Source organism: Ornithorhynchus anatinus, chromosome 2 (genome assembly GCF_004115215.2).
Source record: "Ornithorhynchus anatinus isolate Pmale09 chromosome 2, mOrnAna1.pri.v4, whole genome shotgun sequence".
In the NCBI taxonomy this organism is placed as follows: Eukaryota; Metazoa; Chordata; class Mammalia; order Monotremata; family Ornithorhynchidae; genus Ornithorhynchus; species Ornithorhynchus anatinus.
The window spans coordinates 92,995,862-93,140,040 of record NC_041729.1 but is presented as its reverse complement, the minus strand read 5'-3'; the positions used below and the strand labels follow the sequence as shown (position 1 = coordinate 93,140,040).

General features: G+C 42.5%; 1 protein-coding gene across 1 annotated transcript; it reads right to left on the bottom strand.

Moving 5' to 3' along the window:
* Positions 1-42,966: 42,966 nt before the first annotated feature.
* Positions 42,967-128,826, bottom strand: MOXD1 (monooxygenase DBH like 1). Its single transcript, XM_001506193.5, has 12 exons — positions 128,513-128,826; positions 106,674-106,820; positions 102,927-103,094; positions 102,728-102,811; positions 68,808-68,987; positions 67,272-67,374; positions 56,918-57,084; positions 55,359-55,550; positions 53,799-53,858; positions 52,400-52,542; positions 47,085-47,253; positions 42,967-44,379 (listed from the first exon to the last, which is right to left on the bottom strand). The coding sequence occupies exons 1-12, from the start codon at positions 128,786-128,788 to the stop codon at positions 44,212-44,214; spliced, it is 1,857 nt and encodes a 618-aa protein (XP_001506243.3). The 5' UTR covers positions 128,789-128,826; the 3' UTR covers positions 42,967-44,211.
* Positions 128,827-144,179: the final 15,353 nt, after the last annotated feature.

Genomic DNA, 144,179 nt, shown 5'->3' with positions numbered 1-144,179 from the left:
TGTTAATCCAGCAGCCAGAGAAAAGACATTGTCTTGAAATGCCTTTAACTTTAAAGTAAGATTCAGCCCATTCTAATCAAAAGCTCTGAACAACAAAAAAACAACTCAAAACATCAGGATCCTATCTTGATTTGGATTGGCCATCATAGGTACATACCTACTGCAAGCTACTGACCCAGTGGCTATGTGGTGCAATTTGGCCAAATGTCCTTTGGGAATATCAAACAGCAGCCACCTGCATCAGATGGAGTCCAGCCTGTCAATTCAGTACTTCAGGGTGAACTGATTTCATTTAGAGACACAACAAAATAACACACACTTTTCATTCAATAATTCATTCATTCAATCTTATTTATTGAGCACTTACTGAGTACAGAGCATTGTACTAAGCACCGGGGAGGATACAATACATCAATAAGCAGACACATTCCCTCCCCACAGCAAGCTCACAGTCTAGAGGTGGAGACAGACATTAATATAAATAAATAAATGATACAGACATAAGTGTTGTGAGGCTGGGTGGGGGAATAAATAAAGAGAGAAAGTCAGGGTGACGTAGAAGGGAGTGAGAGAAGAGGAAAGGAGGACTTAATAGTGGGTCCAGGAAAGAAGTAATCAAAGAAAAGAATATTCAGTGCTTTTGTGGTGAAATCACAGGTGAAGTAGTGCTCTCCTGGAAAGGGTAAGAATGGAAGGAACTCCCAAGATGAGAGCAGAGGTGGCAGAATCCCAACTTCTAACTGTTTTTACCTACCATCTCCTCACCCATAGAAGTTCTGATGTGAGCTTGGTGTTCAATCATTCAACCTTGTCTCTCCATTCCAAATTAGATCAGTGGCAGCAGTGGCTATTTCATAAAAATAATACGGGAGAGAACATAAACCATTATATCCCAATCCCACCATTCTCACCCTCCATCCTCTTGGGGTTTCTGGGAAATAAAGTTCCAAGATCCCAAGTGCTCAGTACAATGCTCTGCACACAGTAAATACTCAGTGAATAACGTCAGTTGATCCTTCTAGAACCAAAGTGGGTTGATAGTAAACTACAAGCCTCAGAATTCTCCATGACCAACCTCACTTGGCGGTGAAAAGAAAATTCCCTAGCTTCCCTCCTTATTGCTTCCACCACCATCAGATACACACAAACACACCCACACACCCCAGACCCCCCCAACCCCCACCCAACCCACACACACCCCAGTTCTAACTCCTACTTCATGTTTGGGATCCATTTTGAGAGTCGAGTTTCACCTGAGGAACCCTAATATGGCAATCACTGTCATTAAGAAAACAGCATTGTCTGGTAGACAGAACATGGACCTGGGTTCCAATCCTGACTCTGTTGCTAGCTGCTGAGTGACCTTGGGAAAGTCACTTAACTTTTCTGTCTTCATTACCCTCATCTGCAGAATGGGAACTCGATGCCTGTTCTCTCTCATAGACTGTGAGCCCCATATGGGACCTGATGATCATGAATCGCCCTGAGTGCTTAATACATTACTTAGCAAATAGTACGCACTTAACAGAAAACACTATTATTATAATTTGTTATTTAAGTTGTTTTATGTAGATATGATAATAGAGTTCCTGAAAAAATAAATAAATGAATAAATATATTCCTTCCACCAAGGAAGAGCATTTTCTTTAGGTGAGTTCCAGACTGATCTACCTGGAAAGCCATTCAAGTTCTAAGTTGCAGAAATTTTCAACCCTGGGCCAAGGAGAATGGGGTTTAGTGCGAGTGGTGGGATTGAAAAAATGAGCCCTGGATTTGCCTCAGAGCCCACATCTTACTGGTACACCAGCTTCACTAATGCTACCCAAATCACAAATTTAACATCAAATGTCTTACCACCAGCAGGACATTTTCTGTCTCAGAAGCAGAAGTTTCACAAGGTTGTTGTTGTTTTTATGGTATTTGTTAAGTGCTTACTGTTCCAAGTGCTGGGGTAGTTACAAAGTAATAATAATAATAATGGTATTTGTTAAGCCCTTACTATGGGCCAGACACTGTTCCAAGTGCTGGGGTATATGCAAACTTATAATAATAATAATAATGGCATTTGTTAAACACTTATTATGTTCTGGGGTTGATTATGGCAAATTGGGTTGGACACAGTTCCTGTCCCATATGTGGCTCACAGTCTAAATCCCCATTTTACAGATGAGGCAACTGAGATGCAGAGAAGTTAAGTGACTTGCCCAAAGTCACACAGCAAACAAGTGACAGAGCTAGGATTAGAACACAGGTTGCCCATGCTCTATCCACTAGGCTATGCTGCTTCTCTAATAGGGGACAGGCCTGCTGATTGATACTGTGCCCTGCAAGATACATCATGAACCTTTTCTGCTCCCCTTGCTATGTGGATGAACCCTGTTCAGACACCAATGAGGAAAAGGGTAAAAATATCTTTGCATAGACCAAGGATTTTGGGGGGCGGTTGGGGGGCGGGGAGTTTATGGTATTTATTAAGCACTTTCTATGTTCCAGGCACTGTGTTATGCACTAGGACAAACTAATCAGGTTGGAAAAAACCTATATCCCACAGGGGGTTCACAGTTTTAATCTCCATTTTACAGATGAGGTAACTGAGGTATGGAGAAGTTTAGTGACTTGCCCAACTTCATCCAGCAGACACGTGGTGGGGTTGGGATTAGAACCCAGGTCCTTCTGATCTATGCATTAGGCAACACTAAAATTAGACAATATCAACCCTCCAAGGATTTATGAATATATTTATACCCTCCTTAACATATATGTGTGTGTGTGTGTGTGTGTATTTATGTGTGCACACACTTATAAAGCAGATTATATATGCATATATAATATTATTTGTGAATTGATTTTTTAACCTCTCTAGTTGTGTGCCCTGTAAGAATGTAAATTCCTTGAATCCAATGTGTCATGGGTCACTTTGTTATTCTACACTTCCCAAACTTCTAGAAGAGTGCATCATACCTAGTGAGCATTCAATAAATGCTCCTTCTACTAATACTATTTTCAGCATAGGCCAGAAGAACAGAAGGGTAGAGAGGTCAGTCAAGATCTGTTTTGTCATTTTACAAAAGCTTAACTAACCCTAGCCAAACTAAGTTCCCAAATAGAATCATGACCAAAGTCCTTGTTTAATCAATATTTCACATGGAAAGAATACAAACAGAAAGATCCAAATTCTGAAGCTTGCCACAGTAGAGTCAGGGATTAGTGAAGTCAAACAGAGGGCTTTAACATATCATTGGGACCAAGCACACAGGACCCAGACTTGGTCTAAGGCTTTTCCTGGGCTCGTTGTGGGCTGGGAATGTATCTTTTATATTGTGTTGTACTCTCCCAAGAATTTAGTACAATGCTTACACACAGTAAGCAGTCAACAATTATGATTGCTTGATCAATTGACTGGGGAAAGAGATAGATGGAAATGACCCCAAATTATTTCATTTTTCGAGAAGTAGCATGATTTGGTGGAAAGGGTATGGGCTTGGGAGTCTGAAGACCTGGATTTTAATCCCAGCTCCACCATTTGCCTGCTGTGTGATTTTAGGCAGGTAATTCATACTTCTCGGGGCTTCAGTTTCCTCATCTGTAAAATGGGGAGTCAATACCGGTTATCCCTCTTTCTTAGGCTGTGAGCTCCATGTGGGACAGGGATTGTGTCTGACCTGATTATCTTATATTGATCCCGCCACTTAGTAGAGTTCTTGGTACATAATAGGTGCTTAAATATGTCAAAGTACAATCATTCTAACCTTTTTGACCAAAGATGAAGAGAGTTACCTCACTACATGGAAATCTTCTAGCAGGGATCCAGGCAGTATATAGCCAGCCAGTCAGCAGCAGGGTTGAACATTTACTGTATGCAGATCACTGTACTAAGCACTTTGGAGAGTAAAATGTAACAGTATAATCGACACATTCCCTGCCCCAAACTGGGCTTTTTCTCTGGGGTAATGAAACCTAAATTCTGCAGCAGATCCAACCAGAGGGCAATTTGACTCTCTCCTTTTGGCAGAGAATGTTATTTACTCTCTGGATCTCATAGTTTTAGACCTTTCCTATGCTGCAATTCCCTTGCCAGCTTTTAGCCGTATCTGTTTGGGAGGTCATCACTTTGGCTGTGACCTATCCATCCAACAGAATGGGAAGAGAAAAATCACAATGAGATCCTGGAATATATTCAATCCAACAGCACCAAAACAATGCTTATGACGACACCCCCTCACTGGGTGGGAGATATAAGGAGAATGGATGACAGGGAGATGGCCAAACGGCTGCTCTACTGAAACCACAGCTCTCTCAACTCCAAATACCACCACCTCCAACAAGCCTTCCTGTACGTATTTCCCTGCTCCCAAAGCTATGTCATCCCTTCAGAACAATTCTAACACTTGTGGAGTATAATAATAATTATGGTGTTTGTTAAGTGCTTACTATGTGTCAAGCACTGTTCCAAGTGCTGGGGAAGATATGAGATAATCAGGTTAGAAGCAATCCCTCTTCCACAAAAGGCTCACAATCTAGTTAGGAAGGAAAGTAGGAATTGATTCTCTATTAGATGTGGTACCTGAGGCACAGAGAAGTTAAGTGACTTGCCCAAGGTCACACAGCAGGCATGCAGTGGAGCTGGGATTAGAACCCAGGTCCTCTGACTCCCAGACCTGTATTCTTTCCACTAGGCTATGCTGCTCCTCATTCACACTCATTTACCCTTTAGAACCTATGCATACTTCTGCCCATTTGACGTTTTCATTTTTGACCTAGTTGTAAATTTTTTTGTTTGTCTCCTAATAAAGTGAATCATTCCAAGTGGAATGCTACTACCACTAGTATTACTGTTACTGTGCTTTTATTATAATTTTATGCATAGTCCAAGGGAAAGTGAAATGGAAGATGTCCAATTTGCTTAGAAATTGGCAAAATTCATTTTCTAAGAATCCCAAATTGTTTTATTGTCCAGTCCTCCTACTGCCTTAAATTTTCCAGGTAACTCTCTGATACAAATTCTTGTTTTTTAATCTTTGCTTTCTTGTACAAAGTGGATCCATTAGCAAGGTGGGATCCATTTTTTTGGAAGGATTTCCCTCACCTAGGAACTGCCTGTACTATTAGAAAATGTTCTCTTTAAAGGACTGGATAATTTTAGTCCTGAAAATTTAACTTCTATAACAGAAAAGCAGCTGATCAACTAGCAAATATTCTATAATGAAAAGCTTGAAAATCAATAATAACTAGGTCAGCATATCAAAGAAGTTTCCCTCTACACTCATCAATCCTTCTTCTTCCTCTCTTCTTCCTCATTTCATCTTTGCCTCCATTCTTCTTTATATACTATTTCTCCTTTTCCCTTCTTGCCTTTTCCAGTTGGTATTTTGTATGGCACAAACAAAAACATTAAAAACTTCAGTACACTAAGTGCCAATATATTCACAATGTGGTGAGGACTGTCATCAAGCCATCTAGCACTTGTTAACAACATCTCCAAATACGAAGAATAGCTGAATCTGACTGTCACCCAACCTCAACCAAATCCTCCCAAATCCTTCCAAGTTAACATCTTCTTTTTGGTCATTAACTCAGCTTGTTAAATCCCACTCTCCCTCCAACAAGAAAACTATCATCCCTTTATTTCCTTTCTCTCCCTTGTTCCCCCTTCTTATATCATCCACCTTTCTCTCTCCTGTTTTTCCCTTATATCCTCCTTCTCTTTTATTGTCTTTTCCCCCTTTTCTTTTTTCCCTGTCATCTTATTACTCTTCTCCCCCCAGCCCTGCTCACCATTTCCCTCATTTTTCTCTTCCATTTCTTCACCTTTTCTTTACCAGTCCCAGTTTGTGGTACACACTCCTTCAAAAGGGAAACACACTCTGCAACAGTCAGAATTTCCACAAATATGTTTGCTGGAATGATGAGAAGACAAAAATTAAATAATATCTCCTTCTTTGGGAATGACTAAAATCTTGGAAATTAAACCAGAAGTTAACAATTAAGCCTCCCATTTTAGACTGTTTTTTTAAATTGTAAATTATTTCTGATTTTATTTAATTGCAAAATCTATTGTAATTTCAGCTAACAATCCCTGATATCGTTGAACTCATGAACTGGTATTGATTTCACAGAAATGAAATTGAAACAAAGCAATTTTTTTCTTTGGTTAAAACCCTTCATCACTTCCTTTGAACATATATAAGCATATCAACTCTCTTTACCACTCTCTCACCAGCTCATACTCTCCGCTCTTTTAAAGAGCTCACCTTCCAACCATAACCTGCTCTTGACTCTTCCACCTCTGATCCTTTGCTCACCCCATTCTTCCTGCTTGGAACTCCCCTCTTCTAAATCTACCAGCCTAACTTTTCCCACCTTCAAAGCCAGCTGAAATCCCAGCTTTTCCAAGAAATCTTCCCTGATTCATTCCCAGTACCCAAAATTGCATCAACTCAACAACTACCTTTGGCATGTATGCATGTATGTATTCTATCCTCAGACCTTCTATCCTCAGAAGCAGCGTGGCTCAGTGGAAAGAGCATGGGCTTTGGAGTCAGAAGTCATGAGTTCGAATCCCAGCTCTGCCACTTGTCAGCTGTGTGACCGTGGGCAAGTCACTTAACTTCTCTGTGCCTCAGTTACCTCATCTGTAAAATGGGGATTAAGACTGTGAGCCCCACGTGGGACATCCTGATTCCCCTGTGTCTACCCCAGCGCTTAGAACAGTGCTCGGCACCTAGTAAGCGCTTAACAAATACCAACATTATTATTATTATTATTACCTTGTTTTTTATTTTGGTATAATCTCCCAAGTGTTTAGCACAGTTCTCTGTTCCTAGTATTAATCAAGTTCTTATATTCCATTGAATGATTGATTGGTCTGATCTTTCAGCAAATAATCTTTTAATAAGATTGGAAGGTCATTGATCAAATGATACAATTGGGATATTTTTTAAACACTTACTCTGTGACAGACACTGGACTAGGCACTGGGGTGGACACAAGTAAATCAGGTTGGATACAGTTCCTGTCCCACATGAGACTCAAAGTCTTAATCCCCATTTTGCAAATGAGGGTGCTGAGGCCCAAGGAAGTGAAGTGACTTACCTAAGGTCACACAGAGAATAAGTGGTGGAGTCCAGATTAGAACCCATCACCTTCTGACTGCTAGGCCTGTGCTCTATCTACTAGGCCATGCTGCTTTTCTGCTTTTCTGTAGAAAAGCGGCGTGGCTCAGTGGAAAGAGCACGGGCTTTGGAGTCAGAGGTCATGAGTTCAAATCCCAGCTCTGCCACTTGTCAACTGTGTGACTGTGGGCAAGTCACTTAACTTCTCTGTGCCTCTGTTCCCTCATCTGTAAAATGGGGATTAAGTAAGACTGTGAGCCCCATGTGGGACAACCTGATTCCCCTGTGTCTACCTCAGCGCTTAGAACAGTGCTCTGCACATAGTAAGTGCTTAACAAATACCAACATTATTATTACACATTAGAGTTTGAAAAAATGAGAATGGGGAATGACTTTCTGGCATGGGATTTAATTTGAAAGCTCCTTTGTGGCTTATATGTAACACAAACCAAATAAACATACAAAAAATGAACTAAATGAAAGAGATGATGGTGATACAGAGGGGCCACCATGTCTTCTAAATTAAACTAAACAGTGACACCCACCCAATCATTTAATCAATTTTATTTGAGATCTTACTCTGTGCAAAACTCTGTACTATGCACTTGATAGAGTACAACAGAGTTGGTAGGCATGTTCCCTGACCACAAGGAGCTTACAGTCTAGTACAATCCTACCCCGAACCCCCCACCCTTACTATCTCAAAATATTCCTTTTCTTTTACATTACTAGTGGCAAATTTTCAAAGAGGGAGAAAGAGGAACAAGTTAGATATGCCCTGATTATACTAGGTTTGCCCCAGAGGCATGCCTTAGAAATTTTCTATGTGTTTTGGGCCAGTCACTTCACTTCTCTGGGCCTCAGTTACCTCATCTGTAAAATGGGGATTAAGACCCATGTGAGACAGGGACTCCGTCCAACCTGATTAATTTGTATCTACCCCAGTGCTTAGAACAGCACTTGGCATGTAGTAAGTGCTTAACAAGAAGCATAATTATTATTCCTGACCACACAGCACATCTATTTTCCTAGTCCTCAACATTGTCCCACTTCTCTTATTCTAAAGATTAAATTTCCCTCCTGAGGGTTCCAGTACCTATAGCCAGCAGTCACCTCTTCCTCTGATCTTGACACAAGCCGACCTCTCACAAACCCAAATCTTCATCTCCAGATCCCCATCCCCAAAGCTTTTCCCAAGGTGGCCAGGAAAGAGCTAGAAAACAGCCTGACTACTCTCTCTCAATTCTCATCCCACTGAGAGGCATAAATGTACACGATTGACGTCAGAGCCGAAAGTTGGATGCTTCCTGTTCAAGTGTGCCAACACCCTAGCCAGGTGACCTTTAGAGAAATTAATCACCGTCCCTGAGCATTTAGGCAAAATGAAATAATCCCCGGCTTTGCTGTTCCTCTCGGTGCACACTGGCTTGCCAACCTGTAATGTTGCCATAAAGGAAGACTTCTGCTTACAGTCTGCCCTCCCTGGCACTTTCCAGTATTTTCCACAGCTTCACTGAAATAAAAGGTCATTTGCCCCTTGGAGTTTAAAGGAAGGTTAAAAACTCCCTACATGTTTTCAAGCCATTTTATTACAGTTTTGCTGATGTTCATCTGGGTCTACCAATCGACCCCTCAGCTAATTCAAACTACGGTGAGCCACCTAAATCGCTTTAACAGCTGTGTACCCTAAGCAAACATTGGCCTTTCTCTTTCCCCTACATCTGAGCTCTTCCCTCTACTCAAGTGCGTCTGGCAGCTAATCTAAGAGAGTGGGCTCACTGTCTTGCCTAGGGCACATTTGTTAAGTTAACTGGATAAACACAGCTGATAAGCACTGGTAGCAGCAGTCAGTCTGTCTATATCAGCTCTTCTCCCTCCTCTTCTGGCACTCTCTAAGGCGGAGAGTGGATGACTGCCCCATTGGATGCTGTTCTTTCCAGTGGAGCTGTGAAGGAACTGGTGTGGTAATAGACACAACACCCACGCAAGATTCCAAAACAGGGTAAGGAACTTGGTAAGTTCCTAGAAAAGACCAGTTCCAGTTCAAGGTTTCTTTTTTTTTTTTTCTTTTCTGCCAACTTGAAGGCCCTGAGACTATTTTGGTTCTGAGCAACTAATGGAAAATCAGACTTTCCTGTTTCTCTCCCAAGAAGGTGTGAAACTAAAAGTCAGAAATAGTCCAGCCAAAGTTCATGCAAATCTTTTAAGGGGTGGTAGGGGGAGAGGTTATTTTTGTTGTGCTGCTTTGGTGAGTCCACTTTTTAGAAAAGTGATTTTCCAAAAATTCTGCTATTGCTGATGCTGTCATTCTGAGCAATCCTAAATCAATTGGCTGGATTTTATTGTCCTCCACAAACTCTGTTTCAGAGTGAGTGCATTTTCAAATGCTTCATTTTTTTATGGTATGTGTTAAGTGCTTTCTATCTGCCAAGCACTCTACTAAGGAGTGTACTAAGACTGTGAACCCTATGTGGGACAAGGACAATGTTCAACTTGATTATTGTGTTTCTACCCCATCACTTAGTAAAGTGCCTGACACACACTAAGCGCTTAACAAATGCTACTGAGAAAAAAAAGAACTTGGGGAGTCAACAATTTAGAAATAGATGATGCAGATGTGGATTAATTAATTGCACCTCATTCACAGGATGTTGTCTGCTGAAGCCCTTGTCAAGCTTCAGTAATCTAAGGCGTCATTTCAAGAGTGTTAAACAGAGTGGGACGGTATAGTTTGTCCACCACAAGCCAAATGTGTAAAATTATGAAGTCGTGCTTCAATCTTCAAGAACATTTAAACATGTTTAAAGAAGAAGATAATCCTAATAAAAAGAGGGAGTTCAAAGATGTGCAAAGTCTTCAGAGGGAGCTATCCTATTAAAATGGGCTTCAAAAAGAAAGGGAAAAAGCTGCTGTTCTTTCTACTTAAAAAAAAAAAAAAGCATAGTATTAAACATTTTCTATATGCCAGGCACTATACTAAGTGCTGGGATAGATACAAGATAATCACTTTGGACACAGCCTTCAGCCCCATTTTACAGATGAGGTAACTGAGGCACAGAAAAGTGAAATGATTTGCCCAAGGTCACAAAGCACAGAAGTGGCCCAGTCAGGTTTAGAACCCAGGTCCTTCGGTTTCCCAGGCCAATGTCTATCCACTAAGCTACACTGCTTCTCATTTCAATGGTGAGGAGTTGTGAGTGGAGTCTCATTATGGTGAGCAGTGGTGGAAGAGTCATTTCCACTGTACTTTTCCCCAGCACTTAGAACAATGTTTTGCATAAAGTAAATATGTATCAAACACAATTCTTATTCATAATAACCTTCCTTTTCAAACAGACTAAGTAAGAATCAGGATCCCTCCTCTCTCTAGATTATAGGACAAGTTGGAGTTCAAACCAAAAGTTCATTACAGTAGTATTGACCATGCTTTCTGCTAAGAGTTTACTCTGTGTTGAGCACTGTACTAAGCATTGGACTGGATGCAAGATAATCAGGTCCCATATGGGACTCACAGTCTAAGTAGGGGGAACAGTTATTGAATCCCTATTTTGCAGAAGAGGGACCTGAGGCAGAGATTAGTTAAATCACTTGCCCAAGGTCACACAGCAGACAAGTGGAGATACCAGGTCCTCGCACTCCCTTTCCATTCATTCATTCAGTAGTATTTATTGAGTGCTTACTATGTGCAGAGCACTGTACTAAGCACTTAGAATGTATAATTCGGCAACAGATAGAAACAATCCTTGCCCAGTAACAAGCTCACAGTCTAAATAGGGGAGACAGAGAGCAAAGCAAAACAGAACAAAACAAGACAAGACAATATCCTCAAGATAAATAGAATCATGGAGTTATATACCTCATTAACAAAATAAATAGGATAATAAATAATATACACAAATAAGCACAGTGCTGAGTGGAGGGGGGGAGGGGAGGAGGAGCAGAGGGAAAGGGGGGGCCACACTACCTCTCTGTTTATTAATTGACTGCTACCTTCTGTGTGCAGAGCACTATACTAAACACTTGGGAGAGTCAAGTAGAGATAGATTTAAAAACACCACCCTGTCTTCAATTAGTTTATCATCTAAAGGGGAAGACAAATAGAAAATAATTATAAATAAGAGGAAGGAGAGAGCGGAAAGGAGACTATTTTGGCTTCTGTGCATCCATGCTCTGTTGAACATCATGAGTACTACCATGTGAGCTGTCCCAACATAATAATTATGGTACTTGATAAGCAATTACTGTGTGCCAAGCACTGTACTAACCATTGGGGTAGATATAATCAGATTGGACTCAGTCCTTGTCCCACATAGGACTCAGAGTTAAGTAGGAGACAGTAGGATTGAATTGTCCCCACTTTACTAATGAGGAAATATAGGCACAGAGAAGTTAAGTGATTTGCCCAAGGTCACACAGCTGGAGATTGGCAGAGCTGGGATTAGAACCCAAGTCCTCTTGCTCCCAGGCCCATGTACTTTCCACTAGGCTATACTGTCTCCCAACACAGGGCTTTGTCAGGATGCAACCCCCAGTGTTTTAAAAGAACTGGGTGTGCTTCTTGATGTTTTACCCCAGCTTACAACTACTCCACAATACAGGAAGCATCATGGCCTAGTGGATAGATCACAGGCCTGGGAGTTGAAAGGACCTGGATTCTAGTCCCAGCTCTGCCACTTGTATGCTGTGTGACCTTGGGTAAGTCACTTCACTTCTCTGTGTCAAAGTTACCTCATCCTTAAAATGGGGATGAAGACTGTGAGCCCCATGTGGGACAGGGACTGTGTAAAACGTGGCTCAGTGGAAAGAGCCCGGGCTTGGGAGTCAGAGATCATGGGTTCGAATCCCGGCTCTGCCACGTGTCAGCTGTGTGACTGTAGGCAAGTCACTTCACTTCTCTGTGCCTGTTACCTCATCTGTAAAATGGAGTATAACTGTGAGCCTCACGTGGGACAACCTGATTACCCTGTATCTACCCCAGTGCTTAGAACAGTGCTCTGCACATAGTAAGTGCTTAACAAATACCAACATTATTATTATTATTAAAACCTGATCAGCTTTCATGTATGCCAACTCTTAGAACAGTGCTTGGCACATAGTAAGTGCTTAACAAATGCCTACATCATAATCATCCTAATCACTCCCAGGATGCCACCAGAATCATTTGGTGCCTTATCCTATGCATGTAGCCCACCTGCCCCAACTCCGGGGCTGAGCATAACAAATTATAAAACATTTCCAATCAGGGTTGAGATAAAGCAACAGACTCTGAATCTTAGAGGAAACCCTACCCACAGTTCACAGCAGATTTTTGTGGCATAGACTAGACCCTGAGCACATACCAGATTAGAGAAGCAGCATGGTCTACAGGAAAAAGAACGGGCCTAGGAGTCAGGGGACCTGGATTGTAATCCCAGATCTACTACTTGTCTGTTGTGTGACCTTGGGCAAGTCCTTGAAATTTTCTGTGCCTCAATTACCTCATCTATAAAATGGGGATTAAGACCTTTTTTTTGGTGGTATTTGTTAAGTAGTACTGTGTGCCAGGCATTTTAGTAAGGAGTCTACTAAGACTGTGAACCCTATGTGAGATAGGGACTGTGTCCAACCTGTGTGTCATTCATTCATTCATTCCTTTAATCGTATTTACTGAGTGCTAACTGTGTGCAGAGCACTGTACTAAGTGCTTGGAAAGTACAGTTTGGCAACAGATAGAGACAATCCCTACCCAACAATGGGCTCACAGTCTAGAAGAGGGAGACAGACAACAAAACAAGTAGACAGCCATCAATAGCATCAAAATAGATAAATAGAATTATAGATATATACATATCATTAATAAAATGAGTAGAATCATAAATATGTACAAATATACACAAGTGCGGTGGGGAGGGGAAAAGGTAGAGCAGAGAGGGAGTAGGGATCATAGAGAAGGGAGGGGGAGCAGAGGAAAAGGGGGGCTCAGTCTGGGAAGACCTCCTGGAGGAGGTGAGCTCTCAGTAGGGCTTTGAAGGGGGGAAGAGAGCTAGTTTGGCAGATATGAGGAGGGCAGACGTTCCAGGTCAAAGGTAGGATGTGGGCCAGGGGTTGATGACGGGACAAGGGAGAATGAGGCACAGTGAGGAGGTTAGTGGCAGAGGAACGGAGTGTGTGGGCTGGGCTGTAGAAGGAGAAGGGAGGTCAGGTAGGAAGGGGCAAGGTGATGGAGAGCTTTGTAGCCAATAGTGAGAAGTTTTTGTTTCATGTGAAGATTGATAGACAACCACTGGAGATTTTTGAAGATGGGAGGTGACATGCCCAGAGCGTTTCTGTAGAAAGATAATATGGGAAGCAGAGTGAAGTTTAGGCTGAAATAGGGAGAGACAGGAGGTTGGGAGATCAGAAAGGATGCTGATGCAGTAATCCAACTGGGATAAGATGAGTGATTGTACCAACAAGGTAGCAGTTTGGATGGAAATGAAAGGGCAGATCTTGGCAATGTTGTGAAGGTGAGACTGGCAGGTTTTGGTGATGGATTGGATGTGTGGGGTGAATGAGAGAGCTGAGTCGAGGATGACACCAAGGTTGCAGGCTTGTGAGACGGGAAGGATGGTAATGCCATCCACAGTGATGGGGAAGTCAGGGAGAGGTCAGGGTTTGGGAGGGAAGATAAGGAGCTCAGTCTTGGACATGCTGAATTTTAGGTGGCGGATGGGCATCCAGGTGGAGATGTCCTGAAGGCAGGAGGAGATACGAGCCTGGAAGGAGGGAGGGAGAACAGGTGAGGAGATGTAGATTTGGGTGTCATCTGCGTAGAGATGGTAGTTGCAGCCGCGGGAGCGCATGAGTTCACCAAGGGAGTGAGTGTAGATGGAGAACAGAAGGGGACCAAGAACTGACCCTTGAGGAACCTCTACAGTTAGGGGATGGGAGGAGGAGCCCATGAAGGTGCTTAGTACAATGCTTGGCACATAGTAAGCACAATAAATACCATTAAGAAAAAAGATATCCAAGGTACCTGTTAAAATAGAGAGTCAAAAATCTAGAAATAAATGATGCAGATACAGATGAATTAATTGCATCTCATTCACTGGATAATGTCCACTGAGGCCCTTGTCTAACTTCAGCTTTCCAAAACATCATTTCAACATTCTCAACAGGAGGAGAAGTTATGGTTTCTCCATCACAAGCTAAAACTAAAAAGTTAAGAAGTTGTATTTCAATTTTCAAGAATGCTTAAATATGATTGAAGAAGAATATAACCCTAATAGAAAGGGCGTTCAAAGATGTGCAGGGGTGTTCAGAGGGAGGTAACTTGCTACAATGTGCTTCAAGAATAAAAGGAAAAGACTTATTCAGGGTTTTTTTTCTTTTTTAATGGCATTTGTTAGGTGTTTATTATGTACCAGGAACTATACTAAGTGCTTGGGTAAATACACGATATTCAGTTTGGACACACTGCATGTCCCTCATGGGGCTCACAGTCTTAATCCCTATTTTACAGAAGAAGTAACTGAGGCACAGAGAAGTTAAGTGACTTTCCCAAGGTCACACTTGATACTTTGGTCATACTATTCACTGATGTTGATAAATTACTACTACAGCTGGCAGAATAAGTTTCTACTTCTGCAGTTTCCTGCCAAGGAACATAATCATAGAAAAATGGCTAATTTATTGACTATTGTGATGTTATGCTTTGACTTGATATAATAAGGGTTAAACAATATTTTACTAATATTTATCATTACAATTTATAAAACTTAAATAATGATAATAATAATTCCGGTATTTAAGTGCTTACTTTGTGCCAGGAACTTTACTAAGCCCTGTGGTAGATAAAAGCAAATTGGGTTGGTCACAGTCCCTGTCGCATTTGGGGCTCACAGGCTCTATTCCCATTTTACAGATGAGATAACTGAGGCACAAAGAAGTAAAGTGACTTGCCCAAGGTCACAAAGCAGACAACTGGCAGAGTCAGAATTAGAACCCATGACCTTCTTCTGATTCCCAGGCCTGTACTCTCTCCTTTATGCCACGAAAGAGCACTAGACTGGAAGTTAGAGGACCTGAGTCCTAATCTCAGCTCTGCCACCTGTCTGCTGTGTTACCTTGGGTAAATCTCTTTAGTACTCTGTGCCTCAGCTTCCTTACCAGTAGTACAGGGATTGTTTGCCTGTCCTCCGTCCTCTTTAGACAGTAAATCCACAGTAAGCTTTTAATTGGTTTCAACAGAAAAAAAGCAGAGGCCTGAGAAACCGAGGACCTGAATTCTAATCCCAACTCTGCCAGTTGTCTGCTTTGTGGCCTTGGACAAGTCTTTCAACTTCTCTGTGCCTCTGTTACCTCATCTGAAAAATGGGGATGAAACCCTCCTCCCTATGATTTATACCGTGAGTGCTTTGAGGGACAAGGGACTGTGTCCAGCCTGATTTTCTTGTATCTGCCCCAGTGCTTAGTATAGTGACTGGCACATAGTAAGTGCTTAACAAATACCATAAGGAGTGCCACTGGTATTGCTATTAATATTAATATTATTTGCAATAATAACATTTCCAGGTATTCTGGAATATATCTTAATTAAAACAAGGAAGTCTATAGGAAAATGTACTCTATGACATTATCATTCTTGATATTATCATTCATGATACAACCAGATTTTCCAAGAACATAACCTACTAACATCCTGGAGAATGTTCATACCTTGATCAAATCTAAGTATGCAATGAAGCTTTCTAGTAAATAACCTGTTTCAGATGAAAGAAGGGACAAAGCAGTTATTTTATATCCTCTTTGTGATAAAAGGAAAAAGCTGTCTGTTTTGAGCAATATTTGGGAAGTATAATGTCCAGCTGTTGTGTGCTGGATTCAGTTTTTCATTTTCAAGATAGTCTTTTTAATAATCTTGAATAATGTATTTGTAAATAGTATATATTAAACATCTGTGAATATCCATTTATGTTCAGGATAGCGTAGTGGATAGAGCATGGGCCTGGGAGTCAAAAGGTCAGGGATTCTAATTCTGGCTCCGCCACTTGTCTGCTGTGTGACCTTGGACAAGTCACTTAACTTCTCTGTGCCCCAGTTGCCTCATCTGCAAAATGGGAATTAAGACTGTGAGACCCATGTGGTCCAGGGACTGTGTCCAACCCAATTTACTTATATCTGCCCCAGTGCTTAGTAAGCTGGTACATAGTAAGTACTTAACAAATATCCCAATTATTATCATTATGTGTGAATGTGGTTTAAAGGAATTCACTCAATAATTATTGAGTGTTTGTTTTTTGCAGAGCACTGTACCAAGCACTTGGGAGAGTACAAAACAAAAATAAACAGACATATTCCCTGCCCACTGTGGTGAGCCCATAATAAGATGCTTTATTAGTAACTGTGATCCTATGGACAACAACAAAGAAGAGATTGGCAAAGGCACTGATGGCCTCTACCTGAGACAGGTGATTGCTGCCCTGTGGAGGCGGAGCATGGAAGGAGTCTTGGCCTTCTCTCCCTATTCTCCCAGGTAAAGGGGCCGGACCATTCAGTGATTGCCATGTAGAGCCACAGCTGTGATGCCTAAGGCAGATTAAATGTGCTCGTTTTGAATTGCAAGGGGGCACTCAGGAGGCAAAAAGAAGTGTCTGATGCAGCTGTGATTCACCTGGGGCACGCAGATGCAGCGGGAGCAGAAGTAGGTAGAGGAGAAGCAAGAAGGAAGCATGCTGAGAGCAGCAGAAAGCAGCAACACTTGGAAGCAGAAAGAAGAAATATCAGCAGACAGGCTCCTTTGATCAGCAGACCTGTATTGGACCTTTGGTGGAGTGGAGTGGGTGAGTGTATGTATGTGTCAGTCTCTTGCTCATTGGTAAAACTAAGTGAAAACTTTACACGGTAACCTTGGTGATCAGAGGTGTGGTTTGACTTCTACTACGTGTTACTAAGTCTCTCCTGGTCCAGGAAAGGTCCTGGTTGGTATGAGCCAGTGGCTTGCGACAGCCACAGTGAACTTACGGTCTGGGAAGGGTGGAGCTAGATGTTAATTTAAAAAAATTATAGATATGTAGGTAAGTGCTGAGGGGTTGGGAAAGGGTTGAACAAAAGGAGCAAGTCAGGGTGAGGGGAGAAGGGAGTGGGAGAAGAGGATAAAGGGGCTCTGTCAGGGAAGGCCTCTTGGAGGAGATGGGCCTTCAGTAAGGCTTCAAAGAGGAGGAGAGTAGTTGTCTGCTGGATTTGAGGAGAGAGGACGTTCCAGGCCAGAGACAGGATGTGGGCAAGGGTCCGGCGGTGAGATAGATGAATGAGACTGAAGCATGGCGAAAAAGTTATCACTAGAGGACCAAAGCGTGTGGTCTGGATCGTAGTAGGAAAATAGCAAGGTGAGGTAAGAGGAGGCAAGGTGACTGAGTGCTTTAAAACCAATGGTTTTAGAGTTTGATGGGGAGGTGGATAGTTAGCCACTGAAATTTTTTGAGGAATGGGGAAAGATGGTTTGAACTCTTTTGTAGAAAAATGATCCGGGCAGCAGTATGAAGTATGGACTGGAGTGGGGAGAGGCAAGAGGGTGGGAGGTCAGTAAGAAGGCTGATGCAGTAATCCAAGCGGGACAGGATGAGACTGTATTAATGTGGAAGCAGTTTGTAGAGGAAATGGTGGATTTTAGTGATGTTGTGAAGGTGGGACCATAAGGAATTAAAAATTTAAGCTGATTTAATATGCCCATGAAATTAATATACAAACCTTTACCAATAGCAAACAGGGTTTCAGCTGTTACTGCTATTGAGATGAGTCCTAATTCTACCTTTCAGGTCCTCATCTGACATTTAATCTTGTTTCCCCGTTACCCCTTGGATTTCCCAATACCTCAAACTCAATTTACCTAGAACTGAACTTCTAATTTTCTCTACTAAATCAATCCAATCTATTTGTTGAACCCTTACTGTGTGTAGAAAACTGTATTTCTCATTTGGAAGAGGACACTACCATAGACTTGGTAGATATGTTCTTGGCCCACAAGGACCTTACAATCTAGAGGGAGGCAGTTTCCTAAAATGAAACTGCTCTTTCTAAAATCACAGATGACCACCACCTCCTCCTTGCCAAATCCAGTGAAATCTACTCCATCTATTCTCCTTAATTTCTCAGCTGCCTTTGAAGCTGTGAACCACCCCTTCCTCCTAGAAACACTATCAAACCTTGGTTTCACTGACACTGTCTTCTCCAGGTTTCCCTCCTACCTCTCTGACCCCTAGTCTTCTGCCTCCTATACCATGCATGTGGGATTTCCTGCCTCTGGGGAAGCAGCGTGGCTCAGTGGAAAGAGCATGGGCTTTGGAGTCAGGGCTCATGAGTTCGAATCCCAGCTCTGCCACTTGTCGGCTGTGTGACTGTGGGCAAGTCACTTAACTTCTCTGTGCCTCAGTTCCCTCATCTGTAAAATGGGGATTAAGACTGTGAGCCCCACATGGGACAACCTGATTCCCCTATGTCTACCCCAGTGCTTAGAACAGTGCTCGGCACATAGTAAGCGCTTAACAAATACCAACATTATTATTATTATTATTTTCTCCATCTTCGCACACTCCTTCAGGAAACTCATCCACTCTCACAGATTAACTACCATCTCTATGCCTAACTCTACATTGCAAGCCCCATCCTCTCTCTCTGAAATATTATTATTATTATGATATTAAATGCCATTATTATTATGAAACATTTGATTGGACTATATCTGTTCCTGGGTGTCCCATCTGATCTCTTTCCACCTAGTTGAAGGGGCAGATTTACTACTACCTGCTGCGTGACATAGAGAGTAGAGCACTGTCCTGTGAGTCAGAAGGTCATGGGTTCTAGTCCCAGCTCCACCACTTGTCTGCTGTGTAACCTTGGGCAAGTTACTTCACTTCTCTGGGCCTGTTACCTCATCTATAAAATGGAGATTGAGACTGTTGAACCCCATGTGAGAAAAGGACTGTGTTCAACTTGATTTGCTTGTATCTACTACAGTGCCTGGCAAATAGTAAGAGCTTAATAATAATAATGGTATTAAGTACTTGTAGTGTGCCAAGCACTTTTCTAGGAGCTGGCATAGATACAAGTTTACGAGATGTTCTTCCCCTTGACTCTATTGCCATTGTTCTTGTCTGTCCGTCTCCCCCGATTAGACTGTAAGCCCGTCAGACGGCAGGGACTGTCTCTATCTGTTGCCGACTTGTTCATCCCAAGCGCTTAGTACAGTGCTCTGCACATAGTAAGCACTCAATAAATACTATTGAATGAATGAATGAAAGTTGTTCAGGTTGAACACAGTCTCTTCCTAACACGGAACTCACTATCTTAATCCCCATTTTGCAGCTGAGGTAACAGGCACAGAGAAGTGAAGTGACTTGCCTAACTTCACACAACAGAGTCATGGTGGAGCTGAGATTAGAACCCTTTTCCTCTGACTCCCAGGCCTGTGCTCTAGCCACTAAGCCATGTTGGGCCTTATCCTCTCTGATTGATTGCTGTTGGTGATAGGATGCAATTTGATGTGGGCAGTGTGGCTGGAAAGTGTCAGAGCCTTCCAATCCTGTGTACCAACTCCTCCAGGAAGCTATTATGTCTAGGAGCTGCCCAACCTTCCCAGTGCTGCTCCTGAGTGTGGGAGGAGAGTTATTCCTGTAAGTGTCACAACACTGCATCCCGGCTACTCAGGTGGGGATAGTTACTCCCACAAGTGTCACAATGCTGTGCCTTGGCTTCTGAGGAGGGGAGAGTTACCTCCACAAGCTGCACAATGCTGTGTCCTGGCTACTAAATTTGGGGAGAGGTGCCCCCCAACACAAGCCACACAGTGCAAAGTCCTGGCTCCTGGGGAAGGGGAGGAGTTACCCCTATAAGTCACAATGCTACATCCCGACGCTCCAGCTGGGAAGAGGGACCCACACAGGCCTCACCATGTGGTGTTCCAGCTCCTAGGGATGGGGTCGGGGGGGACTTACCCCCCAGAAGAGTTACCCTTGTGTCCTGGCTCTTTGGTGGTGGGGAGGAGTGTCATGTTTTATCTTCATAATCCCCTGCCGCCCCACCCTCCAGAAGAGTGAGATGAGATACAGGGAGATTCCAGAGGTGCAGTGCCCCAGTTGCTCCTCTGGAGAACAGAGAGGAGGCAAAGGGGGATTGGGCGGTGTAGAGCTGCCATCACCCCTCTAAAGTTGGGCAAGGACAGTGAAATGACACCAAGCCTTTGGGGGGGGGGAGGGGGGGTTATAGAATGCCCCACACCCTCCCTCTTCCTTGACTCCAGCCCCTGGTCACAATCGATGAGGCGCTAAAATAAAGCGTCTGCTTATCTGGTCAGTTTGAAGGACTTCACTTGATGAACAGATCATAGCTCTTAATGTGCTAATCCTTCATGGAACTAATTCAGGGAGTCAAGGAATGAAACTGAGAAGGAGCAGTCAAAGAGGTAAAAAAGAGAACCAGATTAGTACTGTGTCAGCAAAACTGAGGCCTGAAAGTGTTTCAGGGAGGAGGGAGTTGGTCCATAATATCAGTGGCAGGACGGTTCAGGAAAATTAGTGTAGCGGTGAGCCCACTGGATTTGGTTAAAAAGATAGTCTGGGTGGTTTAATGGGGAGAGCATGGGTTTGAGAATCAGGGAGCCTGGAATTTAACCTTGGCTCCACCACTTGCTTGTTGTGTGACTTTGGGCAGGTCACCTAACATCTATGTGCCTCAGTTTTCTCATCTAATAAATGGGAATTATAATACTCGTTCTCCCTCTTATTTAGATTGACAGGGTTTGATTATATTGTACCTACCCCATTGCTTAGTACAGTGCTTGGAACTTAAGTGCCTAATAAATATCACAATTATTATTAGAAGATCATTGATTATCTCAGAGTGTAGTCTTAGTGGAGTGACAGGTTGGGAAGCTTGATATAATAGATAAACGAGCGAGCAAGAGACCGCATCTTTTGTTTCTGGGGTACTTTGGTGTACTCTGGTATACTGCCCCAAGCATTTAGTACAGTGAGGTATACACAGTAGGCGTGCAACGAGCCCCTCTGATAATGCCTTCCCATACTGAGCCCTCTCTTTTCCTCTACCTTTCCTCCCCTACCCATTGCCCCTACTCTCTACCTCTGTTCTACCGCCTTCCTCTCCCCTCAGCACTTGCGTATATTTGTTTATATTATTTATTACTCTATTTTATTAATGATGTGTATATATAGGGAAGCAGCATGGCTCAGTGGAAAGAGCCCGGGCTTGGGAGTCAGAGGTCATGGGTTCGAATCCCGGCTCCATTTGTCAGCTGTGTGACTGTGGGCAAATCACTTCTAGGTGCCTCAGTTCCCTCATCTGTCAAATGGGGATGAAGACTGTGAGCCCCACGTGGGACAACCTGATAACTCTGTATCTACCCCAGTGCTTAGGACAGTGCTCTGCACATAGTAAGCGCTTAACAAATGCCAACATTATTCTTATTATCTATGATTCTATTTATTTTGATGGTATTAATGCCTCTCCACTTGTTTTATATTGCTGTCTGTCTTCCCCTTTTAATAATAATAATAATAATGTTGGTATTTAAGCGCTATGTGCAGAGCACTGTTCTGCACATAGTAAGCGCTTAACAAATACCAACATTATTATTATACAGGGTAATCAGGGTAATCAGGTTGTCCCACATGAGGCTCACAGTCTTAATCCCCATTTTACAGATGAGGGAACTGAGGCACAGAGAAGTGAAGTGACTTGCCCACAGTCACACAGCTGACAAGTGGCAGAGCCGGGATAGACTGTGAGCCCGTTGTTGGACAGAGATTGTCTCCGTCTGTTGCCGAATTGTACATTCCAAGCGCTTAGTACAGTGTTCTGCACATAGTAAGCGCTCAATAAATACGATTGAATGAATAAATGAATAACGATGCTAAAGAATTGGGCTTCCCAGGTTAGACTTTAAACTCTGGATTGCAGTGTCACAGAATCGCCACAGGAGGGCACTATACCAGCTCCGTCCGAAGGGATCAACTTGCTTGTCTGAGTTTTTGCTATTAAATCGTCAGCGTTTAATCAACGAGGTGAAAGAAAATGTTTCCTCTAATCCTTGAGAATGAGGGTGGTAAGAAAATTGTAAATTGATCTTTTTCTGAAGTAGATGTTTGTAGTTGAGAAGATCAAACAACTAAGTCTGGAACAATTTTTCTTTGCAGCTGGTCATTCCCTCATTTAGCCACAAGGTGGCACCCCGCCCTCGCCCCTTTAGCTGAGTTGTACTAATAATGTGGTATTTGTTAAGCGCTTACTATGTGCAAAGCACTGTTCTAAGCGCTGGGGCGATACAAGGTGATCAGGTTGTCCCACGTGGGGCTCACAGTCTTAATCCCCATTTTACAGATGTGGTAACTGAGGCACCGAGAAGTTAAGTGACTTGCCCAAAGTCACATAACTGGCAAGCGGTTCACTGCCACTTTGAAAGGATTCTTTAAAACATAAATGAACAAATAGCAGTGCATCCTAAAAGATACAGATTAAAAAGTCAGCTTTTGCAGCCTGGATAGCTTTAGAGGTGTAGTTTTATATCGTAATGCCAGCCCCTGAATAATCTTTGCTCTTCTAGACCACAATTCCTTTCATGAATATAATAATAATAATGTTGGTATTTATTAAGCGCATGCTATGTGCAAAACACTGTTCTAAGCGCTGGAGGATAAAAGGTGATCAGGTGGTCCCACATGGGGCTCAGAGTTTTAATCTCCATTTTACAGATGAGGTAACTAAGGCACAGAGAAGTTAAGTGACTTGCCCAAAGCCACACAGATGGAAAGCGGCAGAGCTGGAATTAGAACCCATGACCTCTGACTCCCAAGCCCGGGCTCTTTCCACTGAGCCACGCTGCTTTGGAATCTGTGAAAGGGAAGGTTTTACCCTTTTTTGCATGTGATTTTTGCCAGGCTCCTGCGTAGGTACTTGATCCTACCGAATGGTTGTTTACCATTTATTCACTTAGAGAAGCAGCATGGCTCAATGGAAAGAGCCCGGGCTTGGGAGTTAGAGGTCATGAGTTCGAATCCCTACTCCGCACCTTGTCAGCTGTGTGACTGTGGGCAAGTCACTTCACTTCTCTGGGCCTCAGTTACCTCATCTGTAAAATGGGGATTAAGACTGTGAGCCTCACGTGGGACAACCTGTTTACCCTGTATCTCCCCCAGCACTTAGAACAGTGCTCTGCACATAGTAAGTGCTTAACAAATACCAACATTATTATTCACTTCATTTAAATCTCTGAGTGTTAATCGTGTGTAGAGCTCTGGGATAGACCCTTGAGAGAGAATGATGGAAATATGAGTCCCTGCTTTCAAGGAGCTTCCCGTTGAATAGGTGGAAAGAGGTATATATTTTACACAATGCAGTTTTGAAGGGATGCCAATATCACTATTGCTGAAGCTTCGTCTCAGTCAGTCGTATTTATTGAGCACTCACTATATACAGAGCACTGATTAGACACCTCGGAGGGTACAATATAACAATAAACAGACCCTTTCCCTGCCCACAATGAGTTTACAATCTAGAGGACAGCCATGCCTTAGTCCCCAGTCCTTATATTCTATGCCTCCACCAAAAACTAAAGTCAAAAAACATCCCAAACTTTTGCAAGAGAAATATTTTCATTCAATATTATTTGAGTGCTTACTATGTGCAGAGCACTGTACTAAGTGCTTGGAATGTACAAATCGGTAAGAGAGACAGTCCCTGCCCTTTGACGGACTTACAGTCTAATCATATTAGACAAAAATATTTTGTCTAAAAACATTTGATGTTCTGCCTTACTTAACCCCAGCATTTGAGCTCTGTGTGCTTATGGTGGTGGTTAGCATTATTTTGTTGGGAATGTGCGAGGGGCATTCATTTACAGCAGTGGGAGGAGGGAGAAACAGACACCCCCCAAAAGCCCCCATCATTAATGTCCTAGTTCACCCTGAAGTCTTGTTCCCCTAAATTTGAGAGACCCCTCAAGCCAATTTCTTCATCTTGAAAATTAAGATATCAAAGAGAGGAAAATCCCCAATGTGATGTCTGGGAAAAAACATATTCCCACCCACATTCTGCACGCCACCTCCCTCCCTTCCCTCTTTTCCCATTTCCTGAGGCCAATCCTGCCCAGGACCTAGAACCTTCTGGTGGTTTAGGATGTTCACTTCATTATTTAGGATCAAATCTTGGGTTGTAGCCAATTGCCTCATGAAGAAATATAGGTGAAAGTTTGGAGCACAACATCATCAGACCCCTTTCCAAATGCTTCAGAAGTTCCTCTCTCAGCCACACACACACACACACACACACACAAAGATAAAAAATGTTCTTCTTAATTGAAGATGATACAAGATATGGTCCTTCCAAATCAGCTGACCAAAACTGACCAGACACCCACCCATCCATTGTCATTCATTCTCCCCCGTGACACTTCCAGCAAAGTCTGAGTGGGATAGGTATTGCTTCTGGGCTTGGACTGACTTTTCTATGATGCTGCACAGCCAGTGGATGTTAATCATGACCCAGTGGATAGAGCACAGGCCCAGAAGTCAGAATGACCTGGATTCTAATTCTGCTGACACTTGTCTGCTGCATGACCTTGGGCTAGTCATTTAACTTTTCTGTGCCTCAGATGCCTCATCTCTGAAATAGGGATTAAGACTGTGAGCTCCATGTGGGACATAAACTTTATCCAAGCTGATTAGCTTATATTGTTTTGCTTGTTTTATGGTACTTGTTAAGCATTTACTATGTGTCAAACACTGTTCTAAATGCTGGAGTAGTTACAAGTCATTTAGGTTGGATACAGTCCCTGTCCTACAAGGGCTCACAATCTTAAGTAGCTTGGTGTGATGAATAGAGCACAGGTCTGGGGGTCAGAAGGTCATGGGTTCTAATCCCGGCTCCACCACTTTTGTCTGCTGTGTGATCTTTCATTTCTCTACTCCAGCGGTTACTAAAGAGCCTGGCACACAGTAAGTACCTAGCAAATAAACTAAATCTAGTTAGAGGTGAAAGTAGATCTTTTTTCTTACTGATCATCCTGGCATTTACAATATCCGCTGGTACGACCATTACTCCCCGCCACCGCCATCCTCATCACCTCTGCCACCATTAGTGCCGTCACTGACAATTAACTGTCACCTCTGCCACCGCTTTCACCATCACCACCAATGCCACTACCGCCATCACCGCCTCTACTACCATTTTGGCTACCATTCATTCATTCAATTGTATTTATTGAGCGCTTACTGTGTGCAGAGCACAGTACTAAGCACTTGGAAAGTACAACTTGGCAACAAATCGAGACAATCCCTACCCAACAATGGGCTCACGGTCTAGAAGGGGGAGACCGGCAACAAAACAAGTAAACAGGCAACAATAGCATCAGTATAAATAAATAGAATTATAGATATATGCATCATTAATAAAATAGAATAATAAAATGAGTATGTACATATGTACACAAGTGCTGAGGGGCGGGAAGAGGGGTGATGGAGAGGGAAGGAGGAGCAGAGATATGGGGGGCTCAGTCTGGGAAGGCCTCCTGAAAGCTTTCAGTAGGGCTTTGAAGGAGGAAAGTGTGCTTGTTTGGTGGATATGAGGAGGGAGCCATCACCATCACCACCACCTGTTCAGAGCCATCACTCTGAATCAGAGCCATAGGAGTGCTGTGCTGCCTCTCTGAACTGGCGCCATAGAAGTTCTGTGCTCTCCCCCGCCCCCCCCCCCCCATTCCATGGCTGCTGCCCTCAACTGGTTTACCATCTAGCACTTAAGTATCTGTGGTGTGTATTTTATTAGCTCTTCCTATCTGTAATATATGAAGTAAAGAGTACAGTGCACCCCCAGACACAGTAAGTGCTGTTAATACCATTGTTTGATTCAGTGCCCATCTCCTCTGCTACACTGCAAACTATTTAAGGGCAGGTTCATGTCCACTAATTCTGTTGTACTATTTTGAGCACCTGGGAAAGTGCTCTGCACTGAGTAGGCACTCAGTAAATACTGTTGACTGATGCTGATGAAAGTGTTCCAGCTGGAGAGATCCATGGCCAAGACTGGTTTGAAGTTTGGCAGGGTGTCATTACACTCTTTCTGTCAATCCCCAAAAGAGCGTGTTGGTCTTCTCAATTTGGAGTTCCATTATTTCCTGTCTGTGGATCAATAGACAGAGTGCCACCTAAGCTAACAGTTCGGATTCACCCTCTCAACTTGGTATGGCCAATGAAAATTACAACATAACTCTCTAGGCTATAAGCTCATAGTTGCCAATAATAATAATAATGATGGTATTTAAGCACTTACTATATTCCAAGCACTGTTCTAAGTACTGGGTGAAGATACAAGATAATCAGGTTGTCCCACGTGGGCCTCTCAGTCTTATTCCTCATTTTACAGATGAGGTAACTGAGGCACAGAGAAATGAAGCACCTTGCCCAAGGTCATACAGGTGGCAGGATTAGAACTCGTGTTCTCTGACTCTCAAGCCTGTGCTCTTTCCACTAAGCCAGTCAACTCTGTTATAAAACATTCTTCCAAGCACTTAGTGCAGTGCATACAGTAAGCACTCAATATATACCACTGACTGGTAATGGAGGAACATAAGCAGCACCATAACTAAACTAGGACAGTGGTCTGCAGCGCGGTGTTCTGTTTCTGAGGATGCTCATTATGGAGAGGGAACGTGTCTAAAACTGGGTTATTTTGTACTCTTCCAAATGCTTAGTACAGTGTTCTTCAATAAGCACTCAATAAAGGCAACTGATGTATGGATACTTTGCGGGTAGCAGCTGGTGATTGCCCTCCTTAGCATCCATTTTAAAGGCCCTGACTTTTTTTCCCTCCTGTACATCCCTGTCTTTTATTCTGGTACTCCCTCCTTCTAGGATTTCTCCAAACCCTTATTGAACCTAATGCTGTCTTTGGCCTGCACCACTTCCTGTGGTAAGGAATTCCACATAGTAAACCACCCACTATGTGAAGAAGTGTTTCCTCTTGTTTTGTCTGCTGCGCCTCATTGCAGTCTAAAGGGACGTTGAGATTTTAGGAGTGTGTGCCTAAGGATATTCATCAACAGGTGGTCCAGAAGGGCTCTAGCTAGTATTTGGGGCCAGCGACAGAAGACAGCAAGATTCCATGAGAATTTCTGCAGACCGTAAGCTCCTGATGGATATGGATCCTGTCTATCAATTCTATTATAGTGTACTCTCCTGAGTGCTAAGCTTAGTGCTCTGCATTCAGTAAGTGCTCAAGGTAACCTAGTGGATAGAGCATAGGCCTGGAAGTCAGAAGGAGCTGGGTTCTAATCCTGCTCTGCCATGTGTCTGCTTGGACAAGTCACTTCACAGTTAGCTCATCTGTAAGATGGGGATAAGAACTGCGAGGTCAAAGTGAAACAGGGATTCTGTCCAACCCAGTTACCTCCTATCTACCTCAGTGCTTAGTGCAGTGTCTGGCATATAGTAAGTACTTAACATACCACAGTTATTGTTGTTGTTATTAATACCACTGGTTTCTGCTGTCAGTAAACTTGCTTTCTTTCTTGAAGATGATGATGACAGATGTTCACTCCTCTGAACAGGAAATGCACTCCCCACATCTCAATTTTAATGGATAAAAGCCATCAGATTTGAGGCTTTCCTCTCTGTCACATCTCTCACTGTAAAGGTAGCATCCTCAAAATTCACCCTCCGAATTGTCCCGAATCCTTCCTAGATCCTGAATACTGATGACCACAGGTGTTCAGAAAAGGTAATTTCAGAGCTACAGTCATATTTTGAAGAGGGAACCATCTACAGTGTCAACAAAAAGCCCAGGTGAATGCAACTCTCCAACACCCTTCTAATCACAGTATCATATTTTCACCTATACAATAAGAACAGGGCACTGATGCTCCAAAAAGGAGTAGTTCAAACATGGATGTGGTTAATCAGTGTAGTCATATTTATTGAGCACTTACTGTGTGCAGAGCACTGTATTAAGCTCCTGGGAGAGTACAGTATGACAATAAACACTTTCCCTGCCAGCAATGACCTTACAGTCTAGAGGGGGAGATGGTAAGTCCTTCGTATCTGTAGAAATAGTTGTAGAAGTAGAGGTAGGAGTAGTCATTCATTCCATTGTATTTATTGAGTGCTTACTGTGTGCAGAGCACTGTACTAAAATCTTGGAAAATGCAATAGAGACAATCCCTGCCCACAAAGGGCTCATAGCCTAGTAGTAGAATTTACTGATAGCCCACGTGGAGCAGTGCTCTGAATGAGATGCTTGGGAAGTACAGAGTAAATAAGAGACACATTGTCTGCTCATGAATTTACACTCCAATGAGGGAGAAACATGAAACAAATTGTTGTGATGGGATGGTGTAAGGTCCCTCTCAAGTGGCAGCAGGGAAGCTGCAGTGGGGGTGGAGAAGAGGACCCCTTATGATGTTGGCTGGAGCCAGGAAGCAGTGTGGCCTAGTGGAAAGAGCATGGGCCTGAGAGTCAGAGGACCTGGGTTCTAATCCTGCATTGGCCACTTGTCTGCTGCGTGACCTTGGGCAAGTCACTTCACTTCTCTGTCCCTCAGTTACCTATCTGTAAAATGGAGATGAAGATTGTGAGCCCTATGTGGGACAGTGACTGTGTCCAACCCAATGTACTGGTATGTTCCCCATCGCTTAGTACAGTACCTGGTACATAGTAAGTGCTTAACAAATGCCACTATTATCTATCTGGGGAGGGGCTGCATTGCCTGGCCCCACCCCCAGTGCCAACCCTGTCCCCAACTTGACCCTGCTGTCTACCATCTTTTTGGTCAGCAAATGCCACAGCCTCACTTCTAATTTTACCCACCCCTCCACTCCAAGGGCTCGGCCTGCATGCCTTATGGGGCTGCCTGACAGGCCAAACTCTTTCCCTCAAAAGAACACCCGCTTGACACCCCCAGGCATCGTAGTAATCAACCATCCCCATCATAGTGCTGCCCTCGCCCCCACATTCTCCTTCCATGAGAAGCAGCATGGCTCAGTGGAAAGAGCACGGGCTTTGGAGTCAGAGGTCATGGGTTCGAATCCCAGCTCGGCCACTTGTCAGCTGTGTGACTTTGGGCAAGTCACTTAACTTCTCAGTGCCTCAGTTACCTCATCTGTAAAATGGGGATTAAGACTGTGAGCCCCACGTGGGATAACCTGATTCCCCTCTGTCTACCCCAGCGCTTAGAACAGTGCCCGGCACATAGTAAGCGCTTAACAAATACCAACATTATTATTATCCTCCCAGTCAAGCACAGGCCAATAACAATAATATAATTATTGTATCTGTTATGGGCCAGGCACTGTATTAGCACTGGTGTGGGTACAAGCAAATCAAGTTGGACTCAGTTCCTGTCCCATGTGGGGTTCACAGTCTTCATCCCCATTTTACAAATAAGGGAACTGAGACCCAAAGAAGTGAAGTCACACAGCAGTCAAGTGGCAGAGCCGGGATTAGAACCCAGGTCCTTCTGACTTCCAGGCCCCTGCTCTATCCATTAGGCCATGCTGATTCATTCCAGCCTGCACCACTTGCCAAGTGCAGTGAGCAGCAGTGGCCCAGACTGGCACCACTGGAAGGTTGGTCCTCCATGGGTACTCACGGCAACCAGTATTTGTGGCCTGACACAGCTCCCGCCCTAGGCTTGGCAGTGCCACCGTGGGATTTGGAGTCAATGGGAGAGAAACAGTGCTCCATCCAGCTATGTTACCAGCAGCTTTTGGCCAATTGCAAGTCCAGCTTCCTGGTGCTCCTGGCTGCCCCCAATCTCTCAGGAGCAGAGGACCCTGACAGCCTCCCGAACTCAGAACTGCATCTGTAAGCATTCAGTACATGGGCCGAGGAGTGAGAGGACTAGGGTTGTAATTCCAGCTCTGCCGCTTGTCTACTCTGTGACTTTCAGTGAGTCACTTCATTTCTCCATGCCTGAGTTTCCTCATCCATAAAATGGAGATACAGTACCTGTTTTCCCTCTTAAACTACAGAACACATGTGGAACAGGATTTGGGTCTGACCTGATTATCAGCATTTAGTAAGCATTAAAACACCACAGTTATTATTATTAGCAGTAGTAGTAGTAGTCATTGTCTTCTGAAATATAGGGATTCATTTCCTATAAAGGCTAATTTTATAGCGGCTGCCCTCTTTTTCTACCTTTACCTCCTCTGAAATATACGAAAGATAACTTTTGAGAGGAGGAAACATTCAAGCATTGGTATTTATTGAGCACTTACTATGTGCAGAGCACCATACTAGGCATCATTCCTGGTGAGACTGTCATTGCCCTCCAAGATAACCTGCCTGCTTCCCGGAAAAAATAAATGCAAACATAACCACGGCTGGTCTTTTGAGTGAAGGCAAGTACAGGAACTGTCAGTCCCACACTGGGCAAGACAGTGAAGCCTATACTCATGGTAAAGTCCTTGGTGTCTCAGTCTCATCACCTCTAGTTACTAAACAATTTCTAACCTCACCAAATCAGAAATTCCACTCTGACCCCAGACTCTTTACCTGTCTTCTCTCCCACACACAGCCTCCCTGCATATTTGTCTGGGTCCCCTAACAGAGACCTCTGATCACTAGAACTCCAATAGTTCTAAAATTATCTTGCCCCATTTGGTCTCCATACTCAAACTACCTTCTCTTAATCCACAGATTGTTGCCCTCAACAGCATCCTCTCTGTTGAACTCAACTTCCTCTCTTCCCCGTTCCTCTGCCAATCTCCTGCACTAACCCACAGCCCTGGATCACCTCCTCAGTATGCTTCCTTCACTCCTGTGCTCTAGCTACACAGCACAACTGGCAGAAATCCAGACACCTGGCCAACTTCACCTAAATTTTCTTGCCTGCTTTAAAGCCGACCTCTCTTTCCCTCAGCAACAATATTTCTCCATCCTTATTGACTCCCATGCCTATTGCCTGTGACAACTGTTTCAGTATTTTAACTTCTTCCTCAAACCCTCTGACCACCCCCGCTTCCCTCATCTCTTGTCCTCAGTGACCTGGTCAGATACTTCATTGATAAAATCAAAATCATCAGATGTGATCTACCCAAAATCTTCCCTGTGCCTCTCCATTACCAACCTCCTCCTGCCTCCTCTGACTTTCCCATCATTCCCAGAACTTTCTCAAGAGACGATCTCCCTCCTTCACCTGTGCCTCTGAACCCACCCCCTCACAGTTTATTAAAACAGTTACCCTTCCCTTCTTCCCTCCCATACTAGCATCTTTAACTACTTGCTTTCTAATGGCTCCTTCCCCACTATTTTCAAACATGTCCATGTATCCCTTATCCTAAAAAAAACCCTCGACTCCACAGCACCCTCCAGTTATCACTCCATCTCCCTTCTACCATTTCTTTCCAAACTCCTCAAGTGAGTCATTTACACTGGCTACCTCCACTTCCTCTCCTCCAATTCTCTCCTTGACCCCCTCCAATCTGGCTTCTGCCCCCTTCACTTCACAGAAACAGCCCTCTTTATGGTCACTAAAGATATCCTTCTTGCCAAATCCAATGGCCTCTACTCCATCCTACTCCTCCTCGATCTCTCAGCTGCCTTCAACACTGCGTACCATCCCTTTCTCCTGGAAACACTATCCAACTTTGATTTTATAAATTCCATCCACTCCTGATTCTCCACCTATCTCTCTGGTCACTCATTATCAGTTTCCTTCAAAGGCTCCTCTTCTGCCTCCCACCTTCTAACTGTGGGAGTTCGTCTAGGCTCAGTTCCAGCTCCCCTTCTATTCTCCATTTATACTCACTATCTTGGAAAATTAATTCTCTCCCATAGGTTCAACTACCATCTCTCTGTGTAGTTGGATGATTCCCAAATCTAACTCCCCAGCCAAGATCACTCTCCTTCTCTGCAGTTTCTCATTTCCCCTGGACACTTCAAACTTAACATGTCCAGAACAAAACTTCTCATCTTTCCACCCGATCCCTGTCCTTCCCTACTTTTCCATCACTGTAGAAAACACCACCATCTTCCCTATCTCCCCTGCCCAACAAGCTCACATTTAACCCATATATTCATTCTGTCACCAAATCCTAACCATTCTACCTTCACAGCATCTCTCGAATCCTCCCCTTCATCTTCATCCAATTTGTTACTCTGCTGATATAAGCATTTATCATATCCTGCTGTGACTACTACATCAGCTTCCTTGCTGACCTCCCTGCCTCCAGTCCTTACTTCATGCTGCTGCAAGGATCATTTTCCTAAAAAAAAGTTCTCTCCACTCCTCAAAAACTTCCAGCAGTTGCACATCCACCTCCACATCAAGAAGAAACTCCTCCCCATTGGCTTTAAGACACTCAGTCAACTAACCCCCTTCTATCTTACCACCCTGATCTCCCCTTACCACCCTAATCATACACATCACTCATCTGACTACAATTTAACTATACCTCAATCTCCCCTGTCTCACTGCCAACCCCTTATCCCACACTAGTCAATGACAGTGCTCTACATACAGTAAGTGCTCAGTAAATCCCATTTAACTGGTTGATTGAGTGCTTAGTATAGTGCACTGCACACAATATGTCCTCCCTCTGGCCTCAAACTCACTCCACACTCACCTCTACACATTCCGTCCACATTCAAAGCCTTACTAAAATCACACCTCCTTCAAGAGGCCTTCACTAACTAGATCTCATTTCATCCATTCTCCTTCTTTTCTACTTTTCTTATGCACTTGATCTATACCCCTTAAGAATTTGATATTCATCCCAGCCCCAGAGCACCTAAGTACATATCTCTCTACTCTCTAATTCCCCTATCAGTAATTGATTTTAATGAGTGCCTCCCCGCTGACTGAGACTTCCTTGTGGGGAGGGAACTTGCCTACCAACTTTGTTGTATCCTCCCAAGCTTCTAGTACATTGGTAAGAAATCAATCATTTATTGAGCACATACTGTGTGCAGAGCACTGTACTAAGCACTTGGGAGAGTACAATATAATATGATATATTCCCTGCCCACAGTGAGCTTACAATAAACAGTGATGACCACTGCTCGATTGGTTGTGAACTTTAAACACAATGGCCACTACTGTGGTTATATTAGTCATTGTTGCCCCCCAGACCCAGCTGAAATATTCATTTTTTGTGGGCATTAGTTTTTCCACATTTTTGATCAATTATTACCTTTTTTTTCTTATTCTTAAGTGGTTCTGGTTGGTATTGTGTTTACCGTGTGCAGAGCACTGTACTAAGCATTTGGGAGAGTCCAAAATCTTTGCTGTGATTTTCTGTAGCTTCTGCCCTGATATTCAGCATTTTTTTTTCTTGTATACCACTTTAGAGGGAATTGGCATCACAGACATTTTCTCCTCACTCCCTTTAGTTGGAAAACACTGAGCACTGTATTACTCATCATGATTTCTATTTAGCCTCAAATGTGTTTCTTGTTGCTAGTAGAAATGTTTTAGTAACTCATGGAAAGCCAACTGTAATTACTTTTATGAAAATTAATCCTGACACCTTTGAATGTTACCTGATAGCCCTCTGTTTATTAGCCAACTTTCTTTTACCTCATGACTAGCAACCTCAAATTTGTTTTTCCACTTCAGAACTGAGTGGCCCCATCACTATTTCACCCTTTTAGGTGAAACACAGCTCAAATCAGAAAGCATTTATTTATTTCAGAAGCATTAATATGCAAGTGGAAAAAACATGTATTCCAAACCAAGTCAACATGGGCAGTTGCACAGGATCTTGTAAAGAATGTATGAGGGAGAGCACTGAATGAGAAGAGGCTTACTCTGTTTAATAAGGTTGCTGTTTTCTCCTTTTTGGCTATTTTCTTTTTTCAAAAGAAAGGTGAACTGGATGTCAGTGAGATTGGCTTAGTCTTTGGGAAAAGCTAAATTTTTTCCAGATCTTTTTAGCACCACATTTTAAAGGTTAAGGACTGTAAAGGAAAAGCATCTAAAGCCGTTTTTGGTTTCAGGCGGGGCATGGTATCTGTTAAGTGCCTACTCTGTGTCAAGAACTGTTCTAAGCACTGGGGTCTTGTCTTATGCTGGTGAGTCGTCTCCAATCCTTAGTGGTTCCATGGACACATCTCTCCCAGAACGTCCCACCTCCATCTGTAATCATTCTGGTAGTGTATCCATAGAGCACTAGGGTACGTACAAGTTAATCAGGTTGGAAACAGTCTTTGTCCCACGTGGGGCTTACAGTCTATCAATTGATCGATTAATCAGTGGTATTTATTGAGCACTTACTGTGATAGATGTGTTGCCTGTCCATAACAAGCTCACAATCTGGAAGGAGCTTACATTCTAGAGGTAGCATATAGTCTCAACTGTATATATCTTCACTCAACTGTATACATCTTCATCAACCTATTTATTTTGTTTTGTTTAATGAGATGTACATCACCCTGATTCTATTTATTTGCCATTGTTTTTATGAGATGTTCTTCCCCTTGACTCTATTTATTGCCATTGTTCTTGACTGTAAGCCCGTCAAAGGGCAGGGACTGTGTCTATCTGTTGCCGACTTGTACATTCCAAGTGCTTAGTATAGTGCTCTGCATATAGTAAGCACTCAATAAATACTGTTGAATGAATATAGGGAGTAGGATTGAGTAGGAAGGGGATTAGGTATTGAATCCCCATTTTACAGATGAGGAAACTGAGGTACAGAGAAGTTGTCTTGACCAAGGTCACACAGCAGACACCTGGCAGAGCAGGGATTAGAACCTTGGTTGTCCTACTTCCACATCCATGTTCTTCCAACTAGGCCATGCTGCTTCTGCTGGCATTTTTTAAAAAAAAGTTTCTGTGGGAAGGTTTTGAGCATTAGAAAGGGAAACAAACTGCCCTGTTTGAAAGGAAAGACCGGTTTGGGTGGATGGATTTTTGATTTTGAAGTTCTATCTGTCCTAATAATAATAATTATGGTGTTTAAGGGCTTACTATGTCCCAGGAACAGTTCTATGCTCCTTAGTGAGATTATAACAACTTCTGCATATTGAGGAAGAAGAATCAATGAACAAATTAATTGCATTTATTGAAGGCTTACTGTGTGTAAAGCACTGTACTAAGCTCTTGGTAGAGTATAATTAAACAGAGTTTGTAGACACGTTCCCTGCCCACAGTGGTTTATTAGAGTGGTAATTCCTTCCATGATAACTTGGCCAAAGATACTGACTCAGAAACATTCTACTCTCTTGTTTCTCTCAAATCTACAATTTATTTCAATGTCTGCCTCCCCAACTAGGTTATCAGCTCTCTGAGGGCAGCGATCATGCTTACCAACTCTATTGTATTGTATTCTCCAAAGCATTTATGTGTAGTGATCAGCTCACAGTTAATAGTCAATATCTTTGATTACTAATTAGTGAAGGGATGAAAAAATGCTTCCAAATTTGAAACGGTCTGCTTAGGCCTATCTTTCACTTATTCAATACTTCAGCAATCAACCAGTGGTATTTACACATCTGTCTGTCTATTTACATCTATCACAGTGAGAAGCAGCTTGGCTCAGTGGAAAGAGCACGGGCTTGGGAGTCAGAGGTCATGGGTTTGAATCCCAGATCTGCCACTTAGCTGTGTGACTTAACTTCTCTGTGCCTCAGCTACCTCATCTGTAAAATGGGGATTAAGACTGTGAGCCCCACATGTGATAACTTAATTACCTTGTATCTACCCAGTGCTTAGAACAGTGCTTGGCACATAGTAAGCACTTAACTAATACCAAAATTATTATTATTATTTAATGAGTGCTTATTGTATGCAGAGCACTGTACTAAGTGCTTGGGAGTGTACAATACAACAGAGTTGGTAGACAGGGCAGCGTAGCTCAGTGGAAAGAGCCCGGGCTTGGGAGTCAGAGATTGTGGGTTCTAATTCTGGCTCCGCCACTTGCCAGCTGTGTGACTTTGGGCAAGTCACTTACTTCATCTGTAAAATGGGGATTAAAACTGTGAGCCCCACATGGAACAACCTGATCACCTTGTATCCACCCAGCGCTTAGAACAGTGTTTTGCACACAGTAAGCACTTAACAAATACCACCATTAATATTACTCACATTGAGCTTACTGTCTAGATGGGGAGACCGACATTAATATAAATAAATGTATAAAAATCAATCCACTGTACTAAGTGCTTGAGAGAGCACAGTTCAAAAGAGTAGGTATAGATGATCCCTACTCATAAGGAGCTACCAGACTACAAGGGTGGTGGACATTAAAATGTTACAGGAGGATTATGTAAATAAGAGCTGTGGGGCTGAAGGAGGAGTGAATATCAGAGTGGAAGTTTGACTTTGAGACTCAGTGTGTGGCTTCCTGGGCAGAAGCAGAGCAGGAGGAGTTGGCCAATGAGAGCAGCTTTGAGGACAGCATATCCCATCCCATCCCACCCCAACACCCAACCAAAAGTGTACCTTGGCCAAATTTTCATTCAGCACCCCCTGCTTTAACCAGACCCTGGAGGGTAAACTGTCCCAGAAACCTGGCCTCTTTTAACCCTAATGTTCAGTCTGGTATGATATCCAGCCAGTTTTTCTCCACAATATTTATTGAATCCCTATCCACCCCAATGACACAATCCTGGTTCATGCTCTCATCATCTTTCAATTAGATTACCCTATTGGCTTCCTCAATGGGTTCCCTGCCCCCAATTTTTCCTCTTTATACTATGGTCTCCAGTCCAGAGCATCTTCCCAAAATATGGTCCATCTCACCACTCTCCTGTCCTCATAAGCTTAAAATTGCTCACCATCAACACAAACTCCCAAACATTGGCTTCAAGGTTTTCAGCTGCAATTTCCTTCTTTTCCTTATGTTTTCCTCACTCACCATGACTCAGCTCATACTTTACACTCTTCCCAAGTGAACATTTTCTCTCTTGCTCTCATTCTCACCCACCTCTTCCACATTTGGCTTCTTGCTTGTGACTTCTCCATAGTTTCAAATCCACCAGATCACAGCTCTCCCCATCTTCAAAGCCCTTCTGTGTCACAACCCAATATCTGGTCTTTCAGCACAGGACCCTGCTGTATTTTTATCATTAAGTTGAATTAGGGTTTTGTTCCATCTGTCCTTATGTATCTGTCACCAGCCCAACCACTTTGTTTTTCAGTAAGTCACCCAAGCAACAGGGGCCATGTCTAATTCCACCTGTATATTTTTTTCCAGTGCTTAGTTCAGTGCTCTATATACAGTAAGTGCTTAATAAATATTATTACTACTACTTCGATTACCTCCTCCAAGCAGCTTTCCCTGATTAATTTTCCTCTCCCAGATACACTTCAATACTTATGTAGGTTTTCACAGCCACCTAGAGCATTTACATACATATCAACTGATATAGTCTACAGTTAGAGCAAAGTGCTTCTTTTCTCCTACAGTATTACTGTATTAAGCTTTTATTATGGGTCAAGAACTGATAAGCTCTGGGGTATATATAAATTAATCAGGCCAGACACAGTCCCTGCCCCATGTGGTCTCAGTCTAAGGATGAGGGAGTAAAGGAGTTGAATCCCAATTTTAAAGATGGGAAAACTGAGGCATAGAGATATGAAGTGACTTGCCCAAGTTCTGTCGAAGAAACAGAATTTAAAATCTGTATATTAAGGTTTTAGGGATGGGTAAGTACCTAAGTCTCTAAGACTCAGGACTCAAGTGCAAAGGTGGCACAATGGGAGTGAAAAGGGGTGGAGAGAGGGCAAAGTTGGGTGAGGGGCGATGAGTAATCAGGGAAGACCTGCTGGAGGTGATGTAATTTGAATAGGGCTTTGAAGATAGGGAAAATGGTGGTCTGCTGGACGCGAAGGGGGAAGGAGCTCCAGGCAGGAGTAATAATAATAATGGTATTTGTTAAGCATTTACTCTGTACCAGGCACTGTACTAAGCAAGGGGTGGATACAGGGATATCAGGTTGGACACAGTCCCTGTCTTACAATCTCAACCCTCATTTTACAGATGAGGTAACTGAGGCATAGGGAAGGGAAGTGACTTGCCCAAGATTACACAGCAGACAGGTGACAGAGCAGGGATTAGAACTCATGACTTTCTGACTCCTAGGCCCATGTTCTATCCATTATGCAATCCTTCTCCTGAGAACAAGGATTTTAGAGTGAGAGCGCCTTGAAAGAAGCAAAGTGAATAGGTTGATGTTAGAGGATTGAAGCCTGTGAGCTGGATTGTAGTGGGAGAGGAACAAGGATGAACAGGGTCAAAGAGCTGATTAAATGTATAAAAGACTTTGGTCAAGGGTTTCCACTTGAAAACCAGCATTGCCTAGTGGATACAGTACGGGTCTGGGAGCTAGATGGATCTGGGTTCTAATCTTGGCTCTGCCTCTGGTCTGCTATGTGACCTTGGGCAAATCACAACTACTCTGGGTCTCAGTTCCCTCATCTGTACATTGGGGATTGAGACTGTGAGCCCCATGTGGGACAGGGACTGTGTCCAACGCAGTTTCCTTGTTTTCACCCCAGAGGTTAGTACAGTGCTTGGTGCGTAGTAATACTATTATTATTATCATTATTATTAAGTAATAATTGTATTTAGAAAAACAGTGTGGCCTACTGGATAGAGCATGGGCCTGGGAGTCAGAAGGACATGGGTTCTGCCCTGGCTCCGACTCTTGTCTATTGTGTGACCTGAAGCAAATCACTTTATTTCTCTGTGCCTCAGTTACCACATCTGTAAAATGGGGATTAAAACTGTGAGTCCCATGAGAGACAGGGACTGCATCCAACTAGAGTAGCTTGATATCTACCCCAGCACTTACAACAATGCCTGGCACATAGCAAATGCTTAACAAATATCATAAAAAAAGTTATTGAGCACCCACTGGATGCAATGCATTTTCCTCAATCATATTTGAGCACTTACTGTGGGCAGAGCACTGTATTAAGGGCTTGGGAGAGTACACTCTAACAAAGTTGGTCAACATGTTCCCGCACCACAAGAAGCTTATAGTCTAGGTGGGGAGACAGACATTGAAATAAATTATAGATATGTACCATAAGTGTTGTGGGCCTGAGGGTAGGGTGAATAAAAGGTCCAAATCTAAGTTCAAGAGCTGCACAGAAGGGAGAGGGAGTGGGGGAAATGAGGGCTTAGTGGGGGAAGGTTTCTGAGAGGAGCTATGATTTTAATAAGGCTTTGAAGGGGGGAAAAGTAGTGGTCTGTCAGATTTTAAGGGAGAGGTAGTGGTCTGTCAGATATTAAGGGGGAGGGAGTTCCAGTCCAGAGGCAGGACAGGGTTGAGGGGTCAGTGGTGAGATAGATAAGGTTGAGGTACAGTGAGTAAACCAGCATCAGAAGAGTGAAGTGCACAGCCTGGGTTAGTAGATCAGTGAGACAAAGTACTCCTCTCAAGATCTCACCTGGAGAGTTTCCAGTACTCTAGCAGGTTACGGGACGGTCAAGCAGAGGCATACCCAATTCCATTCCTAGCTTGGGCTGTGGCTAGCAAGTAGAAGACAAGTCAAAACTCACCTGTGCTGGGCAGCAGCGTCATGGGAGAGATTTGAAGGCAGAAACTCAAGTTTACTACGCAGAAGGTGGCAGTGGTAAACCACTTCTGTATTTTTACCAAGAAAATGCTATGGATACACTACAAGCACACTTTCAGATGATGTCAGGTCATTCTGGGAGAGATGTGTCCATGAAGCTGCTATGGGTTGGAAAAGACTTGACAGCATAAGACAATACAAGAGGTAGGAGCAGGGAAGGTGATTGAGTGCTTTAAAGCCGAGGATAAGGACTTTCTGCTTGACACAGAGGTAGACAAGCAACCACTGGAGGTTCTTGAGGAATGGGGGAAAACATGGACTGAACAGTTTTGTAGAAAACTATCCGAGCATCAGAGTGAAGTATGAACTGAAGTGGGAAAGGTGCAAATTCCTAGTGCTTGATCACATCATCTATGAAATGGGAATATATTACCTGTTCTCTTTCCCTCTTAGACTGTGAGCCCCTGTTCAGTCTGATTATCTTGTACCAAATCTAGTACTTTGCAAAATGCTTGGCACACAGGACTTATAACATCATTATAAGGTTTACTGCCAGAAAGGAAAGCTGCCCTATCCCCACAACCCCAGATTTCCCATCAACCTTTGTTCTGCTGCAACAGCCCCTTACACACTAGACCAGAAATGTGCTTGTTTTGTACTTCCCCAGTACTTCAGAAACAGCATGGCTTAGGGGATAGAGTATGGGCCTGGGAGTCAGAAGGACCTGGGTTCTAATCCTGACTCTGCCATTTGTCTACTGTACAACCTTGGACAAGTCACTTCTATCTATGTGCCTGTTACCTCATCTGTAAAATGGGGATTGAGACTGTGAACCCCATATGGGACAGAGACTGTTTCCAACCTGATTTGCTTGTATACATCACAGCACTTAGTACAGTGCTTGGTACATAGTAAGCACTTAAATATCACAATTATTATTACTATTATTAGTACCATGCACTATTTAGTAGAGTGCATTACATACATTAGGCCCTCAATAAACTACCACTATTTTTTGTGGTGTTTGCTAAGCATTTACCATATTTCAAGTTCTGTTTTAAGTGCCAGGGTAGATGTAAGTTAATCAGGTTGGATTCAGACCTAGTTCTACCTGGGGCTCACTATTGTTACTACCACTGAAAGAAAAGCTGCCCTTCCATTGTCAGTCAATGGAATTTTTTAAACACCTATAATGTGTAAAGCACTGTACGAAGCACTTGGGGTGTACGAGACAGTTTAAAGACAAGTTTATTCTAATCCCAGCTCTGTCATTTTTCTGCTGCATGATCTCGGGTAAGTCACTGAACTTTTCTATTCCTGTTTCCTCATCTGTAAAATGAGGATTTAGACTGGGATGTGGGCTGTGTCCAACCTGATTATCTTGAATCTGCCCCAGCATGCAGGACAGTGCCTGGCACAGAGTTGAGCTTAACAAATACCACTAAAAATTAAAAATAACAAAATGTCCCCATCTTCAAGGAGCTTGAAATCTAGGAGCCCCCTCACCACCAGGATTTCCCAACAACCACTGCTTGGATCTACCGCAGAAAGGACAAGCAGCAGCGGCAGCATGAGGCCTTTTCAATTTCTAGAACATTGGGAAAGCTGCACTGTGCCCCAGACATGTTTTATACACCGACTGCCTCCACTCCCTATCTTCCATTTTTCTCTTTGTCTACCTAGCGATCTGGTTTTCAGACCCTTCACTTCATTGACACCACTCTCTGCAAGATCCTCAATGGCCTTGTTGTCACACCTAATTCTCCTTGACCTCTCAGTAGCCTTTGACACAGTGGATCATCCCCATCCCCTTGTTTTTTTGTTGGTTTGTTTGCTTTTTCTGTCAGCCTTTGCCTGTCTCTTCTCTTACCTCTCTCACTGATCCTTTTCAGTCTCTTCCACCAGTTCCTCCTCCAACTTCTGCTCCCGAACTGTGGGAGTCTCTCAAGATTCAGTTCTGGGTCTCCTAATCTTCTCAATCTATGTTCACTCCCTTGAGGAACTCATCCAGTTCTATAGCTCTGACTACCATTGCTACATGGATGGCTCCCAAATCTCTCTCTCCTGCCCTAACCTCTCTCCTTTTCTGCAATCTCACATCTCCTTCTGGATCTGGGACATCTTGGCCCAGACCTCAAGATCAACATGTCCAAAACTCAACTCATCTTTTAATCCAAATCCTCTCCTCCACCTAACCATTGTCAACCATCCTCCCCATCTCATGAGCTCAAAACATTAGGGTGGCCTTGATTCCTATCTCTCATGATTCCTGTCTCTCATGGTTCCTGTCTTTCTTCCATAACATTTCCAGGATCTCTCCTTTCTTCTCCATCCAAATGTCCATCACATTGGTCCAGGCACTATCTTAGCCCTACTTCCTTTGTGTTTTTTTTGTCCTTTATTCACCCCACCATCAACCCCTCAGCATTTTGCACTTATTCACTTATTTTCATGTCTTGTCACTCCCCTCTAAACTGTAAGCTCCTTGTGCGCAAGGATCGTGCCTACCAACTTTGTTACACTGTACTCTCCCAAATACTTAGTACAGAATTCTGCAAAAAGTAAGCACTCAATAAATGTGATGCATTGATTTTTTTTTTTCTTTTGTAATCATTCCCAGTCCAATCCACTCCCAACCCTTATTCTTAGATGTAAACCCCTTTGAGGACATGGGACAGTGTCTAATTCTTATACTTTTTTTTTTCTCAGCTTTGCACACTGTAAGCACTTGTTAAACACTATTACTATTCATATGGATGTTAGGGAGGGTAGTCACACAGTTCCCTCCAAGTATTTTTTAGTGACATAGTTCAAGAAAGAATCCTGAGCTGAAAAGGAGACCCTACTGGTCTGACCCAGAAGTAGTAGTGGTAACAATATTAACAGTGTGCTGTAGTAAGCACCTGGGAGGTAGAACAGAAGTACAAGGTCTTGTCTTTTCCCACTAGAAGCATACACAATAGTGTGAGAGTCAGAATGAAATATCAAGGATACATAAATGGGAGTAACAGCTTGATTTCTGCTATTTCCCAGAGGGCAGTAAGATTTTGAATGAGTGCTGCAGTTGATTTTTTAATTCATTAAGAGACAGAGCCAAGGTCAAAATTTACAAAATCATCAGCTAAAATGTTTTACCATTGCAACTCCTACTGGACAAGTGCAAGATTATGCTGCTGTGGATGAAGGAAAATCCTTCAGAACGTAGCCTGACTTTTTCTAACAATGCATTTCTTGGAAGATTCTATTTTTCAAAGTAGAGTCAGCATAAAACAGAGCACTGATCAACTGTGAAATTTGAAGTTAATCTAAATGCATTCAAGTTCTTAAGTCATTTGTGGGTAGAGAAGCAAGATAAATCAAGCAATTTTAAATTAAATTTAGTTTATTAACATTATCCAAATAGTCACTTTTATATTGAAATGAGGCAGAGTAAGACATGGTAAAATGTTCTGGAAAACTATCGATGCTGAATATTTTTGGTGGATGGCAAAACCTCAACAACAAACATATGCCTGTGTAAGTGGTAATTGGTTGTATTATGGACTAGCAAAATTAGTTTAACTATATATATTTATATAAAAAAATAAATCTACAATAGCAACCAAGGCTCAGATTGAGCCAGTATGCAGCAGGGGTGGCTCTTGGTGACTCACTAGCCTAGCTTTTCACCTTCTAGGCTGACATCTCCCCCACTTCTCTCCCATGCAGGCCCAATATCCAACCTATAGTCCCAGTGTGGAGCATGTCTCTCAACTGCTAGACAGTAGCACCCAGATGAAGGTTTTCTTCTCTCCTCTGATCAACCATAAATCCTGTGCTTCTCAGACCTAGGGCAGGGAGGCCAAGAGGCTTAATGGGAATCTCAGCAGACCAATTCTTCTTCAGGAGGGGAGAGAGAGGTCCAGGGAAGGAAGAGAGGGAGATGTACATGGTGAGAATGTGGCGGGGAGAAAGGGTAAGAGGACAAGAGGTTACAGATGAGGTGACGATGGCCTGAAAAGAACAGGTGCTCTGAATGCAGAATTAATGGGCAGGCTGGGAAGGTGGTAGGCAGACTGGAAAAATTCATGGATGCAACATCAGGGAAAAAAACAAGGCAAATGCAATAGAGGATAGAGAAAAGCAGATCAGCACAAAGAACAGACCAAATGGAAAAACGGGTATGGGGAGACTCACCAAAAAGAGAGAAGTAAAATGGAGGGCATTTCAAAACCAAAATAAAAGAGAATGAAAGAGTCCAAAAAGAAATTTAAACCATCATAAAGGAGGCTGAAATGTAAGCAAAAGTCCTGAAAATTGAGGACTAGGCCTCAGGGTTACATACATTCCTGGCCTTTCCTGCCAAGGTAAAGGAACCAATGTCAGCCGATATAAAGTCACAGCTTCCAATGCTGTCCCACACCACAGATGGGAAGCAGACAGGGTCGATTAGTGCTTGCAGGAAGGTTAGCGGATATAGGATGGTAGTGTTTGCTCTATTAAAAATTCTCAAAATTGACCACGACCCACTCTTCCAATTGAATTTGTACAGTTGGATCATCACAGGAAAAAACAATGCAAGCAACCCTACCTGGCCCACCCCATAGAACATCCCCCAATTGCAGGAGAGTTAGGATGCGAAGGGCCCAGTACTCGCTACCAAACAACTGATGATGCCCCAAATCACACCCAACTTAAAGATGAGAGTGCTGCATAAAGAGGAGGATGACCCGCAAGCAAATGACTCTGGCTTATATGGTCTTTCCACTTCTGGGGGGAGAGCCGTCATTCCTTGAATCTAAAATTAAAGCAGAAAAACTGCAAATTAGCACATTTCAAGAAACGCAATTGCCTGGTCAAAACTGCTCCAAACGGGAATGTAGTGGGGATTTCCAAGGGAAAGGACCAGAGAGAGTTTCTGCCAACTGGAGCTTCCTGCTAAAAAAAAGGAGGGGACTCCAATGCCCACCCCAGATGGATAACTATCACTTCTCTGTGTGTGTTTTTTTTAATATTTAAGCACTTACTACGTGCCAGGTACTATAAAGTGCTGGGATAGATACAATATAATCAGGTTGGACATGGTCCATGTCCCACATGGGGCTCATAATCTTTATCCCCATTTTACAGATGAGGTAACTGAGGCACAGAGAAGTTAAGTGACTTGCCCAAAGTCACACAGCAGACAAGTGGTGGAGCCAGAATTAGAACCCAGATCCTTCTGACTTTCAGGTCTGTGCTCTATCCACTAGGCCATGCCACTTCTTGAGGAAATTCAGGAGAGGAAATCCCCTTGGCAAATTCTTAGCTATGAAACTATAATTTAATTAGGGTGTTCTTTTGTTGTTGAATAAGTTCATTATGAGAAGGGAAAAGGTCTACCAATTCTGGGTTGTATTGTGCTCTCCCAAGCTCTTAAAGTGCTCTACACATAGTGAATGCTAAATAAATACCATTGATGATGATGAAGAATACATATAAGATCCATTTGTTTTCATGGCTGGGAGTGGGATCTAAATTTAAACACAGTGATTGAAGATATTAAAGGTATTGCTTTCTTAGGAAAAAACTAAATGTTTTTTTAAAAAGCTAATGATGCTTTTAAAAAGTTTTGGGGTTTTTTTAGGTTTGACCCCTAAGAAAGACTCTCAAAACAGTAAGCACAGAAAAAAATGTCTAAGAAGAAATAGTCCTCTGAGTCAGAGATTTTTGAACTGTGTTCTGAGGAATCTGGGGATTTTATAAGCAGGGCCAGAGGCCGACAAAAATTCCTCCCAGGCAAATATTTTACTATTTCAATCATTTTCAAATTTTTTTTTCTTTAATGAAATGATTCCATGATATTATCTTAGAATGTGTTTCACAGGGAAAAAAACCTATTCTTTAAAGAATCTCATCATGGAGGAAAGGGGGGAATGATCTGAAGTTCTCCAGAGGCTGGAGGAATTCTGATCATATTAGGCAAATATTAAAAGATAGAAAATGGGTATTTGAGGGTAGGGCATTGTGCCCCAGATCTCCAAAGGGGTTGTCCTGTTAGCCAAGACTCCTGAATCTTCACTGCCTATAATTTTGAGAATTTTCTAGAACTAGCATCATTTCTCCAAGATCCTCAGAATCTAGGGTTTCATTTCCCTCAGGGGTTTTCCACCCTTTTTTTTTTTTTTTAGAACACAGGGCCCTGAGGTCTCAAGGTATAACAAAGTACCCACTACACCACACATCATCTCTGTCTCTTTCTTCCCCCCCCTTCATCTCTCTGTCTCCCAGCCCCTCTACCACTCTGAACCCCCTCACATATGTAATCAATCAATCATTTATTGAGCGCTTACTGTGTCCAGAGCTCCGTACTAAGTGCTCGGGAAAGTACAGTACAACAGAGTTGGTAGACACGTTCCCAGCCCACAAAAGACCAGGAGAATACTCACCAGAGCTGGGGACCAGTGGCACAACAGCTAAAGCAAGGCCTGTGCGGGAAACAACTTTTGTTTCACTGTCACCACCACCATTACCAGCTCCTCAGGGCTAATGCTTCCAGAGGCCACTTCTTTCAGTGTACCCAGCAGAGGGCTGAAGTCCAGGGATACTACTAATAATAATTATGGTGTCTGTTAAGTACTTACTATGTTCCAGGCACTCTACTAAGTGCTGGGGTGAATCCAAGCAAATCAGGTTGGACACAGTCCCTGTCCCAAGTGGGGCTCACAGTCTTAATCCTCATTATACACATGAGGTAACTGAGGCACAGAGAAGTGAAAAGACTTGCCCAAGGTCACACAGCAGACCTTGGCAGAGCTGGGATTAGTACCCCTGACCTCATGACTCCCAGGCTTGTGCTCTATCCATTATGCCATGTTGCTTTGCCATGCTACTGGAAGTCAGGGGGAGCAAGAGCAACTTTTCTTCTTTGCTTGGCTTCTTGCTGGACTCGGTCAGAGTTCTAGTCGCATCAAGAACATAGAGAAGCAGCATGGCCTCATGAATAGAGCACAGGCCTGGGAAACAGAAGGGCCTGGGTTCTAATCCCAGCTCTACTACATCTGCTGTGTAACCTTGGGCAAGTCACTTCACTTCTCTGGCCTCAGTTTCCTCACCTATAAAATGGGGATTTAGGTTGTGAGCTCCATGAGGGACAGGGACTGTGTCCAACCCTTTCTGTTTAGATCCACCCCAGAGCTTAGTACAAAACCTGGCACATACATAGTAAGTGCTTAACAAATACCATCACTACCACCAACAAGAGCCCACCACAACCACAACCACCAGAGAACCCAACAAGAGCAGCAGGAGGAGCCACTGTCACTGTCAAAATATCCATATTCCTTGAAGGTCCTTTATGGTACTTATCACCCAGGTAGAAAACCCTTGATTCTACTGAGTTCAGATCAGACCCTTGAAATGATGACATAAGAAAAGCTCTCATTTCAATCAACCCATTTGCAGTCAGAAGGCCCAGTGGCAGGATTCAGAGAAGGGATAAGAAAGCGGGGGAGGGAGCCTTACCGACCACTCTGCATTGTCCGTCTTTGAACACCTCACATTCACTGGCAGCCGGAGGACGAGTTCATTGAAGGCGACACCTTCTTTTTTCGACCATTTGAATTTGTTCATGGCATCCATAAAAGAAAGATTTCTGTATTGTTTGGGGCTCTTGATTATAAAAGGCCAAGTCCTGAATTAAAAACACAGATAAAGTAGCAAGTTGAGTAATAGTAGAGTAGTTGTCATCTGGATCTGTAGTTCTGGGGCACTTGATATTCACCCCATCCTCAGCCCCACAGCCCTTACGTTCATATCCACAGTTTATATTATTGTCTGTCTCCCCCTCTAGACTGTAAGTTCATTGTGGGCATGGAACGTGTCTAACAACTCTGGTGTACTTTCCTAAGTACTCAGTACAGTGTTCTGCACACAGAAACACACTCAAATACCAGTGATTGATAGAGTAGCAGCCACTTGTTGCAGCTTACTGTACAAGGTTCTTTGGAGTTTAGAATAGCAAAGTAGTAGGTCCCCTAATATAAGGAGCTTCTACTTAGAGGAGGAGACAAACATAAGGATGTATACAACTAGCGTGGGTCAAGTAAATAAATTGAGGTGACATACATACATGAGTTCTAAGAGGCTTGTGTAAATAACAAATACTTTAGTGTACAACAAAGTACTTCTCACTGAAGGAACTGATCTTTACTACTAAAAACAATATCCTCTATCCTGCAAAATGCACCTCAAACCTGACCTCCTAGGCAGTGGAAAGTCCTCCTGACATGCATCCAGTTTTTATGAAGGGAAAACAAAGTCAAACTTCTGAAGCTCTTTTGTTCAGATTCCTCTTGTAAGAGAAGTCTCACCACAAAAGAAGCTTTTTTTTCTAGGCAACAGCCCATCGAACTGTATTTGGCAAGGCTTTTGAGGCAGTTAAATATTAGAGGTCCTGGCTGGGATGCTCCCCTTTAAACATGACGCGATGCTTGATGAACAAACACCAATGAATTTGAACCCTGGCTGGATATCACAGGGGGAATCAGTTATTAATGTGTAGAGGATGATCTGGGAGGTTCCAAAGTCCTCCGGACAAGAACAGATGATTACAGAAGCGTCTGGAAATTCCCTCTCCTCACAGAGCCAAGAACAGCAGGTTGAAAGGCTTGGCATGTTCTAAGTGCCCCGGTGCCGTCTGGCTGGGGCAGGGCAGGGGAAGTTCAGAAACATTTGGGGTCGAGGAAAGAACTCTCTAAAGTTCCATTTCAATAGCCAGGCATTTCTGGAAGAGGACAGCATATCAGAATGATAAACTGCCAGAGATCCAAAACCTCAGAAGAAAAGGACAGGGTGGTTGTGGGGCAGACCTGACAGCACAGGAGATGAGGATAGAAAGAGAACAAGTGAAACTGAAAGAATCTCTTCTCACATAGAATGACAGTAGCTGCGGTTTTGACTGAGGACCTACTTGGGGGTGTGAAGGTCCTGAGGAAACATACAAAAAATATGTTAAATGTCCTGACCCATAAAGAGTTCATTATCTCTGAAAGGGGTAGGACATTCATCGAAGCAAAATGTTTTGGCACCCACCTCCCCCCTTAACTGGCACATCCTGCAGAACAGGAGTAGCAGAGCTTGTGTGCCCCAAGTGCTCCTGGAATTTGTAGTCCGGAAAAACACCTGAGGTTCTGAGTGTACTCAGAAACACTTCGATTACAAACATCTTGGCATCAGGGACATGGCCAGGATTTGGGAACTGCAGCACTGAGAATTTCTCGTCCCATCTCTGTGACTTTGGTCCCTCAGCAACTTCCATCTCCACAATGTCATCCACTTTACTCCTGGCACTGAGCTTCAGTCTCATGTGCCAAATTTATGTTAACATATTTCATTAACCTGGAGCTCAATCTCTTGTTTATGGCATTTGTTAAGCACTTTCTATGTGTCAGGCACTGTACTAAGCACTGGAGTACATATAAACTAATCAGGTTAGACTCAGTCCCTGTCCCACATGGAGCTCACAGTCTTAATCCCCATTTTGACAATGGAGGTAACCAAAGCATAAAGAAGTCAAGTGACTTGCCTGAGGTCACACGGGGGTAAGTGACAAAGATGGGTTTAGAACCCAGGTCTTTTTGATTCCCAGGTCCCTACTCTCTCCACCAGGCCCCGCTGTTTCTCGCAAGTCTAATAAGTTCCCCCACACCCTTCTCCTTTCAGGAGCTCACATCTGTCCTCTTCAGTAAATGCTCCTGAAAATCCACCTCCTCCAGGTGGGATTTCCTAATTTATTTCTACCATCCCTTGTTATTTAGTTGAATTTAATTGTTTCATCTTGTTTCCACAGGATTTATAATCCATGCCTGTCAGTCTCCCCTGTGAATCTGGAAATAATTGGAGAGCAGGAACCATGTCTTTTTTCCTCCATTCAGCTAACCCAGGAATGTAGTAAAAACACGCTGCACTGATTAGATACTCAATAAATAACTCTATTCAATGGAAGACAATTTTTGAATTTTGCTTACAGCAGTGAAAACCCTGGTTCAGCTGTAGTTGGGAAATCCCTCAATTACAGAAACATACAAAGTTCTGACCTGATATACTGTACCTTTAGTCTGCAAAGAACTGGCAGCACAAGATGTGTGGATTAAGCCTTGAATTCAAGGCCCTTTGATATTTTCTTTAATTACTGCTTCACCTGAGGTAGACAGACAAGTCTGTCTATTTACCCCCTTCCAATATTGTTTTTACCTTTAGGCCAAGTGTACTTTACATCTTAAGAGCCATCATTATGTACAGTAAAGATGGGGCTTCATTGATTTAAGTATTTGGCCCCCAAGATCACAAAGTTGGCTTTTCCAATAATTCAACAATGTTTTCCTTAGAGTTCATTCCCGATTGTCCTGCCACTGGAAGCAGGGAAAGAAGCATGAGGGAGAAGCATCATTCCTAGCTGATAAATTCAGACCCCTGAGTGCACACTTGAAAAGTTAATGCCTTCACTGATTGCACTGCTAGTACTCCTCTCTTTGCTAGAAGAGCTTTGAGATGCAAGGACCTGAAAGGAACACTAGAAAATATGTGAAAATACATGAAGAGTCCTAAGAATGATCACAGACAGCATTGATAGCTTAATTATCATTTCTGAAAATTTCATGGGCAGGTGCAATGTGGCCTCATGGAAAGAGCATGGGCCTGGTAGTCAGAAGGATCTGAGTTCTAATCCCAGACCCACCAGGCCTGGTAGTCAGAAGGATCTGAGTTCTAATCCCAGCCCCACCACTTATCTGCCATGTCACCTTGGGAAAATCACTTAACTTCTCTGTGCCTCAGTTACCTAATCTGTAAAATGGAAATCAAGTTTGCAAGCCCCAAGTGGGGTTTGGACTGCATCCAACCTGTTTGTATCTACCCGAAGGTCTTAGTACAGTGCCTGGCATATAATAAGTGCTTAAGAAATTTCCATAAAAAATAAGAATAAAGGAATCTTTGGTGAGAGAAGAGAGTGATCATATAAATGAAATAGATGTAGCATTTTAGAGGAAGTGTTCAGTTGGAAAACCAAAGCATCCTCTATCATCTATCAGTTCCCCCTTTAGAGTATCTACCAGTATTCCCACAGTAATGATAATAATGCTATTTATTAAGTATTTACTATTTGTCTATTATTGTACTAAGCACTAGAATAGTCCCTGGCCCTCATGATAAGAGGGAGGGAGAGGAGGTTTTTTTATGCCCATTTGACAGAGGAGGAATTTGAGACACAGAAAAGTAAATGATGTATCCAATCCCGTGACAGAACTGGAGTTAGAACTGATATTTCCTGACTCTGTAAGAAGAAAAAAATCCATTTCTCCCTTCCACCACTACCTCCTTTCATAAGGTCCATTTTCAGACTCCACAAGTAAAAAGACATGAGGAATCTGGACAGAGTTAAAAAATGATCCAGGAAAAATGCAAATTCCTTGGCAAATTTTTCTTTGTCAATAATAGACTTGGCTTTAAAAGGCTAAGAAAATATATATGTCGTTTGCATTTTATATTTTAGAGATTTCAGTTAAATCTCACCAATTTCTGTGAGACAGAAAAGTGCAATCTCTGACAGACATTTAGACAGAGACGTGATTAGGATGCCTGTAGCTTGGATGCAATCCTCTCACCCTCCTGGGGAATGTAAGCTTTAAATCTCAGCACCTAGCTGCTGATGAAATTAAAATTTAAGCACAAGACATTGGTGTAATGTCAGGTTACAAAATATTCCTCTGAATGCAATATATTTTTTTTTAAATCAGCCCCTATACTGAGTTGGCAAGGTCTCTTGCAACCAAAAAAAGAAAAGTAACCATTTTCTTTGCTTCAGATCTCTCAGCCAGATCCACGTTGGTTTGGACACTATCATCAGAATTATGTCAGTGTGTTGATGAAGTGGAATGAATCTCTCATTTAGGCTCCGGAGGCATTTTCAAAAGAGAGACTCTTTTTCATTCCTTGTTTGAAGAAATAAATAAGGTGTTTCCAAGAAGATGAATGGCTGGGTGTGGGCAAAGTCTTCTCAAAACTTGCCTTGTGCTGTGATTTCACTTCAGTCTCTCTTTGAAAGTCATGAAGGGACCAGCCTCATCATCAACCCAGAGCAAGGTCAGGTTTCATGGGTTTCAGTCTCCCTCTGCAGATCTGTACACTGGCCAAGGCTCATCTCTTTAAGAAGTATTTTCCTGACACCCCAAGACCAACATAAATTCCCAGGCCATCATCCTTTAGCATTTAACAATGCACAGCTTTTACATTCTCCTGTATTTCCCAGAAGTATTTTTAAATTCATTTTTCCCTTGGAGACACGTCTTTTCCAGCTGCAATTAGCACTGCATAAAAGGAGAGGAGAGTGTCTAAGGGATCCCTACTTTTACAGAGAGGAACAGAGAGAGAGCTAGAAAGACCAGATTTTGACAGTGATAAAGAATAAGGGTCAACAAATCAAATACACACTTGTGTTGGGTCTTTCTAAAAGTTCTAGGCCCTTTTATGCTTCTCAATTGCAATGTGGAAATTGCATTATTGAGGAATCATAGTTCATGTAGAATGGAGAACTGCTTTTGCTAATAAGAGAAATCTTATCTCTTCCTATATCACAACCATGTTGTACTTGTGTGATTCCAGTTGAAAACTGTGGAATATGTCATTCTAAAGTATTTCCAAGACAGTAGTAAATGCTTGATTTTCTGTTCAAATGGATCACTGCTGTTGAACCATCTCAACTGGTTTTATCTAAAAATAAAGCCAGTCCTCCTAGAAATTAAAATTGTCCCAATAGCTAATGGGGAACCTTTGTTACTTACGTGACTGGTCTGTAGATTTCTTTAACACCAATGAATTGAAGTTGCTCCATAATGTCAGGAATACTGGCACATCGAGTCAGGTTAATTCTTGGGTAATATAGCAAGTATGAAAGGCACATTTCATTTCTGGTGCTCAGACCACCCTAAAGAGGGAGGGAGATATTTCCATCACATTAAGCTGAGGTTTCCCCCAACAGGAATAGATAGGCTAGAATAATTACATCTTCAAGCAGGGAGACAGGGAATGACTAAGCCAATATTCCAGAGCTTCTCGAGAATATTTACGGGAAGCAGTCTGGTTATTTTGAAGCTATAAAGTGGTAGGGTCAAAACCAACAAAAGGAAACATTTCTTAACCCATCAGGTGTAGAATATAAAGTTGGTTCATTCAGGATGTGCAGCACACATCTCAGAGATTCAAAAAAGATTTGGATAAATTGATGGACAATTCCTACTAAGACTGTGAACCCCATGTAGGTCAGAGAGTCAGTCTGACCTGATTTTTTTTTTTTTTATCTAGCTCAGTGCTTAAAACAATGCTTGATCCACAGTAAGTGCTTAACAGATACCATTTTTAAAAAAATGGCCCATGGGCATTCCTAGAGAGAAAGTTAGGGGTGTAAAGGGACAGGCTGTGTTAGATGGTCCAATCCTAATCATTAAGATTATGTCAAGGAAAGCAAGTGTCCTCCATGTTCCACCATGCATCCTGTAGCCACAATTAAGCACAGAATATTTGGCTGAATGGATTTTTTTAAATGGTATTTTTGGTCTTTCTAGCAGCATTGCTTAGTGGATAGTGCCAGGCCTGGGAATCAGAAGAATCTGGGTTCTAATCCTAGATCCACCACTCGTCTGCTGTGTGACCTTGGGCAAATCACTTTACTTCTTGGTGCCTCAGTTCTCTCATCTGTAAAGTGGGGATTAAGACTGTGAGCCTCTTGTGGGGACTGTGTCCAATCCGATTTGCTTGTATTCACCACAGTGCTTAGAGCCAGATAGCCTGACACATAGTAAGCACTTAATAAATACCATTATTACTAAGCCATGCTGCTTCTCATTATTGGTCCAACCCGTGAATTAATCAATGGCATCATATTTTAATTAATAGTACTGTTTATACTCTTCTGATCTTGAGAAATGAGAAATTATAAATTGAAAGGTTTTAACAAGTAAGAGATCAGCGGGCCATGTAACCTAATGATTAGTTCTGCTATCCCACAAGACTCAATTTGAATACATTTATTCACAGGTGTCCTTTTATCCTGGGCTTAATTTCCAAGGAAAATGAAATCCCTGATAAGCAGCATCCACCGCTATCTCTCTCAGATCCATGGGCTGTCTGTGGATGTTTGCTGACCCCTCCCTCGCAACTCCACTTTGATAAAGAACATCTTACCCAGGTCATGCGGATTCTGTCTCTGGTGTTGTAACTACATTCGGTGATTAAATTATCCCCCTGAAATAAAGAATGTTGAAATGCCACTATTTTAAAAGGTGATAATCCTTCATTTATTTGCATAATTCCCCATGATGTAGAGCTCTGAGATAGCTGAAGGGTGCTGTAAGCCTCCCCAAACAAAGAATTTATTATTTAAAAATTCATCCAAATTCACACATACACCTCTATATAAGGTTTTTCAAATTTACAAATTTTTAAACCTTTTAACATTTCTTTCCCACATTCAGTGAGTTGCTAATGAGGCCATGGGTTTATCAGAATCTTGTTGCTTTACTAAACAGATGCTTGTGCAATATACTATATTATGGTAGACGTAGAAAAAGTGTAAAGAGCTATGCATGGGTGTCAGAAAAATAAAAATTTCATTGAGAAGATTACTTTTTTAGCTTCTGGGCAGCCCAGTCTGTACATTGCAATATACAGTTGTTGACTGTGGGTTTATATTTATGGGATTAGCAGTCAACCCAGACAGGAGCAAAAGCTTTCTTGTCTAGCATGCCTACAGGATAAGATGTGCCAGTTAGTCAACTAGACCAGATAGTAAGAATCAGAGCTTCGCAACAAGGGGTGTATGGGGTGGTGTGACAAAGTCACACCATTCTCCCAGAGGCCCCCAAAATATTCTCCAAAGTAAGGAGAGAAGTGTTTGTGAATCACATTAACAGAACTGCAAAGCTCCCAGGACTGGATGGCTTTCCAGAGTCACCCAAAGATCTAAAGTAACGCCAAAATTCCAAGGGCGTTCTGTGAGAAGCCAAAATCGCTGGTCACTTACAGATTGTTTTGGTACAAAACAATTTCTTAATCACATGAGGAGAAGTTTCCCCATTCTAACATCCATTACTGCCAACTCTTCTCCCATAGCTTCTCAATTAACCAATTAGTTTGCCTGCAACTCAGAAAGAGGATGTACTATGTGGGCCTCAATAACTACATCTGTAAAACAGGCATTAAATACTCCTTCCTCTGACTTAGGCTGTGAGTTCCATGTGGGACAGGGAAGGTATCCAACCTGATTATTCTGTAACTACTCCAGTGCTGGATATATAGTAAGCACTTAACAAGCAACATTTTAAAACAATAAAGAACTCCATAAGCTAATCAGAGCTTTCTACTTGGCAATGTGGCAGATAGCAAAGCTTTCTCTGTTTATGTTATTATAGACTCCTGCAACTGGTAATACTGATTTGCTCATACCATGGAAAGCAAGGAAAAGGAAGGGGCTATAGCTCTATCATACAAGTTCAAGATACCCTCCTCATTGGGAGGACTTCAATCTGGGAATTTTTCATAATTTTTTACTTGAAAGGGCCTGCCGTTAAGAAATTAGGCTTTTGGATAATCAGGCTCTACTCATTTTAATCTAGAAGCAATGTGGCCCAGTGGATAGAACAGAGGCTTGGGAGTCAAAAGGACCTGGGTTCCAATTCTGGCTCCTTCACTTGCCCGCTTATGTGATCTTGGGCAAATCACTTAACGTAAAATCACTGAACATACCGGCAAAATAGTCCTCTCTTCCTTCAGGTACTGAAACTCCTGGAAGTTAAAGTCAAAATCGTCATCATAAGCTAGGAGCCTGAGTTCTTCCCCTTTGCGAAAATGTCGCATCCGGATTCCCTTGCCCGCGAGGTGGGCATGGAGGAGGACAGCAAACACATGAATGCCACCTGGCTTTTCAGCTTCCAGTGCCTGAGGAGACCGCGGAGAGAAAGCAAAACCCAATTTACTTTATTACATACAAGGATCCAGTTGTGATATTTGAGAAGCAGCGTGGCCTAGCAGAAAGAGCCTGGTTCTGGGAGTCAGAGGACCTGGGTTCTAATCCCAGCTCTTCCACTTACGGGCTGTATGACCTTGGGCCAATCATTTAACTTTACTGTGCCTCAGTTACCTCATCTGTAAAATGGGGATTAAAACTGTGAGCCCCATGCGGGACAGGGCCTTTGTCCAACCTGATTGTCTCATATTTACCCCAGAGTTTAGTACAGTGCCTGGCCCCCAGTAAGGTCTTAACAAATACCATTAAAATAAATAGAACAAAATAGGGCTGGATAGCTGAGTTTAAAGAAAGCCAAATGACATGATATCCTGGACTGCCATGAAATAATTTTTCAGTAAAGATAAATCAGGGTCAGACCCTGCTTTTAGACACATTAAGTCACACTGGGAAGCAGTATGGCCTAGTGGATAGAGAACAGGCCTGAGAGGCAGGAGGTCCTGGGTTCTAATCCTGCTCCACTACATGTCTGCTGTGTGACCTTGGACAAATCTCTTAACTTCTCTGAGCCTCAGTTACCTCACCTGTAAAATGGGGATTAAGACTGTGGACTCCCTGCGGGACAGGGACTGTGTCTACCCTGGCAACCTTGTATCAACCCCAATGCTTAATACAGTGCCTGGCATTCATTCATTCAGTTGTATTTATTGAGTGTCTGTTGTGTACAAAGCACTATACTAAGTCCTGGGGAGACAACAATATAACAGTAAACATGGCTCAGTGGAAAGAGCCCAGGCTTGGGAGTCAGAGGTCATGGGTTCGAATCCTGGCTCTGCCACTTGGCAGCTGTGTGACTGTGGGCAAGTCACTTGACTTCTCTGTGCCTCAGTTACCTCATCTGTAAAATGGGGTTTAACTGTGAGCCTCACGTGGGACAACCTGATTACCCTGTATCTACCCCAGTGCTTAGAACAGTGCTCTGCACATAGTTATATCAGTTCAGCACTTTATAAAGCCTGAACCCTGTCCACAAGCCACAGTAGAGCAAGCAAGAGTCAGGGCAAGATGACTTCCATTTTACAAAGAATATTAACTTTTACTGGTAGGCCTAAGCAAATTATTGGAAAATTTTTTAAAGATGTCCCCTAGTACACATGGCCAATTGTTTTGATGGCACTGTTCTCCCTCCTGTTTAGATTGTGAGCTCCATGTGGAACAGAGACTATGTGCAACCTGATTAACTTGTATCTACCCCAGCGCTTAAAATAGTGTTTGACACATAGTAAGTGCTTAACAAATACCATTTAAAAAAAATCTCAATTGATAGTGTTAGACATACCTCTTCCAAGCATTCCAGAGTGCAGTGCCCTTCTGACCTGAATTCAGGCATTCCTGGTGGGATACTGTGGAAGAGACTGACCCAGAGACCTGCCTCAATGACTCCAGCATCATATTTTCTTAAATCTGTGGTATAAAACAGCCTCAGGCCAGAGTTATCTATTAAACCTGGAATAAAAGCACATGGGTGAAACGCATTTGAAACCTAAAATCAAAATGGATGTCACCGAACTATATACTCCAGCTGGGTCCACTGACTTTTTATATGGAAACACCAAGGGAGAAGGGACAGAAATGTAGAGCTCTGAATGCACTGCTGAAATCTCAAAAGCAGTTCAGGAATACCCCAGGATTTGTGTAACATGTTCCTCAAAAATGTGAATGTATCGTGAATCACATTGTGGGCTACATTTCCTCTAGACTTAAATGTTATTTGTTAGTTTCCCATTCCTGACATGAAGACTGGCTCTACAGCTTCACTCTAGATCCCTCCCCGCTGTTCCTCTCCCCTAACCCCTTCCCCTGCATTGTGCCTAGGGAATTTTCTTACCCCATGAATCCACATTTCATCCATTATTAGGGTCCCCCTCGGGTGATGGGACACCTGGCTCCCAGCTCCAAGTTCTCACTGGCCCTGCTGCCATGTAGCTCTGATTGGATCTGCTATATAACCCCAGCTAGCCGGGTCAACGGACCCTAATGCCCCATCTCAGTTTCTGCTCAGCCCCTGGATCCTTCAGAAGCTCCAGTCCCCTAGCACAGTGGCTGACATCTCCTCACCTTCCTTTCCCTTCTCTCCCTCTTCTCCTGAAGCTGTGGGAATAAATCATACCCTCATTTACATTGACGCTCACAGATAATTCTCACCACTAAGTCAACTCTCTCCCTCCTAATAATAATTATAGTACTTGTTAAGCACTTACTATGTGGCCAAGCATTGCCCTTAGCGCTGGGGTAGATACAAATTAATCAGGTTGGACATAGTCCCTGTCCCACATGGGGCTCACAGTCTTAATCCCCATTTTACAGATAAGGTAACTGAGGCCCAGTGAATTGCCCAAGGTGACACAGCAGACGTAACAGATTTGAGATTAGAAGATCCTTCTGACTCCCAGGCCCATGCTCTCTCTACTAAACCACACTGCTTCTCTCCTTCCTTTTCTCCCACGCAAGCTAAGCCACAAACTTCACTCCTCTAATACCAATCTAATAATAATAATAATGTTCGTATTTGTTAAGCATTTACTACGTGCAGAGCCCTGTTCTAAGCGCTGGGGTAGTTACAGGGTAATGAGGTTGTCCCACGTGAGGCTCACAGTCTTCATCCCCATTTTCCAGATGAGGGAACTGAGGCACAGAGAAGTAAAGTGACTTGCCCACAGTCTCACAGCTGACAAGTGGCAGAGCTGGGATTCGAACGCATAACCTCTGACTCCCAAGCCCGGGCTCTTTCCACTGAGCCATGATTTACTGGGCCTCCATCTTGACTGTCAACATCAATCTCTCATATTCATGTCCTCCCATTTGCCTGGAACTCCTTCCCCCTTCATATCTGACAGACCACCATCCTCTCCATCTTCAAAGCCCTACAACAAGTTTATCTTCTCCAGAAGGCCTTCCCTGAATATCCTCTCATTTTTCCACCCTATTCTGTCTCCCTTCTGCATCACCTAGGCACTTGTTTCCAAACCCCCTAGGCTCTTTCAGACTGCCCACACCCCCTGCCCACCAACAATCCCCACACATACAGTACCTGTCTGTATACATGAGGAGCAGCATGGCCTAGTGGAAAGAGCATGGACCTGGGAGACAGAGGATCTGGGTTCTAATCTCAGCTCTGCCACATGACTGCTGTGGCAAGTGACCTTGGGGAAGTCATTTAACTTCTCTGTGCCTCAGTTACCTCATCTGTAAAATGGATATTCAATATGTGTTCTGTTTTTTCCTACTTATACTGTAAGCCCTGTGTGGGCCAGGGACAGAGTCTGACCTGATGATTTTGAATCTTTCCAGCATTTAGAGGACTGCTCAACACAAAGAAAGTGCTTAACAATTACCACAGTTATCATTATATTGTTATTATTATTGTCATTGTTACTATTTATACTCAGTTGCTTTCCCTATCTAGATTGTAAGCTCCTTAGAGGGTAGGGATCATGTGCTCTGCCCTCAGTAAGTATTCAATAAATACCGTTGATTGATTGAGAATCTACAAACCAGTAGGAGGGAAAGTGAGGAAAGTTCATCAGCTCATCCTGAGTACTTTTTTTAAAATGAAGGGGTTAAAGAGATTAAGGGGAGGCAAGTGTGATGGGGACTGAGATAGGAGTCTAGAGGGAGAGGAAAACTCTTCAGAACAGGTCATAGTGGAAAGTGAACAGTGTAAGGGGAGGAGGAATTAGAAAGGGAACTGACTGTTCTGGGCCGGGAACGTGCCTACCAACTCTATTATGTTACACTCTCCTCAGTCCTCCTTTATATAGTGCTCTGCACACAGTAAGTACTCAATAAATATGATTGATTGATTCTAGCAGTGATTGGATTTAATGTTGGATGAGGCTTTGGGATTCTGGGTTATGTCAGCAATTAGTGCATGATGCATCTGTGGATTTTATTTATTGTGATCATTCAGAACTGGGGCTAGACTTGCATTTTAAGTGCAAGTCTAAGTCTCTAGCTGGAAGCCAGACAGGCTATTATCTGCTTTATCCTGCCTACATCCCAACCAACTATAACAGTGAGGCATGAAAACACTGGAGCCAACTAACTGATCTCTTAATCCCCTATCCCTGAGGCGAGAAACCATATTAACAGTAGCTTCTCTGAAATGAGAATAAGTCAAAGATTCTGTGTGATTTGGGACAGAGTTTTAGGGTGGTCTACAGCTCGTTTCTTGATTGGGAGGATGTTTCTCACTTTTTCTCCTCTTTTGTTTAGTTCCATCACCAAATTTTTTTTGACTGAGTCCACCACACTATCACATTGAGATCCATGAGAATTCTGGGCTGCCCCCAATTTGTCAGTTATTATGGAGATGTTTTGGCCTGTATTAGCCTGTGGAAAGTAAACATCTCTTGAGCAAGGCTAAGTTGTGTTGTGTGGTCTATCTGCAAGGATGGTGTGTTTGAGTGAGGTGTGTATGGTTTGTTCTGCCTCTGAGCCTTCCCTGAAGCCATGACATCAGCGTATCTAAATGTCAGACCCCTAAAAAACTCCTCCATGCCCCCGACCACGGAGGGTGGGGGAGAAGCGTAGGGGAGAGGCTGAGTTTATATTTATAGCTGAGTTTCTTGGTTTAAAATAGAGCTCTCTGAGAAAGCTGTCACTCAATATAATGGGAAGAGAGAATCTTCTACACATTGTAGCTGAATAGCTGTCACCTTCATGAGCTATATTCTTTTCTCCCATCCTCTCACCTAACAGGTATACAACTCTCTCATAAGCCCAGACAAGAAGGGAACCCCTTCCTGAGGCCAACACTGTGCCACTTATCAGAGGAGCAAACATTTCTACCCAGCTTCTCCATTCAATCCGCTAAGGGGATCTCTGGAGGCTGGATCCCACAATGCCTTCCACCACCCAGGGGCCAGGAAATCAGGAAGCATATTCTAAAACCCGTGGAATCTTCATAAGTAAATTAAGTAGAGTGAGGTGGAAAAAGAAAAAAACAAACAGGATTTCATCTGGATAGCTGTTAAGGTCACAATGGCCACGTGTCAAAATTGCTACTCAAAGGGCTGACAGCACAGGATGGAGGCAAACCATATCAGATTATTTTTTCTGGCAAGAAAATTTGTTTTCTATCACAGAGAAATGGACTTTAAGCCAACTTAGCTATTTGGAGTCTGAATGTACAGTATTCATTCAATTCATTCAATAGTATTTATTGAGCGCTTACTATGTGCAGAGCACTGTACTAAGCGCTTGGGATGAACAAGTCGGCAACAGATAGAGACAGTCCCTGCCGTTTGACGGGCTTACAGTCTAATCGGGGGAGACGGACAGACAAGAACAATGGCACTAAACAGCGTCAAGGGGAAGAACATCTCGTAAAAACAATGGCAACTAAATAGAATCAAGGCGATGTACAATTCATTAACAAAATAAATAGGGTAACGAAAATATATACAGTTGAGCGGACGAGTACAGTGTTGTGGGGATGGGAAGGGAGAGGTGGAGGAGCAGAGGGAAAAGGGGAAATGAGGTAAAGGGGGGATGGCAGAGGGAGTAGAGGGGGAAGAGGAGCTCAGTCTGGGAAGGCCTCTTGGAGGAGGTGATTTTTAAGTAAGGTTTTGAAGAGGGAAAGAGAATCAGTTTGGCGGAGGTGAGGAGGGAGGGCGTTCCAGGACCGCGGGAGGACTTGACCCAGGGGTCGACGGCGGGATAGGCGAGACCGAGGGACGGCGAGGAGGTGGGCAGCAGAGGAGCGGAGCGTGCGGGGTGGGCGGTAGAAAGAGAGAAGGGAGGAGAGGTAGGAAGGGGCAAGGTGATGGAGAGCCTTGAAGCCTAGAGTGAGGAGTTTTTGTTTGGAGCGGAGGTCGATAGGCAACCACTGGAGTTGTTTAAGAAGGGGAGTGACATGCCCAGATCGTTTCTGCAGGAAGATGAGCCGGGCAGCGGAGTGAAGAATAGACCGGAGCGGGGCGAGAGAGGAGGAAGGGAGGTCAGAGAGAAGGCTGACACAGTAGTCTAGCCGGGATATAACGAGAGCCCGTAATAGTAAGGTAGCCGTTTGGGTGGAGAGGAAAGGGCGGATCTTGGCGATATTGTAGAGGTGAAACCGGCAGGTCTTGGTAACGGATAGGATGTGTGGGGTGAACGAGAGGGACGAGTCAAGGATGACACCGAGATTGCGGGCCTGCGGGATGGGAAGGATGGTCGTGCCATCCACGGTGATGGAGAAGTCTGGGAGCGGACCGGGCTTGGGAGGGAAGATGAGGAGCTCAGTCTTGCTCATGTTGAGTTTTAGGTGGCGGGCCGACATCCAGGTGGAGACGTCCTGGAGGCAGGAGGAGATGCGAGCCTGAAGGGAGGGGGAGAGGACAGGGGCGGAGATGTAGATCTGCGTGTCATCTGCGTAGAGATGGTAGTCAAAGCCGTGAGAGCGGATGAGTTCACCGAGGGAGTGAGTGTAAATGGAGAACAGAAGAGGGCCAAGAACTGACCCTTGAGGAACTCCAACAGTTAAAGGATGGGAGGGGGAGGAGGCTCCAGCGTAGGAGACCGAGAATGATCGGCCAGAGAGGTAAGAGGAGAACCAGGAGAGGACAGAGTCTGTGAAGCCAAGGTGAGATAAGGTATGGAGGAGGAGGGGATGGTCGACAGTGTCAAAGGCAGCAGAGAGGTCAAGGAGGATCAGAATGGAGTAGGAGCCATTGGATTTGGCAAGAAGGAGGTCATGGGTGACCTTAGAGAGAGCAGTCTCGGTAGAGTGGAGGGGACGGAAGCCAGATTGGAGGGGGTCTAGGAGAGAATGGGAGTTAAGGAATTCTAGGCATCGATTGTAGACGACTCGTTCTAAGATTTTGGAAAGGAAGGGTAGTAGGGAGATAGGACGATAACTGGAGGGGGAAGTGGGGTCAAGAGCAGGTTTTTTTAGGATGGGGGAGATGTGGGCATGTTTGAAGGCAGAGGGGAAGGAGCCCTTGGAGATTGAGTGGTTAAAAATAGAAGTTAAGGAAGGGAGGAGGGCAGGGGCGATGGTTTTAAGAAGGTGAGAGGGAATGGGGTCCGAGGCGCAGGTGGAGGGGGTGGCACTTGCGAGGAGGGAGGAGATCTCCTCTGAGGATACTGCAGGGAAGGATGGGAAAGTAGGGGAGGGGGTTGTTGGGGGGGAGGGGAGAGGCGGAGGGGTGACTTTGGGGAGCTCAGACCTGATCGTGTTGATTTTCGTGAGGAAATAGGTGGCCAGATCAGTAGGCTGATACTGCAAACTATGTAGTATTGTTGACCCCTTATTATTTTCCTCCTATCACTATTGTTTGTGCACAGACAACAAGAAGGGGAATTAAAGATGCAGTTTCTTGAAAACTGGACTCACTGACAGCCACTGGACTGGGACTACTGGGGTTAGGGCAAACTACTGTCCAGAATCAATCAATCAATCCTATTTATTGAACACTTATTTTATGCAGAGCACTGTACTAAGCACTTGAGAGAGTACAATATCAACTGTTTTGTTTCAGAAACTGGCCCGGTGGGTGATGTCACAACCAATAATAATTAGAAAGCAGAAACCAAGTAATAAGGATAAAACTCTTGCTCAGAAACAGAGGTGAAATAAAAGCTGAATCAAGTTACTGTTTCAGTCAATGCTGCCTAATACCACAGACCTTGGCCTGTTTCCTGCCAAAACATTGGTTTGGTATTGTGTAAGCACAGACTGAGAAGCTAAGAAAGGAAGGTGCTTTTGAAAGCCACATTAAATTCTGCAGGCTACAATTCCATGATTTTGTTCCAGACTTTTATCTATGATATGCTAATGAAGTATGATCAATCCACCAATCAGTCAATGTTCACCCCTACTCCCCACTCTTGCCTCTGAAGTAAAACCTTCAGAATAAGGAAATAAAGGAAAATAAAAGAAAATGAATAGAAAAAAGAAAATTAAAAGGACTACTTTAATTCTCTTTTCTGCTTTCTTGCCAATCCCCATTAGTCTCCACCTCTATTTTGCTTCCAGAGTAAATACTTCAGAATAAAGAACAAGAAAAGAAAAGAAAAAACAACTCAGCTCTTCGCGCCCCCTTCTGCCCCCGCTATCTCTCTTCCCCATCTCCCCTCCCTCAGCTGTCAGGAAGGCGGTTCGGGGTCAGAGCTGGACACTAGATCTCATCTCTCTTGCCACCGACTACTCGCCCATGTCCTGCCTCTGGCCTGAAACACCTCTCTTTTCATAGCCATCACTCTCCCTACCTTCAAAAGGACTGTGCAGGTGACTTTGGGCAAGTCACTTAACTTCTCGGTGCCTCAGTTACCTCATCTGTAAAATGGGGGTTAAGACTGTGAGCCCCATGTGGGACAACCTGATTCCCCTGTGTCTACCCCAGCGCTTAGAACAGTGCTCGGCACATAGTGAGCGCTTAACAAATACCAACATTAAAACAAGCTTACAGTGCTCAAGTCTCTTCCTGGTAGAAATTTAGTGTACTTTATAAAGGCCATCAATTCTTTCAAAATCAGAAGACAATGGAGGACTGTTCAATGCATTACTGCCTATGTGGACTAAACTCTTTGAAACAGTCAATTTGCCTTTCAAAGTACTAATTTACTATTGATAGTTTTTAACAGTGAGAAAATTGGGGTCAAGATGGCAAGCTCTCCAGACAAGTCTTAATACAGGTCTAAAAGTACAAATTCATTGAAGAGAAGCAGTGTAGCCTAGTGGAGAGAATATGGGACTGGGGGTCAGAAGGACCAGGGTTCTAATCCCAGCTCTACCAATTGCAGGCTGTGTGACCTTGGGTGAGTCAATTAATTTTTCTGTGCTTCAGTTTCTTCAACTATAAAATGGCGATACCTATGCTCCCACCTGCTCCTCTTTCAGGGTCACACCTGGAGAGTTTCCAGTACTCTACCAGTCGAAAAGAGACATATCCATTCCATTCCTAGCTTGGGCCATGGCTAACAAGTAAAGGCAATCTGCTACAAGTCAAAACTTGTCCCTTGTTCTGAGCAGCAGTGGCATGGGAGAGAGTCAAGGGGCAGAGTTTACTGCACAGAAGGAGGCAGAGGTAAACCACTTCCATATTTTTACCAAAAACCTCTATGGAAACACTACCAGAACAATTGCAGATGAAGATGGGACATTCTGGGAGAGATGTGTCCATGACATTGCTGTGGATCAGAGATGTCATGACAACATAAAACAAGAACCCAGTGCTAAGTATAGAGTTTGACTCATAATTAAGCTCTTAATGGATACCATAAAAATTCCTGAAAATTGATATTCCCTTATTTCTCTAGACAGTGATGAGGTTGTGAGCAGTCAGTGAAGAACCCAGAATGGACAGACTGATACCTCAGTGTGGAATCACGCATATCACAATAGGGAAGATTGATTTATGCTGAATTAAGTGTCTTTCAAATCTTTATAGTCTTTCTTTTTACCATATGACATGTCTCTGGAGTAATGTTAGCTTGGCCATGGGCAAGTTGACTTTCAGATTTAGTAGTAACTGACATTTTGAAACAGTCTTTCCTGTGTTATCAGAGCCTCTTTCCTCTCCAACTCTTAGATTGATTTGGAGGGGCATTCAGCATGAAAAATAAGCAGTAAGCAAAGCAGATGTGTTTAATAGTTTTCTTCTAAGCTGTTTTTTGAAGCACTTTGAATCGACACATTTTTTGCTTAAGATCGGGGAGAACCATCACTTCCTTTGAATCTTTTCAGAATTTTGTTCTGAAATGCTTTTGATTCTGAGGACTTATTCAAACAGTTTTGGCAATTTTCAATCAGTAAAAAAAGATTGGTCAGCATTATGTAGCTATCTTTAAGCTCTATTTCTCATATCCATAATTTCTTTTAATGCCTGTCTCCCTCTGTACAGGTAAACTCCTGCAGGGCAGAGATTATGCCTATCACCTCTGTTGTTCTGGTCTTTCCCAGATGCTTAGTACAGTGCTCTGCACACCACAGTAAGCTTGCAATAAACTTCCTTGACTGACTGACTGATCAAAAGGCAGTGTTGATTTCTCACTAGGCCATATAATGATCCCTATAAGGTGCATAATGCTGTTCTCACCCAATTGGTTTAGTAGTGTATCCTTAAAATTATGATGAATTGGAAAAGAAAAGGCCAATTAGACTGTAAATTCCTTTGAGGGCAGGCTCATGTCTAGCTTGACTGCACTGTACCCTCCCAGGCACTGTGTACAGTGTTCCACACACAGTAAGCGCTCAACCAAACAGTAATAAATGACTACACTCATATAGGGTCTCTAACTATTGCAGAGACCCATCTTCTACTTCTTCCATACTCTCTTTAGTGCTTAGTTCGGTGCTCTGCATATAGTAGGTGTTCAGGCAATTATATTTTTGAGTACTTACTGTGTGCAGAGCACTGTACTAAGCACTTCGGAGAGTACAATATTACAGAATTGGTAGACACATTCCCTGCCCACAACGAGCTTACAGTCTAGAGGGGGGAGACAGACTTTAATAAAAATACATAGTATAAATGGATTAATTAAATTATGGCTATGTCCATAAGAGCTATGGGGCTGGGGGAGGGGTAAGTAAAAAATGCAAATTTATGTGCAAGGATGACACAAAAGCAACTGGGAGAAGAGGAAATGAGGGCTTAATTGGGGAAGATCCCTCGGAGGAATGTGCTTTTAATAAGTCTTTGAAGGTGGGGAGAGTCGGGGTCTGTTGGATTTGAAGGGGAAAGGGAGTTGAACGTAGAGGCAGGATGTGGGCAAGGGGTTGGCAGTGAGATAGACAAGATCAAGGTACAATTATTAGGCTGGCATCAGAGGAGCAAAGTATGGAGATTGAATTATAATAGGAAATCAAGAAGGTAAGGTAGAAGGAGGTTAGGTGAATGAGTGCTTTAAAGGTTATGGTAAGGAGTTTCTGTTTGATGTGGAGGTGAATGAAAACCACTAGAGGTTCTTAAGTAGGGAAGGATGGACTGAAATGGTGAGAGACAGGAGGCAGGAGCTCAGCAAGGATGCTGATGTAGTAATAAAGGCAGGATAGGATAAGTGCTTGGGTTAACATGGTAGCAGTTTGAATGGAGAGGAAAGGGCAGATTTTAGTGATTTTTTGAAGGGTGAACTGACAGGATTTGGTGACAGGTTGAAGATGTGGGTTGAATGAAAGATATGAGTCAAGGATAACACCAAAGTTATGGATTTGTGAGATAGGGAGGAAGGTGGTGCTGTCTACAGTGATGTGAAAGCTATGGGAAGGACAGGGTTTGGTTGGAAATTTGAGTTCTTTTTTGGAGATGCTAAATTTGAGGTGTCTATGCGACACACAAGTAGAGATGTCCTGAAGGCAGGAGGAAATACAAGACTGTGGTGAAGGAGAGAGAAAAGGGCAGGAAATGTAAATATATGATACTATATACTATATTAAACATACTCTACAACAGATTAAATTCTATAAATCATATATCAGAATTAAAATTCACCAGCCTAGAAACACCACAGACTCCAGAATTTACCATGTAAAGAATGAGGGGGAAAATCAGGCTACCTTGTATGTGAAATATTGGAAGACGATTTCACAGAAAAATGGGTGATCATTTTGTATTCAATCTGTTAGTGATTTCTGGTGTGAAGTGGAAGAGATCTAGGAAATGAAGCCTCCTGTGCCTAACGTAGGAAAGAATAGAGATAGTACATACCTTCCTGATTTGTCGGGTTGTCATAATGGATTTCCAGAAGAACGTACTGAGGATCTGCCGGTGTGCCGAGGGATAAGCCAACATGGGGAGGGTATGTAAAGCCCTAGTATTGGAAAGACAAATGAGACGAGTAAACTCATGGAAAACGAACACTGACAAAGCCCTTAATTCACTCACAGAAGAAATTTTCAAACGCAGGCTCAGTCTCACAGATTGTCCTCCATCTGACAAGAATAAATGAATCAACTCTGCCAGAGTGAGTCATTTCAACTCAATTTGGTGAGTACAGTGATGATCAGTGGCAGTGTGAAAGGTGACACAAATGTTTAGGAGCATTTTCATATTAGCTTGCATAGAATGATGAAGAACGGTACAACTGAGGAAAAGATCTGGGATTTTTGTAGGAAATATTTTTTTCCCTCTCACACTCTTGTGCTTTACCACTTGAATTGCAAGGCCGTTTAAAAACATATAAAAGAATCTTCACCAATCCTTACTGCTGTTTCCCAACAGAGTTAGCCATTGACTGTACTGCATGTATTTGAACTGTATTATATTTGTATTTGTACTGTATTTACTGCATGTCAAATACTGAGGAAGGTACAAAAGAATCCCATCAAACACAATACACCTGATTTCATTTTCAATCCTGTGACAAAGGGGTGGGAAAACAATATTTTTAAATTTCTACTGAAATTTATTCACCTAGAGTTTTCTAAGTTAGGCCCAAGGAGACAAGGTAGCTGATCTGTGATAGTGTTTCCCTTTGTGGGCCAGCTAATGTTAGGGCATTGCTGCTGGAAGCACTGACAGTCGGTTCTCACTCCCACGCCCATTTTCAACTGCTTGGGCTCCAGACACTACGCTTAGCCCAACCCAGGAAAGAGTTGTTTCTCCCAAAGGGAGAAAAACCTCCAGACAGCCCCAGTGGAGGATAATCATGAGAGGAGGGAGTGTGGCCCAAAGTCATCGCAACATCCATTTTCACCCTCAATTTACCTTGGTCATATTGCTGGAGCTACAGATAACCCCGGCAACACCAGGAACTCAAGCCCAACAGGGCATTAATCTGAGCCTGGATGGGTGGCTATATCCATCCTCCCAGAAATCCCGGTAGATATGTTTTGAAGCACTCTTCACAAAAGCTAGGGGAATGCCTGGGTTAAGAGAAGCAGCATGGCTTGGTGAATAGGCCACGTGCTCTGGAGTCAGAAGGGCCTGGCTTCTAATCCTGGCTCTGCCACCTGTCTGCTGTGTGACTTTGGTTGAATCACTTCACATGTCTATGCCTCAGTTACCTCAACTGTAAAATGGGGATTAAGAGTGTGAAATCCATGTGGGACAGGGACTGTGTTCAACCTGATTAACTTGTATCTACCCCAGTACATAGACAGGGCTTGGTGCATAGTAAACGTTTAACAAGTACCATAATTATTATTATTATTACTATTGATACCAGGCCTAGGGCACAGCTACAGGAACATAAAATTCCAGGATGTGAAAACTGGAGCTCTCGCCCCACACCATTCACCTTACCTCCCCGCCAATGGCCCAGGCGAAGATGACAGTCTCACAGGTCAGGAAGGCATCTGGCATATTGGGATGATAGCATTCATGGCTGTAATCCAGAACACTCTCATTAAAGCTGCTGCTGCACTGATAGAGCAGAATGTGGTGCACCAGGCTCTCATGGCCTTCCTGGATCCGTGGCTCCACCTAAAGTCAAAGACATGGGTTGAGGAGAGGGGGTTGCTGCGGTGGCCATGCATCTGGCTTGGAACCAGACAGTTCCAGTTTTCAGCTGGTCTGAAAGGGGAAAGGAATCAGAGGTCCCGCTAGAGAAACGTTCTAGGGAAGGACGGCCTTGGACCAACTTTCACAAAATGACAAATGTCACATCATATCATAAAACAGTAGAGTGATCTCTCCCATAATGCTCATCGTCATCAAATGCCATAGAGTCATTTCCAATTCATAGCAACTTTATGGAGTTCATCCATAATATTACCTCTTATTTATTTCAGTATTTGCCTCCTCTGCCAGAATGCAAGCTCTTTGAGAGCGGGGATCTTTGTTGTACTCTTTCTAGGGCGTAGTATAACATTCTGCACAGACCAAATGCTCAGTGAATACTGCTGAATGGTTAATGATTAATGATTTCACTATGCTTTAGATAAAACACCACCAAGAAACTAGAAAATTTTCTTCTTTCAATGCATGCCATCTGGACATAGTGTGACCCCATGTTGGAACAGTTTTGTATACGTGAGCCCACACGCATGGCTTCTCGAATGCCAGGATCATCACTGTATCTTGACCTCGTTTATCTTGTCACTGACCCCTCATCGACATCCTGCCTCTGACCTGCAACTCCCTCCCCCTTCATATCTGACAGATGATTACTCTCTCCACCTTCACAACCTTATTAAAATCACACCTCCTCCAAGAGGCTTTCCCTACTAAGTTATCATTTCCTCTTTTTCCTTTCCTTTCTGCATCAGTCTTGCACTTGGATTTGCACCTGCCCTCATCCCCACAGCACTTATGGACATAACCATAATTTGTTTATATTAATGCCTGTCACCATCTAAACTGTAAGCTCCTTGTGGGCAGGGAATGTCTCTATTAACTTTATTATAGTGTAGTCTCTCAAGTGCTTAGTACGTTGCTCTGCACACAGTAAGCACTCAATAAATACTATTGAATGAATGGATGAATGATTGATTGATTGGCTGATTGATTACTATGAGAGATACCGGTTGAGACATGTTTTTTTAATTCTGATTTTCTCATAGGAACAAGATTAAAAATGTGGGCTTGTTTCCTGCATCAAGGGCAGATACCATATTTTTACTAAAGTTACCCAAAATTGCATATTCAAACAAATATAGATGAGATTGTAGACTCTAGACTGTAAGTTTCTCCTCTAGATTCTAAGCTTCTCTACTAGACTGTAAGCTCCTTATGGACAGGGAACATCTACCAGTTCTATTATATGCACTCTCCCAAGCACTTAGTAATAATAATAATAATAATAATAATAATGATGGCATTTAAGCACTATGTGCGAAGCACTCAGTGTTCTATGCACTGTAGGCACTCAAAAAATATGATTGATTGAAATAAAATTAATTAATGAATTTATATTGTCAGAGACGTTCCATAATTGGATAACTTTATTAGAAGTAGACATGCCAACTTTTGCTGATGAAGTAATGCCTACCCTCTACCTTCTTTAAATTTTCTCTTCTATTTCCCTCTCAATAGTGCCACTTTTAAACTCATTTCCCCCTTCCCCACATCTCCTGGAGAAGCAACGTGGCTCAGTGGAAAGAGCACGGGCTTTGGAGTCAGAGGTCATGGGTTCAAATCCCAGCTCGGCCACTTGTCAGCTGTGTGACTTAGGGCAAGTCACTTAACTTCTCGGCGCCTCAGTTCCCTCATCTGTAAAATGGGGATTCCCCTGTGTCTACCCCAGCGCTTAGAACAGTGCTCGGCACATAGTAAGTGCTTAACAAATACCAACATTATTATCTCCTGTGCACTTTCCTCCTTGACCACCTACATCCCTGAAAGGAGTGTTATAAAGGAGATTACTGTTTAAAAGTCAAACTGATGTGCTGAAGATCTCTGCGATCTGGGGTTAGAGGAAGGGAAGGGTCAAAAGGAAGACAGAGAAGATTCAACTTCAAGCTAGGTCCACCCAAGCCAAGTGTATGTTTTGAAGATAATTTTTCAGCTGCAACATTCTTTTACCACCTGGCTGTGCACATACTCAGCGCAAAGTCAAAAGGTTCCCTTGGATTGCCCACTTTCCTTGGGACTCACTCATTCACACTTCCTCAGATCATCACAACTGCCTGCCAGATTCTCTTTCGTTTATCTTTCTGACTTGTCTCTGGATTTAAACAACTTTGGTTTGGGATTAGATATGATACTTTCCTCACCTTACCTACCACAGGCTTACTATAGCATAAATATGAATATATATTTGTTGATTTATAATGAGTGCCTCGATTTCTTGAAATGATTACTTGAGAGATAGCTACAAACACACTAAGTGACTATTAATTGGCCTCTAGGAGACAGGGAGTATATCATTTGGTTTTTATGAAGGAATTGCTCCTTTATAGACAGCAATGCTGCTACTGGCTGAATGCCTGAAAGACTGACAGCCCTGAGACCAACAGAGTGGACTGACTTAACACTTTCTGAAGTACTTTAAATGTCATCTTCTCTTGTTCTAGGAAAGAAACAGGTAAAGAAACAGGGTTCTTTGTTCAAGGTAAAGAAACAGGGTCAAACCTTCCTCTTGCCTCCCCACTGTGGCCCATCAATCCCTGCATCTCCCCTTTTCTACCCCATCTCCCACCCAGAAAATGCAACCATGACACCCTCCCCACCAGGAGAGACCTTTGAATCTAAACTTTGTTAGGGAAATGCCCCCGCATTCCCCACTTGGACTGCACAGTTTTCTCTGTGCGCACTTTAAAACAAAAACATGATTTTGTTTTCTTCAGGGATTCTAGGACATTTTCAATTATGAAACATGAAATTCTTGGCAAATTTTGCCGACACTTTAGCCACAGAACATCACTGCCCTGGGAGCGAGCTTAATGCTAGGGTAAATATCGGGCCCCACCTGGACTGTAAGGTTTTCACCCTGCGCATTTTAAAATAAAATGTTGATCTTATCTGCTTCAGAGATTGTAGAACATTTTCAATTACGAAACAAAACAAAAACATGACAGGACTCCAATCAGATTCTATCTGGGAATCCGAGTCAGAACAGCACTGGAGAATCACCTGTTCCCTTGACAAGGATGGCCACCACTATCACACTTGTGTCAAACCCCAGGGAGGGAACTTTTCATATTTTAAAACAGAAACCCGATTTTTTTCTCCTTCAGTGATTCTAGGACATTTTAAATTATGAAACATGAAGTTGTTTCAAAGGCTGTAGCCATCACTTCCATTTTCTTCTTTCTCTCTGAAACCAATCAAAGCCCTTCCGGGAAACCAATCAGAGGATGTCAACAGGCAGATTGGCAGATGTGTCCACCAATAAGATCTTGCCTGAGAGAATCAATCAGCCAAAGTGACCCCTAAATGCCCCGTAAAGCAATGCTCTGGTAGATTACAATACAAGATGACCTTCCAGAGGCCAAGCATTTTGTAATCCTTAATATTTTAGCAAGAAACACCTTTCTCATGTATTATATCATTTTTCTTCACTCTAAGTTGGAATTTAGAACAATCACAGGTTTCACCCCAGTGATAAAATCCACAGAAAGGCAAGGTAAGATGCCATCTCTCCTGAAAACATAACAGTCTATTTCTAAACAAACTCATGGGTGAGACATCCAAGACAGGTTTTTCAAGTAGCAGTAGTAATAACATTTATTGAACACCTATTAAACCTTTGGAAAGTACAAAATAGAGAAATGACACATTTCCTGCCCACAGGGAGCTTACATGCAAGTGGGGAAGACAAACAAAAAGTATTTTCAACTAGAATGGATAAAAAATAAATGAGCACATATATGCATGAGTGATAAGGAGGGTATAGATTTGATCATAAATAATAGTGATGATTGCAGGAATAATAAGGCTAATGGTGCTGGAAAATCAAGCAGGGAATGCTTGTTGGAAGAGTTGGGATTTGAGGAGGGCTATGAAAGTAGGGAGAGCTGTGGTCTGTCTGATATGGGAAGGAAAGGAGTTCCAAGCTCAGGGTAATAGTGTGAGTGAGGTGACAGGAGAATTAAGAGAAAAAAAACTGCTATAAATTGCCTTGGGAGGAGCAATGGGGAACGATGTTAGATGATATTGCCCCAACTAACAGAATCGTGGTCAGACAAGAAAGTTACAAGTTCCTCAGTGTCAGAAAGCAGGACTGAATAGAGCACTGAGGATTGTAGAAGATACCCAGAGGCTAAGGCTGGAGAAATCTTAAAGTCAAAGTGGACTGAATTCACCAGAACCTGGAACCAGTAAATCATTTCAGGGCACACAGAGGCAAAAGGTTATGGGAAATTTTTCCTCTGTTTTGGCCATTGGAAGGAGGGTGTCCTTGTCAAAACACACAGATTGCCTGCCTGCTGCTGCAAGTCTCTGGTGCATGTTGAGCAGAGGCAGCACTTCAAAACCAACTTCCCTTGGAAGCCATGGGACACCACTAGACTCAAGGTCTTCAAATTAACCACTTCCCTAAACAATAACACTTGCTGCAACAAGTATTTTTTGTTCAGCTTTCTCTTTTCTCCCCCCACCCTTTTTCTTTCATAAACAAACATTTGAGAGTTTGGCACATTTATGTGTTTTACTTGTGTGTGATCCAGACAGATTTATCCAAATGAAAAAAGTGCCACCGAACATAAAAGATATCAACGTTTTCCTGAATGTAATTGAAGGAAGTAGACTTCATCCTTTATTTTAAGCACAACGGTGCTCCTCTTGGGTCTCAGATTTTAGAAGAGATGAGGAAAGCCTGGCATTGCTTAACAGAATGAATACCATTTGAAGAACATTCATACAATAGGACTTCTCAACCCATCATTTCCCTTAAGTTCTGCGACATTCTGCTGCCTCTTTCTACTTGTTGAAATGCAAGCAAGAGCTGACTGTTCTAAAGCAACTTCCAACTCCACAAATGAAGATTTAATGTCAAAAGGGAATGAAATTTGCAATGACCTGTGATTCCACTCTCCTTTGCTCTGGCCTCCAACCCTCTACTGTCCCTCGGTACTGTTAGCTGCCTCAGAAAGTCAAATATGATACTGTGGGGGGGGGGTCATCTGGGGTCACCATTCCAATATGTGTCTGCAGGAGGTAGTCCATCATCCATGCATGTCTGCAGGGAGCACTAGTCTTCTAGGTGAAGTAAATGATCAATCTGGCCTGTTCTACATCAATCCTCAAAGCAAAACAGCTAAGTGATTTGGGGTGTAAAGCACACGCAGACAATCCCACAGTTTCCCAGCTTTTCACAGCACCACCTAACCAAGCCACGTCTTGCTGCTTTTTGTTTGTTTGTTTCTTTCATTTGATGCTTCTCCTCTCCCCAGCTTCTGCTGAGCTGAATTCTTAAACATTCTACCCCACTCCCCAGCCCTATCCATTCAAAGTTTAAACCTGAGTGAGGGGTTAGGTCCCTCTGTCTACCGTAACACAAAAAAAATAGGGTGCTTTCATTTAAGCCAGGACCTGAATACTGTCTCTGAATCAGGAATGACACACCACCTCAGAGAATGCTGACAAATTTCACAATACCGAATCACTAGGTGGAGATCACAAGATGACAGTAGATCACTAATGGTTTGTGCACCTTGCCACCTCTGTCATCTTGCTACCTTTCACTAGCCCAAGTTTACAGCCAATTGTCCTTCCTCAGATCGGGTTTTTGTCACAGCCATTACAGAGTTAGACTGCATCAACCAGTGAAGTGGCCTGTCTTCTCATATCCCATGCCTATGGCAAGCTGCAGCAGCTTCAACATACAGCTAACAATCTAGTGGGGGGAGACAGATGCTAAAAATCAATGACAGGTAGAGAGAGGCAATAGAGAATTAAGATAAGGACATAAGTGCCCTGGGGGTGGGGATTTAGGGATGAGTACCCAAGTTCTTAGGTGATGCTATGGTACTCTAGTGGCAGTAAATGGAGACATGAGGAATTAACATATCTTTCTCCACATGTTTCAGTGATGACTCCATTTGCAAAAGTTTGGGAATAAAGGGGGAAAGGTGGCTGTAAAAGGACCAGATAATAATGATAGTATTTATTAAGTGCTTACTATGTGCCAGGCACTGTACTAAACTCTGGGGTGGTTACAAGCAATTGGAATGGTCAGTCCCTATCCCACGTGGAGCTCACAGTCTCAATCCCCATTTTGTAACTGAGGGAACTGAAAACCCGAGAAGTGAAGTGACTTGACCAGGTCACACAATAGAAAGGCGGACGAGCCAGGATTAGAACCCATGACCTTCTGATCCCCAGGCCTGTGCTCTATGCCATGCTTTTTCTCTGATGAGGAGTAGGGAAAAGAGTTTGTAACATTTGGGCAGAACATGAGACTGGGAAGAGCCAGGTTATTGGCCTCATTCTCATTGCTTCCTGTTCATGACAGGTCCCTAATCCCTCATTGTCGTGGACACAGGTCCCCCAGGTCCCCCTACAGCATAAACCTCCCCTGAGGCCTAACACCATTCCTCCTTTGACATGGTGACAAATTACTGAACTTAACAGCCACTTTTACCATATTTTCAGGCTAACAAGTGAACATTAAATTTCCATGAGGTTTGTTAAAGTAGCAGTTTCCTGGATAGTGTTAAAAATTGGCATCAACCTGCAAACTTTACCCTTTCAATAAAATCTAAAGCAAAGCCAGGAAGCTTTGGATATTTGAATTATACTGGAGGAATGTGATCCATTTTGTCTGGTAGGTTAAGATTATTTCACTATTCAAGCTGACATCCACCAATTTTGGAGGACACCCAAATCTGTGGATGCTGCATTATTCATTACCTTTAGAAAACACTGCAAACACCTCCCTCCATAATAATAAACAATAATAATTATAGTACTTGTTAAGCACTTACCATGTGCCAAGCACTGTTCCAAGCGCTGAGGTAGACACAAGTTAATCAGGTTGGATAAGTCTCTGTCCCACATTGGGCTCACAATTTTAATCCCCATTTTTTACAGATGAGGTAAGTGAGGAACAGATAAGTTAAGTGACTTGCCCAAGGTCACACAGCAAACTTGTGGAAGAGCCAGGACTAGAACCCAGGTCTTCCTGACTCCCAGGCCCATGCTCAGTCTACTAAGTCATGCTGCTTCTTTCATTTTCCTGCTATTACATTGAGCCCTAATAAATAAAAATAGCTGCATAAGAGAAGAGAGTCCTATTCATAGTACTGTAATTTCCTTCTTGTGAAATTCAAACCCACTACTTTTTCTTTAGAAAACACTTTTGTTTCTTTAAACATGGCAGGTTAATTTTGGAAGCTAAATGGCTTTGATTACATCTCTTCATGAAGGGAAAACACAGGACTAGACATAAGGACAGCTTTTTTTCTGATCTTAAAGACTTTGGTTCATCTACAGTGAAGTTTCCAATCCAAGTGGGTTGTAAAATGCTACAGAGCACACATGTGGGGTAGAAAACAGAGTGGACAGCATGTCCTGTTCTCCAAGAAGTCAGTCTTCCTGATGGAAAATACTCAACAGAAAATCTTGCCCTGGTATTCCACTAACCATATTCTGTCTTCTGTTGATTTATGGAGGCTTCTTTGAAGTTCCAACTGTGGTTCAATCTTTAAAACTTTATGACTCGACGTTTCAGGCCATTAAAAGCCAGAAAAAAAATTCTTAACAAATGAACAAGATAAATTCCTCCAAATGAAGTTTAGGAAAATATTCCAGGCTTTATTTCTTCCTTTCACACATGTAAGTAGGCAACCTATCAGTTACTTTTTGTGGACAATTATAAAAACTGGCTTTTGTTGCTCTGGAATATTTTTTCATATCTAAAATATACATGTGTGATAAATACCCACACACGTCTGCATGAGCTCTGTTACAAATTCAAAGTTTTGTCTTTGCATTTAATCATTTCTAGCTCACGGTTTTTCTTCCTAGAGCAGTTTGGTGAACCTGGCTACTCTCTAAAGGAACTAGCTCTGTAAAAGAAGAGTCATCTAGAGGTTGCCTCTTATTAAAGACAGTACTAAGTCATGGTCCTGTTTTATAGCCTTATTCTGAGTTATTCCTATGTACTGACAATAACTAAGCTTGTTGAGGGCAAGGAATGTGTCTGTTCATTGTTACATTGTACTCTCCCAAGTGCTTAGTCTGAACTTGCTTTGCACACAGCAAGCTCTCAATAAATATGATTGAATGAATGAATGAACTTTTGCATGAGCAATTCACTAATCTTCAAGATATGAGAAAAGTAGATTGTGTAATAAGGTCGTTGTGAGAAAGGAACATGTCTGCTATATTATACTCTCCCAAGTGCTTAGTACAGTACTCTGCACACAGTAATTGCCCAATAAATATGATTGTTGGATTCAATCTCCCAGGGTTCTAAATGGAGGAGAATGAAGATCAGTGTTGTCTGTAATTCCCCTGAGAAAGCTATGTAAAACTGTGAAGAGAGCTCAAATCTACAAAAACCTCAATATGATGTCACAAGCCTCCTAACCATGCTTGTCCCTGTGGTTTTGGTTCTTGAGCATCACCAAATTGGGAGGGGTTTTATTTTGTTTTTTAAAAAAGAGAACAATGTATCCCATCGGGATAACCCTAAGAAACAGCCTAGCTTTAAGTAAATTCAGAATGTCATTCATCTCCACCCTTAAATTGATGTTTTTTGATTCATTTCTTAAATCAATCAACTGTGATGATATTCTTTTCCCCACAGGATCCCTGTATATGGAGAGGACAAATTATGATTTCTGCCTGGCAACAATTTTCTTTAAGATGGTGATGGGGCAGGTATATGAGAAGGAAATTTTGACCAGGGAATTCTTGAGTTCTAAATTTATGTTCTGATTGAGAAACTTGGACAGTGACCATTTGGTCTAGAGGTGCCTGATGCCAGCTGGTCCAGCCATTTGGATAAATTTGCAAAGACTGAGATTACCATTTTTGGACAATAGACATGTGCTAATGATTGACTATTAAATTCAGTTATATTTATTGAGCTCTTACTGTGTGGAAAGCACTGTACTAAGCACTTGGGAGAGTACAAGAGAAGAAGTGTGGCTTGGTGGCTTGGGAGTCTAACTCTGGCTCTGTCACTTGTCTGCTGCATGACCTTGGGTAAGCCACTTAACTTATCTATGCCTCAGTTACCTCATCTGTAAAATGGGGGTTAAGATTGTGAGCCCCAAGTGGGACAATCTGATTTCCTTGTATCTACCCCAGAGCTTAGAACAGTGTTTGGCACATAGTAAGCACATATTATTATTATTACAATATAACACCAGATACAATCCCTACCCACAGTGAGTTAACAGTCTAGAGGGGGAGACAGACATCAATATAAATAAGTAGGTGCATAAATAAATATGTATTAATATTTATTTTAAAATATTAAATTTCAATTTCATTTTAATATTTTATTAATATCTGTTTGCAAAGTTTTGTCTTTTCACACGATACATTTGGTCTCCTCCATGTTCCAAGTATTCTAGCTCAAGACACTCATAGGAAGTGTTTTTGCCAGGAGACTTAGGTTTTTAATCAATCAATCATATTTACTGAGCACTTACTGAGTACAGAGCACTGTACTAAGCACTTGGAAGAGTGTACTATAACTCATAGACATGTTCCCTGTCCACAAGAAATTCCAGCCTAAATGGTGAGACAGTCAAATAGATGAGAAGCAGCATGGCCTAGTGGAAAAAGAGCATGAGCCTGGGAGTCAAAGGACCTGGGTTCTAATCTCAGCTCTGCCAAATGCTTGCTGTGTGACCCCGGGAAAGACATTCAACTTCTCTGTGCCTCAGTTCTCCTGTTCTCCCTCTAGACTGTGAGCCCATGTGGGATTGAGACTTTGTCCAACTAATTAACATGTATCTACCCCAGAGTTTAGAACAGTGTTTGACACATAGTAAGCACTTAAATATCAAACAAAAAATAAATTACTGATTTGTATATAAGTGCTATGAAGTCGATGATGGTATCAATTAAGGGTACAAATCCAAGTACAAGGGTGACAGAAGGGAGATGGAGTAGGGGAAATGTCATCATTTTTAGTTTTTAGATTGTAGATTTTTGGATTTTTTAGATTTATATTTTAGTTTTTAGATTTAAATGCAAAGCTAACATATGTTGCACAAGCTCCTACAAGGTCCCCAGTTTAAAAGCTCCAAGCCATGCCACACGTTTCTACATGTCCTGCCTGTGCTAAGCTGCACAGACAGCTTTCTAACCTATCAATCGTATTTGTTGAACACTTACTATCTGCAGGGGACTGTACTAAACATTTAGCCTACTAGAATTCCCAGGGGTTGGCTGAAGGAACCTCCCCAGTAATAATAATGTTGGTATTTGTTAAGCACTTACTACGTGCCGAGCACCATTCTAAGTGCTGGGGTAGATACAGGTAATCAGGTTGTCCCATGTGAGGCTCACAGTTAATCCCCATTTTACAGATGAGATAACTGAGGCACAGAGAAGTTAAGTGACTTGCCCCCAGTCACACAGCTAACAAGCGGCAGAGCCGGGAGTCGAACCCATGACCTCTGACTCTGAAGCCCAGGCTCTTTCCATTGAGCCACGATGACTATCTCTGTATTCCTTCCTTAGGTGGCTGCCTTCTCCATTACACTTTATGCTTCTTTTCGGGAGTAAGAATTCTTTCTGAATGCAGAGTCTATTGCCTTGGGCTAGCTCTCCCTCTCAACTGCTCATCTAAAACATCTACCCTATACCCTCCACAGTTCCTTTTTTCCACAAGTGATAAAGAACAACAGAATCTTTATTCCAGATCAAAAGCAGGCCCCACACATTTAATAGTCTTTAAACATGCCAGGTTCTCTTTATGGCCTTGAAAGCATTTCTAGAGAACTTTAAAGTTGTCAGATGCATAGCCAGGTTCCTTTGTGGGCAAAAGAATGGTCTAGCAGATGTTTTATTATTCTAGTTGTGTAACTAATATCCACTATTTTCATTATCTGTTAGAGGTTTTAAAATTATCCCATCAAATTTTCCACAGATTTCCCCATTTTCTCATTCTCCTGTCTTCTTCCCTTAGGTCCTGAAGAGAGATTTGAATCCATTATTTACACAATTTTGAAATAGTTGTGAAGGATATAAAGGATATAAAGACATTAAGGAGGAGCATTATGATTTTTGGAATGGACCACATGGAAAAATTTGGGAAATTAAGTGCTTTCCAATATCTGCTTTCAGAGTAACCTGCACACAAAGTACGAGCTTGAGACATACATGTAAAATGAAAATAATATTGATAACAACAATGATAGACTGTAAGCCCGTCAGTGGGCAGGAACTGTCTCTATCTGTTGCCAATCTGCTTAGTACAGTGCTCTGCACATAGTAAGCGCTCAATAAATACTACTGAATGAATGACTAGCAATGAACAATAACTGTGGTATTTATTAAGTTCTTATACTCTGTGCCAAGCCCTATTTTATGTTTTGGGGTAGACACAAAATAATCAAGCTGGACATAGTCCCTTTATTTTTTTTTTATGATATTCATTAAGTGCTTACTATGGGCCAAGCACTCTACTAACGTGGCTCAGCGGAAAGAGCCGGGGCTTGGAAGTCAGAGGTCATGGGTTCTAATCCCGGGTCTGCCACTTGTCAGCTGGGTGACTGTGGAGAAGTCACTTAACTTCTCTGAGCCTCAGTTCCCTCACCTGTAAAATGGGGATTAACTGTGAGCCTCCCATGGGACAACCTGATTACCCTGTATCTCCCCCAGCGCTTAGAACAGTGCTCTGCACATAGTAAGCGCTTAACAAATACCAACATTATTAAATACCATGATTATTGAGAAGCAGTGTGGCTCAGTGGAAAGAGCACGGGCTTTGGAGTCAGAGGTCATGGGTTCGAATCCCAGCTCAGCCAGTTGTCAGCTGTGTGACTTTGGGCAAGTCACTTAACTTCTCGGTGCCTCAGTTACCTCATTTGTAAAATGAGGGTTAAGACTGTGAGCCCCACGTGGGACAACCTGATTCCCGTGTCTACCCCAGCGCTTAGAATAGTGCTCGGCGCAAAGTAAGTGCTTAACAAATACCAAAATTATTATTATTACTAAGCACTGAGATAGATACGAGATAATGAGGTTGGACCCAGTCCATGTTTCACACTGGGCTCCCAGTCTCAATCTCCACTTTACAAGGTAGGTAACTGAGGCACAGAGAAGTTAAGTGACTTGCCCAAGGACCTTGTTCCTGTCCCACATGAGGCTCACAGCCAAAGTAGGAGGAAGGTCAGGTGATGAATCTCCATTTAATAGATGAGGAATCTGAGGCCTAGAGAAATAAGCTACTTGCCTAAAGTCACACAGCAGGCAAGTGGTAGACCCCAGAGTAAAACCCAGGTACTCTGACTCTTTAGCTCACATTCTATCCACTAGGCCACACTACTACTCATCCAGAATATCCCAATATCTCTTGAACTTTCTGCTACTTACTGCTGAATACTTCTTGTGGAAATGAGTTCTATATATTTCCCACCCACTGTATAACTGTAAGTCACTGAGGGCAGGGAAAGTTTGTACCAATTCTGCTATATAATAACTCTCCCAGTTCAATACTTGCACTGTTTGCCTCTTTCATGACTTTGTATGAACCTTCCTACACATGGAAACCATTATTAAAACACATTACAAACTTGTTTTTTCCATGTCCTTCCACAAAAAAAAGTTTATTTTGTCTTTCCTCCAAAGTTCTCTCTTCCATCCTTTAATCCACTTAATAACTTTGCTCTGAACTCTCACCATTCTGTCCTTTCCTCTTAAACTGGGGGATCCAAATCTAGATTGAAAACTCTATAAAGGACCCATTCAGGGTTGAGTAGTTTGGAATTTACTTCCTATAATCTGCATGATCTCTTATTATATATCTCAGTTTTGTGTTTGCTTTTTTTTTTAATGTCAGTAATCCATTACTGACTCCTGTTAAACATATGGTCCTTAGTCTGTTTCTGCTGCTGTAGCCTGGAGAACTCAGTGCTCCCTAAGATATATTTCTAAGTAGGCACATACAGCTATTTAAGCCACCATCCTCCACATTTCAAGTCAAGAACAGGATAAAAACAAATGTCCTCCCTCCAAAGGGGCCAAACATAAAACATAAGATAATGTTGAACTGGAGTCAGATGGTAAGGGCAATCTTTAGTGAATGGGGCATTTGATGAGAGAGAGAAAGAGAGGGAGGGAGAGAAGAAGGAAGGGAGAAAAAGAGAGGGAGGAAAGAAAAGAGAGAGAGGAGTAGATGTTCTAAGTTTGTGGACAGGGAATGTATCAACCAACTCTGTCATACTGTATTCTCCCAAGTGCTTAGCACAGTGCTCTGCACCCAGTAAGTGCTCAATAAATATGATTGATAGAGTGATTAAAGCCTCTTTGTCCCAAGCCAGGAATGAAGCAGGATTAAGCTAGACCACAGCAAGTGCACAGAAGACCAAAAGGGCCTAGGTGCTTGTGTTTTTTCTGTGCTGTGGCTGTTAAAATATTTCTCCGTTTAGGTGGTTACAATCAATTGCTCAAACTATCAATCTGTCAATCATATTTATTGAGTGCTTACTGAATGCATAACACTAAGCGCTTGGGAGAGTACAGTACAAAGGAGTTGGTAGATATGTGGGAGGGAACAATGAGCTGACAGTCTAGAGAGGGAGACAGACATTAATATACATTAATGGCTGATACAGTAATCAAGGCAGGATAGGATAAGTGCTTGGACTAACATGGTAGCAGTTTGAATGGAGAGAAAAGGGCAGATTTTAGTAATAATGTAAAGGCAGAAGCAACAGAATTTAGTGAGATTGAATATGTTGGTTGAATGAGAGAGAAGAGTCAAGGATAATGCCAAGATTATGAGCTTGTGAGACAGGAATGATGGTGATGCTGTCTACAGTAATGGCAAAATTAGGGGGAGGACAGAATTTGGGTAGGAAGATAAAGAGTTCTGTTTTTAACAGATTAAGTGTGAGGTGTCGGCAGGACATCCAAGTAGAGATGTCTTGAAAGCAGGAGGAAATGAGAAACTGCAGAGAGGGAAAGAGATCGGTGCTAGAGATGTAGACTTGGGAATCATCCGCAAGATGTGGTAGTTGAAGCCAGGTGATCTAATGAGTTCTCCAAGAGAATGGGTGTAAATGGAGAATAGAAGTAGACCTAGAACTAAGCCTTGAGGGACTCCCACAGTTAGAGGATGGGAGGGAAAGGAAGAGCCTGTGAAAGAGACTGAGAATGAGTGGCCAGAGAGAAAGGAGGAGTACCAGAAGAAGACAGTGAAGCTAAGGTTGGATAATGTTACCAGGGGAAGGGGATGGTCGACAGTGTTGAATGCAGTTCAGAGGTCAAGGAGGATTAGGATGAAATAGAAGCCTTTGGATTTGGCAGGAAGGAGATCATTGGCAACCTTTAAGAGGATAGTTTCTGTGGAAAGAAGGGGAAGGAAGTCAGATTGGAGGGGGTCAAGGAGAAAACTGGAGGAGAAGAATTTGAGACAGAGGGTGTAGAGAACTCGATCTAGGAGTTTGGAGAGGAATGGTAGGGGATGGAACGATAATTGGAGGGAGCCATGGGGTCAAGGGAGGGTGTTTTTTGTTTTTTTTTTTAGGAAAGGGGATACATGAGCATTTTTGAAAGCAGTGAGGAAGAAGTCATTAGAGAGAGAACAGTCGAAAATAATAATAATAATAATGTTGGTATTTGTTAAGCGCTTACTACGTGCCAAGCACTGTTCTAAGCTCTGGGGTAGATACAGGGTAATCAGGTTGTCCCACGTGAGGCTCACAGTCTCAATCCCCATTTTACAGATGAGGTAACTGAGGCACCAAGAAGTTAAGTGGCTTGCCCAAAGTCACACCTGATAGGTGGTGGAGCCGGAATTAGAACCCATGACCTCTGACTCCTAAGCCCGTGCTTTTTCCACAGAGCCACGCTGGCAGTCAGGGAGGGAAGAAGCAAGTAAAGCAAAGTAAAGTAAGTAAAGCTTGCTTGCAAGCAAGTAAGCAAGGGGCAAGTGTTTTGATAAGATGTGAAGGGATGAGGTCAGATGTGTAGGTGAAGGGAGTAGATTTTGAGAGAAGGCAAAAGATCTCCTCAAGAGATACTAATAATAATAATAATAATAATAATTGCATTTGTTAAGCCCTTACACTGTGCCAAGCACTGTTCTAATAATAATAATAATAATAATGTTGGTATTTGTTAAGCGAATCAGCGTGGCTTAGTGGAAAGAGTCGGGGCTTGGGAGTCAGAGGTCATGGGTTCGGATCCCAGCTCTGCCACTTGTCAGCTGTGTGACTGTGGGCAAGTCCCTTCACTTCTCGGTGCCTCAGTTCCCTCATCTGTAAAATGGGCATTAAAACTGTGAGCCCCACGTGGGACAACCTGATCACCCTGTATCTACCCCAGCACTTAGAACATTGTACTAGTACTAATTCTGCACATAGTAAGCGCTTAACAAATACCAACATTATTACTACGCACTTGGGAGAGACTGTAAACTCCTTGTGGGCAGGGAACATGTTGACCAACTCTGTTGTATTGAACTGTCCCAAACATTTAGTACAGTGCTCTACACACAGTTAGCACTCAGTACATATGGCTCATTGATTAAACTACCCTAGATTTGGTAGAGAGAATTTCTGCCCTATAGGAGCTCATGGTCAAGTGAGGAGCTTACAGAGAAGGTAAAGGTAAAAGAGTTGCTGCCATTATCATCCCCAGACGGAACTTTGGATAAACTCTTTCAGGCCTACTAACAATGGAGTTGAATAGGAGTGTTCCCCAACTCCCAATTCCATTGAAATTGAAATAAAATGAAATGGATTGGAACTGAATAGTCTGGAGGGTGAAGAGGCTAACTTTCTTGGGGAGCAGAAGAGAAAGGAAGAGAGAAGACATTGCGAGCCGTCCCTGGATGAATGGGGTGGGGCCGGGGGCAGGGGGAGGAGGGGAAGGAATCTGAAACAAAGCCGAGGAAAGCTTGATTTCATCCGAAGGTGAGGGGCCAGCTTTAGCCAGGGGCTAGGTAGTGAGGGGAGGTGGGAGGGAGTTGTCAGGAGAGAAAATAACGATGGGAGCTGGAAAGACAAGAGAAAGAAGAAAAAAGAAAAAAGAGTTTCAAATGGGGAAGATCTGGAACCTAGTAAGTGCTTAACAAATACCATAGTTATTATTATTATTATTATGAAAGTCAAGCAATGTTAGATCATTGGGATGAACACAGGTTTTGTTGCTTCAGGGTTTGTTTTAATGGACAGAATCAAAGAGGAGGAGAGTGAGGTGGAACCAGAGAGTGAGGGGAGTTGAAAAAGAATGGACAGAAGGTGAATATGATGACAAGACAATATTAATTTGCTGGTGCTTTGGAGAAAGAAGACCGTCTGTGTTGTAGATGAGCATAGGATTCCCACTGTAACTTATTAGGGAGTTGACCTACATAAAAATAAAGGCAGAGCACTGTAGTCAGCTTGGGAGAAATGGTGGATCAGGACACGGATTTGACGTCCCAGCTTTCCATGTGCTGTGTGAATACATAGATTTCTCTAGCATGACATAGCTTCTGGAAACCTAGGAAAAATATTCTAAAACAGCACCAAAGTGGAGCAAGCAAATCCCGAGGCTGAATACGAAGTTTGGGGGTGGCTCTGATTTTCATGACTTTTTTCGCTAATGTTAAATTGGATGTGATCTGTAAAATTTCTCATTTGGTTTTACAAAAAAATCAAATGGCAAAAGGCAACTGCCTATTAAAGACCTGCTCTCTCGCATTAGTGATGCATTCTTCAAATTAAGCTGGAAAATTTTCTTCCTAAGAGACTTGAATGCCCACTTTCCTCCAACCTCACACACACAAGGATTACATAGAAATATGACCTCAGACTGGGTTAGAAATGGATTATTTTTTAAATACATCTGTGGCATGTGGGAAGAATACAATTTAGGAGTGATTCACTACCAGAGTCTGGGTAAAAAGTCTAATGTCTGTCAAGAGGGAACACTATTTGCTATATGAATGGAAAATATTATTCAGAGCACTGACATTTCCTGTTTATCATAAAAAACCAAAACCCAGTTCCTTAATGAGTGTCTGTCCTAATATAGTAAACCCAATTATACAGAAATTCTTGGAGAGAAGGCTTTCATGCTTAACCTGGCTGAAGAAAGTCCCACAACACAACAAGCTCATTCAGACAATTTATTGTTTTGAATAATAGCTTTGAATACCAAAAAAAGAGTGACTGGGTAAATATTAAATTTGAAAATAAACCGCCCAACATAGGAAAATCCACACAAAAATTTAATAGAGGCTTCAAGAAACAAGGTGGAGAAATCATAGGTCCATGATATGAATAAAGAGGAAAGCTGGGGATGTTCCATGATTTGTCATTAGAATGTCAGGAAGGACAACCATCCCCCAATTATTCCAGGAATCTCATTGTCTCTCTCAGTGATGGAATACTAGGCAGGATGGTCCATTATCCTGGTCCAGTGTAGCACTGCTAATGATCTTATATTCAACTACAGAAACACCGGGTGACTTCCTTATCAGCTCTCTTCTAAAGGTCCTGAGACTAGGGAAGCATAAATGACTTTTCCTAATCAACAGTACTTATCATTGTCATCATTAATATTTTTATTAATAACAATAATGTTATTTATCAAGCACTATATTAAATACTGGGATAGATAAAAGATAAAAAGATAAGCAAGTCCTCCTGAAACATGCATTTGAGAGAAACCTGTACTTCTAATGAAAATAATAATAATGACAAGAACAATTCCCACTGGGAGTATCCATGATAAGGGAACGGTCAAGGAAAAGAGTTCTATAGCAATGAATAGCAGGAACAATAATATCACTATCCAGAGTTTGCATAACTCTTCATGTTATATTACTTTTCATATCAAGTATCTCATTTCATCCTCATTAACATCTTTACGAGTTAGATGGTAGTAGGTATTATCACTTCCATTTTTTCAGATGAAGACACTGAGGCCCATCAGAATCAAGTGACTTGCCCGGGATCTTATTATGCAATCCAGGGGCAAAACTAGGACTGGAAACCAAATCTTCTGCCTTTCAGATCCATGCTCTTTCCCCGGTTGGGTTACAACATGACCAACATGGCAGTAGTTAGGCGCCCCTGGATTGCAGTCTATAGGTCTCTGTCTAGATGATAGCCTAACCCCATTTAGGTGTCCAGTGTCTCTCGGTCCTCCATGAACAGATCCAGATAAAACAAAGATCAGTCTTTACCTAAGTTTAAACTTACAATTCCCCTCTCAGGGTCACATCTGGAGAGTTTCCAGTACTCTACCTCTCTCAACTAAGGGAGGGAGAGTCAAGCAAAGGCATAACAATTCCATTTCTAGTTTAGGCAGTGGCTAGCAAGTGGAAAACAATCTGCTACAAGTCAAAACTCACCTGTGCTGTGTAGCAGCGGCATGGGAGAGAGTTGAGGAGACTCAAGTTTACTGCATGGAAGGAGGCAATGGTAAACCACTTCCATATTTTTACCAAGAAAACTCTATGGATACACTACCAGAACGATTGCTAATGGAGGTGGGGCGCTGTGGGAGAGATGTGTCCGTGGTGTCGCTGTGGGTCGGAGATGACTCAACAGTATAAGGCAAGACAAGCTTACAATTAAAACGTAGAGCCACTTCTGCTTGTCCCAGACTGAGTGACACTAAATACTTTTCCAGCATTCTGATATTAAGTAAAATAGTCAAGTTCAGGCCAGAGGGAAAAATCAACCACTAGCTAGTATCATTCAAGATAAAAGTCAGTACCCCCATTTAGATACTCAAGTCCACAGTCCTCCTCTTTGACTTTCCATCAATCAATTTCTTTAACTAGAGTCCCTTTGTGTTTTGAGCACAAATGCTAAAGCATTCCCCAGTCAAAAAGACCTGTTGCCCTCAACAACAAGATTTTTTTTTTTTAACTGGTTTCTGTTCTCAGAATCAGGACCCTACTCTGAATTTGAAGTTGAAGTTTAACCAGCAGCTGCTCGCATACTTCAGCAGACACAGATGTTGTCCAGAGCAAACCGTGTTCTTTGCTTGTGGTGGGGCCAAACTGGGGCTTCTGCCCAGACAAGGGTGCTGACATCCGAATGTTTTCCATCAATACAACATAGTTGTCTATTCGTGCTGGTGAGCACGAGCAATTTCCATTGATCTCAAAGAGGAATGATGATCAGTGCCTCAAAAAGGGAGCACTTTCAAAAACATGGCAAAATGGGTAGGACTAGTGAGCACAAAACCCTTCAGAATATTAGAGAACTGAGAATGTGTATTTTATAATATCTCAGAGCTGACCTCTTGCACTGCTCTGTGGGACAGGGACTGTGTCCTACCTGGTTAACTAGTATCTACCCCTGGGTTTAGAACAATGCTTAACACATAGTAAGGGCTTAGCAAACTTCATAATAATAAAATGCTCTTGAGAAAGATTAGAGAGCATCTTCTTTCAATCCTTTTTGTCCTACAGCAGATTAGACCTGGATAAACTGACCATTTAGGATTTTTAGAAAGTGTTTTTCCTTTAGGCATTGCTACTGGGCTATCATCAGTGATGGTCTTGCAGGAAGGAATTAGAGTTTACGGGAGGCCAATGCCAAGCTAATAAGCTGTACTCAAGGACTTTTGACAGCACTGAGTTAATGGGTCCCTTTCTGAAAATCCCATCTGGGAACATGGTGGTCTTCCCCACCCACAACACAACTGCCAACTATCTCATTGCTTATGAGAACAATTGGATAAGGCTAATAGCTCAGCTCACCTCCTCCAGGAGGCCTTCCCAGACTGAACCCTCCCTTTCCCTCTGCTCCTCTTCCCCTCCTCACTCCCCTCCCCTCCCCTCCTCCACTCCCCTATGCTCTTCCCCGTTCCCCTCCCACAGCACTTGTGCATATTTGCATATATTATTACTCTTTTTTGTTAATGATGTGACTATATCTGATTCTATTTATCTTGATGATATTGACACGAGACTACTTGTTTTGTTTTGTTGTCTGTCTCCCCCGTTTAGACTGTGAGCCCGTTGTTGGGCAGGGATTGTCTCTATCTGTTGCCGAATTGTACATTCCAAGTGCTTAGTACAGTACTCTGCACATAGTAAGCGCTCAATAAATACGATTGAATGAATGAAAATGAAATACAAGATGGAAACATTTTCCTTCACATCTTTCTAGCTTCCTTAGCAGAGTAGATTCCCTCAATTCCCCCAATCTTTTCTTCAGGTCCATCTTTCCTGGGTTCTAATCTCTGCTTCTCCATTTGTCTTCCGTGTGACTTTGGGCAAATCACTGAATTTCTCTGTGCCTCCGTTACCTCATCTGTAAAAGGGGATTAAAACTGTGAGCCTCATGTTGGACAGGGACTGTGCCCAACCTGATGAGTTTGTATCTACCCCAGTGCTTAGAAAAGTGCTTGACACATAGTAAGCACATAATAAATACCATCATCATCATCGTTATTATGGAAAGGTATGCCAACTTACTCACTGTACCTGGATCTTATCTATCTCATCGGTGACCTCTCACCCACGTCCTACCTCTGACCTGGAACACCTTCTCTCCTCATATCTGATAATTACTCTCCCCAGTTTCAAAGCCTTATCAAAGGCACATCTTTTCCAAGAGATCTTCCCTGAATAAGCCCACTTTTCCTTTTCTTCCACTCCCTTCCGCATTGTCCTGACTTGCTCCCTTTATTCATCCCTCCTCCCAGCCCCTCAGCACATGTATCTATCCTTCATTTATTTGCATTAGTGTTTGTCTCTCCCCTGTACTGTAAACTCATTGTGCCTGTCACATAAAAACAGGAGAGAGAGAAAGTGGCTGAAGTCCCATAATCCCTGCCATCCCTGCACTCCAGGGTCCATTGTGCAGTGTTTGAAGGTGCAGTGTCTGCCTTTTCCCTTCCCACCTGCCACCACGAAGGAGTGTGGGAAAGAACCCCATCCTGAGGAAGTGGAACAAGAAAGAGCCCCCATCATGACTGTTCAAGACTGGGATTGCTAACCAAACTAAGCAGTGGGGAGCCCAGCAATGATTGATTCTGTTATTTGTATTACTTCAGTGTTCTTGCTCCTAAATTTGCCCTGTTGCCTCTGTCCCAGTGTGTCTGTTCTCCATGAAGTTTAGAGACTGAGTCACCTGTAAATCATGAACCATGTCTGAGTAATTTTGTGCCTTTCCCCAGCATTTCCCACAGTCACACAGCTGACAAATGGCAAATCTGGGATTCGAACCCGTGATCTCTGACTCCCAAGCCCGGCTCTTTCCACTGAGCCATGCTGCTTCTCATAGCTTCTCTTGTCTGCTATGTGACCTTGGGCAAGTCTCTTAACTTTTCTGTGCCTCAGTTCCCTCATCTGTAAAATGGGGATTAAGACTGGGAGCCCAACGTGGGACAACCTAATTACCTAGTATCTACCCCAGTGCTTAGAACAGTGCTTGGCACCATAGTAAGCACTTAACAAATGCCATTATTATTATTATTATTATTATGGCTTAACGAATGCCATCATACTAATTAGGCAAAGGTCAGATCTACCAAACCACCATGGATGTCTGAGGAAAGTCTGGATAGCTAGTGTTCTAGTCCACAAGGAAACTTTTTAAAATCATATTTTATATACAGGATAATATTTAAAATAATAGAGAACATGTGTAGTGCTTAGGTAATGCATGTTGATTTCATATGACTGTCTAGATTTTATCTGAAACCTGAACTATCTATGCTGTTAAATTTGCAAAATTAAGCATGTGTGTTTTGGGAGGTTTTTTTTTTTTAAGAAGAAATAAATCTTCCACTTTCTGCTTCTGGCAGAAGCAGATTGTAGAGTGTCCATCCCAGAAGTCTCTGAAGGAAAGAACAGACACTATCTCTACTGGATGGCTTAGTCTTCTGCCTGAAGACAGATCTGGGACCAAGCAGTCATTCAAGGACCTTTCCAACTCAATGATTCTATGTTGATATTTGCCTGGGCTAAACACTGAAATGCAATATTATTATTACTATTATTATTATAGTATTTGTTGAGCTCTTAGTATTTCCCAAGCACTGTTCTAAGTACTGGAATAGATACGAGGTAATCAGGTTGACCTCGGCTCACAGTCTAAATTCGCATTTTACAGATGAGGTGATAGGCACAGAGAAGTTAAGTGGCTAGCCCAAGGTCACACAGCAGACAGGTGGCAGAGCTGGGATTAGAACCCACAGGCTCTGACTGAATATGAGCCAAGGAAGCAAGACTCCTTGAACAAAAGACATGGAACTAGAAAGAGACATCTTTAACTGGAAAAAAAATAGATGGGGTGGTCTTCTAAAGTGGGCGGTCTTCGACTATTCAGTTATCAATAAATCAATAGTATTTACTGTGTGTCTATTATATATGGAGCACTGGACTATAAACAGGATAGTACTTGGAAAATACATTTAGAAAATACAATCCCTGCCCTTAACAAACTTGTGGCCTAGCATGGGAAGCAGATAGTTAAAAAAAAATCACAGAAAGGGTGATTCTAATAGAATTTATAAGATATATAATGAGGGCTGTGAGGTTGTTGGAATTTAAGTGCTTAGAAAGGGTCCTAAGTGTCAGTCAGAGAATACTAGAACGGGATATTAGCCATTATTCAGGGCAAACCTACTGAGGATGTGTTCTCAGAAGGGCTTTTAAGATAGGGAGAACTGCTTTTTGTCAGATGTGAAGGGAGAAGTTCCAGTCAGGGGTCAGAGAATGAGCTAAAGGTTGGCACCGAGAAACTGTTCAGGCTGGAACTGAGAAGCAGCGGGGTTTAACGGGGAGTCAGAAGGACCTGAGTTTTAATCCCAGCTCTGCTACATATCTTCTCTGTGTCTTTGGGCAAGTCACTTCATGTCACTGTGCCTCAGTTACCTCATCTGTAAAATGGGGGTAAGAGTGTGAGCCTCGTGTGGGAGAGGGACTGTTTCCAACTTGATTAACTTGTATCTACTCCAATGCTTAGAAGTGTTTGGCACATAGTGAGCACTAAACAAGTACAGTAATAACAATAGTAATAACAATAATAATGATATTAAAGTGCTTATTATGTACCAAGCACTGTTCTAAGTGCTGGGATAGATACAAAGTATACAGGTTGTCACACGTGGGGCTCATAGTCTTAATCCCCAATTTACAGATGAGGTAACTGAGTCCCAGAGAAGTTAAGAGATGCCCAAAGTCAGACAGGTGACAAATAGAGAAGCCAGAATTAGAACCCATGACCTCTGGCTCATTATTATTGAGAAAGAATAAAGCATAATGAGTAGATTGGCTTGAGACACTGAAATGTAGGAGTTAAAGTTTAGTGGGAGAAGAGAAGGATAAGCATGGGAAGCTGACTGGATGTCAAAGCTAACAGGCAGTTGTTCTTGCTTGATGCAGTGAAGAATGGACAACCATTAGAGGTTTTGGATGAATGGAGTGGAGAGACATACAAAAACAAAGATGTTCTAGAAAAATGAATTGGACAGCAGAAAAAGTTGATGCAGTAGTCAAGTCAGGTTCCTAGACCATCATGATGGCTGTTTGGATGGAAAGGAAGGAAGAGACTTTTGTAGTGTTGTGACAAAAGAAAGAAATTTGTGGCAGACTGAATATGGGAATTGAGAGAGAGGGTGGAGTCATGGATAATAACGCCAGGGTTGCAAACTTGAGAGATGGGGAAGATGGTGGTGTATGCCTTCAAAAGAGAAGGAGTTCCACAGGCCACACTGAGGTAGGGCTGTAGGGAAAGGGATTGTAAGGAGAGGGACTACAAAAGAAGAGATGATGAGATGGGTGGGGATGGGGTATTAAAAGATTTTCATAATGCTATGCTGAAATAGCATAGAAAACCATATTTCACAAAGACAAATTCTTGTCCCTTTTTAAATAAACAACTTTTTCTGATAGCCAATTAGGATTACAACTTCCTACAAATTTCAGCTATGATTCCCAACAACTGGTGCTTTAGTCATGCCATTCCCATAAAGAATGTTACTCAGTAACTTGAAAGAGCTCATTTTTCTAATCCAGATACAAGAATCAAATATAAATGATGTTCACAATACCACAGCCTGATTTTCTCTCTGGCATTATAAACATTCCATTTTTCAAAACTAGCAAAGTAAACTTTCTTTTAATAATAACTACATATCTCACTGATTTAGTGGAAAGAGCCCAGGCTTGGGAGTCAGAGGTCATGGTTTCTAATTCCGACTCTGCCACTTGTCAGCTGTGTGACTTTGGGCAAGTCACTTTACTTCCCTGGGACTCAGTTACCTCATCTGTAAAATGTGGATTAACACTGTGAGCCCCACATGGGACAACCTGATTGCCTTGGATTCCCCCGCCCACCCCCGGCAGTGCTTAGAAGAGTGCTTGGCACATAGTATGTGCTTAACAAACTACTTGTTTTGTTGTGTTGTCTGTCTCCCCCTTTTAGACTGTGAGCCTATTGTTAGGCAGGGATTGTCTCTATCCGTTGCCAAATTGTACACACCAAGTGCTTAGTACAGTGCTCTGCACCCAGTAAGCACTCAATAAATACGATTGAATTAATTTGTATCATGGGTTAGTTACTGACATGCATTCGGTTATTCTCAAATATAACCCCAGATTTTCACTGTTAAGCACTGATTAGGTGCCAAACACTGGTCTAAACGATGAGGGTAGATACAAGGTTATCAGTTTGGATACAGTCCCTATCCCACATAGGGTTTACAATCTAAGACAAACAAATCAGTAAGACCAGAATATCCTTTGAGAGACTAATGTGAAGCACCATGGCTCAGTGGATAGAGCATGGGCCTGGGAGTCAGGAGGACCTGGATTCTAATCCTGCCTCCACCACTTGTCTGCTGTGTGACCTCGGGGAAGTCATTTAACTTCTCTGTGCCTTAGTTACCTCATCTATAAAATAGGGATTAAGCCTGGGAGCCCCATGTGGGACAGGGATTATGCCCTATGTCCATCCTGATTAGCTTGTATATCTACCCCAGCATTTAATACAGTGCTTAACAAACACCATAAAAAGAATAAATAGAATCTGGCACCAAAATGAAAGTCTACAGAATGACTGGAATGGCCAGTGTTGGAGAAGTAATAAATAATAATAATAATGGTGTTTGTTAAGTGCTTACTATGTGCCAGGCACTGTACTAAGTACTGGGGTGATACAAGCAAATCGAGTTGGATATAATCCCTGGCCCATGTGGGGCTCAGAGTCTCAATCCCCATTTTACAAATGAGGTAGCTGAGGCCCAGAGAAGTGAAGTGACTTGCCCAAGATGACACAGCAGACAAGTGGTAGAGCTGGGTTTAGAACCCATGACCTTCTGACTCTCAGGCCTGTGCTCTGTCTGCACTGCCATGCTTCTTCTCGAATGGACCCATGTTGAAAAGTTTCTCCACCCTCACCTATGTGCCTTATTTAGTGTCAAATGGTAAGAGAGGTTCACAAATACTGAAATTCTGGAACATAGTCATCCTTCCAGCATCAAAACCATGATCATTGCTGTAACACAGATTTGCAAAGTGACATAGTTGCCTTTTGGAGCACTGGAGCAAAAGAGCCTTAGGCCAGGTGGACAGAATAAGTACTTAGATAAAGAAAAGCATAAACTCTGATTACACACTATGGTTCAGGGTAGCTGAGGACCACAGAGGCAGGGAGACCTCCCAGCCTCCTGCCTTACCCCATTCCAGTCCATATTTCACTCTGCTGCTCAGATCAGTTTTCTACAGAAACGTTCAGGGCATGTCACCCCACTCCTCAAAAACTCCACTGGTTGCCTTTCCACCTCCATATCAAACAAAACCTCCTCACCATTATCTTTAAAGCACTTCATCACCTTGCCCCCTCCTACCTCACCTTGCTTCTCTCCTTCTACAATGCAGCCCGCATACTTCACTCCTTTAGTGCTAACCTTCTCAGAGTACTTCTATCTTGCCTGTCTTGCAGCCGACCCCTGCCCGGTGTCCTACCTCTGGCTGAAATGCCTTCCCTCCTCACACCCTGCAGACAATTATTCTTCCCCCCTCAAAGCTTTACTGAAGACACATCTCCTCCAAGAGGTCTTCCCAGACTAAGTCCCACTTTTCCTCATCTCCCACTCCTTCTGCATCACCCTGACTTGCTCCCTTTGCTCTCTCCCAATCTCCCATCCCCACAGCACTTATGTATATATTTGTAATTTTATTTATTTGTACTGATGTCTGTCTCCCCTGCTCTAGACTGTGAGCTAGTTATGAGCAGAGATTGTCACTCTTTATTGTTGCATTGTACTTTGGCAAATGCTTATTACAATGGTCTGCACACAGTAAGCGCTTTATACATATTATTGAATGAATGAATGAAGGGCAGCAGCCTTTTACTACAGGGCCTTGGGGAAGAAGCAAGAAACAAAAAAAACAGTAGACACAGAAATTATCAAAGATTGATCTTTACAAGTGTACAGTGTAGAGGAGATTGTCATTCAAGCATCATTCTTTTCAGCTGAGAAGTAGCATTGCCTAGTGGATAGAATATGGGCCTGAGAGTCACAAGGATCTGAGTTCTAATCCTGCCTCCACCACTTAACTGCTGTGTCACCTTGGGCAAGTCACTTAATTTCTCTGGGCCTCAGTTAACCTCATCTGTAAAATATGGATTAAGACTGTGAGCCCCACATGGAACAACCTGATTACCTTGGATCCCCCCCAGCACTTAGTGCTTAACAAATGCCATCATTATTATTATTAGTAACTTCTCAGTGCCTCAGTTACTGCAGCTGTAAAATGGGGATTAAGACTTTGAGCCCCACATGGGACATGGACTGTGTCCTTCCTGATTAGCTTGTATGTACCCCAGCACTGAGAACAGTGCTTGGCACATAAAAAAAGCTTAATAAATTTCATAAAAGAGTTATTCTTTTGCACAGGAATAAAACACACATATACACACAAGCACTCCCATTAGCATGCAGAATTCTAAAACATTCCAGGGAGAGCTAGGCTGAACATTACACAGATGTTGAAATACATCAGAATAAAACTTGGCACAGCATGATTTATTGCAAGGATTCAAAGAACAGCCTACACCCACAGATTATTTTCAACTCCAATTTCTGATTTTGCTCTAGACAAGTTGAGCACCCAACCAGTAGGGATTGAAAAGAACCCTGCAATTGAAGATTAACTCGCATCCAAATCCATAGGAGAAGCCTTCCAACCAAGACCCCCCAACAAGTCATAGTTGTCCAAAGAAGGGCATTTCCAACTGTTGTTTCCTTAAACTTTCAGTTAGTTGACTCTGAGCTATTTTCCCACAGTTCTTTCTTTGCCCCTTTTCCCCAGGTTCCTTGTGGAAGATCCTACCAGCCAAAATTCCAGAAGGGCCTTACTATATCAGCCTCCCTGCTGACCTCCCTGCCTCCTGTCTCTCCCACTCCAATACATATTTCAGTCTTCTGCCCAGAACATTTTCCTATAAAAACATTCAGATAATGTTTCCCCACTGCTGAAGAAACTGCAGTGGTTGCCCATCCACCTCCACATTAAACAACAATTCCTCACTATTGACTTTAAAGTACTCAATCACTTTGCCCCCTCCTTCCTCACCTCACTACTCTTCTACTATAATCCAGATTGCAGTCTTCGCTCCTCTAATGCTAACCTTCTCACTGTGCTTTGCTCTCATCTATCTTGCAGCTGATCTTTTGCCCACGTCCTGCCTGTGGCCTGGAACGCCTGCCTTCCTCATATCCGAGAGACAATTACTCTTCCTCCTTCAAAGCCTTTTTGAAGACATCTCCAAGAAGGTTTCCCTAACTAAGCCCTCCTTTCCCCTTCTCCCACTCCCTCCTGCATCACTCTGACTTGCTCCGTTTATTCATTTATGTACATATTTGAAATGTATTTATTCATTCATATTAATCTGCCTCACCCTCTAGACTGTAAGCTCATTGTGGGCAGGGAATGTGTCTGCTTATTGCTATATTGTACTCTCCCAAGCACTTAGAACAGTGCTTTGCACACAGTAAGAGCATAATAAATGACTGAATTGAATGAATTATTATTATTATATTTGTTAAACGCTTATTATGTGCCACTGTTCTAAGCCCTCCCTGTCCTACATAGACTTCACAGTCTTAATCCCTATTTTACAGATGAGGAAACTGAGGCACAGCAAAATGACTTGCAAGACAAGTGGCAGAGCCAGGATTAGAACCCATGATCTTCTGATTTCGAGGCCCATGATCTGCCCACTAGGCCACCCTTCTCTGAATGAATGAATGAAAGGGCTGAAGTCACTTTTTGAGGCCCTCTCCTTGAGCCAAGGGCCAAGTCTGAAGAAAATGGAAGAACCAGCCCGCCGGTATTGGGGACCCTCAATGGGGCCACCAGTTGGCTGGGACTTCCAGGTCTGATCCAACTCAAATGAGAGCTCTAGAGTTGGACTAGGTGAAAGCTTAGCTAAACCCAGCCTTGAGTCAGATTCAGGCAGGTGTAGCATTGTCAATCGAGTCCAAACCAGAAATGGCTTGAAGGACAGACCTCACATGCTATCACACTGCCTCTGCCAGGAAGCTTTGAGTTTACTTCCTGCCTGCCTGGTTTAGTTCTGGGGTGGTGGTCCCAGGGGTTACAGCCCCCCCTGCGATGGCTGCCTGGTCCATTTTTCTTAAAAAAAAAAAAAACAACAAAAACATTCAGTCCATGTTTCTCCACTCCTCAAGAAACTCCAGTGGTTGCAATCTACTTCCACATCAAACAAAACTCCTTACCATCAGCTTCAAAACACTCAGTCTCCTTGCTTCCTCTGACCTTACCTCAGTGAAATCTTACCACAACCCAGCATTCCCATTTTGCTCCTCCACTGTACCTTGATCTCATCTATTTTGTGGCTCACCCCTAGCCCACATCCTGCCTCTGGCCTGGAATAATAATAATAAAAATAATAATGGTATTTGTTAAGCACTTATGCTGTGTCAAATGTTGGTGTAGATACAAGATAATCAGGTCCCACATAGGGCTCACTGTCTAAGTAGGAAGGAGAACAGATATTGAATTCCCATTTTCAGAGGAGGGAACTGAGGCATAGAGAAGTGAACTGATTTGCCCAAGGTCAAGCAGAAGACAAGAAGGGAAGACAGGAATAGAATCTAGCTCCTCTGACTCCCAGGTCTGTGCTCTTTAAACTAGGGCTATGTTGCTTTCTCCTACTTCATATCCGCCAATCATTCTCCCCACCTTCCAAATCTTATTGAAATCATATCTCTGCCAAGAGGCTTTCCCCGACTAAACCCCTTTTTCCCCTATTCCCTCTCCCTTCTGTATCACCTTACACTTGGTTTGTACCCTTTAATAGGCAGGTAATGTATTTGCTATATTGTACTCTCCCGAGCACTTAGTACAGTGCTCTGCAGACAGTAAGTGCTCAATAAATATAATTGATTGAGTGAATTCTCCAGGATTCTAAATGGAGAAGAATTACATAAATTACTTTGGGAAAGCTATGTATGTATTCTCCCCATCTGTAACTTATTTTAATGTTTGTCTTCCTTTCTAGGCTGTAAGCTCCTGTGGGCAGGGAATATGTTTACCAACTCTACTAAATTTCTTGTATTGCACTCTCCCAGGTACAGTGCTTTGCACACAGTAAACAATAAATATGATTGATTAATTAATTAATGGCTACTTTGGAGCTGAATATGAACCAGGCAAGGACTTCAGATTCCTAACCCTATCTGAGTTTGAACATAGCCTTTTTCTTTGTTCTTAGAATTTATATTATTCATTGAATAATTGGAAAATATTTAAATAGCAGTTTATTGTGTTGGTTTTGGGGGGCAAACTTTTAGATTTTTAAGCAAGATTATTTTGTGTTTCTGCATAAATCTAGTCCCAATCTTATTTTAAAATGAAAAAAAATCAATTATATGCATTGAGCACCTATTATATGCAGAGTACTATACTAAGCAATGGGGCAGCGAAATATAAATAGTAGACCTGATCCCTGCCCTGAAAATGCTTACAGAAATGACTTTCTTCTATTAATTCTTTATCTTGGATTCTAAATTATCCTCTCTCATTCTGCCACTTGCCTGATTGCATCCCTGGCCATAATTTAACTGCTAACCACTATGCCATCATCATTAAACCTTCATCACAATCCACATATCTCTCCAATGTTCCAATAGTTTTTATCCAACTTCTATTTTATCCCTCTCTCATCTCTGCCCTTCATCACCTCCAGTTCCTTGGACAAGTCATCCATAACCACCATCTCTTTTTCTTTCATTAAACTTATTTTGAAGCACTCATATCTAGTTTCTTTTCCTATCTTTCTTCCAAAATCACTTGCTCCAAAAATATTTATAGAGCTGTTAGGATCATCAACACATCAAATTATTTTGAATACTCAACAGCATGCACCCAAGGAACATGCACATAGATGTTAACCAAAGAGGAATACATCTGTCATATTTGTTCAGAATTTGGAAATTTGGGAGAAAAATGTTGTGTCATACCCCGAAGTTGGCAAAAATAAATTATAAGGATGGCAAACAGCTGTTTCCATTTCCAATGAGACCAGAATGCAGGGAAAATGTCTTAAAATACAGTAAGCATTCTATGAGGATGTAATTTCTGATAGCTGGAGGTGAAATACTTCCCCCAGAGATCTTTAAAAACAGGACTAACATTTACTTCCCAATGTATTCTAAGGCGTGGGGTTGGAGTCACTATTTAATTAAATCAGCAGGAGAGTCCAAGTATAGAGTTAGTTCTCTTCTCATAGCTGATTCATGAAACTGATTCAGCAACAAACTGTTTTTTTTAGCCACTCTTGTTTCCATCTACAAATCAGATGTATAGAATGAGAAAATCATAGAAAAGCAGCATGGCCTAGTAGATGGAGTATGGCCTGGGAGTAAAAAGAATCTGGGTTCTAATCCCAGCTCCTCCACTTGATGGTTGTATGACCTTGGGCAAACTTCTGTGCCTCAGTTACCTCATCTGTAAAATGGGGACTGAGACTGGGAGCCCACTATGGGACAGGGGTTGTGTCCAAACCAATTTCCTTGTATCTAGCCCAGAGTTTAGTACAGTGCCTGGCATATATACAGTAAGTGATTAACAAACACCTCAATTATAATTATTATTATAGAACTGTAAGAAACACCAAGAAATCACTGGTCCAGCCCCCTGCCTCTGGACAGATGAATGACTATCTGTCCAAACCAGATTTAGTTTTTCCTTAAACTTCTCCAGGGATGTAGATTCTACCACCTCCTTTATCAAACATTTCAGCCTCTAATCACCTTGACACTCAAGAAATTCCTAATTGTCCCTCTACTAATACATTATCAGTCTCTTCTGTATGAATTTTTCCATGCCCAACTTAAATCTACTGATATTAACTGCCTGCAAAACAACTTGCCCAAGATCACACAGAAGACAAGTGGCAGAGCTGGGATTAGAAAGCAGGTCCTTTGGACTCTCAGGTCCATGCTCTATCCACTAGGCCATACTGCTTCTTAGTAAAGTGTCCAGTTCAGAACAGGCAGCTCAATAACTTCTATAGGTGGATTGAAGGAAAAAAGTCAATCAGTTAATCACATTTATTGAGGACTTACTGTGTGTGGACCACCACTCTAAGCACTTGGGAAAGTACACTATAATAATAACCACACACATCCCCTGCCCACTATGAGTTTACAGACTAGAGGGACATTTCTGATGTCTGTCAAGAATGATACGATGTCACAACTCAGCACTGAAATTAGAAGGAGAAATCGAAACCCCTCGGCACAATGAACAGTTAAGCAATTTTAAAACATTCCAAGTTTACAATTTTCATTGTTGATATTGCTAAATATGGAAGGAATTCACACAGTGGGAAATTGAGCCGTATTTCCTATAATAAGAATCAGATATGCTTTTCGTGGAGGAATGGATATACTTAACTGGATATTTCATGGCTATCTAGCAGGCGGGCTTCATGGATACTTCATGGATATCCAATGTTGGTAACATTACCAGTAAATCCTCTGACATTGTTTCCCAGAGCAAGAGGCTTTTGCCAAGTGTAATATTCAGGACTGTGAGAACAGAGCAATTTAGAGTTCAGGGGATGCACACTATCTAGGAGTCCCTAATTATTAAGGGTCATGGGTCTCTATTAACAATTGTGGTGTTTCTTAAGCACTTACTATGTGCCAAGCATTGTACTAACTACTGGGGAAGACACAAGATAATCAGGTCCCACAGGGCACTCACATTTTAAGTGGGGGGAAGAATGGGTATTGAATTCCCATTTTGCAGATGAGAAAACTGAGGCACAGAGAAGTTAAGTGACTTGCCCAAGTTTCCAGAGCATGTAAGTGGTAGAAGCTAAATTAGAATCCAGGTCCTCTGACTCCAAGACCCATGCTCTTTCCACTAGACCAAACTGCTTCTATCAGACTCTTCACTGCTAATGACACTTTTGATGCTTCCTATGGCCTAACCTTTAGGGTAGATACAAGGCTAGGAGATTAAACACAGTTGCAGTCCCTCACTGGGCTCACAATCTATTTTACCCCATTTTAGAGTTGAGAAATCAGAGTTCCAGAGCAGTTAATGCCCAAGTTCACCCAGTGGCAGAGGTGGGTCTCAAACCCACATCTCCCATGCCCTTTCATTCATTCAATCACATTTATTGAGCACTTACTTTGTGCCTAGGGTACACTGACTAACAATAACAGTTGAGCTATTTCTCTGTCTTAAGTGTCTCAGAGAACCTCTGCTGCCATATTTTGAATTTATCTAACCACATTCTCTCCAATACTGTGGAGAGGGAACCATCAGGTATATTAAGGTGGATGAGGATGACTTTATAATTCCTTCTGTCCTGCTCTCCTGCATTCTCCCTTCTGCTCAGAACACCCCCCGGTGAGTAGCCTCTAACAGGCTATCCATCTCACATGTATGAGACCCCTGCATCAAAAAACAAAGGGGGCGAAATCTACAAACTGTGGGGCAGTACCTGTTCCTTGCCACTGCTGAGTGAAAAGTTATATCCTAGGGGTGGGCAGTGGGGGTCTGTTTCCCCTCTCCTGGAAAGACTTCTGGTATTTCTAAGGTTTCCTCCTTCAAGGATTTTTGGAAATATACTAATTTGTCTACTTCCTGCAGTAGGCTAGCACCTTTGGTCCTAAGCCAAAAACACTGCTTTAAAAATTACCCAAGCTTTTCCAAGCCTCCCAAAGCCTCACTGAGAGTTGGGGTTGAGGATGAAGGCAAAAAATCATTGGTGAAATCATTCAGGACTGTTCTTGCATCTGTAACTTCCAGGACCTTCACTAATTTTTACCCTAATTAGAGGTAAGATCATCTTTATCATCACTAGTACATACAAAGTGCCTACTCTATGTAGCGTACTGAACTATGCTATTTGGATGATAAAAGAAATATAAAACACAATACCTATCCTCAAGGAGTCTGTAATTGAACAGGGAAGACAAACATGATAAAGTGAAGAATATCTACTATTTAATAGCACAGGAGAGTGGATCAAACTGGATAAATAAATCAGTAAATATAAACACAATGAGTGAATATACAAAGGGCCTTATTCACATTTGGGTGAAAACCTGATATCCCTTCCTTTTTTGCTTACAAATTTGCACAATTCCCTTAACTAAAAAGATTAAATTTTATCTGGCGAAAAAAAACATTGGGCATATACCTTTATCACGTGGTGTTTTTCCTGGAAAACCGGTATCTTAAACATCTGGCACCAATATGTTGTGCCCTTGTTTGGGATCGGCACCTGTCTTAATAAAAGGGAAAGAATATAAAAGTCAACCCATTTATCATATCAGAGAAGGAAACCAGTTCCCCATCACAGGCATCTCTAAATAACACAAAACCCCAGAGAAACTTACGTTTTGATTGGTCAAGTCAAAATTGGGCAAAACCTCCGACACAACACTTGTTTTCTCCGGGTTCAACAAGCGCAGGCTCTTGGACCCTCGATTGATCCCATGGTATTTGGGGCCCGCCTCTCCTATGTCATCATGATGGTAGGCCCATATCACTCTCACAGTGCTTTCCTGGCAAACAAAATTTTGTGATTCAAAGGAACAAAGAAGCATTTCCCTAACAGTTTGGGTTTTGGAGAACAGGAGAACAGAAGTGATAGAGGAGGAGAAATGTAGGATCCTAAGTTCTGTCACCAATTCTAATGCTAAAATGAGCACTGGGGCAACTTCCAATTTCAGCGAAGACAAAAACTCTGACTAAGTGGCATCAGGGCTAACTGGGTCAAGAGAAGATTCTCCAGCACAAAATGGGCAGCATGTATCTCCAGAGTTGATGTACCAAACCATACTGTCTTTTTTTAATGGTATTTAAGCGCTTACTATCAATGAATCAATGGTATTTATTATGCACTTACTTTGTACAGATCACTGTACTAAGCACTTGAGAGAGTACAATATGGCAGAATTAGCAGACATCTTCCCTGCTCAAAATGAACTTACTATGTGCCAAGCAGTGGATTAAGCACTGGGATAGATACATGCTAACTAGGTTGGACATAGTCCATGTCCTACATGGGGTTCACAGTCTTAATCCCCATTTTACAGATATGGTAACTGTGGGACAGAGAAGTTAGTGGCTTGTCCAAAGTCATGCAGCAAAGTGGTGGAGCCGGAATTAGAATCCAGGTCCTACAGACTGCCAGGCCCATGCCCTGTCCACTAGGCAATGCTGCTTCTCAGCAGAAGCTATCTAGTAGAAGCAGAACTCTTCAAGTAGAAGGATTTCAAATAAATATTCAAGTTGGGTTGGAAGTTGGTCAGAGTCTGCCAATCCCATTCTTTTTTCCCTTTTTTAATTTTTAATCATCCAGGAAGGCAACCAACATATGATTCCTGCAAGTGCCTCTTGAGGTTTGGATGGTCTGACCCAGTAATGACATTACCCAGGGTCTTACATTCTAAGGACTATCAAAGGGAGTAATAAGATGTTAGTATGAGATGAAGTTCTCCCCAGGCTTTTCTCTTTTCCATAAGAGAGGCTCCTTGTAGCAATACCAGCCATCAATGCAGAGAATAAAGGAGATAATCCCTAATACACTAATAGCAAACATGGCCATAAATAAAAACCTGTTCAGGGAGAGGGGTTGAAGATCACCTGTGAAAACTGGGAAATTCTAGAATTCTGGAGGATTCAGGTTTAGGAAGAGAGCAAGAATTCAGGATAGGTGTGCAGTGTGTAATCAGAAAAACTGCTCAAGGGGATATGGTAACTTCTTCCCTCTCTCATTCATTCTCAGTTGCAGCAATTTTAGCTGCTTTGTACTAAGAACTAAGGAAGGAAATCATCAAGTAAACATATCCTTTAAGCTGTTCAGTTTGCCATATTCTCTCTCAGGAAGTAGAACACTACATCATTGCATAAAAATAACCATTGATAGACCTATAGTTTTCCTTCCTCTTTGCTCTTTGGACTGATTATGGAATCAGCTTCATTCCATCTCAGAATCAGAGTAGACATTATTAAAGTCTGAATTTGTTAAAAAAAGAAAGTATCTAGACTACCTTTGAAGGCAATTATGTGTAAGTAAATGGAAGCTTCCTTAATGGCACATACCTTTTATCTTAATAATAATAATAATAATGGTATTTGTTAAGCGCTTACTATGTGCAGAGCACTGTTCTAAGCGCTGGTGTAAACACAGGGGAATCAGGTTGTCCCACGTGGGGCTCACAGTCTTAATCCCCATTTTACAGATGAGGGAATTTAAGGTATTCCAACATACATTTGTACATTTCAGATGGCACTAAAGCCAAAATGATTCAAGAATTTAGAAAATTCCCTTTCTCCAAAACTTTATGCTTCAGAATGGAAAAGCACTTTTATGTATTGTATCACATTCAGCCCCCTCACAAAAACACCAACTCTTCACTTACACTCCCCTTCCAAAAACATACGAGAGGAGAAGCAGTATGGCCTAGTGGAAAGAGCAAGGGACTGGGAGTCAGAGGACCTGAATTCTAGTCCCAGATCCACTACTTGTCTACTGTATGACCTCGGGCAAGTCACTTAACTTCTCTGTGCCTCAACTACCTCATCTGTAGAATGGGAATAAAGGCTGTGAGCCCCTTGTGGGACAGTGAAGGTGTGCAACCTGATTATCTGGTACCTACTCCAGAGTTTAGTACAGTCTGGTACATAGTAAGCACTCAGCAAATACCATATAAAAGTCCTAGGCTGTGCTTAGAGGACTGAGTGCCCCTCGGCTAGACAGACAAGGAAGCAGAGAGGTGACAGTGGAGGTTGGTGAGCAGTGGGAAGCGGCATAGTGTAGTGGATAGAGCACCAGCCTGGGGGTTATGGTCATGGGTTTTAATCCCAGCTCCAGCAGTGGTCTGTTTTGTGACTTTGGTCAAGTCACTGCACTTCTTTGGGCCTCAGTTACCTCATCTATAAAATGGGGATTGAGACTGTGAGCCCCATGTGGGACAGGGATGGTGTCCAATCTGATTACATTGTATCTACATCAGAGCTTAGAACAATGCTTGGCACATAGTAAGTGCTTAGCAAATACCATCATCATTATTATTATCCAATGGTCCCATTGTTCATCTTGGAGCTAGAGACACAGGTGGGTTCATTTCCTTAAGCAATTATTATAAACAACCAATAGTTTAAGGATGGGGGAAAAAAACCAAGACAGTGTCCAACTCTAACCATGATTTGGAAGCAATGCTGAATAAGAATTCCTGTGACTCTGAAAAGTGTGACATTGCTCTGCACATAGTAAGCATTCAATAAATACCATCAGTGATCATCAGTATGACAGCAATTAGGTTTTGGAAACAAACTAGCATCTCCTTTGCTTCCTGCCTGTCTTGATGAGATTAGAGCAATTTTGGGTGCTCTTTTCAAAAACCAACATCAGATTATTCACATCCTAGGTTTTTTTTTTTGGTGCTGAGACATTTTCCAGAACCTAACTTACAAATTTTATCTCACTCAACTAGATAAAACATACAGTAAACATCAGAGAGGCTAAATTCAGTGTCAAGACTACACTACAATTCCTCTTAACCCCGTTAAATACTAATCTTCAAATCCATCCAATTTTATATAAACAATTCAATCCACTTTCATATAAAAATCACTGAGTTCCCACTAAGGGTAAAGCCCTGAATTAGTCTGGAAGTTTTCTCATCAAACATTTTGTAGTTGAATTCATTCCCAATGTATCCTTAGGACTTTTTTCTTTGAAAACCTGAAGATGCTCAACTTGCTCAAATAAAGTTAATTTACTTTTAATAAATCCTGGCAACAAATAGTCTTCTCTACTGGATTTTGTAATTTGAAATCAAATATATTACTTGTTTCTAATCAAGTTTAAGCAAAAATGGGCTCCATAAAAAGACCCAACAAATTCATTTATTTTCTTTCATCACTTTCACAATTATTACTCAAGTCACTTCTAGAAACCTACAGTTAAATTAAAGGAGAAACCAGCTACAGAATGCTTGAGTGTTTTTTTGTTTTGTATTTTACTGTAGTGTGTCAGGATACTGAGCCATTAATTGTAACTCAGTGTCTCTAATTCTTGCCTAGAAATTATATTTACATTAATTCAGATGTCTATACTCAAACAGCATTCTTACCGTTATGGTCTTATCATTTATGTCACAAGTATGTAGTTCTCTGCTAAAAGCAATTATTGTATGTGTACTATTTTCCATGGCATACTCCAGGTGGTAATCCTGCTGATCATCTCTCTTCAATTCTCTATTTGCATCTGTAAAATAATCCTGTGGGAGAAAGAGAAAATTTTGAGATTGATTGTAATTAACAATGTCTCTGACCCTAATGGCTGTGCAAAGTGAATTAAGCAGCAGGATCTCCCCTCCTATAATACATAAAACTTAAGATCAGCCACCCTGGCAGAGTCATTAATATTATGGAGAAATAGAAAACTGAACACTCAAATCATAATACTGCACTCTTGGTGAACAGGCAAAGCGTTAAGATAATTTAGTGGAGTGGCTAGGAAGTACAAGTTTTGAGGTCATAGGCTTTGCACAGGGGCTGAAGTTTTTGACTGTAATAATAATTAACTGTGACAACTGTTAATCATTTTTTATGAGCCAAGAACTGCACTAAGTACTGGGATAATGGAAACATCAAGGGCCTAGGAGCCAGAGGACTAAAGTTGAATTCTGACTCCACCACTTGCCTGCTGTGCCATCTTGGGAAAAATCACTTAACTTCTTGATGCCTCAGATTCCTCTACTGTAAAATGGAGACAGATTACCTGATCTCCCTCCTCCTCAGACTGTGAGTCCCTTATGGGACAGGAACTATGTCTGCCCTGATTATCTTGTTTTGACCCTAGATATTAGCACAGTGCTTGGCACCTAGTAAGCATATAATATATACTGTGATTAGTAATATTATTAGTAGAAGATAATCTGGCAGGGCAGCAGGTGGTAAATGGAAGAGCTGGGATTAGAACCCAAGTCCCCAGGATCCTAGGCCCATGCTTTTTCCAATAGGCCACACTGCCTGAGGTACAGGGAGAAGAGCAGGAGCCCCCATTAAAGCCCTGAGGAACCTTTCCCTGGACCTAATACTTTCCCTTCTCAACCTCCGTTACTTCCCAACCTCCTGTGCTTTCCGTTAGGTACCCCAGGGCTCACGTTCCTGGGGTTCTCTCCCCTCTTCTCTTGGTTCCAGTCATTCAGATACAGGTTACCCTTTCTCCCTCTGAGGGACAGGAGTCTCACTGCTCCAAAGCCTTCAAACCATGAACCTCCAGAATATCAAAAACCTAATCTGGGATCCTCTCCTATCCCTCATTGATTGATTCATTCAATCATATTAATTGAGCGCTTACTATGTGCAGAACACTGTACTAAGCACTTGGAATGTAAAATTCAGCAACAGATAGAGACAATCCCTGCCCAATAACGGGCTCAGAGTCTAAACGACTGTGGTCAGTCTAACCCTCCTGTGACCACTGTCCATTCAGGGTCATCGCACAAGCCCTCCCTGTGTACTGCTCTCCCAGACACACGGCTCACTACTCACACCTCTAAGTTGACCAAGGATCTTCCTCTTCCACAGCCCAGTTCTTCTATTTCCTCCCAGTCCTCCTTAACTGACTTATTTTAGATTTTACGCTTTTTTTAATGGTATTTGGATAGCACTTACTCTTTTCTTAGGGAAGAGTGATTCTCCTGGATTCCTCCCCCTTCTCTTAAGCATGAGGGCCAATGGAACTGATGATCATAGCCACATCAATACAAAACTAATTCCCAATAATTATTTAAAAGTTACCGATGGGTATAACAGATGGAAACACCTTGTCAAGCAGTATTAAAGGGCTCATAAAATCGCAAATATATTTCAATAATAATTAATAATAATCACAGTATTTGTTAAAGGTTATTGTTATTTGTTAAAGGTTACAGCACTTAACACTGTACTTAAGCATTCGGATAGATATTCATTCAGCTGTATTTATTGAGTGCTTACTGAATGAGATAATCAAAGTGGACCCAGGTCCTAACCCACATGCAGTTTAGTCTGAATAGGAGGAAGAACAAATATTGAATCCCAATTTTACAGATAGTGAAATTGAGGCAGAGAGAAGCTAAGTGACTTGCCCAAAATCACACACCAGGCAAGTGGAGGAATTGATATTAGAATCCAGATTTCCTGATTCCCAGGCCCATGCTTTTCCCATTTGATCACGCTGCTTTTTTTCAGATCACATGTACGTTTCTTAAATGATACTGCTGTTTAAGATAAAAACTTTGATGAATTTTGTCACCTTATCTACCAGAAAGAAGTGGCATATTAAAACTAGTTGAACATTGCAACCATTGAACCATTGGAAAGCTAATCGGTGACATAGAGAAGCAGCACAGCTCAGTGGAAAGAGCCCGGGCTTGGGAGTCAGAGGTCATGGGTTTGAATCCTGGCCAGCTGTGTGACTGTGGGCAAGTCACTTCACTTCTCTGTGCCTCAGTTACCTCATCTGTAAAATGGGGATTAACTGTGAGCCTCACGTGAGACAACCTGATGACCCTGTATCTACCCCAGCGCTTAAAACAGTGCTCTGCACATAGTAAGCACTTAACAAATACCAACATTATTATTATATGAAAAGTGATTCAGAATTTGTTCTATATAAGAAATGAGAGCAAGTCATGGCCGAAAATTTAGCTAGTTTGCTAGGGCTTATCAATCAATTCTAATCAGAACTTTAATGTTGACAAAATATAATTTCCCATCTTGCCAAACAGTAATAATCCTGGATTTGTGGTATGGAAGGGCATTTTTTAAGAAATATTAGACAGTCCTAATTTACAAAACAAACTGGGAGCAAGTGTGGGCAAAAACACAATCATTTTTACTTAATCAATCAATTGTATTTATTGAGTGCTTACTGTGTGTAAAGCACTGTACTAAGATCTTAGAAGAGTCCAGTCCAGTTGGTAGACAGGGTCTCTGCCCACAGGGAGCTCTAAATAGCCTTTGAGGGAGTATTTAGATTAAGATTTCAGTCCAGAGACAAAACATTGGGAAAGGAACATGATCAGATCAACTGCCTAGAAGTTCAGATATCTGGTTATGGACCAACAAATTTATTTTCATTTGGAATTTCACTTCTGCATTCAACAACATGTTTTGTAAATTCATTCTCATATTCAGCCATAATCCGAATACATAAAATCCAGAGATCTGTCCTGCACTGTGTCAATGCTCTAAAGCATCTATAAATCTCATCGCCATTGTTGCACCCAATCACTAAAGGGAAGCCAATACTCTCACCACCCCTTTCTCCCTTCCACTTGCCAAACACTGGTTTTCCTTAGAGGCTCTTGGTGGGAGCCTCAGAGGAAGTAGCACAGATGGGGTGAGATGGAGAAGCAAAGGTCTTCAGCTGATTTAGACTGCCCTATTCATCCATCCTCAATTTGTGTTGCCTTCAGCCAAAGCAGAGAAACCCTTAGTCACCCACCTCTCACTCCCACTTCCCAGCTATTTCCCAAACCCTGATTTGAAGCCTGATTCTCTGGGATGCATAGAGCAGCAGGGCTGCAAGTCCATCATTGCAGATGGTGGGTGAGGGATGACGGAGCTGCATCCTGGTAAGACATTGCTGGCCCTTCCCGTCACTGCTTTCTTTCTGCTCGGAATTTTCCCCCTACCACAGGCTCCTGGGGCAGCGGCACCACAAACAGCTGGTGTCCATATGCTGAGATACAAGAGAAACAGAGGAGAAGGGAGAGAGGGACAAGAGTACAATCAATCACATTTATTGAGTGCTTCCTGTGTGCAGAGAGCACTGTACTAAGCACTTGAGAGAGTACAACAGAGGTGGTAGGCATGTTCCCTGTGAGAAGCTTACAGTCTCAGCGTACAGTCTTTCCTCTAGACTATAAGCTCACTGTGGGCAAGGAATGTGTTGGTTTATTGTCATATTGTACTCTCCCAAGCGCTTAGTACAGTGATCCATACACAGCAAGTGCTCAATAAATACGACTGACTGGCTGGAGAAGGTGGGTCAGACAGAGCTAGTGGGTAGCCAGCTCTCAGTGGTTTAGGGTGACAAGGAGGGGCAGGGACCCCCAGAATGCCCCCCACCCCCACACCAGGACCTGGCAATATTTTCCTGGCCCTCACCAGTCCATGATGAGTGTGGCTTCAACGGGGCACCACTTACCTCACTGCTTTTCATTAGAAAAATACTGAGTGGGAAGGGTGGTACAAGGGACCAGCATATTTAGGGTGCTCAGGAATCGAGAAATCTCTAGGAGTAGGTAATATAGAAAGGGAGAGGGGATGCAAGGATGAGAAGAACCATATGGTGTAACTTTTACTTACTGATACAAATTGGCAGTCGCTAGTTCTGGAATGGAACCAAGCTTAATGTATGTAAGTCTACTGGAAAATGTACTCCCTGTTATGACCATTCACAGTGCAACTCACATTTTCGAGGAACATGTAGGGGACAGGTCAGGTAGATGTATAGAGTATGCAAAATCTGAAGTATTCTGGGTGGTATCCTCCTAGGCACAATATTTGTAAATAATTTTTGTCACTCCCTTTGGATTGTAAACTTCTCAAGGGCAGAGAAGGTATGTGGCTCAGTGGAAAGAGTCTGGGCTTCGGAGTCAGACGTCATGGGTTCGACTCCCGGCTCTGCCACTTGTCAGCTGTGTGACTGTGGGCAAGTCACTTCACTTCTCTGTGCCTCAGTTACCTTATCTGTAAAATGGGGATTAACCGTGACCCTCGCGTGGGACAACCTGATTACCCTGTATCTACCCCAGCGCTTAGAACAGTGCTCTGCACATAGTAAGCACTTAACAAATACCAACGTTATTATTACTGTTTCTATGGTGCTGTCCAAGCACTTAGGAGAGTGCTTCACACTAATTAGGCAGTCAATAATGACCAGTGATTGAGACCAGCTCACCAATCAAAAAACAGCTTGCAAATCAAGGTAATGGGTTAAATGGGGGAGGGGGATTTACAAAGCACTGGACCAAGCACAATCCTGCACCTCATGGGGTTTGCAAGTCAAACTCTGTGTGCTATTTTTCTGTTAAGGCTAATGACCTTTTCACCTCACCTCTCACAGTAACTCATGGCTTGCAGCATAGCATCAAGACTATCAACTTTTTTCAAAATACAGCATTTAGAAGCGGAGACCTTCACTTGATCATAAACAAGGCATTTTAAAAATAAACAAATTGCCAGACAAATTCCGCCACCATTAATCAAATCCCATAGACTTCGTTATATTTGTTTAAACTATATACCAACCAAATTTTCTTGGATTAGACCTCAAAAATCTCATCAGATCAGTTTTTAATCAAAGCAGTCATTATTTTCCTCTTTCCTGTTTCTGTAAATGTCATTTTAGATTCTGCCCTTTTAGTTTTATAAGACCGCACAAGGGGACGGTCAGAAAAGGCAAAGGAATACATTTGGGACAGGAAGGGGATTTTGTATTTATAGTATGTGTGAATATAAATAGGATTTACATTTAAAGCATCAAAATACTCCTCCAGAATTGTTTAGTTCAGCAGAATTTAGGTTCCCGTTCATACGGTCTCTTTCCTATTTGAAGATGATCTATATTTTGCTGCAAAATTGTAAAACTGCCTATGAAAAGTATTTACAAGTATTTAAAAGAAAACAAAAAACTAAGCTATAAGCTCCTCTAATAATAATAATAATAATGTTGGTATTTGTTAAGCACTTACTATGTGCAGAGCACTGTTCTAAGCGCTGGGGGAGATACAGGGTAACCAGGTTGTCCCACGTGAGGCTCACAGTTAATGCCCATTTTACAGATGAGGTCACTGAGGCACGGAGAAGTTAAATGACTTGCCCACAGTCACACAGCTGACAGGTGGCGGAGCCGGGATTCGAACCCATAACCTCTGACTCCCCAGCCCGGGCTCTTTCCACTGAGTCACGCTGCTTCTCTAGAGAAGAGACCATGTCTCTAATTGTTCATGAACTTACCTAAGTGCTTAGCACATGACTTTGCACACAGTGAGGCTTCAATACACCGATTAGACTGTAAGCCCGTCAAATGGCAGGGACTGTCTCTATCTGTTGCTGACTTGTTCATTCCAAGCGCTTAGTACAGTGCTCTGCACATAGTAAGCGCTCAATAAATACTATTGAATGAAGAATACACACTACTGAATGATGCTCTAGGAGGAACTAAAACAGCTTTCTACGAAACAGCTACCATTGGAAAGGTCCAAACAAGCAATGATACCAAAGCTTGGATTTCCCAAAGAAATTGAACTGTTGGAACTTACTCTTTGGTTGGAGTTTATGAAACAACCATAGCATTGTTTGAAATAATGCCTACACTTACAAGAGAAAAGTTGAGTGGACTATTTCAGAAGTAAGGTGAAAAATGGTCAATCCTGACCTAACTTGGTACTTGTGTTTTAAAAAACTTTGTTCTATGGGAAAATTATGTTACAGTCACCTCTGATCTATTTGGAATGAATGGATTAGGGGACAAGTAGTTTGAAAGTACCACCAAGACTGAAAGCCTGCATTATTGTTACATCCATCACAAGCAGAATGCTTTATACATTTTCCAGTCATTGTTATTGACCTGTAAAAAGCACAGAGATCCTCCCAAATTCTGCACTATACTGAAGCTGAAGGAGAGGCTGGGAAATATAATAATAATAATGGTATTTGTTAAGCGCTTAACTATGGCCCAGGCACTGTACTAAGTGCTGGGGTGAATACAAGCAGATCTGGTTGGACACAGTCCCTGTCCCACGTGGAGCTCCAAGTCTCAATCCCCATTTTACAAATGAGGTAATTGAGGCCCAGAGAAGTTAAGTGACTTGCCCAAAGTCACACAGCTAAGTGGTGGGGTTGAGATTAGCACCCATGACCTCTGACTCCCAAGCCCGGGCTCTTTCCACTGAGCCACACTGCTTTTCCCTCTTGATCGACATCACCAACACAACTGTCTTCCCTACTCAATCAATTATATTTATTGCATGCTTACTGTGTGCAGGGCACTAGACTAAGCACTTGAAAGAGTACATTGTAAGAGAGGTGGTAGACACATTCCACATCTACTTGAACCTACTTGTGGACTGTGTTGTACCAGAATGTTCTTCAATTCTTCCAACATTGTACAGCCAAACTGTGGAATGTGAACACATGTTCTAGCAGAAATTACTGTACAGTAATTCCTACAAGGTCACCCCCTCAAAAAAAAAAAGCTGTGGGGAAATGTACCTTGAAATTGAGGTTGTATCTTGAATACCTAAATTGTGGGATAGGTTTCTCTTTGACATAATATTAATGATTATAAAAAATAACCTTCTTCAAAAATCCCACATTATGTGCCAAACACTGTGCCAAACTCTGATACCAGTCTCTGTCCCACAAAGAGCTAAAAATCTAAGGGGGAAGGACAACAGAACCTTAGCTCCTCTTTACAGATGAGGAAACTAAGGCCCAGAGAGGTTGAGTGACTTGTCTGCGGTCACTCAGCAGGTTAATAGCAAAGCTGGAACTAAGATCCAGTTTTTCTGACTCCCTTCTCTATCAGGCCATTCTTGCTCCAAATATGGACAGAACATTTGGAAAAATAATATGAAATTATGGTGTGATATAATGTAATATTAAATATTAGTTAAATACACAAATTCTTCATTAAATTCAGCAGGAAAAAAAAAAACTATTTCTGCAGCCTCCTGCAAAGACCTATAGTCATATGATAATCCCATATTTTGAGGTTATGTTTTGAGTATACGAAAAACAATAATGACTAAGCCCTCATTTCCTCTATTTGACCTCTCTTCTATGTCTCTTCCCCATTTGCCTTTTCTTCTGTGTCACCTGGGTCTGTAACCCCTTAAACACTTTGATTTTCACTCTACCTCCAGAGCACATATATATACATATATATAAATATATATATATATATTTATATCCATCTGCAATTAAATTTAATAGGTGTCTCCCTCTCTGGTTTGTAAACTCTTTGTGGACAGAGATTGTGTCTCGCTAAGCTACTGTATTATAATAATAATAATATTGGTATTTGTTAAGCGCTTACTATGTACCGAGCAATGTTCTAAGCTCTGGGGTAGATACAGGGTAATCAGGTTGTCCCACATGAGATTTACAGTCTGAATCCCCATTTTACAAATGAGATAACTGAGGCCCAGAGAAGTTAAGTGACTTACCCAAAGTCACACAACTGACAGGGGGCGGAGCCGGGATTAGAGCCCATGACCTCTGACTCCCAAGCCCAGGCTCTTTCCACTGAGCCATGCTGCTTCTCTGCCAGGCATTTAGTACACTGCTCTGCACACAGTAAGCATTTAATAAATATGATTGATTGATTCCAATTAAATTTTAACAGTTTACCTTGATAAAGTACCTTAGAAAAGATTAAATCCATCTAAACACCCCTGCACATCTTTCAACATATTTCCAAAAGAGTCTTTTCTATCATTTTTATAAATGAATCTGCTTTCTTGAAAACTAATGCAAGACTTATGTAGTAGATGGTAAAGACATCATAACCTCTCCATCTGTTGGGCCTCTTGTAATGATGCATTGGACTGTTGAAGTTAGATGAGGGCTTTATTGGTTGACAACTCCTCTGACAGTGCACTTAACAAATGCATCATCCATTTCTGAGTTAATTTGCCCCTTTCATGCCCAGAGTTCAACAACTTTATTGGTTATTTGCTCAGGGGTCTCTCTTTATGCCTTGAAAATCTGGCACAAATAGTAGACAGAGTTTCATCCAAGATCCATTTACTGTCTTTGTGGGAAGGGAATGTATCTGTTTATTATTGTATTGTACTCTCCCCACTGCTTAGTACAGTGCTCTGCACCCAGTAAGCACTCAATAAATATAATTGACTGATAGCTAATGTCAGGCCAGGTGGGGAAGGAGTGGGCCAGGCTAGCTTCATGTGATAAATGAGACAACCTATCAGTCAACAGTCTTTATTGAGCCTACTGTATGCAGAACACTGTACTAAGCTCGTGGAAGAGTACAGTGAAAGGCATGATGATTTCTACCCACAATGAGTTTACAATCTAGTGAGGGGTAATTTACAAATAATTATTTATTTTAAAATAATTTACAAATAGGAGGGAAAAGTGCTTAAATGTGTTTGACAATATTTACAAAGTTGCAGTAAGAAGTAGTGAGAGCCAAAGAGCTAAGTAGGAGCAAAAGTGCTGAGATGGTAGCAGGGAGAAAGTGAACTTGCAAAAGGAAAAAAATAATAATCTGGGAAATCTTACCAGAGTAGGTGAGATTTCATAAGAGTTTTGAAGATTAGGAAAGTTGTGGTCTGGAGAATTTGAAGGAGGCGGGAGCCTCTGCCTCCCATCCCCTAACTGAGGGTACCTTCAAGGTTCTGCTCTGGATCCCCTTCTAGTTTCCATCTACATCTACTCCGATGGAGAACTCAATCGCTCCCATGGCTTCAATTATCACCTCTGTGAGGATGATACCCAAATCTTCATCTCCAGCCCTGATCTCTCACCCTCTCTGCAGTCTAGTATTTTCTCCTACCTTCAAGACATCTCAACTTGGATGTCAAACTTAACATGACTAAAACAGAACTTATCTTCCCATCCAAACCCTGTCCTCCCCCTGACTTTCCCATCACCTTAGATGACACTACCATCTTTCCTGTCTCTCAAGCCCTTAACCTTGGCATTATCCTTGACTCTTCTCATTCAACCCATATATTCAATCTATCCCTAAATACTGTGGGTCCCACCTTCACGACATCGCTAAAATCTGCTCTTTGGTCTCCATCCAAACTACTACCACATTAATCCAATCACTTTTCCTATCCCGCCTTGATTACTGAATCAGTCTTCTTACTGACCTCCCTGCCTCCTGTCTCTCTCCCCAATCTAATCCACACTTCACTTGGATGCCCGGATCATTTTTCTACAAAAAAAACTGGACATGTTTCCCCACTCTTCAGGAAACTCCAGTGGTTGCTCATCTAACTCCACATTAAACAGAAACTTCTCACCATTGGCTTTAAAGCACTCAATCACCTTGCCCCTCCTACCTCCCCTCACTACTCTCCTTCTACCACCCAGCCTGCAGACTTCACTCCTTGAATGCTATTTATTTGATGAAAAAAACGATTGAATAGCCTCTGGAGTTTTGGAAGAATGGAGAGATGTGTGCAGAATGACATTTTAGAAAACCACTCAGAAGTATAGACCAGAGAAGGAAGACCTTAGAAGTAGGGATTCTGGTGAGGAGGCTGACAGTAGTCAAGCCAGAACAAGAGAAGTGCCTGGACCAGAGTGATAGCCCTTTGAATGAAGAGGAAAAAGTTGATCAAGGAAGTGTTGTAGAAGAAAAAGCAATGAGATTTAGCAACATACTGGATATGAGAGTTGAAAGAGAGAAAAGGAATAAAGGATAATTTTAAGACTGTGGGAGCATGGTGATGGGATCAACTATAGTGAAAAAGCTAAGTGAAGAAGGGGATTGAGGAGGGATGATGAGTTCTGTTTTGAACATACTGAGCTTGAGGTGCTGGTGGGACATCCATATGAAGAGGTATTCCAAGCAGTAGGAAACTCAAGATTGCACATTTTGGGAGAAGAGGTAGATATGGGAGTCAGTCACCTGTGTGTGACAGCAAAAGCCATGGGAAAAGATAACCCCCAAAGTAGGGAGCATAAAATTAGAAAAGAAGAGGACCTAGAACAGAGCCTTGAGGGGTACCTAGAGTTAGGGGTTGGGGAGCAGAAGAAAAGCCAGTGAAAGAGCCTGAGAAGGAGTAGCCAGAGAGATAGGAAGAAAATCAAGGAAGAAATGTGTTGGTAAAAACCAAGATTTAGATACTGTTTCCAGGAGGAGAGAGGTATCCACCACGTCAAAGGGGGTTGAGAGTTCATGGAGAATTAGACGAGAGACATTATTGGGGGGCAGCACTGGGGTGGTGGCACTTAAAACTTTGAAAACACGCCACCTGAAGCAGCGAACAAAGACCTGGAAGGGAACACAACATCTCTGTAACAAAGTGGGGAGGACAGAGAGAAGTCAGAAGTCCTCTCCACCCACCTCCATCTGCCAGAGAAATGCTCTATGTTCAGGCAGGCTACCATACGATGTCCAGAATAATGCCCACAGCTAAACAATTATATCATCTGGAACAGAAGGGAGAGGTGAGATTTTCTCCCCCTCAAAGGAGGTCAAATTTCTAAGACTCACCCTGGGGGCATGAAGGGATTGATTTACCTGAGGCACTTTGACAGAATGTCAGAGCAGTCAGGATTAATACATGGAATAAGGAGCCCAACAATATAAATTGTTTCCCTGGTGTGTTGTAACCTGAGTTTAGGTATCAAACAACTCCAGCTGTGACCCTGGGTTGTATGCATCATTGCATGGTTGTAACCCAGAGTAAAGTATCTAATAATTCCAGCTCTACTCCTGGGTTGTACATATTACAACCCAGGATATATCACCCCACTCCTCAAAAAACTCCAGTGTTTGCCCAACCACCTGCACATGAGACAAAAACTCATCGCCATTGGCTTTTAGGCATTCCACCACTTTGCCCCCTCCTACCTCACCTCCTTACTCTCCTTCTACAACCCAGTCCGCACACTTCAGATCTCTAATGCTACCCTTTTCACTGTGCCTCGACATCGCCTATCTCACCATCAACCCCTAGTTCCCACCTGCCCTCTCCACATCCAACAATTACCCTCCCCACCCCTTCGAAGCCTTATTGAAGACACATCTCCTCCATAAGGCCTCCTCAGACTCAGCCCCTCCTTTTCTCTTCTCCCATTTCCTTCTGCATCACCCTGACTGCTCCCTTTGTTCTTCCCCCCTCCCAGCCCCATAGCACTTATGTACATATCTGCAATTTATTTGTATTGATGTCTGTCTCACCACCTCTAGACTGTAAACTCGTGGTGGGCAGGGAATGTGTCTGTTTATTGTTGTAGTGTACTCTCCCAAGCTCTTAGTACAGTGTTCAATAAATGAGATTGAATGAATGAATATTATGGAGTGGCTATGACCTGGGATAGGTCATACAAACTTGTTTAGACCTTGTTCTCAGGTATAAGCTCACATGCATTTCAGCTCATAAACTTAAATGAGCATTAACTTGATTATGATCTGTATCTCTGGCTGCTTATTTCAGCTCTCACCTTAAGAACCAGGTGTGGACAAGGCAACTTTGGGAGGGTCTTCAATCACAAATGCAGGCCACTGTAGGTTTTGGATAATCACCTCAGTGAGGTGGGCGTAGGTCAACAGTTTGGAATGTGTTTCCACCTTCATTTTGCAGCTCTATTATGGAGGTTTTAGGAAGGAATCAAGTAAGGATTTTGAATAGTGGATTATTTTATTGATTCTACACAATGCTTATTCACTGCCAAAAAGCCTTTTGTCATGCAATAATCATCTTCTGAATTGCCCAGGGAAATCTAAGCTTGTTAAAACTTAATCCATGAGTTGGGTCATGAAAATATTATATCTGAAACATGTTAACACAGGGTGATTTTCTTGAGAAAATTTCACCTTGGAAAAAAAAATGCACCTCTATGAAATGTAATGTAATTGGAATTTGAGTGTACCATGGCAATTATACAGTAGTCAACATTAAGGAACACTGGCAAACACTTCATCTTAGTCATTTAGAAAGAAAGAACTCAGAAAGCATGAGGCATGAGAAATGGTTTATCACCTTGAGTAACTGCTCACTGATGACTCTCTTACATAAAATCTCTGGGGAGTAAGATGGCTTCTGGTATCTGTGTAAGACCAAACAGGAGTGTGAACTCTTTGGGTTGTAATGAAAGATGCAACATGGCTTTATTTTAGCCTTGGAGAATGTAAGCACAGCTGCAGGAAGAATCTTGAGAAAAATGCTGCCATCTGGCATTATGCACTTTCGCAGGTGCTTGTAATTTTTTTTAAAAAAACTAAAAAAACCTTCCAATATTGTCTATATTATCAATGTTTATATATAAATATAATCATTAGATGATAATATCTTAAAGCTATATAGAACCTCTGTGTGCAGATCCTGGAATACAATGCTTCCTCCTTAAACTTTTTCTCTTAAAGGGGCAGGCACACAACACAGTTCAAAAACCAGACTTTTGGGGGGCCTCACTGATTCATTTTCAGAGCAGGATTACCCCAGTGGTTGGTGGGAGCATATATTTAAGCAGCACATAAGAGCTAGACACACACACACCTAGTTGTCCCTTCTGCTTATTCACTTGTGACTTGGTGAATGGAGTTTGCAAGGAATTTGGTATCACTTCTGTAGTACTGGTAGACCTCAATCAACCAGTCAGTCAACAGCATTTATTGAGGGCAAAGCACTGTACTAAGCACTTGTGGGAGTACACTACAATAGTTGGTAAACATGACCCTACCCACAAGGAACTGGGAGTCAAGAGGGAGAGGCAAATGTCTTTCAAACATATTTACTGAATGCTTACTTTGGGCAGAGGACTATACTAAGCACTTAGGAGAGTACAACAGAGTTGTTGACATGTTCCCTGCCCACAAGGAGCTTACAATCCAGAAGACAATATCTTCATCTTTCCAAGATGGAGGTTGTTTGTGCTAGTCTAACCTATCAAAGTACCCAAATAAGTTCCTCAGCAGAAGTTGCTAAAGTTTCTCCACTGAATAGCTAAAAAAGAAAAAATTTTTTTTGCTATAGCTAAATGATCACAAGACAGACTTTAACAACTACCATAAATATCCTTGCATTTACTAAATGGAATCATTGCAATATTAGAAAAATTCTGATTCTCCTGAACACAAGTTCAGTATTGATCCATTAAAAAGACTTTTCATGAGATGATGGGTTTGGGAGTTTTGTAAATTACAAATTTTAAGAAACTTTATTATATGTCCAGCAATTTGCAACACTGCATCTATTCATTCATTCAATCATAATTATTGAGCGCTTACTATGTGCAGAGCACTGTACTAAGCACTTGGAATGTACAATTCGGCAACAGATGGAGACAATCCCTGCCCAATAATGGGCTCACAGTTTAAACGACAGGCTGAATTATCTAATTCTTAAGCAGGTGATAGAGAACATTCACAAAGGCAAAACTCGAATTAACCTCAGGATGACACTCAAAAAATTTAAGTATTTTACCTCTTATACTTATTTTCAATAGCAGAGCCTCAGTGACCTCATCTGTAAAATGGGGATGAAGACTGTGAGCCTCACGTGGGACAACCTGATTCCCCTGTATCTACCCCAGCGCTTAGAACAGTGCTCTGCACGTAGTAAGCGCTTAAGAAATACCAACATTATTATTAGTAGTAGTATGACTTTCTAAAGTGTGGCCTGTTGATGAACATTTTCACAGAATGACATGAAATTGAAACTTCCAGAAGTAATCTCTTAAAAATAAATGGTAAAAAGGATACACACTGATACATTTTCCTCCTGTTTGTATATAAGATCATTTTTCAATTAAAATATTGGATAATAAACCAGTGGTATTTGTTGAGGGTTTGCTGTGTGCAGAGAATGTACTAGGTGCTTGGGAAAGTGCAGCGGAGTTAGTAGACATGTCCCCTGTCCACGAGGAACTCAAAACAGGTAGGATGGAGCAATCTTTGAACATTGAAGAGGTCTTCATGTCTATCCTTGAGTAGGTGACAAATCTTGTCCTATAACTTCTCGGTGACTCTGAGTGAAAAGGGGATAGTTTGACCACCCTGAGAGAAACATGGGGGTTACTGAAATGAATGTTTGTGAATAACTGTGCATGCTATTTCAATTTAGACTCCTCATACTGACAACTGAGAGACCTGTGTGGGCCAGGGACTGTTGTTCAACCTGTTTATCTTGTATTTACTCCAGTGTTTACTACATGGTAATAACCTAAGTTCCATAGACACATTTGATCCAAAGGAAAATGATCAAAAGCCATAACTAATCCCTGAAGCCATTATCATATTTATTCTTAATTGGAAGACTTGACTCCATAACTGGTTAACATTTTAAGAGAAGAGCATCACATTTGTGATGTAGATTTGCTGCCTCTCTCAAACTCTCTCTTCACCATGGTTAACATTATAATTCCCCCTTGAAATTCTGAATCAAAAGCCTACAATTAAGAAGAATAACTATTAATGCAAGTGAAATTGTATTTGCTCCTGTCCCTATGTAAGGATTGACAAAAAAAATACTGAGCTCAATTTTTCCCTCACTTAAATTCACTTATACTTATCAGCACTCTCTCACCAAATTAGTTTGAGATCTGTAGAATTCAGGTTGATTTTTGGGTTTACATTAACTCTTTCAAATCATCAGGAAATTCTATGTATCCATCAACTCTGCTATTGTATTCTCCCAAGTGCTTAGTACAGTGTTCTGCACATGGTAAGCACTCAAATACAACTGACTACAGTGGCTTGTAACAGCATATGTTTTATCTGACTTAAATTTATTAATTCAAATAAATTAAAGACCTTTTAAGGGGTCTAAGAAGAGATAATGCTTCTCCAAAGTCCTGCCAATTTATTTAAAAGAAATAATTTCAAGTGTTTGGAGAGTATTGCTCCCTGTGCTTTGGTTTGTTTTGGGTTTTTTTTTTTTTTTTAGTATTTTGGGATTAAGCAGGTGACAAGCGGCAAAAATTCAAGAAATTGGTGAGGCTGGGACCTCCGTGGCAATCTTCCAAGGGCTCTGTATGAAGAAGCCACTTAATAAAATCCTGTTGATCATCATCATCAGTTATTTGAGCACTTACTATGTGCAGAGCACTGTATTAAGTGCTTGGGAGAGTACAATAACATAATTAGCAGACATGTTCCCTGCCCATATATTATTGATTTTTCAAAATTAAAAATTCTTTGTAAAAATTATAGATGGTGAGCCAAAAAAAAAACCCAAAAACAACTATGGCTTCCAGAAGTGAGGATCCTGAATGAAACACCAAAGAACACCTTTCTGGTCTTTCCAGTAAAAGTTTCAGATAGGTGGTTATCCAGTTGAAAATTGTGCAGTTTTGAAGGGTTTCATAGCCAAAGGTCAGCTCAGGAAAATTATTCTTTTGAGCCAGTTGGGTGTGTCCAACTTTCTCCATTTTACACTGTGGAAGGTCTGGCTATTGGTAGGAAGCCCTTGCTGCAATAGAAAACAGACTAATTGAAAAAATAAGCAGCAGCTAGTGTGACACCTCCCATTATCTCAAATGACCCCCAAACAAGAAGTATAGATGGATCTCTTCATTGTCTGGAAAAATTTTCTTCATTAATGGAGATGTATAAATATCTCCTAACAATGGCCCAGCTGAGCTATGTCAGCATTGGGCACTCTTTCATCTTTCCTTCTGTGGCCTTTCAATTTGCTTTCTAAACAGTTATTGTTGTAATTGGCAGGAGTGCACTTAAAAGACTGCATAGGACAATTGCATAACCCCAGGAAAAGCTCCGTTTTCTCGTCTTCAAAATCGGCTCCAAGCGTTTCCCAACAAGCAGTGTAGTGGCCTCAGAGACTATTACAGATAGCTGAAGTGCCTCCATTTTCAAGGACAGCTAACAAGCAAGGCTATAATAAATGCTAAAGTCCTTTTCTCTATTACTGAAGATGTCTGCCCTAAAATGAGGATGAGACCATCTCTGTGCAAGTTCGATTTTTCATGACCATGGTCTTTGGTAACTCACACAAGATGGGCATTCATCCACCAGGATTCCTTGTCTCAAAACAGGGGTCCTCAGCAGCTGAGTGCTAATCAGGGGGTCACCAGAGGTCAAAGAGGACTGAAGAACAAAAATGCATCTTTCATGGATGTGGGTACAAAATGAAAGACTGCCCAGAGCACTAGTATTGCACTAGATAGGGTAGCACTGGATGTGGGCAAGAATATAGGGATAATATGTTCTCCCATATAATCTGCTCCAGAGAAAGTTTATTCAGCATATTAGATTTGGTTAGCAAACCTCTCAGATTGCCCCTTCCTTAGTAGAAGTAATAATAATAATGATTATGGCATTTATTAAGCACTATATACCAGGCACTGAACTAAGCGCTGGGGCGTGTACAAGTAAATTGGGTTGGACACAGTCCCTGTCCCTTGTGGGGCTCACAGTCTCAATCCCCATTTTACAGATGAGGAAACTGAGGCCCAGAGAAGTGAAATGACCTGCCCAAGGTCACACAGCAAACAACTGGTGGAGCTGGGATTAAAACTAATGACCTTCTGACTCCCAGGACCGTGCTCTATCCACTACACCATGTTGCTTCCCCTAATAGTAGTAATAGCATTTATTAACTGTTTACTGTGGACAGAGCTCCACACTTAGGTTGAGCCATATGTAGGACAGGGACTGTGTCTGATCCCAGTTACCTTAAAATATCTACCCCAGAGTTTGGTACAGTGCTTGGCATATAGTAAGCACTTAACACCATAATTATTAATAATAATGAGAAAAATAATGCTAGGCACTAAAAAATACACATGTGGAAATTAGACCTGATCCCTGTCCTTCAGGGACTCACAATCTTCCTTCTAGTTTCACGTTTGGTCTTGGAAATCTCTGGTTCCTGCCTAGGCTTAACTAGGCTCAGCCGTCTTCACCTCTCCCTCCATTCTACCATCATACTTGGCCAGAGCACTGTCACTGATCTTTTCACCTTTGCTTTCTAACATCTGCTACTTCTCTAGTCTCCAGTTTCCTCAAGAGGAATCGGTCAGGTCACCAGTTTGACCCTCCAAGTCTCCAAGCTCCCCGAGATCTAAAACTGTGATTCTCTCTCGTCAAAATATAAAGAAATCAGACCATCATATGCATCGCGAAAGGTACACAGAGTCTTAAAGAACAATGTGAAAGAGAATCGCAGAAAATAACTGAATTTGATTTTTAAGGAGAACCCAGTGAACGTAGGTACCTGAAAATGGAAAAGGTCACATCTTATTGTCACTTCAGCTTTCTCTGAACATGAAGGAGCACTGAATCTGATTTGAAATTTGAATGATCAGTGCTAGTTTGTACTGCTTCCCTTCCAGATCCCCTTGGATTTTCTTCACTTGCTCTTTGGGAAAGTTTAAAGGGGTAACATTGTTCATTAAGTTCAGAAGAAGATGTCTTGACTTTCATTTACTCACTGATATAATTGTTGCTGATCTTCCTGTCACACTGATAAAAATTAGACAAACAGGTTCAAACACCGACACTCAAGTGATGAAAAACTAAACCTGGCCTGGAATAAACAGCTGGAAATGCATTTTGCTAACATTTTTCAACATGGGGATGTTTTCCATTACTAGCATATCCTCTTTAGCATTTCATCCATCTAAAAAAATGGGATCTGAATTGAACCGGTAAACTGCAATACTTCCTCCAAACCTGAGAAATATAGTTTCCCTGAGCTCCTAGGATCTGCCCTGAAATGAAAAACTATGGTAATAGTAGTGTTCTTCAGAAAACTCACCAACATGACCCTGTGGGGTCACATTCCTTTTTCACTGCCCCAGTATAAATGTTTTATAAAGATTTCTGTTCCCACCTTCCAATGCACTAGGTGTGACCATTTCTAGGAGAGTTCTGTTTTTAATACCATTTTAAAGATGTGCTAAATCATTCTTAGCCAATATTTCTTAAACATCAACAGGGGGGAAAATGTCTGTTAGATTAAAGGAGGCAGTTTCCATGTGACAGTAATTCAAATGTACTATTTTATATTTGTCTGTGGAGAGTGGGTAGCATGTCATATTGAAATAAGAATCTATATAGGGCTTTTCATCTTATTGCAAAACACCACATTTTAAAACATTTTTCCCTCACTCAGCATTTATGCATAAACAGATTAAAAATATTTTCTTAAAAATGCCTGAGGATGAAATTCCAGTAGAAAAATATTAAGTATGACCCCCTTCTCGGTCCTGAGACTGAATCAAAAATCTGATTTAGAAAGCTAGTGTGACATATGCAACAGCCACAGGAAGCTGCTTTCAGTAATTTGTTTCCCAAAGTGGAAACTTCAAATACCTTTCGTTAATTAAGGCTTAGTAAGAGTTGGTATGTTTCATCGAAAAACAAAACTGATTATGTAAAATGGCTCATCTTTTCTGGCACTGTGATTCTAGGAAGTCATAAAAGGAGTTGACCAAGATAACTTTCTCTTTTTTTCTAGCTGATGTCCGTTCTCGGAATTTCATGGCCATGCTGCGGGAGTCAGTGAAGTCTAGATTCAGCCCTTTTGATAGGAATGGATGGACGGGACAGGGAAATACCCACTTTGGCCAGCCCGAGGAGGCGAGTGGGAGTGGAATGGTGGTGGGGGAACATTTGGGATTTTCCTCTCTTCCCATTCAAGTTTGTGAAGTTTTCCTGGGGTGGGTGCCTAAGAACACGCCCCTAACTGAACAGCTGCCAACCAGACCGACAGCTCCTAGCTGGATGGGATCCTAGGGAATCCCAGCTAAAATGCACAGGAGCCTGGAGCGAAGTGCTGTCGCAAGCCGGGGAACGGTTTAACAGGGAGGGGATGTCTTGTCCCTTGGGACGATGGTGCCAGTGATGGGTGGCCAGTGATGGGCATCTAGGGCAAAATTGCAGGTTCCCGGTCCACTGGGGCCGAGGATCCCAAGTGTGGCTTGTTTTCTGGCTATCAAGCGGCCAGGGTAGGATCCTGAGGCTCGGCTTTAAAACACCTCCCTAACCCTTCTTGGCGAGGGGGAGATGGACAGGGGCAGCTTTGCTCCTGCTTTGTAGCAGCAGATCCTGAGATATCCATCCCATCCTGGACAGGGGCTAGGGGAGGGAAGGTGGGCGATGCTCCAGCCTGGCTCTTGCCCCTCTGCTCCCTGGCTTGGGCACCGTGAGCATCGGGATCTAGAGAGCAGGGATAGGGAATATATCGCATCTGTCAAACGGGCACTGAGACTGTGATCCCCACATGGGACCATCCCCTCTAGATTGCAAATTTGTAGGCAGGGATTGTCTCTCTTTATGGCTGCATTGTACTTTCCCAAGCGCTTAGTACAGTATTCTGCACATAGTAAGAGCCCAATAAACACAAATGAATGAATAACTGTGTCCAACCCCGTTTGCTTGTGTCCAACCTAGCGCTTAGTACAGTGCCTAACCAATACCATATTTATCAAGTGCTTAGAACAGTGTTCTGCACATAGTAAGCGATCAATAAATACTATTGATTGAAAGAATTATTATGATGTGGTGGGGGAGCAGGTTGGTAACCAAAACAGTTGTCATCCCTCTCCCCCCACCCCACGACCCCCGCCCGGTTCTCTGGGATAGGACAGGCACGACCCTCCCCTAACAGGGAGCAACCCTGCTTCCTTCTCCACACCCGGACCTTAATAATAATAGTAAACATGGTATTTCTTAAGCACTATGTGCCAAGCATTGTACTAAGCACTGGGGTGGGTACAAGCAAATCAGGTTGGAGACAGTCCCTATCCCGTTTAGGGCTCACGGTCTCAACCCCCATTTTACAGATGTAGTAACAAACACAAAGAATAATAATGGCATTTTGTTAAGCGCTTACTATGTGCCAAGCACTGTTCTAAGCGCTGGGGTAGCAACAAGGTAATCAGGTTGTCCCACGTGGGGCTCACAGTCTTAATCCCCATTTTCCAGATGAGGTAACAGAAGCACTGAGAAGTGAAGGGTCTTGCCCCAAGTCACACAGCTGACAAGTGGCGGAGGCGGGATTCGAACCCACGTCCTCGGACTCCCAAGCCCGGGCTCTTTCCACTAAGCCACACCAAGTGACTTGACCAAGGTCACACAGCAGACAATGGTATTTGTAAGAGCTTACTAAGTGGCAAGCACTGTTCTAAGCGCTGGGGTAGATACAGGGTAATCAAGTTGTCCCACGTGGGGCTCACACTTTTAATCCCCGTTTTACAGATGAGGAAACTGAGTTACTGTCTCCCCCAACTTCCTAGACTGTAAACCCGGTGTGGGCCAGGGATTGTCTCTAATGTAGAATTGTAATAATAATGTTGGTATTTGTTAAGCGCTGACTATGTGCAGAGCACTGTTCTAAGCGCTGGGGGAGAGACAGGGTCATCAGGTTGTCCCGCGTGAGGCTCACAGGCTTCATCCCCATTTTCCAGATGAGGCAACTGAGGCCCAGAGAAGTAAAGTGACTTGCCCACAGTCACACAGCTGGCAAGTCGAACCCGTGACCTCTGACTCCCGAGCCCGGGCTCTTTCCACTGAGCCACGCTGCTTCCAAGCGCTTAGCACAGTGCTCTGCACACAGTAAGCGCTCATTACAAGCGACTGAAGGGAGAACAACAACAATAGCGGTGGCATTTCTCAGTGGCAAGAGCACGGGGCTTTGGAGTCAGAGGTCATGAGTTCGAATCCCGCTCTGCCACTTGTCAACTGTGTGACTGTGGGCAAGTCACTTCCCTTCTCTGTGCCTCAGTTCCCTCATCTGTAAAATGGGGATGAAGACTGTGAGCCCCACGTGGGACATCCTGATTCCCCTGTGTCTACCCCAGCGCTTAGAACAGTGCACGGCACATAGTAAGCGCTTAACAAATACCAACATTAATTCTCTGTGCCTCAGTTCCCTCATCTGTAAAATGGGGATGAAGGCTGTGAGCCCCACGTGGGACATCCTGATTCCCCTGTGTCTACCCCAGCGCTTAGAACAGTGCTTGGCACATAGTAAGCGCTTAACAAATACCAACATCATTCTCATTTGTGCAGCCCTCACTCCGCGCTTTTCTAAGCGCTGCTCAGTGCCTGGTCCCAGGTCACGCGGCAGACCAGTGGCGGGATTAGAACCCGGGTCCCTGTGCAGGGGGCCCGGTTTCGACAGATTGGGAAGGGGGAGCCCGGCCGGGTCGACCCAGACGTTAAGGTCCGGCAGTGTCGGGGGGGGGGGGGGAGGGGGGGAAACTGAGGCTCCAGCAGCGTCCACGCCCCCGGAGGACTCACCTGCAGGTAGGGCCGGCCCCTGTCCACCCCTCCCAGGACCATGTCGGCCGATGCCATCCGGCCGGTGGGCGAGAAGCCGAAGCCCACGTAGCCGGCCGTCCGCACCTCCAGGAGCACGTCCAGTACACTGCCCCTGCGGCCCCAGCCCAGCCGGTACCTGCCCTGGCCGTCCAGCAGCGCGCCGTGCGGGTAGGCCCGCACCCCGGGCTCCGCCTCTCCCGGCCGGCTCAGCCCCAGTAGCCCCAGTAACCCCAGTAGCGCTGCCCACCCGTCCATCCTGCTCCCAGGTCGGGGCTGGGGGCCGCCGAGGGAAGGACAGAGCGGCGGGAGTGGGCTGGGGACCGCCCCCTCCTCCCACGCCTCCCCCTCCTCCACGGCCCCGCAACTCCGCCCCGAATGGCAGCCCGTCGTCGGGCGGGGAGGGGCTCTGCCTGCTGTCCACTTATCCCCTCCCAGCGCTTAGTACAGTGCTCTGCACGTAGTGAAAAGAATAACGAGGGTGTCTGTTAAGCGCTCACTAGGCGCAAAGCACTGTCCTGAGCACCGAGGTCGATAGGAGGTAGTCAGGTTGTCCCACGTGGGGCTCACCGTCTTAATCCCCGGTTGACAGATGAGGGAACTGAGGCCCAGGGAATAATAATAACGTTGGCATTTGTTAAGCGCTGACTAGGGGCAGAGCACTGTTCTAAGCGCTGGGGGAGATACAGGGTCCTCAGGTTGTCCCACGTGAGGCTCCTAATCTTAATGCCCGTTTTCCAGATGAGGGAACTGAGGCCCAGAGAAGTGAAGTGACTTGCCCACAATCACCCAGCTGACAAGTGGAAGAATGGGGATTAGAACCCACGACTTCTGACTCCCAAGCCCGGGCTCTTTCCACAGAGCCACGCTGCACTCAATAAATACTAATGAATGAAGGAAGGCGGCCCCGCAGACCAGTCCTGGAGAGATGGGAAGGGGTCAGAGACGGTGGGGTGGGAGGTGGCCCATTTGGGGAGAGATGGGGGGACATGGGGTTCAGTCTCCAAAAGGTCCTTTTTTACGTTTTACAGAAGGTCTCATTTCGGCTCTAATGCACACTCATTTTTATTCTAGACTGTGAGCCCGCTGTTGGGCAGGGATTGTCTCTCTCTCTTGCCCAGTTGTACCTTCCAAGTGCTTAGTACAGTGCTCTGCACATAGTAAGCACTCAATAAATACGATTGAATGAATGAATGCTGCCCCGCAGGCCAGTCCTGACCTGTCCAGCCCTGGAGAGATAGGAAGGGGCCAGAGAAGGTGGGGTGGGTTCAAGGGACGGTGGGGTCTGGGAGGGGGAGAGGTGACCCATCTGGGGAGAGATGTGGGGCGGGGGGGGGAGAAACACATGAGGTTCAACCTGAAAGTCCTTTATACGTTTTACAGGAGGTTTCATTTTGGCTCTAATGCACACATTTTTATTCTACACTGTGAGCTCGTTGTTGGGCAGGGATTGTGAATTGTACTTTCCAAGCGCTTAGTACAGTGCTCGGCGCCCAGGAAGCACTCAATAAATAAGACTGAACGAATGGCTTTTAAAGAGGGCATTGCAAATGATTGGGACAGGAGGAGGATGGAGTTGTTGTGGAAAAAGAGTTGCTTTTCAATAATGCCCAATTTAACATTAGATATTGTCTCTATTGCTGAATTGTACTTTCCAAGCGCTTAATACAATGCTCGGTGCACAGTCAGCGCTCAGTAAATATGATTGAATGAATGGCTTTTAAAGGGAGTTGCAAATGACTGGGACAGAAGGACGGAGTTGTTGTGGTACACCTAATTAACATTAGATTTTTAACTTGGTTATTTTGTCTATTATTTTCAGAGACTAAAGCAGCGCTGTGGAATATGTGAACTGAAGACTTTAAGCCCGTGGTGGGCAGGGATTGTCACTCTATTGATGAATTGTACTTTCCAAGCGCTTAGTACAGTGCTCTGCACACAGTAAGCGCTCAATAAATACGATTGAATGAACACGGGGAGGAAGGAGCCTGCCAGAAAAGGGGGAGGAAAGGGTTAATCGGGCTGAGGAATGGGTTAATGGAGAAGGGCGGGGGGTTCGAGGGCGGATCAAGAGGAGAAAGGAGGGAATTGATGGGAGGTCAGAGCAAGTTTAGGAGGTGGGGGGCGAGGAGGGGAGGTATTAGTGGAGGAGGCAGGGCAGGGAAAGTGTCTGTATGGGGTGACTGTCTCATTTGTCCCCTTTCTATTTTCTGACAGTGCCCCGGGCAGCCCCTCAATAGGCCTTTGTCCCCCCACAGACCACCAGCTCTCTCCTCCTGCTCGCAAGAAGGGCCCCCCTCTGACCCTGACCCCCTGACCTCGAGGGCAGGAGTTGGGGGGACTTTTCCCTCTCAGCTCCACTAGGTTCAGCCGGTTCACCAGCTGGAGGAAGACCTGAGTGTCTGCCTGTATTTGGAGGAACAAGTTTGAAGGCAGCCACTGGGGAATGAAGCGGCAGGGTGAGCACTGGGCTCTGAATTCTAATTGTGCCCTTCCTGCTGAATGGCAAACCGGTGGCACTGCCTCACCCGGTCCTCTCTCCCTGCCACTGCCCTCCCAGCAGCAACTCCTCCAAATGCTCTGCCAACCTTTTATCACCCTCCCTTATCTTGTTTGAATTTTTCACCCAGGGAGTGAAGGCCCTCCTCCAAGACGTTCTGTGCAACCAGCCCCTCCCTTATTCTGTGTTATTTTTCTACCGTTTAGCATTTTTGTTACCTTCTTCCCTTTGTGCTCCTTTCCCAACTTCTCCTGACCCAAAACCAGTTTCCATATCCGTTCCTTCAGGATGCCTTCCCCACCCAAGTGGAATGATAATAGGAGATTCAAAGACACAGGAAGTGGTAACTCCAGGGAAGAGACAAACTTCCCTTCCCTTTCTGCCCTTTCACAACACATCACTGCTACCCACAACTGCAACCAGTCAGGAAGGGTGGGGGGAGTGAGGAGGATCGCTGTGGGACCCTGAGACCCTCTATCTGTTATAAAGTGAAGGAACTTTGGGAATAAAAGCCTGGTGGGATGGGAGGAAATATTTTATCCACACATTTGAGAAGGAGTGTCACAGGGATTATCATCAACTCCATTTTACAGGTGAGGGAACAGGCAAAGAGAGATCAAGAGGCAAGTTCACACAGCAGGCCAGTGACAGAGCTGGAATTAGAACTCAGCTGTGTTTGTGTGTTTTCCTTTTTCAACAGTTAGACCTTACTCCCTCCTCTCAACCTCTGTGAATGCCTCCCACCTCCATGGTGGTGGGAGTGTGGTGACCCCTGGATAGCACAACCCAGGAGATTTGCTAAAAAGGCAGCTGTCACAGTCACCAGACCCAGCCCAGAGCCCAAATTGTCCTCCTAGTCCACTGAGTTCTGGATCCTAGAAGGTGGACTAGAAAAAAAAAAGCACTGGCTTGGGAGTCAGAGGACATGGGTTCTAATCCCCACTCTGCCACAACTCTGCTATGTGCCCTTGGGCAAGTCACTTAACTTCTCTGTGCCTCAGTTTTCTCATCCTTAAAATGGGGATTGAGTGTGAGCCCCATAGTGGGACAGAGACTGTATCACACCTGATTACCTTGTATCTACCCCAGCACCTAGAACAGTGCTTGGCACATAGCAAGCACTTAAATACAACTACTGTTATCATTATGTCAACACCTCAATCTTTTGAATGTTTGCCATTGTGTCTGAACTGCTGTGAGTCCTAGACAAACTTTAAAATTTCCACAAAAAGATGAGCCTGCCCTGTTGCAAATTATCCCATCATATTTTGTGCTGTATTTCCCAGATAACTAAGGAGAGTAAAAGACACTTAGCCTAAGACATCCAGAGTGTCTGAATTTATCCTTCATTTGAGCATGTCTTGCTGACATAGGATCATCTGGGAGAAACCTGGTCCCATGGTTTTGATGAATGATTTGCCTTTTGTCCAAATTCCAAGGGGAAGAGCAGAAACTAGATGAACCTCTCAACATCCTGAAGGCAATCAACTCTCCACGTGGCTCTGGAAACACTCCGGTCTTGCACGCATCCAAGGAGAAGGATGTGTGCAATTTAGAGCATGTGCTGAAAAGCAGTTGGAAGTTTGTCTGCCCCATATGAAACCAGATCATTTTCATCACAATAAAGCTCTGACAACCCTCTTTAAATGAAAGAACAACTCCAAATTCCACTTGCTGAAGGGGAGAGGGCAAGAAATGGGGACTTTAGGGGCTTCATTACAGAAGTTCAAAGTCTGGACATGTACCATCTGTTCTCTTTGTCCCCGACTCCACTAAGAGGATGTGCCCCTTCTATTATAACTTAAAAGAGTTGCTTGGTTCTGAACAGCAGTTGTGTCTACTAAATCTATTTCACTCTCCCAAGCAATTAGTAAAGTGCTCTGCACAGAGGAAGTGTTCAGTAAACACTAATGATTGATAACATACAAACACAAAAAGAAAAAGAATAGAAATTCTCTGACATTGTCTAATTTGAGACCCTGCAAACTATGAGAAAAAAAGTTAAAGGACGCTAAAGAACAGCCCTCAAAATCCTGTTTAATTCTGCCCCATTGAGATGCACAGCTTGACATCGGTTTGCTTGCAACTGCCAGCCATCCTCACCCACAACTTGGATTTATTTATATTTCCCTGGGAAGGCACAGCAATAAAGTTCCAAGGAGAGCAGAGCAGTGCTGCAAAAACAGGCACCTGAGTCTCAGAAGCTGAAGTTTCTCCATTAAATAATATGTTTTAATGGCTGCCTTTCCTCAACCTATCAGAGGTAGAACGATAATGTCCCACATTTACAAAAATTTCCCATCTGCTGAGGAGCACAAAAGAAAATGTTTGCAAATGTGATCTCAGCCATTCTCCCAACACTCCCACGGGGAAGGTGGGGAAAATTTTCAAACTGAGACCTGGTTGTGAGCTTATGTGACTTAAGCAAATTTCATACAGTGAGTCAGTTCTAGCAAGGTCAAGAATAGCTCTTGGGTTTCCTCTCCACCTCACTCGGAGTGCCTTCTCCAGTTCCTACCACATAAATGCCTCAAAAAAAAATACTTCCGAGGTCACTGGGCAACCACAGTGATTGCTTCTTTCACCAGGACTGGGATGGAAAGAACAATACAATTTAAGTGGGCACCTAGGGATGCTCAAAGTGTATATCTCGATGGAAAGGAAACCCTTCGGTGTTTAGGGCAGAAGCCAAGATTTGTTGAAATGGGTTCTAAGGATACGTCTCGAGGTATTGGTTTGGGATTGGTGCTCTGACCTAAGTTTTCTAGACCTAAACCTCTGAAGTTCTCTACTCCAAAGCCTCTGTCCAAACCACCCCAGCATAATCTAGTCACCACTCTCCCTTGGTTCCACCACTTAATTTAGGGTCAACTGGAAATTATGGGAAGAAAACTTCTGGTAATTCCATTTTCAGGAACAATGATGTTCACAAAGCGATCTGTGATCATCTGGTAGAGTGTGGCTTAGTAGAAAGAGCATAGGCCTGTGAGTCAGAGAGCCCGACTTCTAATTCCCACTCCCCCACATGCCCTCTCTGTGACCTTGAGAGAGTCATTTCACTGTGCCTCATTTTCCTCATCTGTCAAATGGGAATCGAATATATATTTTCACTCCTGGACTGTGAGCCCCACTTGAGAGAGGCAATCTTCATTATATCATATCTACTCCAGCACTTAGTACAGTGTTTGACACTTGGTAAGTTCTTAACAAGTACCACTGCTACTATTATATTGTTTTATTAAGGCAGGTATGCTATGGCTCAGATCCAGGGATGACAAGGAGAGTTATTCCCTCTGGGAATCCAAATTGCATTAAGGTTCATCCATCCATATGAAAAGGCTGATATGGTTAACAGTCACCACCATATGATGCACACACAGATACTGACAAGTTTAATTTGTGCTTTCAGTCACCCCAGTGCATGAGTAAAATTCACCAATGGCACTGCTTTCTCACAAGAATCATATTCACTGAGCACCTACTGTGTCCAAGGCACCCTATTAAGCACTTGGGTCAGTACAATATAACAGACATTCCTTGCCCACAGATTTACAGTCTAGAAAGACAACTATATTCAGTTTCTGAGAAACAATTATTCCCCCTACGAGAACCAAGTCCTAAAGCTAGAGTATCTTTCTCCTAGACACCAACTTCTACCCGTGGCTCAGTGGAAAGAGCACGGGCTTTGGAGTCAGAGGTCATGGGTTCTAATTCCAGATCTGCCACTTGTCAGCTGTATGACTGTGGGCAAGTCACCTAACTTCTCTGTGCCTCAGTTACCTCATCTGTAAAATGGGGATTAAGACTGTGAGCCCCACGTGGGACAACCTGATTCCCCTGTGTCTACCCCAGCACTTAGAATAGTGCTCTGCACATAGTAAGCACTTAACAAATACCAACATTATTATTAACTATAAAAACCATTTATTGTAATAGACTCAATTTTCATGAAATTGTCTGCTAATGCAACTCCCAGTTGATAGTGTCAGTAGGGTTTCGTTAGATTCCATGGGAAATGTCTACTCAAATAACCTTACTTTCCATTCTGGCTGTTTTGCCTTTTGCAATCTCTTATTAATTTGGCTTTGAATAATGTTGTAAAGTAGATTGTAATCATCTCCTCCTTTTCAGAGGATGTAGCTGAGCTTTAGGAACTTCAGAGATCATTTATGCATCACAAAGGGTGTCATCAATAAATAGATTTGCTCCCAAGAAAAGCAAAACAAAATTTGGAATTCCTTTCTCTCTTCCCCATCTCAGTTTTGCTACCTTTCATGTTCCTCTTCCTCAGATTTTTCACTGATCTCTCAAGTTTTATTTCTGTTTGTCTAAAACTAAACCAGATTTGTTGTCTCTATCTGTTGCTGAATTGTACATTCCAAGCGCTTAGTACAGTGCTCTGCACATAGTAAGCGCTCAATAAATACTATTGAATGAATTTGTAATTCACGATTAGTCATCGCTAAAATTTTTGTATATATACCTCCTGAGTGGAAAGGTAACATTTCTAAAATAGTTCTGTTTACATATGTTATTTAAGAGACAGATTGAAGACAGCACATTCGAACACTCCCAACTTTCCATTCATATGAGGAGTGAGTTTGATTTCTTTTCTGAGTACTTCCTGATGTCGGCTGAAGTCATCAGCCCTCCTTGAAAGACAAGACACATGGGCACTAGTTTTTAATGGATAGGATGAATCAGGGGAACTATGTTTAGAAACTGTTTTGAAAGCTTTTTATGGTAGTTGTTAAGCCCTTACTTTGCCAGGCACTGTACTAAGCACTGGAGTAGATTCAAGATAAGCAGTTTGGACACAGTCCATTCCCACACGTGGCACACAGTCTTTATCCCCATTTCAGAGATGAGGTAACTAATCCCAGAAAGTGAAGTTATTTGCCCAAGGCCACACAGCAGACACGTAGCAGTGTTGGGATTAGAACCCAGGTCCTTCCAACTGCAGGCCCATGCTCTATCAACTAGACCACACTGCTTTTCCTCTCCTCATTATGGTATTTCTTAAGCTTAGGTGCCCACAGAACATTTTCCAAGAAGCTATGGGCAAAATGTGAAAGGAGGTTTGGTGGGACAAATCAGACAATGTCTCTGCCCCTACTGCTAAATTATGTTCCTTTTATAATTTCTCTGCCGACCATACCTCCATCTGCAGCTTCCAGGACAAAGGTTTGATCAGCAGCAGACTCCTCATTTACTGGTTTGATACATTTGGCACAAAATTATGATGACATGTTTGTATCTGCTGCAGATGGATTTCCAACTAAATAATGGAGGGCTGCGGGAAAAGGCAGGCAGGATATTTTAAGAATATTTTAGATTTCTACAGAAATTAAATACTAGCACACACTGTCAGGCTAATTTCCATCTCCGGAAAATGACGGTGATATGTCATTTTGAAAGTGTTCCTCTAAAATCAGTAACATTTGGGTTTAAAAAGGCAGAGTGCCAGTCAGAGGAAGGCACATTCATGTTAATAAAACTGCAGCAATCAGTAGACTTAGCCTTAAACAAGCATGCACATTTAGACTCTATGAGTCATCCAACGAGTCAAATTTAGTCCATGTGCTTGGTCAACAAATGTCCATTTGTAGGAATTCAAAATAACACAAACTCATAAATAATGACCCACAAGCAAAGAAGAATGACAAAGGGATTATAAACCTCATTAAGTACTTTTGGGGGTGGGGGGGAGAGAAATACTTTAAAGGGGTCACTCATAGAGGAAATAAATATCACAGGAACAGAAAAACCAAAGATTCAAGATTGTCCAAAACTTTTATTAGTTCACAGTCGTGTCCCTTTGAAAAAACCTAGATGGAACACTTGTTCCTGCCAGGAGGATTGAAAATAAGTCCAAAGAAGATTGTTCCCTGACATCCACAGTCCTTGTCCAAAAGGAAAAAGAGGTACTGCGATCAATGATATTTCTTGAGTGCATACTGTGTGCAGAGCACTGTATTTAGCACTTGGGAGAGTATATTATAAGAGAGTTGGTAGACACGTTCCCCTGACAAGGAGCAGTAATTATTCTCTACCAAGAACATTTTGGGGCCTAAGGGTGGCTCTAGATGAATGATAATAGTGGTATTTGGTAAGTGCTTACTATGTGCCAGGTACTGTACTAAGTGCTGGGGTGAATTCAAGCAAATTGGGTTAGAAACAGTCCCTATCCCACATGAGGCTCACAGTCTCAATCCCCATTTTACAGGTGAGGTAACAGCCATAGAGAAGTGAAGTGATTTACATGTGGAATGATTTGGAAACCCTTTGGAAACCCAAATGTAACTGATTTTAGAGGAACACTTTCAAAATGACATATCACCGTCATTTTCCGGAGATGGAAATTAGCCTGACAGTGTGTGCTAGTATTTAATTTCTGTAGAAATCTAAAATATTCTTAAAATATCCTGCCTGCCTTTTCCCCCAGCCCTCCATTATTTAGTTGGAAATCCATCTGCAGCAGAAACAAACATGTCGTCATAATTTGTGCCAAATGTATCAAACCAGTAAATGAGGAGTCTGCTGCTGATCAAACCAATTACCAGAGATGATGCCTTCGGTGGTGGAAATCACTTTTAATAAATTTCCAATCATCAATGGCTCAGTTTCATAGCCACAGGATCTTAAAAGACTTCAAGGCTCTTCAAGGATTTCAAGGATCTTCAAAGCTCTCCATCCCCTTGCCCCTTCCTACCTCTCCTCCCTTCTCTCTTTCTACTGCCCACCCCGCACGCTCCGCTCCTCTGCCGCCCACCTCCTCACCATCTCTTGGTCTCGCCTCTCCCGCCGTCGACCCCTGGCCCACACCCTCCCGCAGTCCTGGAATGCCCTCCCTCCTCACCTCCGCCAAACTCATTCTCTTCCCCTCTTCAAAACCCTACTTAAAGCTCACCTCCTCCAAGAGGCCTTCCCAGACTAAGCTCCCCTTTTCCCTCTACTCCCTCTACCCCCCCCTTCACCTCTCCGCAGCTAAACCCTCTTCTCCCCCCTTTTCCCTCTGCTCCTCCCCCTCTCCCGTCCCCTCCCCTCAGCACTGTGCTTGTCCGCTCAACTGTATATATTTTCATCACCCTATTTATTTTGTTAATGAGATATACATCACCTTGATTCTATTTATTTGCTATTGTTTTAATGAGATGTTCTTCCCCTTGATTCTATTTATTGCCATTGTTCTTGTCTGTCTGTCTCCCCCGATTAGACTGTAAGCCCGTCAAAGGGCAGGGACTGTCTCTATCTGTTACCGATTTGTACATTCCAAGCGCTTAGTACAGTGTTCTGCACATAGTAAGTGCTCAATAAATACTATTGAATGAATAAAAATGATAATGATAAAGTACATCCCTTTTTCCCATAAGAGGCAGTTGTCTAGGCAAGCTGAAGTGAGCATATTGTCCTTATTTTCCTAGCCTTCCCACTGTGTTCTCTTCTTTTAGATTAGGCTATATTTATTATTTGATACCTCCTAAACATGATATAGGGATACCCTCTTTACATTTTCCTTTGTATTGATTACACCCCCTTTCTTGCCACCACCTCTCAGCCAAAAAAAAAAAAAAAATCCTTATTCTTTCTATTGGGATTTTGTAGGACTTCTCTGGAATAGCGGTTTTTTTTAGAAACCTAGGCCCTAGCCTTTTTTCAAAAAAAAAAAACCAACCCAACAACAACCTGTTTTCCTTCCCTCTTTTTTGTTTTGTGGTACTTGTTAAGCACTTATTATGGGTCAATCACTGTTCTAAGTGCTGGGGTAGACACAAGAGTGTGAGCCTCATGTAGATCAGGGATGGTATCCCCTCTGATAGTCTTGTATACACTCCAGGCACATAAATGCTTAAAATATTAAAAAGTACTATTATAATTACCATCATCTCCATTACTAAAGCAGCATAGCCTAGAGGATAGAGCACAGGCCTGGGAATCAGAAGGACCCAGGTTCTAATCCCAACTCTGCCATGTCTGCTGTGTGACCTTGGGCAAGTCACTTCACTTCTCTGGGATCAGTTACCTCATCTCTGAAATGGGGATAAAGACTGTGTCACATGAGGGAATGGACTGTGTCCCACTTGACTATTTTATATCTACTCCAGTGCTCAGTACAGTGCCTGGCACAAAGTTAGAGATTAACACCACAATTATTATTATTAGAAGTTGAAAAATCTAACCAGGAGATTAATAGCTTCTTGAGGGCTGGGTTCTGCTAGCATCTGCATTGTACTCTCTTCAGTGCTCAGTGAAGTGCTCTGTATACAATAAGCACTTAAAACCAGTGAGTGATTTATTGATCTATTAACACATCCCCTCCATTACAAATTACCGCTTTTCCCCATACCCTAATATCCTAAACTTCAGCAAAGGAAATCAATGATTTTTTTTTTTTGGTGAGGAAACGTGGATTTGGGGTGAGAGAAAGAGAGTAGACCTTTGAGGACGCTCTTCACTGCTGAGATTTCCCTTAAACTGCCAAAAGAATAAGGAAAAGCAGAAGAATTTTTATCTGAATTATCCAGAAGGGAGGTTTACTTTGCCCAAACTCATAAATAAATGCCAATCAAGCTGTGTAAATCAGGCAGAAACAATGCTAACCTAAATTCAGGTCTGTTGTGTGACCTAGGACAAGGTACATTATCTCTCTGTCTACTCTTCCTACATCTTAGAGTGTGAGCCCTGTGTAAGACAGGGACAATCATTTGATTATTTTGTCTATACCCTTACCACAGGGCACATAGTACCCAACTAACCTAATAACATTCTACAAGAAAGACTAGAATATAAGGGGGGGGAGGGGGAGAGAAAGTATGTTCTTTTTAAACAATTGTCTCTCTAAAGAGTGGATAGAGACTTCTCAAACTATACAAACCAAGAAATACTTTGGAAGAAAACCAAACTGCAAGCCCAAACCTAATGCTGGTTTCAACCTTGTTGAGAAAAGGATCTAACATGTCACTGCATTTTAGAAATTCAATTATACTCATTTCCAAAGCATCTGAGATTTGGTTTCTCAACTGAACCATTTCACCAGAAACTGACAATTCATTTATGTAACCTATATAAACACCTTAACTGTAACATACCAAAAAACAAGCAAAAAAACAAAAAAAAAAAAAACAGGAAGACAAAGGATCACTCTATGTTACTCAAGTTAAAATTGAGATCAATTTCTGGTACCAAATGAGAAATGTTTCATTCCTTAAAACAAATAGAAGAAATTTGGAAATACATAATCAATCCCGAGAATTCTCAGCCACAAAGAATTTTGAAAGCAGTTACTAGGAACACATTTAAAGAAATAACTGGGTAATTCTTTTGCAACAGGAGACATTAGTAAACACAGCAAGGAAATGGGAAGGGTAATTAAATATCATGCTTCAGGAGATACGGTTGTCTGTGAAGAAGAAATCTTCTCCAAATTTTACTACCACCTTCTATAACTTTTATCTACTAACCTCCACTTTGGACTCCATGGTAGACAGCCCATTTTTCTGAGATCATTCATCTTTAAATAGACTGAGCCTTAGAAGCCTTAGGTCACTCTTAAGCAGTAAAAGAGCACATAGACAAGCATTCATTAGAACTATACTTCCAGCCATTGGATAAACCCACTGACCCTCTGGACATTAGAGTTGTTTGGAACAGCTTGAGAACTAACAAGAGATACCAGAAGACCTAAAAAAAACTGGGTCAGCAACTTATACTCCTTAGACAATTGTTTTACCATGAACCATTGCAAGATAAATCATTCACCATCATGGTCAAACTTTCCTAGACCTACCTGATTTCACTGGCTTTCTATTCCTTGGAGATTAGAGCACCATGCTTAGAATTCAACATCTCACAGTACTACCAAATTCACTAGTACCAAGTACCAGAAGAATTCTGATCTAAAGCTGTCTCCTGCCTTAATGATCTGAATTGGTAAAAGCAAGCAGCTAATCTATTTAAACAAGTCACCTACAACCAGAATTACTCAACTCTGCAATGATGAAGAGGTTCACACCAGGTGCGTCCTAATGGACATTTTTGGTTTTCTCTGGGCTGCTTTGATGGCCTAGCCAGAAGACAAAATCTATAACAGATAAGGAAGTTCAGTGAAAGAAATTTAAAACAAGTGAGGGCATTTTGATGTGTTTCCTAGCTTCTTTGTGTGTTTTTTTCCCCCCTTGGTGAGAAAAGTGATGAATAAGGTCTTTGAAGAGCAGTGAGCCCCTAGTGTAAACAATGCCACCGTTAGCCAGGCCAAAAACCGAAATAGATATGTGGAGATATGGAATTAGCATCAGGTTGATGGTTAGTTGCAAAGACATCTCTGGTATTCTAATGGCACTGAGGAAAAGAAGAATTCTTAAACTTCAGGATATATAAACTCACAGAGATTCACAGATGAAAAATTAATAGAGAGGTAAGTTGATCTCTTCTGCAAAAAAAGGTCAGTCACTTCAACCTAACACAACTGTTATGCTATTTCTCAACATTTATTAAGAACCTCATGCATTTTACTACTTACTCAAATAGCATGTTACCATGGTAATTTATTACATAACTAATCAGACTTTTTTTATGACAGAAAACCAGGAAATTATTGAAAACTTTAAAATTACTTCAAGATTAGGTAGTAAACATAGAAGGAATGGAGGTATCTGCTTTAGTTGTTATTTATTTAACATTTCATTTGTTCATCATTTATATGGTTTAATGAACTCTTCATGTATTCATCAATTTATGATTGTCTCCTCCAGTAAAGTTTCTTGAAGGCAGAAACATCCTCTGCTTTTATCCATATGCTTATACTTGTATGCTGTGTGACCCCAGGCAAGTCACTTAACCTCTCTGCGCTTCAGTTACCTCATCTGTAAAATGAGGATTAAGACTGTGAACTCCAAATGGGACATGGACTATTTCCAACCTGATTACCCCATATCTGCCCCAGCATTTAGTACAGTACCTGCCACATAATAAGACTTAAAAATATCATTAAAAAGCTGTAAAGTCAACAACTGGGTTTCCTTTCTTTTTAAAAGTGTTTTATTAGAGTTTATGGGCCTGATCCCTCTAGAAATATTTCTTTTTGTAATTTGAACCCTACCTCTTTTTTAAGAGGATCTTGCAAGTTATCTTTTAGAAAGAGAACGACAAGGTATTGAAAGAGTGGGAGAAATCTAACACTGCCCATTTTCCCTTTGTAACAATAGTGCAATATTCACTCTTTGTCTTGAATGTAAACTATTTTCAACAAATATTACACCCTCTTAATCTCTACCACTTGGCCTGAACGTTTCTGTAGAAAAATGCTCTGGGCAGCAGAGGTAAGTATTTATTGGAGTGTGGAGAGACAGGATGCAGGGAGTTCGGCAAAGAGACTGATGAAGTAATCAAGGTGGGATAGGATAGTGGTTGAATTAACGTGGTAGCAGTTTAGATGGAGAATGAATTCAAAAAAGAAGGAACTGCCTCCAATCTCCCAGATAAATCAAATGTATTTCCCCATGTGGCTAGAATCAGAGAAATGTACAGACAGAAATTGGGGGAAAAAAAACTTGAGAAAGGAAGTATTTACAGAGAGGAAATCACTACAGGATATCCTACATTAGACCCAAGACAAAACAATGTTTCAACCTTCATATCTAGAAATGTCATATTGAGATTCCAGTGCCTGTCCTGTTTGAATTGGAGTGTTGTAAATTGGACCCCACAACTTGAAATACAGTTACTCAAATGCTTAATACAGTATTCTGCACAGTAAATCATCAATAAGTATGACTGACTGATCCAAGCAATCAACTATAATTATTAACAATAATAATAATAATGGTATTTGTTTACTTAATAAGTGCCAAGCACTGTTCTAAGCACTGGGTTAGATATCAGGTTATCAGTTCGTCCCACTTGGGGCTCACAGGCTTAATCCCCATATTACTGAGGCACAGAGAAGTTGCCCAAAGTCACACAGCTGACGAGTGGCCGAGGCAGAATTAGAACCCACAACCTCTGTCTCCCAAGCCCGTGCTCTTTCCACTAAGCTGCTTCAATTACTGAGTGCTTACTGTGTACAGGGCACTGTACTAAGCACTTAGGAGAGTACAATATAACAGACACATTCAATGAGTTTACAGTCTAGACAGGGAGGCAGACATTAATATAAATAAATTACAGATATGTATATAAGTGCTGTGGGGCTGGGAGGGGGGATGAAGAAAGGGAACAAGTCAGAGTGATGTAGAAGGAAATAGAAGACAAGAAGTAGAACTCAGGGAGGGCCTCTTAGAGGAGATGTGCCTTCAATAAGGCTTTAAAAGGGAGGAGAATAATTGTCTGTCAGATATGAAGAGGGAGGGTGTTCCAGGCCAGAGGCAGGAATTTGGCAAGAGGTCAACAGCAAGATAGACAAGATAGAGGTACGGTGAGTAGGTTGGCATTAGAGGAGCAAAGTGTACGTGTTGGCTTTTAGCAGAAGAGTACCAGGTGAGGTAGGAGGGGGCAAGCTGATTGCTTTAAACCAGCTGATAAGGAACTTCTGTTTGATGCAGGGGTGGAGGGGCAATTACTGGAGGTTCTTGAGGAGTGAAGAGACTTGGCTTGAACTTTTCTGTAGAAAAATGATCTGGGTAGCAGAGTGAAGTGTGAATTGGAGTGTGGAGAGACAGGATGCAGGGAATTCACCAAGGAGGCTGATACAGCAATCAAGGTAGGATAGGATATGTGCTTGAATTAATGTGCTAGGAGTTTGGATGGGGAAGAAAGGGCATATTTGGGGAATGTGGTGAAGGTTGAACTGACAGGATAATAATAACGTTGGTATTTAAGTGCTTACTATGTGCCAAGCACTGTTCTAAGTGCTGGGGTAGATACAGGGTAATTAGGTTGTCGCATGTGAGGCTCACAGTCTTAATCCCCATTTTAAAGATGAGGTGACTGAGGCACCGAGAAGTTAAGTGACATGCCCAAAGTCACACAACTGACAGGTGGCAGAGCTGGGAATAGAGCCCATGACCTCTGACTCCTAAGCCCATGCCCTTTCCACTGAGCCATGCTGCTTCTCTAGTGATAGATTTAGTGATAGAATGAATATGTGGGTTGAATAAAAGAGAGGAGTCAAGGATAATGTCAGTGTTACGGTCTTGTGAGATAGGAAGGATG

What these genes read in the sequence shown, in the direction of transcription:
- MOXD1 (XM_001506193.5), bottom strand. Translation starts at nt 128,788, where the DNA reads ATGGACGGGTGGGCAGCGCTACTGGGGTTACTGGGGCTACTGGGGCTG. An exon ending in TAAATGATAAGACCATAACG is followed by an intron (nt 103,095 to 106,673) that starts GTAAGAATGCTG and finishes TTTGTTTGCCAG; the next exon opens with GAAAGCACTGTGAGAGTGAT. An exon ending in AAGAGAGGACTATTTTGCCG is followed by an intron (nt 53,859 to 55,358) that starts GTATGTTCAGTG and finishes TCTTTATTTCAG; the next exon opens with GGGGATAATTTAATCACCGA.